Source organism: Lingula anatina, chromosome 5 (genome assembly GCF_051362555.1).
Source record: "Lingula anatina isolate TDL-2025a chromosome 5, LinAna3.0, whole genome shotgun sequence".
NCBI classification, from domain to species: domain Eukaryota; kingdom Metazoa; phylum Brachiopoda; class Lingulata; order Lingulida; family Lingulidae; genus Lingula; species Lingula anatina.
This window is the reverse complement of record NC_141771.1, coordinates 18288257-18432435: the sequence shown is the minus strand read 5'-3', so window position 1 is coordinate 18432435 and position 144179 is coordinate 18288257. Positions and strand designations below refer to the sequence as shown.

The window sequence follows — 144179 nt, the reverse complement described above, 5'->3', positions numbered from 1 at the left end:
GCATAACTTCTAAAATAATGGCCCAATTATGCTGATTTTCGAACTCAACCTGTGTTTTAGTAAGATTTCCCACTCCTGTGAGTTTAATGACAATTGGCCTAACGGATTTCCTTAAAATGTGTTTACAGGGTTGCATATATGCTGAAAAAAGAAAAAACAGCATAACTTCTACAATAATGGCCCGATCATGCTGATTTATGAACTTGACCTGCGTTTTAGTAAGATTGATTACTCCTGTGAGTTTCATGACAACAGGCCTAACGGATTTCCTTAAAATGTGTTTACAGGGTTGCATATATGCTGAAAAAAGAAAAAACAGCATAACTTCTACAATAATGGCCCGATCATGCTGATTTTCGAGCTTGACCTGCGTTTTATGAATATTCATCAGCTCTGTAAATATAAAGCCAAAAAGTAAAACTGTCCTCCACTTATCGTGTTTACAAGGAAAGTGCATGGCATCGGCGACGGCATCGGCATCGGCGACGGCATCGGCGACGACAGACGCAGGTGATGGCAATATGTACAGACACATCTGTGTCAGTACATAAAAAAATTTAATGAAAAATGTTTTTCTAGAATGTGCGATGTCACCAGGGACAATGTGTAAAAAACCTTTGACCAATCAGTCTCTAGATTTATTATTCAAATAAACTTGTTTCAAAATGTACTATCCAGTTTAATGTAGTTTTTACAACACACCATTACATACATCACAGATGGCAGTCCATGCATGTGTACATTACTTTGCTGTCAATTCAGTTTTCCTGCTAATTTTCAGTCCATGACAGGCTAATCATTGTTTTAGATCCAATAAAAATTTGTTTTACTGACCTAAGTGTTGACAGTTTGGCCCCAGGAACATTGTCCTCAATTAACAATGCCATACTGTTATAAATCATCTTTAAAATGTACAAGTTTAATTACCAGATGTGAGCCTAGGTTTAAAAAAAAAAAAAAACTCTGAACATTTATCATGGGACCCAACACCCAACCTTGACGAATCTCAGGAACCATCATAATTGAATTAAAAAACATGGAATTCTGCTTTTCCACAGAAAAAGCTCATGTCTGATTACCAGTTAGAAGAAAAAAGTCAGCGCATGCATAGTAGCGCATTTGATGTTCATGCGTTACCTGATATAAACCCCCCAGACTCTAAGCCTACTGTTAGCCAAAACTACGAAGCAACTGCAGTGAAATGTAACAAAGTGTAGAACAGAACTGCTGAATATTAATGCCAGTGAATGAAAAAAAAAAAATAAAATAAAATAAGAGTTTATAACTGTTAAAACAAATATCACTTGTATGGTTCTTTGATCTAAAGTTAAATGCTTCCTAGAAAAGCTGTTCCAAAAAAAAACATTCCAAATACAAATTAATTATAAAGTCTGAAAAGACTTTTGTGAGTGTATAATCAAGTAAAAAGCACATCAAAACATTTACATCAAACTATTTTACAGCTTTATGGACAAATGCATCAAAAACAATATAGACCATCAAAACATTATCATCAAGGTATTTTTTTAGCTTAATATGCACACAAAAGAAAATGATCAGTTCATAAAACATTGTGTCTAAGGGTGCATTCCCATAGATTTTAGATCGATCTATCCCCGTGGGGAGTCTCACTAGATTACTGTCAGATAATCTGGCTTAAATGTCTGTCTGGCCTACTACAAGCTATAAGGGGGTAATTAACTTTTGTGCCCGCTCGGCTGACAGCTATTTAGCGTGAACCCCCAGGGAGTTAGGTCGATCTAGTTAGATCAATCTAATCTCTGGGAATGGGGTCTAATATGCTCTAGTTCTGACAGAATAAAAGCCATTAGAACTGACACGCAAAATGAATTATACCAGCATTTTTAATATCTGTAAGGGAAAGTAGCCCCTACACTTTTATCAGCACAGTGAATGTTGGTAAAATACTGCATATAGTCAGGAAAAAAGCCTTCAGATTGTCACTGACTTGGTACAGCAGTGTGTGTGTGTATATATTTATTGATATGGATAACTTTAGCCAGCTATGTCCTTCTGAAAAAAAACCCTGTTCAGCAGAAAACAAATCTTATCTAGAACTGAATATTTCATCTGCTTAGAATTTTATTCTATTTGGTCTTTCACCAATATATAACACAATGTACAGTAGTCCACTAAAACAAAGTACCTTCCTGTAAATTGTGTTAAAAGAAACAAACAAAAAAAGGCATTTTTTTTTTCTTATTTAGCTGCAGTATTGACAGCTCAACCAACCCAGTATACTACTACCCAGCTGACAATATCACTCCACCTAGAACAACCCTGCATCAAGTCTGCATCCACTCCTCAGTGTCATACCCTGCATCATTAGAGAGTTAACTCATAGCAAACTAGAATTAATTCTGTTCTTAATAGCTAAGACCACTTTCAGGTCAGCGACTAGCTATTCCAAAGGAGGGGGGGTCTTTTTTTTTTTTTTTGAATAGGTAGACCTTTTACCATAAAACCTTCATGGGCCTAGATAAATTTTCATCCAGAGCAGCCTTTTCCCAGCAAAAAGGGCTGTCTATTCCAACCCCCTGAACACCCTCCCTGACAACAGCCTGGCCTGATTTTATAACTAACAAAGAGCCCATGTGAAGCTATCCTTATAGAACCAGTACTATGACCTACCTGTCCTACAGTACTCTAAACCATCAGCAATGGTGAAAGCCATCTCCAATACAGCATCTGCCCCTGCTTCCTGCATGTGGTAGCCCGAGATGGAGATGGAGTTAAACTTGGGCATGTTCTGAAATGAACGGACGGAAAGCTTGGTAACTTTCTCATAATTCTCTGACCACAGACTGGATTACAGTCACTGAATGTACTTATTATAGCCTATTATTCAGAGTTGGTCACAAAAAACAAATGTGAACATAAACTTGAAACTCCCCCCCCCCCCCATGAACCTTTTAATCAGAAAAGAGAAATGAAAATAAATTCAAAACTTGAAGTTCCTATCATGAAACTCTCGTGCCATAAATTGTGTTCTTTTCAAACTGTGTCAAGATGACTGACTACCGCGGTTAGACAGGGAACAGTCAAAATGATTATTTTTTGTGATATTGATTAACACAATTTATCGGTGTTATGTTGTAACAGTTTTCATTGTCCTCAGATGTTCAACAACAAGCAATCCATGCACTCAGAATGTGCCTTAAAATACTGTAATTTGCTATCTGCATAAAGCATTAGGATCAGGAACTGAACATATTAATTTACACATGGCAGAAAATTACTTACATGAGCCGTATAGGAGAAAATATCAGCAATACTCTTCATAGATGGTTCAGGGGGGAATATGTACGTATTCCGGACCATGAACTCTTTAAGAATGTCATTCTGAATGGTTCCAGTGAGTTGTTCTTGCTTGACACCCTTAAAATTGAAACAACGGAACAATAAACATCCTTATCGAATGAGTCACAACAACCATATTTTGGACTGGAAACTTATGAATGTTCTTGTAAATGTTCTTGAGTCTCCAGTCTATGTAATAATCATTTACAGAATAAATGCATCTTATAAAATAGTATGCAAAATTGTTGTTAAAAGATAGGAATTATTAGGATAAGGTACAAATAAATAAATAAATAAATAAATAAATAAATAAATATCAGGGACTAAGCCATCTTGATTTCCCCTTATTCATATCAAAGAATCCCCGTGTTACACCATCCTTGTACAGTTGTGCAACCAAGGAATGAGTAAAATAATTCAACCCACTTGTTCTTCAGCAGACACCACATACATAGCCAGGATGGGCAGCACGGCCCCATTCATTGTCATAGATGTGGAGATCTTCCCCAGTGGAATACCATCAAATAGTAACTGAATGGGAAAAATAATAATTATTAAGTGCCGTGAAATGGTACACTTCAATTTATCTTATGCGAAACTAAAAACCAACAAGCATAAAACCTGCCTCAGAAAATGCTCATTTTCAATAGAGGAGAAGATTAAATTAACTGCTTTTAGACCGTAAAAACATCATGTACTATCTAATTCAAAGTTATAATGCAAATAAAGCACAAGGTTACAGACAACAAGGCAGCAAAGCTGTCAAATGTACAGACAAAAACCAGAAAATAAAAACGCAGGAAATAGGATACTGTCAATTCTGATGAACTAATGTATTATGCTTACTGTAACTGCATAGCCAACATCAAATTCTTATTCTGCATAACATTGGATTAGGATGAAAGTAAAATGTGTATCAAGCATTAGACTAAGTTCCCATACCTAGATCAATCTAACAGGATCAATGCAACTCCAAGGGGTTTCTCACTAAATTGCTTTCAGTTTGAGAGTCTTAGGATTCTGGCATGCCAGTTTCAGTAGGCGTGACAGACAACTAAGCCACTTACATTGATTGCAATTTAGCGAGAATTCCCATGGAGATAGATCGATCCACAGTTAGCGTGATAGGGTCTGGAAATAGTCCCTAAGGTGTCAGGCTGATAAGAGTTAAACTTTGGAAATGCCAGAATGAGGTACAGTGAAAATTACACACAAAAAAAATTGCTTAAACTCATTTAAAAATATATATATTATATATATATATATATATATATATATATATATATATATATATATATATATATATATATATAATTAATTTTTTGGGGGGGGGCTGTATGTCAATCCTAAGAATCATTCTTGTAACTTAACAAAATACAGAAAATGTTACAAAGTAAGAGTACAGGGCTCCTGGCAAATGGGAGTGATAAGTCACAACTTGAAAATGCCAGTATAGCACTCTATAAACCTGCATTGCCTCCAAAACAGAAAACAATCACACTGGTTTTCAAACACAAGCTGCGCACTTCTGTCTTATGAAACTTTTCACTAAGTTTCAGTATCGTAAGTAACATGGTTTTCCCTTAATCGCTATCCTGGCAGCAGTGTCCAAAATAGGGTTTTCTTCAACTTTCATGCAATAAAACGTAATACTTAACAGCATAATGACCATCAAATTTTTTATAAAAAAATAAAAGTATCATGAATATTCAGAAAATGTGATTTGGGAAGGTCTTCAAGGCCATGGAAGTTTAGAGTCACACTTTCAAAATGCCAAAATGTAAACAAGAGATAACTGTACTGAAATGATTTTCTTTCCATTTTCAACACCTTTTTTAAAACAAAATGATCAATAAACTGTCATTTTTAAATGTTCAACTAGGAAAATTGTTGACATAGGAAAAATAGCAATAGAACAATTTTCAATGTCCAATTTGCTCCATTTGCAGATGCTGAACATAGTGAACGATTAAATCTGACAAACTGCAATGATGAGTTCCTTTCCATTTATGATACTTAATTACACAATGCACAATATTATAACAGGTTTACCGTCATTTTTATATAATCAACAAACAATATTGTTAAGAAGCAGAAAATGTCAAAACAACACTTTTACATATCTTATTAGTTCCATAATGAGACTGTTAACATGCCTAAGAATTAAATCTGAAGAAATAACAATTATATACAAAAATACAGAAAATGCACAGCACTTCTGGTGGATGGGAGTATAAAATCACATCTTGAAGATGCTTGTGTTTGAAAAATAATTTTAAAAAAATTTTTAATAAAACGTAAAAAATTCCAATAAAGCTGCTATTCAAACTTTTAATCTAGCTGTATTAACTTGATATTAATAACCCCACCAAGTTTGAGAAAAATAAAGCACTGTTATTCATCTATAGCATGTTGGCATAACACAATCTTTTTGTTGTAAATTTATTTGCAATGTTAAACACCATTTATCTGCACAATTATCACCAAATCCTAATTTTGTGACACAGTTAAAAGAGCTAAACCTATGGGACTTTACAGGGAAATCTCAAGGAGTGTTTTATGTAATCTCATTTAATGGCCAATTGAAAATTAATGAGTAGGCAAGTGACTTTATAGACCTTAATTTAATTAGTGATCACCCAAGGGACAACTTTATAGACTGTCATCCATACAGTACCATCATATAGCACAAAGGTGTTGCATACATGCTGAAAAAAGTGAAAAAACAGCATTACTTCCCTAAAAATGACCCGATGATGCTGATTTTCAAACTTGACCTGTGTAATATAAATATTCATTAGTTCTGCAAGTTTCAAACCAAAAGGTAAAATGATTTTTCACTTATCATGTTATCAGTGTTGCATATATGCTGAAAAAAGTGAAAAACAGCATAACTCCTGCGTATTATGAATATTCATCAGTTTTGTAAGTTTCAAGGGAAAAGGTAAAATGTTTTTCCACTTATCGTGTTATCCGTGCTGCATATATGCTGAAACAAGACAGCACTGTTCTGCAATGGGTTTACTTCCATTTTTAAAACACTTTTTTAACATAAAACAAAATAAACAGTTTTCTACCATTTGTATATGATCAACTAAGAAAATTGATGAGATGGGAAAAATATCAATAGAACAGTGTTAAATGTCCAATTTCCTCCATTCTGAGATAATGAATATAGTAGATGATTGAATCTGACAAACTGCAATGATATTTGTTTATTTCCATTTTTGACACTTTATAACATAATACACAATAACAAGTTTACCATCATTTTTACATAATCAACTAACAATGTTATTAAGATGCAGGAAATGTCAAACAAACACTTTTACGTATCTTATTAGTTCAATAATGAGACTGTTAATATGCCTAACAATTGAATCTGAGGAAATGTGAAAAAACAGCATAACTTCTAAAATAATGGCCCGATTATGCTGATTTTGGAACTCAACCTGCTTTTTAGTTAGTTTGACTACTCCTGTGAGTATAATGACAATTGGCCGATCTGTTTTTCTTATATTGTGTTATTAGCGTTGCATATATGTTGAAAGAAGTGAAAAAACAGCATAACATCCCTAAAAATGGCCCAATCATGCTGATTTTCAAACTTGACCTGCGTATTTTGAATATTCATCAGTTTTGTAAGTTTCAAGCCAAAAGGTAAAATGGTTTTCCATTTATGGTGTTATCGGTGCTGCATATATGCTGAAAACAGAGAAAAAATAGCCTAAATTCACTAAAAATGACCCAATCACACTGATTTTGGAACTTGACCTGCTTATTATGAATACTCATCAGTTCTGTAAGTTTCAAACCAAAAGGTAAAATGGTTTTCCACTTATCATGTTATCGGTGCTGCATATATGCTGAAAAAAGTGAAAAAACAGCATAAATTCCCTATAAGTGACCCGATCATGCTGATTTTCGAACTTGACCTGCATATTATGAATATTCATCAGTTCTGTAAGTTTCAAGCCAAAAGGTAAAATGATTTTCCACTTATCGTGTTATCGGTGCTGCATATATGCTGAAACAAGACAGCACTGTTCTGAAATGATTTTTTTTTTCATTTTTAACAATTTTTAACATAAAATTAAATAAACAGTTTACTGCCATTTTTATATGATCAACTAAGAAAATTGATGAGATGGGAAAAATATCAATAGAGCAGTGTTAAATGTCCAATTTCTTCCATTCCGAGATTCTGAACACAGTGAATGATTGAATCTGACAAACTGCAATGATATGAGTTTATTTCCATTTTTGAAACTTTATTACACAATACATGATAACAAGTTTACCATCATTTTTACATAATCAACTAACAATGTTGTAAAGATGCAGGAGATGTCAAACAAACACTTTTACGAATCTTATTAGTTAAATAATGAGACTGTTAACATGCCTAAGAATTGAATCTGAGGAAATGTGAAAAAACAGCATAACTTATAAAATAATGGCCCGATTATGCTGATTTTCGAACTTGACCTGCGTTTTAGTAAGATTGATTACTCCTGTGAGTTTCATGACAACAGGTCTAACGGTTTTCCTTGAAATGTGTTAACAGTGTTGCACATATGCTGAAAAGTGAAAAAAAACAGCATAACTACTAAAATAGTGGCCTGATCATGCCGATTTTCGAACTTGACCTGCGCTTTAGTAAGATTGATTACTCCTGTGAGTTTCATGACAACAGGCCTATCGGTTTTCCTTAAAATGTGTTAACAGGGTTGCATATATGCTGAAAAGTGAAAAAACAGCATAACTTCTACAATAATGGCCCGATCATACTGATTTTCGAACTTGACCTGCGTTTTATGAATATTCATCAGCTATGTAAATATAAAGCCAAAAAGTAAAACTGCCCTCCACTTATCGTGTTAACAAGGAAAGTGCACGGCGCCGGCATCGGCATCGGCGACGACGGCGACGACAGACGCAGGTGATGGCAATATGTACAGACACATCTGTGTCTGTACATAAAAAGTGAAAAAACAGCATAAATTCCCTATAAGTGACCCGATCATGCTGATTTTCGAACTTGACCTGCGTATTACGAATATTCATCAGTTCTGTAAGTTTCAAGCCAAAAGAAACAAGGCAGCAAAGCTGTCAAATGTACAGACAAAGAACAGAAAATAAAGATGCAAATAAGTGAAAAATTAAATTTTCACAAAAAACTGTTAAATTGCCAGAAAAATTTACCAAACAGACTGCGTTGCCTATTGAAGCTGTATGTTAGACCCATGTTTCTTTCCTGTAAGTTTGAGAACAGTAAGTGACATGATTTCCCTTAAATGGTCATCATAGGAGCAGTGCCCAAAATAGGGGTTTCTTCAAATTTTGATGCAACATTACATAATGTTTAACAGCATAATGACAATAAAATGTTATTAATAAAATATTAGTAACATGGACATTCAGAAAATGTGACAAGCAAAAGTCTTCAAGATCATGGAACTTTAAAGTCACACCTTGAAAATGCCAATATGTGAAAAATTAAATTTTCACAAAAAACTGTTTAACTGCAAAAAAAAAAAAAAAAAAAAAAAAAAAAAAAAAAAAAAAAAACAGACTGCATAGCCTACTGAAGCTGTATTTTAGTCCCATGTTTCTATCCTGTAAGTTTGAAAACAGTAAGTGACATGATTTTCATTAAATGGTCATCATGGAAGCAGTGCCCAAAATGGGGGTTTCTTCAAATTTTGATGCAATATTACATAATGTTTAACAGCTTAATGACCATCAATTTTTAATTATAAGATATTTGTATCACAGATATTCAGAAAATGTGACTAGCAAAGGTCTTCAGGCCCATGGAACTTCAAAGTCACGCCTTGATAATGCCAAAATGTAAACAAGACAGCACTGTTCTGAAATGGGTTTATTTCCATTTTTAACACTTTTTTAACATAAAACAAAATAAACATTTTACTGCCATTTTTATATGTCCAACTAAGAAAATTGATGAGATGGGAAAAGTATCAATAGAACAGTGTTAAATGTCCAATTTCCTCCATTCTGAGATTCTGAACATAGTGGATGATTGAATCTGACAAACTGCAATGATATGAGTTTATTTCCATTTTTGACACTTTATTACACAATACACAATAACAAGTTTACCATCATTTTTACATAATCAATTAACAATGTTGTAAAGATGCAGGAAATATCAAACAAACACTTTTACGCATCTAATTAGTTCAATAATGAGACTGTTAACATGCCTAATAATTGAATCTGAGGAAATGTGAAAAAACAGTATAACTTCTTAAGTAATGGCCCGATTATGCTTATTTTCGAAATCAACCTGCGTTTTAGTAAGATTGACCACTCCTGTGAGTATAATTACAATTGGCCAATCCGTTTTTCTTATATTGTGTTATCAGTGTTGCATTTATATTGAAAATAGTGAAAAAACAGCATAAATTACCTAAAAGTGACCCGATCATGCTGATTTTCGAACTTGACCTGCATATTATGAATATTCATCAGTTCTGTAAGTTTCAAGTCAAAAGGTAAAATGGTTTTCCACTTATCGTGTTATCGGTGCTGCATACATGCTGAAAAAAGTGAAAAAACAGCATAAATTCCCTAAAAGTGACCCGATCATGCTGATTTTCGAACTTGACCTGCGTATTATGAATATTCATCAGTTCTGTAAGTTTCAAGTCAAAAGGTAAAATGGTTTTCCACTTATCGTGTTATCGGTGCTGCATACATGCTGAAAAAAGTGAAAAAACTGCATAAATTCCCTAAAAGTAACCCGATCATGCTGATTTTCGAACTTGACCTGCGTATTATAAATATTCATCAGTTTTGTAAGTTTCAAGTCAAAAGGTAAAATGGTTTTCCACTTATCGTGTTATCGGTGCTGCATATATGCTGAAAAAAGTGAAAAAACAGCATAAATTCCCTAAAAGTGACCCGATCATGCTGATTTTCGAACTTGACCTGCGTATTATGAATATTCATCAGTTCTGTAAGTTTCAAGTCAAAAGGTAAAATGGCTTTCCACTTATCGTGTTATCGGTGCTGCATACATGCTGAAAAAAGTGAAAAAACTGCATAAATTCCCTAAAAGTAACCCGATCACGCGGATTTTCGAACTTGACCTGCGTTTTAGTAAGATTGATTGCTCCTGTGAGTTTCATGACAACAGAACTATCGGTTTTCCTTGAAATGTGTTAACAGTGTTGTATATATGCTGAAAAGTGAAAAAACAGCGTAACTTCTACAATAATGGCTCGATCATGCTGACTTTCGAACTTGACCTGGGTTTTATGAATATTCATCAGCTCTGTAAATATAAAGCCAAAAAGTAAAACTTTCTTCCACTTATCGTGTTAACGCTGAAAGTGCACGGCGCCGGCATCGGCGACGGCATCGGCATCGGCGACGACGGCGACGACAGACGCAGGTGATGGCAATATGTACAGACACATCTGTGTCTGTACATAAAAACAATTTTCCACTTATCGTGTTATCGGTAAAAGTGCACGGCGACGGCGACGGCGACGACAGACGCAGATGATGGCTATATGTACAGACACATCTGTGTCTGTACATAATAAAAACATGTACTATCTAATTCAAACTTATAATGAAATAAAGCACAGTTATAGACAATAAAAATATCATGTACTACCTAAGACAAAGTTACAATGAAAATTAAGCACACGTGTACAGTTCCTACACTGATATTATCATGATGGTCATGTTGTAATCACCTTAGTATCCTCCACAGAGTCAATGGCGACTCCAGCCATCCCCACATCCCCCGAGGCTCGCGGGTTGTCTGAGTCATAGCTGAAATATAAGGAAAAAAATAATACTTCTGTGCAGCTATGATATTTAATTTCCTATATTCAAATGTATCACCAATTTCTCCATTTCTATTATCTTAAAATGTATTTTTCCATTGCGTAATTGACTGCACCATTAACTGACTGATTATTAATCAATTATCTACATGTTTTTAGATTGAAAATTATTCCATTATACCATACTACAAAAAACTGAGAAAACGCTACTGAGTAAAATTAAATAACTAAATATAAACTGCCTAAAAATTTTTTGGGAAATGTATTTAAAGGGGACAATGAAATTTATGGAAGAAACAAGAGGCTCAGGGTTAAATAATAGACTATATGTACAACACAGATTTCACAAACATTCTTTAGTTCAAAACAGCAGATTCTTTTAAAATCCTACACGAAGTGAATATGGTATGATACTTGACGTTCACACTCACCCTCTATGTGTGGGCAGATCAAAAGCCACGCTAAGCCCCTGCTGTCCTGCAGCAATGTTTTCTCTGTAGAACTTGTTGCTCTCTTCCACTGTGCTAAACCCTGCATACTGAATCAAGAAAACATTATTTTATAATACAAGTCCACTTCCACTGTATACTAAACCCTGAATACAATAATCAATCAATTTCACTATGGTGTCATTTCTATGCATTTATGGGTTGTCAGGTTTATAAATAATAATACTAATAACAACAGTAATTATAAATAATAGGGGTTTATTCAAAACATTTAATTGATACCATTTGATTTTACCTGTCTGATAGTCCAGGGTCTCTGTGCATACATAGTTGGATAGGGTCCCCTGGTGTATGGAAACTTTCCAGGCAACTCATCCACCATCCTGGCCGTGTCCTGCTTGGTATACAGCGGCTTCACATCAATACCCTGCAGTACAGATAATAACATGTGTTAGACCTGATTCAAAAAGTACACAATAGTCATTCACTTATATTTTCTTTTACGAGAAATACAGATAATAAAATGTATAAAAATATAGTTTAAAATCTGGGTAACTAATTATGAGGTTTCACAAATGTTTCATCATGTTGTGATAAAGTGTTTTGCTATCAATACCCTGAAACTAAATTAAGAATTAATTTTGGACAGTTTGATTATATACACTCGTCCAAAAAAAGTTTGGAAACAGGACCATATATGCCCACTATCCTCATACTAGTTCCATGGATGCCAATTCAAAATGCGTAATTTTGAAAAGAAAACACATGACATACAAGGAGATTTACGTATTACACAGGATCCAGGATATATAATCCTTTCAAACTGCCTTAACATACTGAACGCAACTAAGCCACAGTCCCCTACCTCTGGAGTGTGCCATATCAAGGTTTCTTGTGGGTCCTTCCCCTTCAGTTGCTTCTTGGCTAACTCTCTCCATTCTGGATGTAAGGGCTCCTGGTGGAATCCTCTCACTGAGGCAGCTGGCAAGCACACCTAAATATCAAAGCAGGAAAAAATGTTTGAGTCTTTATGGTTGAAAATAAGAATTTTATTGTTGCAAAAAGATTCACTTGGAGATTATATTGGTAGAAGAACACCTACTGTTGAGCTTTTGAGCCACGCACCAGATTTTTTTTTTGGGGGGGGGGGATGAGGGGGGTGATCTATGTATGAATGCAGTCTGACAAGATTATCATAGGGCAAATCACAATGGCAATGCAAAATGCAGCACTGTCACAGATGTCAAGCCAGTGCTGTGTGTACGAATAAGCAAATTAGTATTAAACATTATAAGAGTGAAAAATGCATCAGTGCATATGCAGACAATCTTGACATGAATGCTACAATGTATCTTTCCTCTCACCCCCTTACTAGTAATTTAGAAGAAAATTAGGTTGTGCAAATAAAGGTAGAGTAGGAGGACCATATATGCAAATTATTGATCTGATGCTCCTCAGAGGTGGAGTCTGTCTTTTCCAAATGGGACAGGGAGTAAATATTGATGCTATAATCCTACTTATCCATGACACCTATTAATTAACTTGGCGATATTGCACTTGGCTCTAGTAGGCTGAAAAGGCAACACTTCCAACTTGTCCTTTCTAGTTGAATTGTTAACTTTAACAATCAAGGGATTAAACCTTTGCAATTTAGTGAATTAAACTGTTTTTTTTTTTATTATTTTCAAGTGGTGTCTATAAATTTTAGTCTGCCACCTTAATGTTATTGATAGTGAAAAAAACAAATACAAGTAATAAGCCTAACGAATTGCTGAATTTTCACGTGTCAATTATCTATATTCAAACATTGCCTAGGATCACAAAATTACTTGCTCCTCTAATGCAAAGATTTGAAACATTTATTTTCTGCAACAACTCTGAGAATTAATTCAGTGAAACAGAAGAATAAATGTAATTAAAATCATTAAAACGATCCAACCAGACATTCTGGCATGATTTAAGCACAATATAAGTATACTTGTAACGGATCCTTTCAACAGTTTGTTTTCAGTTGCTATAACTATGTCATTTACTGCCTTATTTTATCTGAAGGTCAAATATAGATCACACCACTGTCAGAAAGCTGCGCATTTTACGAGATGGTATACATTTATGAAAGGACTTCCACGCATTTATTATGTTGACAAACCTTTTTGAAACTGCACAGTGCCTCAGCTTTGACCCTCCTGTGTACTCGCAACATTTTGGTTTTTCTCAAGCAGTAGCAGTGCTTTGCTTGTAAGAAAAACGCTACGAAACATTCAACTACAGACTTCGTCTGCCCTAGAACCGAATGACCTTGACATTTTAGTCACTGAGGAATGATGGGATAAATGATATAAACTGTGTGAACTGAATTAAATGGGATATAAACCACATATAATACATTTATTATAGTTTGAATCCAAAGTATAAACAAAAATCACAAAAGATCATTCTTCCATTTAAAATATACAACATATTTCGTAAGAACAGTATGGACGAGTTTAAAATCCACAAACGTTCTGAAAGGGGTTTATGGACTACTTGATAGAATGCTTCATGGCTTAAAACGAAATTATTATGTAAAAGAGGAGCTATATATAAGCTTTCTTGAAAATATATATGTTGTTAATTTTCAGATATCTAAATAAGATTAAAAAATAGTCTTTTGGGGTTATGCAAGGAAGTTTTCATCCCTCAAAATTAGTATTCAAATTCGACCTAACGCTGTGACGTCACATACTAGGATCGACCTCCATTACCGGTGGAACGTGTTTGACGTTAGTAGAAGAACACTACTTAGGTAAGTTTTAACTGAAAATTGATCACAGTATCAATATCAACTACATAATTGATACAAAAATTTTCTCATTTGGATTTGTGAAGAAAAGGACTTTTGCTTGGGGCCAATTTTTTACAGATCGGTCCATGAATCGTAGGGTGAAATGGGCAATCAGCTGATGAAATAGAATCACGAAGTTTCTAGATCGCACTGTTTCATAATACCCTCCGCCGTGTTGTATAAGAGGAGAGTCTTTTCTATATAGGATAGGAACTGTTCAAAGAACTGCTAAGGTTACAAACACGAAGACATTAAGTGGTAAGCTCGTTCTTTCAACAGCAGGCGCCATCAGCAGCTGAAGTAGTGCGATCCCTTTTTTGGACATATTTGAATGTCAATCGGAAAAAATAACGTAAAAAATTTATTTGGTGTCCTTGAAATCAACCACCGCCGATCAGTTATGAAAACTTAACGTACTGAAGCTATCAGATCTTGTGATAGTAACAATTTGGGAGAACGTGAGGAAAGAGGTGGTACTGTGCACACGTGGTGCCCATGCTGTCAGTACTAAATCGTAGTTTGTCCTCAATTGACCTTCACCTTCGGTCAGTCGTAGTTCACCTTGAAATGTGGAAAATGTGACTTACTGGTTGATATTAACATGTAGATTTTGCCAAATAGTTATACCAGAGCAGGGCATGGGTTGAATCTGTACACAAAGTTAAAGGGGGAGAAGTGATGTACTTTAAATTATATATATATATATATATATATATATATATATATATATATATATATATATAAGCGTGGGCATCATATCCAAACTTTCTCTGCCTTGGGTTAGACTGTTTACTTTGGGGTTAATTTGGGAGAGTAAGACCTCGTTCCCATTTCTTGTTCGATCTAGCAGGATTGACCCTTATCAGAGGAGTTTCTCCCTTAATTACATTCAGCTGACTAGTAAGTGGCTCTGATGTCTGACACGCCTACTGAAGCTGTTAGGGGCTAATTGACTCATGTTTAGCAGCTTCGACATCAAGCTGCTTAATGTGAGTGCAGTTTAGCGAGAATGCCCTCTGTAATGGGCGTGTCCTGCTAGATCGATCTAAGACTCCACGAAAGTTAATTACCCCCTTACAGCTTGTAGTAGGCGGGACGGACATTTAAGCCGCATTATCTGACAGTAATCTAGTGAGACTCCCCACGGGGATAGATCGATCTAAAATCTATGGGAATGCGCCCTAGGTGTGGGAGTGGGGTCTTAGGCTGTGGTCAGAGAAGAAGTTATCACACTAGCAGAATCGTTCTATCTTAATCAGTAGGGATTCTTGCTAAAGAGCAGTCTATGTAGTCAGCTTAATTGCCTGGTACGTCCCCCCTCGTAACTTAAAGTACTTGGGTCTGGAAAATTTTGAAGTCCATGATGGCACTCATGTTGCTGTGCAAGGGGGTGTGCCAGACAGTTAAGCTAATTGTATTGACTGTGCCCTAAAGACAATTCTAGCTCAGATAGATCAATGTTGCTAGTGCGGTAACGTTATTCTGAACGTAGCCAAGTCACCTGGAGTACTCGCTTGTATACTGTCCAAATGCAGAATCAGTGAAGTGCTGCAACATAGAATTGGTCATCTGGCATAAAATTTTGAGTAGAACCTTACACTGTCTTGATTAATAATTAGATTTAAGGCTCAGACAGATTTCATCTTTAGTCACTAGCCATTGGATGTTACTGAAATTTATCAAATTTAAAAATATAAATTTAAGGGACCATCCAAGCTAGGTCATTTAGTCCAGGCTAGTCAATTACTAGCACAAATCTTTTTTTTTTTTTTTTTTTTTTTTTTTTTTTGTGTGTAAAATGGGAGCCTGGTTAGTTTGCTTGATCTTGGGTTGTTTTGACAGATCCATTTGCCAAGTTGGGCCCGTTTTATCTATGCATAATTCAAGTGGACATTTCCATATCATACTATGCCTTGAAGAATAATATACACCCAGTAAAATGGCTTTACATATTGTGAAAATAAGATATTAAAAAAAAGACACTGATACATGTGAAAAGTAATTACAAATACACATTTATAACTAATGATTTCATTCTTTATAGATCATGGGAAAGAAAGGGGGAATCCCAGAGGGCGACTATGAAAAGGGAAAGCAGGTCTTCAAGCAGAAATGTTCGCAGTGTCACACATTGAATAAGGATCAACCCCACAAGACAGGACCAAACCTCTACGGGCTTTTTGGTCGCCAAACTGGACAGGCACCAGGATTTGCTTACACTGACGCCAACAAGTCCAAAGGTAATCCATTTGATTGAATATGGCACCCTTTGTGGGAGCAATCACAACCAGTTGGTCCGTAGATTAACTTGTACGCAGATGAAATATGGTCCACACTTGAAAGTTTAGCGCGCAATCCCGTAACAATGGTGTAAAGTATGCCCCCGCCTCCCAGCAGGGGCAGAGCAATTCAATATCGGCACATGCTTTCAAGCGGGTCGTACTATATTTGAGCTGCTATGTAGTTATCCCGAGAGTCATTTGATTGTGAAAGCTCCCTTTCTCTCACATGGACACGTGTGCATGTACAGAGCAATGCTACATTTTTTAAAGGGGTAAATACTGTCTCAACATTGCATTTTCAAATATCGGACTTGAAAATAATCACAATTTGGCATGATTTCTACTTTGATGTAGTTTTAACTCTCATGAAACATTGTGAAAGGTATTCATTTTGATATTATGTGAGTTTATTATTATTATTATTACTATTATTATTATTATTATTTTAGGAATTACCTGGGCAAGGGAAACCATCTTCGAATACCTGGAGAACCCGAAGAAATATATCCCAGGCACGAAAATGATCTTTGCTGGAATCAAGAAACCTGGCGCAAGAGGCGATCTTATAAAATACCTGGAAGTAGAAACAGCTAAATAACGTTTCTAACTTTTAGGATAATTGACACATAGACAAGTTACAATGATCAACTTAGACACTTTTGAAGTGATTATTTAAAAGCACACCTTGGACTTACGTACCCTCATTGTCTAGATAAATCTTTCTTTAATAATTTAAATTAACATGGATTTCAGAACTTCTTCACTATGTATGGATTAAGAAAGCTAAAAACACTGAATATAGATAATTATAACACATGCGGTTGTAAATATGGCTCATTTGGTTGGCTGTGAGGCAATATTTTTGTCTTTCTGTCTTTCCAAGTTTCTCAATACGAACTATCAATAGAATAGCAGCATTTCTATGCAGACCTTATGGACTTCCTCAGCCAATAGAGAACTAACCCAGTCTGCCCTGTACAAAACCATACGGGTAGAAGAATTTTACCTATTTATTGTATGTATTTACTGTTTACAAGTAAAGGCATTGAAGAGATATTTTGAACATTGACGCATTTGCTGTGACTGGTTTCAAATGATGTGTATATTTATTATAGCAGCAGTATTTTTAGCTGTATGTACCCTGTAGAAAAAGCACTATTTTCTGTTCCTTGGTCAGCATGAAATTCCCATATGTATACAAGCGCATATACTGCCACAATATTTGTGTGTGATGTTTTTCTTAATGTTGTGAGGTTAAACTACCAAATAAAGGCATCCACTATTACTCGTTCACTGTTCACTTAGTTTAAAGTGCATAAATGAAACGTGCAGTTGATTTGAAGAGGAATAATTTTAGTGAGGCCTTTGTGAAAAAAAAAAAACAAGAAAAAACGAATACTAACACGCATTCCCTCACAATTCTGCCATCTCGACATCCCAAATGAAAAGCTCTACTGCTAGAGAAGGGACTTTTGTCCCTGATTATTTTCAAGGACACGTGTTTGACGTTGAATTTGAAATAGATTTTGTTCATTTGGAGTGTCTTTGTTTATCATTTCCAACCAAAAACGCTTTGTGTGCCCGTGTAAGTAGTAGTTCTTAACGAATTACCTTTCATTTAGACCCCCATCATCTTCCCTGTCTTTGAGGAGGAATTATCGGCATGGGGCGTTTTTATATTTGAGGAGGTGAATCGCATGTGTGACTTAGTCAATAAAAATTATTTTAAAGAAAACCATTTCATTGTGAGAAAGATACGTCTCTATCTCTGGACCCATTTGTCACCACGCATTGGATTTCTCAAAGTCGGCAGTTCATAGGAAAATGTTAATAGTAAAGTAAAAATAACAATGAAGATAGATATAAATGTTCAATTATCAATATAAAAATTGTCAATACGAGACTGGCTCGCTTCCTTCAAAAGCACACCATACATTTGGTCAATTTCCTACTGTTTACAAGGGCGGATCCAGCGATATTTTCTGACAGTCTTCCAAATTATTATAGTTGATCCATACTCCCATTATGAACCGTCTTCTGACAAAAAATAGTTCCCATTATTAATGTAAACTTGAAAAATTCTGACCGTCGTCCGGAAGACCCAGAAGACGGCCTCAATCCGCCCCTGGTTTATAGTCATAATGAATTATAGTTAGTCGTTGTTATCATTTATCGAGTCCAGTGGGTTATCAAAAATACGCCTTTTATGGTCATCATAAAGTGAACAACTAAATAAAAAGGCTACTCCCTTGACACATTATAAGTTTTGCAGCATATTTAGACAAGGAATAATGATTTGGACATTTTCAAACACGTATAAAATATCTTTAACCTATACATGTACACTGTATGTATCACGTATTTGTAGCTCAAAAGTTGGCATTGCATTCAGATATGATTATATAACAAATATTACTATTTCAGAAATGTGGTACTACATTCAGATATGTCGATAAGTGGATGGAGCTGGGATAATATATAATATATATATATTAGCTGGAAAAGCGTGAAAGATCTTTGTCAGAGATGATATTTAAAATTTTTCAATACTGATGCGAGTACATATTTGGAATGTAATTGTTTCAGCAGAGAATTGGAAATAAAAGATCTACCCAGTAGCTATAGAAATGATCTCCCTTCTTTTCAATGTTGAAACTTTGAATTTAAAACTTTCTTAGATGGTAATAGAAAATTTTACGTTCTTAATAATATTTAAAGGATGCTTGTGACATCCTTAAATTGGTGTCTCCAAACTGATGTAGCTCTGGCGATCAACAACACTATAAATCAAGAAATTCTGAAGTTTTTCGGCAATGCTTGATGTCAAAACATATTTGAATAATATAAATGAATTTAGAAATACCCGTAATGTGGTGGTAAAAAAAAAAAAAAAAAAAAAGACTGGGTGGCATGAAAAAGTTTTGTTAACCAATTCCGCTGTCATGCAAATAGCCGATTCCACGCTGAAAAAATCTAAAATTATGTAAAAGAGTTTTTTTTTCATCCCGGTACAGAAACCGCTATCAGTACCATTCCAGCACTGTGAAGATATGGAAAAGAACTACAGAAATAATACCTCCACCTGCTCTAACCGAGAGGTCATTTATTTATTTCCAACTTGTCAGTGTCGGCAAATTTTCCCTTGAATTGCTTTTGCCAGACCCATTTGACTGGTTGGGCCTGTTATGACTTAGTACTTCTATGCTTAGTACATCTAAAATCAACCGTACCTTGCCATTCCTGTCTTCGACTAGTTGAAAGCACTCTAAAAAGTGGTTTTTAATTTTGTTTTGAAAAGATAAGATAATGAAACACGAAAAAAAAAATTGAACTTATTTTTTATCCTCTATAATGTTTTTTTTTTGCACAGGTTGTGGGGTCATACAGATGTGGAGCTACCAACGGGGTCTTTGAGAAGGGGAGGGCAATTTATAAAGAGCAATGTGGCGGATGTCATGTAGTTCTTAAGGATCAACCTCATAAGACTGGATCAAACTTCTACGGGCTTCTTGGCCGCCAAAATGGGCAGGCACCAGGATTTGTTTACACTGAGGCAAACAATGCTACAGGTATGTGTTTTGATTGAATGTGCGCTTGCTCTTTCACACACACACACACATACACACACACACACACACACACGCTAGCGCTCGCATGCATGTACAGAACTATCTACATTCTATCAAAGGGGAGGGTCTGTTTTACTTCCACACTCTTTCATAAACAGTAAAGCGTCACAAGTCGATACGACTTCTCCTTTTTCAGGTAGCCCTGCATGTGAGCTATAAAATTTGATATATTTGTGTTTTTTTTTTTTTAGGCATTACTTGCGGGCGGGAAACCATCTTCGAATACCTGGAGAACCCGAAGAAGAATATCCCAGGCACGAAAATGATCTTTGCTGGAATCAAGAAAGCTGATGCGAGAGGCTATCTTCTGTAATGCCTGAAAGTAGAAACTACTACTACTAACGTTTCTCACTTTGAGCACGTAGAGACTTTCCTTCAATTGTTTTCTGGCGACTATTGGTAATAGCTATGGAGTTACTGATTTATTCAAATTTTCCTCGGTCGTGGTTTAGATTTTATCATCAACTATGTGAAATAAGTCTTTCCTTCAATTGTTTTCTGGCAACTATTTGTAATAGCTATGGAGTAACAGATTTATGCAAATTTTTCTCGGTCGTGGTTTAGATTTTATTATCAACAATGTGAAATAAGTCTTTCTTACATTTGGTTTATGGCTTTTTGGCGGTCATGGTTTAGATTTTATTGTCAACAATGTGATATAAGGTTTTCCTTTAATTGTTTTCTGGCTACTGATGGTGTAAACCGTGCGGTAAAGGTTTAAATAAAATATGTCCGGGATATTATTTAGTTTTCCGCATGTTTCTCATATCGTATCCCTTATAGTTTGTAAATTACGCTAAAAATTGCTATCTCTTCCCATTGGTAAATGATGGGGGCTGGAAGGGGCGGAGGGGGGGTGTCAGCTGAAACTTGAAACGTGAACTCTGTTTAAATGTGTTAGTTAATCTCTATGCCAATCGACAAACACGCCTATTGTCACTATTTACCACGCTTCTTTGTCATTCACAAAGACGAAATACAATGTCACAAAATACTGTATATAGCCCTGTTAACCACTATATTTGCAACAGCTTTGTTAAAAATAGATCAATGGTTATTGATTAATTATTAAGTAAATAAAATATGTTCACGTAATCCCTTGCCTGAGAGCGAATGTCACTAAAACGCACCGTCTGTTTTCCAAAATTCCAGAAATACCTGCCATCGAAATGTAGATCAGAAATACTTCATGACTGTCAAGTAAAATTTAACTTCTCCAAGCTCTTTTTTTTTTTTTGGAGGGTGGGGGGGGGATAAAGTGATTTAGTGGTACATTTTTACCTTTAGGCAATCTGAGAGGCTGACACTTAGCCGTCGTAATGACTGGCAGCTTGAACGCCCATTCATACGAGGCCAAGATTTAAATTTATTCTTCTTTAGCTTTGAGCGAAACGCAGCCGCTTCCCCAGGGACATTGGCGTACCAGGCCAGTATATGTATATATGTATATATGTATATCACAAGCCCGCAGCCAGCACACAAGGGGGGTGTTCTTTTTCTGAAGATGTGGACCTTTTATCATGAAACCTTTCAAATTTTCACTGATAGTGACTTTCACTGCTGCTTTTTGTCAAATTAATATTCATACCAACAGGACAAATTCGAGGAAGCTCCCCTACTACTATTTAACATGTAAGAAATGTAATTGAAGAGGCGAAAGTGAGACATTATGGGAAAATGTCAAATGTGGGACAATTTCTGGGTAGACATATGCACTTTTAATAGGAGAGTAAAAAACCGCTTTAGAACAGTACGAGCTCTTACAATTACATAAGCCGTCTACCCAAAGATCGCCATAAAGACATATGAATACTAAATGAGTATTAATTTGCATATTAATTTCCATACAATTATCTTAAAAGTGAGTACTACGGTTCTTATCTTATCTCATATGACGGCCCATTACACTATCAAGTTCGTTGCAAATTGTTTCTGATAATCGCACTGCTTGTGTAGGAGAGCCGTAAGAAAACTTTTAAACACAGGAATAGGTTGCTTAAATCAGATGCTGCGTTTTCCTATCATGTTAAGAGACATTGTCAGTTATTCTCTCTCTCACAAGTGAAACATATACATATATTATACTCAGGAAGAAGTGGCTTACCGCGTCGCAAGCAATTAACTCCGTCCTATATAGATGAATGGAGTTTAATGGTAATTTTTCTTGTCTTCACACCCTACTAAAGCTACTCCCCTTTCCCAATTCAGAGCTTGAATACTACATAACCCCTCAAATAAAACTATCTGATGTCGGTTTTTTCTTCTGAAATGGACATGACGATATGGGGGTCAAGAACTTAACGTTGCAATAAACATTCAGAACTTCATTTTTTAATTCAAAATAATATATCGAATCCAAGTGCAGGGTCGGACCAAGAATTAATTCGTTATTTCGGAAACAAATTACTTTCTTTAAAAAAAATCCGATACAGCTTGAAAATACCAGATAGGAAACCTTAAAAAGCGGAAGCGTCTCGAATGGTGAATAAAACAGAAGATTAATTATTTCTACTGCACAAGTACATGAAGAAGATAGGATATATTATACCTGAATTAATAACCATTTTAATAAGATTATCTTTCTCACACTTACGAGGGCATGGGGTAGAGGAGTTTAATTATGCAGCAGTTAACAGTTTCAAATTTGTACATGTATATAATAATAATAATAATAATAATAATAATAATAATAATAATAATAATTTATCAACCTTTAATAAAAATACATCATGTCTGTGTAGCAATGTCATATAAGTAATGTTCCATGATGATGGAATTTTAAAACTGTTCAATTTCTACACTATAACTTCAGTGTGACTGATGAAGTCCTAAATGCTGGGACGAAAGCTATCACAGGTACGCTTTTAGTTAAAGTGTAGACATTGAACAGTTTTAAAATCTGAGCACTATGAATACATCAAAATTGATTTCCTCCACGAGTTCTTAAATAAACATGCGAATTAATCGCATTAAGTGAATAACTCGTGCTTTGCTGCATGGTGATCGGGCTCATTTGTTTCCTATCGTTGAGAAAACGTATCAATTTATTTAGAACATCCACATTACGTTCGTCGTCTCATCATTCTCGCTTAGGTCCATTCAATATAACTGTAATGACCACACAGTTTTATCTCATGATAATTATAATAAGTGAGTTGACTGTACAAGACAGCGATGAATAATGCGATAATGCCATATATATGTAAATTCTTACGGATTAGATTACTTTTATTTCATCTAGATCTTTATATTTTAATAAAAAAAAATAAAATTAAATAATAATTTAATAAAATTAAAGTTAAAACTTGCAGATGAAAAGAAAAGGTAAATTAGTAATCAATGAAAGAAAGATGACCTGATAACTTTTGTTCTTATAGCAGTATAGTTATGACTTTTATAGTATCCTGTCGATCCCTTGACATATCTACATAGCTGCCATAGCCTTTTTTAGTGTAGTTTCTCACTATTTTTAAAATTGGTCTCAAACCGATCAGCACCATCTTTGTCTACGCAACTTAAATATTTAGTCCGTTTTCATAGGCAGCTCTGAGTTTTATCTTGGTTTTCGCTCAGGGGCGGCAAGGTATTTTTCTACTACAATATGAAGGGAATGGAAAAACTGCTGGATTTTGCCTTCTTATCTCGTTATAAAGCTCTGTGGGAGGGGGTGAATGGGATTTCGCGGAAGCTAAGGGGTGGAGAGCGTGATAACGGTGCCTTCCCCTGGATCACTTAACTCATACCTGTTTGACAGATAAAATATCACGCGACTACGATGAAAATTGTGTCCCAAGGCTTTCCGCTTCCCGCCTTGAATCATCCCTGTGACAGTTTTATGGCCATGATATCTCCTTTTTGCTTTTAAAGGCGTGTCACTTGTTGGTCAGGTGATTGACTTCAATATAGAATATACTGCCTAATACAAAAGCACACAGTTTACTTGCAGAACATATAAACATAGAGAGGAAGGTTTTCGTTTTCATCCGAAAAAAAAAAAAAACAATAAATTGGCGACTAAACAGTGTACACATATGCGATCACACAAAGTATTTTTCATAAAAAAAACTGCTGAATGTTACAGAATCTTTGTTCACAGGCTCACTTAATGCGGTGGCCTCTTTATGTATTTTTTTCGTTTTCATCCAAAAGATAGTTTGTGATAAGATGTTTAAACCTCTCCTTATTTGATAATATAAAATTAGGTGCGAAAAACTTGTCGGTAGCGGGAGAGGCCATCTTCATGCCTTTTGGCTCCAGATAATTGCCATCAAACCAGCGTCCCTCTCTCACTAAGGTACGAAGGAAGTCCAATTTCTGCTTTTTCGGATCATCACCAAAACGCTCTCCATCCCCACTCAAGGCGGATGTCAACTTCGTTTTGATGCCATTTATATCGAAGCACCATGAACAATGCCATCCGGCAAATTTACCCTGTTCCCCGAGTTGCCATACCAATACATCGTTTCCTCCTTTCTTGTATTCTGATACCTTACTCTTTTTTACCTCGCCTAATCCTTTTCGCAGCGTACCAGGTTGGTTGTCAAAAACTTGGCGGAGCATGCCTACCGAACACCCTGCGGACTGCACTGTCCAAACACGGTTCATTTTCCAGAAATATCCGTACACAGACCACCTAAGAACAAAGCCAAAGGGCTCAGGGTACCCGTCATGGAATTTGAGAAAGGCTATTGCATCACAGGACGGTATCTCATCGGCGTCAAGATGAAGAAACAGATCGTCTGGTCGTAGTTCTGCAATACTCGGGAATCCTTTTTTGAGAAAGTTTCTTGCATACCGCTCCATTTTAAATCCGTTCGTTTTACCGATTGCCAAAAAGTGGTCTAAATGAATATAGATGATATTTGAGTAAAAATCGCACAAGTATCCATCTTGTAGTTTTTGGTATAACAAAGGTAATTTTGGGTCCCCGTGAAGCGTGAAATTCGACTCTTCTATCATCACTACGTCGACCAACCCTGTTAGCTCGTGCAAAAGCGCTTCCAAAGTGTCAAATTCGTGATTCAGGAGCATTGAAATGACGACCTTTCTTGGATGTCTGCGAACTTTTATTTTTCTTTGAATTTCTTGTGGGAGTTTCGATATCCTGAGCCGTGCAACTTCGGGTATGCTGCAGGCGTTTCCAGTCCAGCTCTTCTGACAAACACACCCATTCTTTTCATTGCGCCAAAGAGTACCAAATTTGAAACATCGAGTTCCGTTATATGAGACGAAATGCTGGTCTTCCGCATTTATTTCATCCAACTGAGCTGGAGCAATAGTGTACAGATCGGAAAAACGCCTGGCTGCTTTTGCTTTGCATGTAGCCTCAGAATTTTCAGCAGTTTGCTTCAGTTCATGTTCGCCAATTCGTCCAGTTTGCTGATGAAAAGACGCTAGTTCCTTTTCATTAAGGCGTCTGTGAATTTTGTCCTCCATTGAAACGAAGTATAGCACACTAAGTTGAAAGACCACAAATAGCACCAGTAATGGGCGCCTGTAAATCTTAGCCCTGTATTTTATGCTCCGAAACATACTGTTTACCTTAATTTTTTTCAATCAATCAGCAAGTTGCTTTCCTTTAGACCTTTTGTCCAAGAAAATGTTTTCAAAATGACATCAACACTCTTTGTTCATAATCTTATTCTGCAGACAGGCGCCGGAATTGAAGCTGTGCTCAACATTGATACATATCTTGCACATCTTAAGTTGAAGGTAATAATTTACCTACCTGTGAGGGGAGGGGGGAAGGGGGGTCCCACGTTTGCCCCACAGCTACCTGTCTACTTGACTATGCATGATACAGTGATTACTAATTTAGAAGGCTATATATATATATATATATATATATATATATATATATATAAATATATATATCAGCTATATGCGACATATTATTATAGAATGACAGATCGCATTTCGGAGTATCAGTCAGAACACCGTCAGGATGAGCCCACGGTCGTACTACAAAATTTGTTCTAGGGTATGATACTCCGAAATGCGATCTGACACACACCTTGAAATCAGGTAGTGTGGTGCGATATACCGGTTAATTCAGGATCCTTATGTGCCGAGTCTGGTAGTTTGGTAGGTCTCTGGTTGGTATTGTTTCGTATTAAAGGGCGGTTGTTTCGCTTTCCGTAAAGTGGTTGCGCGTGGCTTCACTAGCAGCAACACGACCATACCCGTCTTTTTCAAACTGTGAGAAAGACGCCACTGTTGCTACACATACGCCTACGCTGATATTTTCTTTTGGTGTAGAAAATAAAAATATACTTGTTTATAGATTGCATCATTTTAGAATAATTCAGATACTATCAGTTGAGTTAATTGTGGGGCACAAGCTTTCGAATTATTCAAATACGGTACGGTAAGTATGTTTAATAGAAATTTAAATGCGTGAAGGGTGATATACCAGACAAGGACAGAAGTAACGCGTAATTACCAGTGTTTGTCAATTATCCTGTGAAACAGGCGTTTAAAACTCTGATATTCACAACAATTTATGAAGTAGAAATCTGAGAGCAATAAGATTGGTGCTGTGGAGAAACTGCGAACCGAGTTAAAAATGCTACAGTTGTGAAACAGATTGCAAACCTGAATAAAGAATGCTATAGTAGAGAAACCCAAGTCTTTACTGGCTTGACCCGTTGTGACAGGAATGGTAGTGCTAGGAATTGAAGCCCGGGTCCCATGTGACTAGAACAGGTTAGGGTTAGTCGCAGTATTGGGGTTCGTATATGGGACAAATGCCACCTACAAAGTAATGGGGAACGGACTATGGTTCCTGGCAGACTACCATTCCTGTCACCCAGAGACAGTAGTTGGGAATTCATACGTGTATTCAAGGGTAATGAACCGGGGAAGAGCCAATAGGACTATTATTAGAAGCCTGTGCTTTTTACCCACCTGGTCCAGTGCCACCCTATTTATTTGTATATTGACAGGCGACTAATCTCAATATAACGGTTAAATTTTCATTACACTTGAAGTTATCCAAAAATAACAATAAATTGGCAAATAAACAGTATACAAATACATTCATACGAAGTAGGCCTATTTTTCATAAAAAAGGCTCTTGAACATGTAACAGCATCTTTGTTCTTTCACTCACTTCACTCTTTAAGTTGTTTTTTCGTTTTCATCCAAAAGATAGTTTGTGATAAGATGTTTAAACCTCTCCTTATTTGATAATATAAAATTAGGTGCGAAAAACTTGTCGGTAGCAGGAGAGGCCATCTTCATGCCTTTTGGCTCCAGATAATTGCCATCAATCAGCGTCCCTCTCTCACTAAGGTACGAAGGAAGTCCAATTTCTGCTTTTTCGGATCATCACCAAAACGCTCTCCATCCCCACTCAAGGCGGATGTCAACTTCGTTTTGATGCCATTTATATCGAAGCACCATGAACAATGCCATCCGGCAAATTTACCCTGTTCCCCGAGTTGCCATACCATCGTTTCCTCCTTTCTTGTATTCTGATACCTTACTCTTTTTTACCTCCCCTAATCCTTTTCGCAGCGTACCAGGTTGGTTGTCAAAAACTTGGCGGAGCATGCCTATCGAACAACCCGGGGAGCTCAATTTCAAAACACGGTTCATTTTCCAGAAATATCCGTACACAGACCACCTCAGAACAAAGCCAAAGGGCTCAGGGTACCCGTCATGGAATTTGAGAAAGGCTATTGCATCACAGGACGGGACTTCGTCGGCGTCAAGATGAAAAAACAGATCGTCCGGTCGTAGTGCTGCAATACTTGGGAATCCTTTTTTGAGGAAGTTTCTTGCATACCGATCCATTTTAAATCCGTGCTTTTTACCGTCTGCCAAAAAGTGGTCTAAATAAATATAGATGATATTTGAGTAAAAATCGCACAAATATCCATCTTGTAGTTTTTGGTATAACAAAGGTAATTTTGGGTCCCCGTGAAGCGTGAAATTCGACTCTTCTATCATCACTACGTCGACCAACCCTGTTAGCTCGTGCAAAAGCGCTTCCAAAGTGTCAAATTCGTGATTCAGGAGCATTGAAATGACGACCTTTCTTGGATGTCTGCGAACTTTTATTTTTCTTTGAATTTCTTGTGGGAGTTTCGATATCCCGACTCGTGCAACTTCTGGTATGCTGCAGGCGTTTCCAGTCCACCCTTTTTGACAAACACACCCATTCTTTTCCTTTCGCCTAAGAGTACCAAATTTGAAACATCGAGTTGCGTTATATGAAACGAAATGCTGATCTTCCGCATTTATTTCATCCAACTGAGCTGGAGCAATAGTGTACAGATCTGGAAAACGCCTGGCTGCTTTTGCTTTGCATGTAGCCTCAGAACCTTCAGCAGTTTGCTTCAGTTCTTGTTCGTCTATTCGTCCAGTTTGCTGATGAAAAGACGTTAGTTCTTTTTCATTAAGGCGTCTGTGAATTTTGTCCTCCATTGAAACGAAGTATAGCACATTAAGTTGAAAGACCACAAATAGCACCAGCAATGGGCGCCTCTAAATCTTAGCCCTGTATTTTATGCTCCGAAACATACTGTTTACCTTAATTTTTTTCAATCAATCAGCAAGTTGCTTTCCTTTAGAGCTTCTGTCCAAGAAAATGCTTTCAAAATGACATCAACACTCGTTGTTCATAATCTTATTCTGAAGACAGGCGCCGGAATTGAACCTGTGCTCAACATTGATACATATCTTGCACTTCTTAAGTTGAAGGTAATAATAAATTTACCTACCTGTGAGGGGAGGGGGGAAGGGGGGGTCCCACGTTTGCCCCACAGCTACTTGACTATGCATATGATACAGTGATTACTAAGTTTGTTGGCTATCTATATATATATATATATATCAGTTATATGCGACATATTATTATAGAATGGTATCTGTAGCTCTTGAGATATTGAGATATTTATCATAATGCTTGTATATTATTTGATGGGTAACCTGTAATTTGTTATGTACTCAGATATTGTGTACCGTTGTCATGGTGCATGCAGTGTTATAACTGGGTAGATTTACTAAAGCTAATACATGTATGCACAAAGTTTTCTTTAATCTGAGACGTGGATAATTGTCAAATACTAGGGCAATTATCTACAAGTATATGTATAGGGCACAGGAATAAAAATGTGCTTTGTGTTGAGTTTTTGTAATATGCCTGACTATGCAACAGTGACATAAGGTTATAACGGGCTCTGTAAGGTCTCACTTCTCTTGATCCGAGAAAGGAGTTGTAATAAGAACTGCTCTATCGATTTTCGATTTCAGTTTGACCAAGAGAGAGAGAAAAACACAGTCGATTCAAATTTCATATAATCCAAAACTACTCTTTACAGAATCTACACCTCTAGTAAATTGGCGTGACAAAATTAACTTAAAGAGGAGAAAGATAAATAACTATAAAAAAGATATTGCATAAGATAAAGAACTACTGAGTCGTGCTATCACGCTTGCGACTGCATTACAATAATTTGAATCATTTACAACTTTTAAAATTTGACACCCATATCTTTTTGTTGATAAATCAAGATGGCATTATCATGAACAGATCTAGCATCGATCTTGGAAGGCTGCAAGCTACAATAACGTACATGTATATGCAATATTTTGTAAAAGATGGGAGTGTTGAATTATGGGCCGGGTTCAGCAGCTTTTAGGCAGAAAGGTACTGACATCAAAGGGGGTTGGACCCCCAACCCGGAAGTGCGTTCATAAGATGAATATTTCTCATTAATATTGTTTCCTTTACACAAGCACTCTTAAAATAATAGGTACACAGGATAACTACATCTCCTGGCTTTCTTAGTCCCGAAACCCTATAAAATATATAACGTCGGTTAATTGTTTCGTGTTAAAGGGTCGTCGTCTAGCTTGCCGTAAAGTGGTTGCGAGGTGCATCACGAGCAGCAACACGACGTACCATACCTGTCTTTTTCAAACTGTGAGAGAGACGCCACTGCTGCTACACATAGGCATACGCTGATATTTTCTTTATGGGTAAAAAGTAAAGATATTCTTGTTTATAGATTGCAACAATTTAGAATAATTCAGATGCTACAAGTTGAAACGTGACACGCAACCTTTCGAATTATTCAAATACAGTACTGTATATGCATGTTAAATAGAAATTTAAATGCGTGAAGGGTTATATACCAGACATTAACAGAAGAAGATCGTAATTACCAGTTTTAGTTAATTATCCTGTACAACAGGTGACTAACACTTTGATATTCATAACAATTTATGAAGCAGATATCTGAGAGCAATAAGATTGGTGCTGTAGAGAGACCGCGAACAGAGTTAAAAATGCTACAGTTGTGAAACAGATTGCAAACCTGAATAAAGAATGCTATAGTAGAGAAACCCAAGTCTTTACTGGCTTGACCCGTTGTGACAGGAATGTTAGTGCTAGGAATTGAAGCCCGGGTCCCATGTGACTAGAACAGGTTAGGGTTAGTCGCAGTATTGGGGTTCGTATATGGGACAAATGCCACCTACAAAGTAATGGGGAACGGACTATGGTTCCTGGCAGACTACCATTCCTGTCACCCAGAGACAGTAGTTGGGAATTCATACGTGTATTCAAGGGTAATGAACCGGGGAAGAGCCAATAGGACTATTATTAGAAGCCTGTGCTTTTTACCCACCTGGTCCAGTGCCACCCTATTTATTTGTATATTGACAGGCGACTAATCTCAATATAACGGTTAAATCTTCATTACACTTGAAGTTATCCAAAAATAACGATAAATTGGCAAATAAACAGTATACAAATACATTCATACGAAGTAGGCCTATTTTTCATAAAAAAGGCTCTTGAACATGTAACAGCATCTTTGTTCTTTCACTCACTTCACTCTTTAAGTTGTTTTTTCGTTTTCATCCAAAAGATAGTTTGTGATAAGATGTTTAAACCTCTCCTTATTTGATAATATAAAATTAGGTGCGAAAAACTTGTCGGTAACGGGAGAGGCCATCTTCATGCCTTTTGGCTCCAGATAATTGCCATCAAACCAGCGTCCCTCTCTCACTAAGGTACGAAGGAAGTCCAATTTCTGCTTTTTCGGATCATCACCAAAACGCTCTCCATCCCCACTCAAGGCGGATGTCAACTTCGTTTTGATGCCATTTATATCGAAGCACCATGAACAATGCCATCCGGCAAATTTACCCTGTTCCCCGAGTTGCCATACCAATACATCGTTTCCTCCTTTCTTGTATTCTGATACCTTACTCTTTTTTACCTCGCCTAATCCTTTTCGCAGCGTACCAGGTTGGTTGTCAAAAACTTGGCGGAGCATGCCTATCGAACACCCCGGGGAGCTCAATTTCAAAACACGGTTCATTTTCCAGAAATATCCGTACACAGACCACCTCAGAACAAAGCCAAAGGGCTCAGGGTACCCGTCATGGAATTTGAGAAAGGCTATTGCATCACAGGACGGGACTTCGTCGGCGTCAAGATGAAAAAACAGATCGTCCGGTCGTAGTGCTGCAATACTTGGGAATCCTTTTTTGAGGAAGTTTCTTGCATACCGATCCATTTTAAATCCGTGCTTTTTACCGTCTGCCAAAAAGTGGTCTAAATAAATATAGATGATATTTGAGTAAAAATCGCACAAATATCCATCTTGTAGTTTTTGGTATAACAAAGGTAATTTTGGGTCCCCGTGAAGCGTGAAATTCGACTCTTCTATCATCACTACGTCGACCAACCCTGTTAGCTCGTGCAAAAGCGCTTCCAAAGTGTCAAATTCGTGATTCAGGAGCATTGAAATGACGACCTTTCTTGGATGTCTGCGAACTTTTATTTTTCTTTGAATTTCTTGTGGGAGTTTAGATATCCCGACTCGTGCAACTTCTGGTATGCTGCAGGCGTTTCCAGTCCAGCTCTTCTGACAAACACACCCATTCTTTTCATTTCGCCTAAGAGTACCAAATTTGAAACATCGAGTTCCTTTATATGAGACGAAATGCTGGTCTTCCGCATTTATTTCATCCAACTGAGCTGAAGCAATAGTGTACAGATCTGGAAAACGCCTGGCTGCTTTTGCTTTGCATGTAGCTTCGAAACTTTCAGCAGTTTGCTTCAGTTCTTGTTCGCCAATTCGTCCAGTTTGCTGATGAAAAGACGCTAGTTCCTTTTCATTAAGGCGTCTGTGAATTTTGTCCTCCATTGAAATGAAGTATAGCACACTAAGTTGAAAGACCACAAATAGCACCAGCAATGGGCGCCTGTAAATCTTAGCCCTGTATTTTATGCTCCGAAACATACTGTTTACCTTAATTTTTTTCAATCAATCAGCAAGTTGCTTTCTTTTAGAGCTTTTGTCCAAGAAAATGTTTTCAAAATGACATCAACAATCTTTGTTTATAATCTTTTTCTGCAGACAGGCGCCGGAATTGAAGCTGTGCTCAACATTGATACATATCTTGCACATCTTAAGTTGAAGGTAATAATTTACCTACCTGTGAGGGGAGGGGGGAAGGGGGGGGGGTCCCACGTTTGCCCCACAGCTACCTGTCTACTTGACTATGCATGATACAGTGATTACTAAGTTAGAAGGCTATCTATATATTTATCAGTTGTATGCGACATGTTATTATAGAATGGTATCTGTAGCTCTTGAGATATCTATCATAATGCTTGTTTATTATTTGATGGGTAACCTGTAATTTGTTATGTACTCAGATATTGTGTACCGTTGTCATGGTGCATGCAGTGTTATAACTGGGTAGGTTTACTGAAGCTAATACATGTATGCACAAAGTTGTCTTTAATCTGAGACGTAGATAATGCATCGTCAAATACTAGGGCAATTATCTACTACTATATGTACAGGCCACAGGGATGATGCAGTGCTTTGTGTTGAGTTTTAGTAATATGCCTGACTATGCAACAGTGACGTAAGATTTGAACGGGCTCTGTTAAGGTCTCACTTCAGACGCTCTTGATCCGAGAAAGGAGTTGTAATAAGAACTCATCTATCGAGTCACGATTTTCGATTTCAGTTTGACCAAGAGAGAGAGCAAAACACAATCGATTCAACTTTCATGTAATCCAAAACTACTCTTTACAGAATCTATACCTCTAGTAAATTGGCGTGACAAAATTAACTTAAAGAGGAAAAAGATAAAGAACTATAAAAAAGATAAAAGCTATTGCAATAGATAAAGAACTATTGAGTCGCGCTCTCACGCTTGCGACTCCATTACAATAATTTGAATCAATTACAACTTTTAAAATATGACACCCATATCTTTTTGTTGATAAATCAAGATGGCATTATCATGAACTGAATTAGCATCGATCTTGGAAGGATGCAAGCTACAATAACGTACATGTATATGCAATATTTTGTAAAAGATGGGAGAGTTGAATTATGGGCCGGGGTCAGCAGCTTTTAGGCACTGACATCAAAGGGGGTTGGACCCCCAACCCGGAAGTGCGTTCATAAGATAAATATTTCTCATTAATATTGTCTCTTTTACACAATCACTCTTAAAATACTAGGTACAAAGGGTAACTACATCTCCTGGCTTTCTTAGTCCCGAATGTGCCCATAAAATATATAACGTCGGTTAATTGTTTTGTGTTAAAGGGTCATCGTCTAGCTTGCTGTAAAGTGGTTGCGCGGTGCATCACTAGCAGCAACACGACCATACCCGTCTTTTTCAAAACTGTGAGAGAGACGCCACTGCTGCTACACATACGCCTACGCTGATATTTTCTTTTGGGGTAGAAAATAAAGATATACTTGTTTATAGATTGCATCATTTTAGAATATTTCAGATGCTATCAGTTAAGTTAATTGTGGGACACAAGCTTTCGTATTATTCAATTACAGTACCGTATGTATGTTTAATAGAAATTTAAGTGCGTGAAGGGAGATATAGCAGACATGGACAGAAGAAGCGCGTAATTACCAGTGTTTGTAAATTATCCTGTGAAACAGGCGATTAAAACTCTGATATTCACAACAATTTATGAAGTAGAAATCTGAGAGCAATAAGATTGGTGCTGTAGAGAGACTGCAAACCGAGTTAAAAATGCTACAGTTGTGAAACAGATTGCAAAGGTGAGTTAAGAATGCTACAGTAGAGAAACCCAAGTCTTTCTTTACTGGCTTGACCAGGTGTGTCATGAATGGTAGCCCTAATAACAGAAGCCCGGGTCCCATATATTTAGTACAGGTTAGGGTTAGACCCCATTCCCACAGATTTTAGATCGATCTATCCCCGTGGGGAGTCTCACTAGATTACTGTCCCGCCTACCAAAAGCTGCAAGGGAGTAATTAACTTCAGTGCGTGGTCGGCTGACAGCAATTTAGCGTGAACCCCAGGGAGTTAGGTCGATCTAGATGGATCGATCTAAATCTATGGGAATGCAGTCTTAGTCGCAGTATTGGGGTTAGTATATGGGACAAATGTCACCTACAAAGTATAATGGGGAACGGAGTATGGTTCCTAGCGGACTACCAGAAGTTGGGAATTCATACATGTATGCAAGTGTAATGAACCGGGGAAGAGCCAATATGACTGGTTATTAGAAGCCTGTGCTTTTTATCCACCTGGTCCTGTGCCACTCTATTTATTTGTATATTGACAGGCGACTAATCTCAATATGACGGTTAAATCTTCGAACAAAAAAAGACCCACTCGACCTGATAAGTGCAAACTACACCTGCATTAGGGGAGATCCACTTTAAGCCTTACAAGGATAACTGCTAATTAGAAAGTTAAAAGAACTACATTCAGAGGAAGGACAGGAGGGGGTGAATCGACCTTTTCAACCGGCCCCTTTGAAAAGAAGCATTTTCAGTTGGAGGAAAGAGATCGTATTAGAAGTTATCTCCCCCATGCAATCCGCCCCTGCCTCTTTTGATGCCTTATCTAAAAGATTCTTATCAGAATCTCTTATCTGTACATGAAATATCGCCGTAGAAATATGAGACTGTGCACATGCAGAATTGACGAAAATTGTGTTCAGACGGAAGAACATGCAATTTGTTTCTGTCCAAAAACAAAACAGTTAAGAGAAGACTACAATAGACTAGACTTTTCAGACATAACATCTTTTTTAACAATACGAGTGACATTAATTCAATGGCTAATTATGCCCATATATGTTTGACGTTGTCCGAGAAGGAAAGGTCGGAAGATTCGTTAATTGTATATGTAATGTACTTTTTGTTTTGTTTGTTCTGTTTGTTCTGTATTCTGCTCGCAGTTGGTAAAATAAAAATCTATCTATCTACAGGTATACATATTGTATTGAATGCCCTGTTTCTCCATGTTGGAGTATAAATAGCATGGCATATCAGTAAACAGCGAATTGAGCGATGCACAAATTAAGTGCATTTTGTTTTAGCTATTTTAATTTATTTAATAGCTATTTTTAATTTTATTTATTTTAAAAAATAGCTAAGGGTAGATTCCCAATGAAACTATCGTTCTATGTAGATCGATCCAACTCCGAGGGGAGTCTCGCTGAATGCAATCAGTTTAACAGACGGACACGCCTTCTCTCTTGATTATTTCCAACATACTCGTATTTATATTTCACCGGCTTTTCTGTATTTAACTCAACGTCAGAAGGAGGCTTTTCAGTCATGGGTAAAAAATAATACCCTGTCAGATGTTTGGAGATTTTTCAATATGGATGAAAAAAGTCATACATGGAGGCATACGAACAAAGGGTCCACAAGGTCCACATTTTCAGAAAAAGAACCCCCCTATTGCAATTGTTGGCTACAGGCCTGTCATTGCCGTCCACACAAACGGAGGACGTTATGACGATTTTAATCGGGAAAGAACAATGTCACCTTTATTCTTTTTATGTACAGACACAGATATGTCTGTACATATAGCCATCACCTGCGTCTGTCGTCGCCGTCGTCGTCGCCGTGCACTTTTACCGATAACACGATAAGTGGAAAACTGTTTTTCATTTCAGCTTGAAACTTACAGAATTGACAAATATTTATAATACGCAGGTCAAGTTCGAAAATCAGCATGATCGGGTCACTTGTAGGGAAGTTATGCTGTTTTTTCACTTTTTTTCAGCATAAATGCAACACCGATAACACAATAAGTGAAAAACCGTTTTACCTTTTGGCTTGAAACTTACAGAACTGATGAATATTCTTAATACGCAGGTCAAGTTCGAAAATCAGCATAATCGGGCCATATTTGTGGAAGTTATGCTATTTTTTCATTTTTTTTCAGCATAAATGCAACACCGATAACACGATAAGCGAAAAATTGTTTTACTTTTTGGCCTATAAGTTACTGAAATGATGAATATTCATAATACGCAGGTCAAGTTTGAAAATCAGCCTGATCGGGCCATTTTTATGAAGTTATGCTGTTTTTTCACTATTTCAGCATATGTGCAACACCGATAACACATTTCAAGGAAAATCAATTGGCCAATCGTCTTGAAATTCACAGGGGTGATCAGATTTACTAAAATACAGATGAGGTTTGAAAATAAGCTTGATCGGTTCAGTTTTGGTGAAATTGTGCCTTTTTTTGTATATAAGTCTTTTTTCCTCGGATTTAATTCTTAGGCATGTTAACAATCTCATTTGTGAACTAATTAGTAATGTAAAGGTGTTCTTTTGACATTTTCTGCATCTTAACAATATTGTTAGTTGATTATATAAAAATGATGGTAAACCTGTTATTGTGCATTGTGTCATAAAGTATCAAAAATGGAAATAAACTCATATCTTTACAGTTTGTCAGATTCAATCATTCACCATGTTCAGAATCTCAGAATGGAACAAATTGGACATTTAAAATTGTTCTATTGATATTTTTCCTATGTCAACAACTTTCTTAGTTGATCATTTAAAAACGACAGTAAATTGATTATTTTGATATATGTAAAAAAAGTGTTGAAAGTGGAAAGAAATTCATTTCAGTACAGTTATCTCTTGTGTACATTTTGGCATTTTGAAGTTGTGACTCTGAACTTCCATGGCCCTGAAGACCTTTCCATATCAAATTTTCTGAATATCCATGATACTTTTATTTTATTGTTAAAAATTGATGGTCATTATGCTGTTAAGCATTATGTAATATTGCATCAAAATTGAAGACAACCCCATTTTAGACAATGCCTCCATAGTGACCATTAAAGGAAAACCAAGTCACTTACTCTTCTCAAACTTACAGAAATGTAGCATAGCACTAAATTTCAGCTTCAGTTGGAAAACCTGTTATATCGGTTAACTTTCTTGGAAATTATATAGTTTTTTGTTACAATTAAAATTTTCACATATGGACACTTTCAAGGTGTGACTTAGTCTTTGAACTTCCATTGGCTTGAATACCATTGCTAGTCACATCTTTTGAATAGCTATGATACATTTACTTTAATATTAAAAATTGATGGCCATTGTGCTGTTAAGTATATGTTAAATTGCATAAAAGATGAAAAAAACCTTTTTTGGACATTGCTGCTGGGATGACCATTAAGGAAAAACCATTTTACTTATAATATTCTAACTTACTGAAAAGTTTCATAGGACTGAAGTGTAGCTTGTGTTGGAAATCAGTGTGATTGTTTTTTGTTTTGGAAGCAATGCAGCTCTATGGAGTGCTACAGTATATGGGGCTACTGTTTATGGATGGTGGTAATTGTCCCTTGGGATAATCACTAGCTAAATTCAGAGCTATAAAATTACTTGCCTAATTGATTTTCAAGTGCCCATTAAATAAGATTACATAAAATACGCGTTGAGATTTCCCATTCAAGTCCTATAGGTTAAGCTCTCTTAACTGTGTCACATAATTAGGAATTGGTGATAATTATGCAGGTAAATGTTGTTTAATATTGCAAATAAGTTTACAAAAGAAAAAAATTTGTGTAATGCCAACATTAATGCTATAGATGAATAACAGTGCCTTATTATCCTCAAACACATTGGGGTTATTCATATCATGTTAATACAGCAACATTAAAAGTTTGAATAGCAGCTTTATTGGATTTTTTTTTTTTTTTTTGTTTTCTTTTTAATTTTTTTCTAAACACTGGCATTTTCAACACCCATCCACCTGAAGCTCTTCAGATTTTCTGTATTTCCACATAAGCAGTTGCATAGGTTTTTATGTCTTTAAACATTATGTAATATTATTTTATGCACTGTCAACATTATTCAAATATTGGGATTTTCATTATGTGAATTTGAACTCTCATAGTCCAGAAACTGTAATCTTATTGCAGGGGTGGATTGAGGCCGTCTTCTGGGTCTTTCAGATGATGGTCAGATTTTAAAGTTTACATTGACTGGTATCAATTTTTTTCTGTTGGAAGACCATCAAAAGTGGAGGATGGATCTACAACAAAGATACTTTGGAATACTGTCAGAAAATATCTCTGGATCTGCTCCTGTTATTGACCATGTTACCTGTTGTGCATCATTAAAAATCAGTGTTAACTGACTGTGTTATTATAAGCATTATTTATTATTGCATCAAAATTGACAAAATGACCTATTTTGCATCTTTATTTTCTGTTTTTTGTCTGTACATTTGACAGCTTTGCTGCCTTGTTTATCTTTCATGTCATAAGTCAGCTCGGTGGGCAATTTAGACAGTCACCAGCGCAGCTTTATAAATTTAACTATCTTGACCTGCGTTTTTGTCGATAATCGGCACGATACGACCTGAAACAGTGATACTGGGTTCCCACATTTTTGGATCGATCCATCTGGATTGACCTAAATCCCTGGGGTTTCACGCTAAATTGCTGTCAGCTTCCGGGAGCCGAGCGCGCACAAAAGTTAATTACCCTCTTACAGCTTTTAGAAGGCGGGACAGACATTTAAAACGGTTAAGCTGACAGCAATCTAGTGAGACTCCCCAGGGGGATAGATCGATCTAACTATCTGTGGGAATGGTCTCTATACGCAACGCCTGTAGGCTTTACTTATCCAGATCTCCTACTTTATTTGCAAATAGCCATAAATACCTTCTTGTGCAAATAACTAGTACTGGTCCCCCTATGAATTAGCGTACGGCACTTGACTCCTGATATTGTTATGTCTACTGCTACGAAGATATTCATATATGAAAATAAAACTGCTCAATACAGCAAGTACTTGCAAACTTTTACACAGAAGAATAATTTATGAAACTTCAAGCAAGAATAAATTAAAAAATCTAACAATTTAAAAATAGACAGCCCAAGATACCTCTTTCCATAGGCCAATAGTTAATTTATTGCGGCTGTATATTGTGACAACTAGCTGTGACCCAATACACACATTCCTTATTTCAGTTTTTTAAATGTATTTATCGATGACAGTTTAAATGAATTACGCAAACAGTGTGTCCGGACAACTCGCTGACCACACGGGTCGCTGTTATGGTCTGTTACAAAACTGATGAAAAGTCTCTTTTTTAACTTTGGAACAGGCTATTATAAAGACCCCTGTGATATCAGAAAATACCTACACTCTGTATGGGCCATGTTCATATTATGTTTTTACCTTGCAATGTGAAAACTGTCTTTAATAAAATAGATCTAAAAATATCGTGGTTTTTTTTTCATTTTATTGATATTTAGAAATGCATTTTTACTATTATCACCAGGCACTACAATGCTTTAACTTTGACAAAGCAGTAATTAAAGAAATCTTCACACATGTATTGTTTCTTACCTCAGCCTAGGTTACGGCAATGGCTCTATCTTTTCACAGGAAAAAAATGTGAATTTTACAGATACTGTAATTTTCTGAACCATTAATTCTTAAAATCAAAACGTTCTTTTTAGTGGTAGCAACAAAACTGAAAAAAAAAGGCTACCTTATAATTCTATTTTTTTTTCAGAAAGTACCACAGTTGCTACACAGAAGTATATTTTTTCAATGATTCTTAAATAATGAATCTAAAAAATTGATAATTTTCGCCATTGAAAAGATCGAGTCATTACCGCAACAGCCATATGCATCTTTTCTATACCATGTAATGATAAATGATTTAAGATCAATACTTTGGATAGGCTTTTTTCTATTCATTTCAATTGACAGATGCATTTTACAGCAAGATTATGACACCATTCAATGACAGCTTTGTTTTAATACATTTGCCTGAGAGGTTCTCAAATAACTTTATCCAGGCACTTAGATCAGTTTGTTTTTTGCTTGTCTGTCAACAGCACCCTGAGATTCAGAGATCAGGCCTACTTGAAACAGCCGGGGTAGGCGATAGCGTAGAGGCAAGTTTCAAGGTATCTGTGAAGCTCAGGGGGTCAACAGAGGCTCACATTGCAGGCTCACATTGCCAGTCCATAGCCAGGGCCCGTCAATGGGGGATTTCCGCTGTGTTGATTGGCCAATTCTTCGGATACTCATAATATTCAATATGTTGAGTGGGCAATTCTTAAATATTTTAAAACATTGCCAATCGTTATCTGTTTCTTATTTAAAGGGATAGGTCTCATTGCGGCTTTATTGTCTCTGGTTTTGTTTTTGGCATTCCTTTCTTATTGTTAACTGCGATCACTACCCTCCATCTAGGACACAATATATTGTGTAAGAATATTAGAGAGCAATTATGTGATTGCACATTTTCGTGAATGAAGTCACCGCACTTTCTAACGAAAGGAAACAGAGAAAAGCTTGATAGATCGGGAGATTTTTCGTCAGAATCGGGAGATATCGAGATATGTCCCCAAGTCGGGAGACTCCCGACAAGATCGGGAGTGTTGACGGTCTGTGACAGGATATGGAAGGTAAGATTAACGCAAATCTGGTGAGACAAAAGTCAACCCCGTGCCTCTTTAGTTGCTTTGATGATTTCAACCATCTAACCCCCCCCCACCCACAAAAAAAAAAAAAAAAAAAAAAAAAAAAAAAAAAAAAAAAAACAATAGGCACTTTGGCACTAGACAAACGTGAAAATTTCATCTCTGTGACCTGTATATCTTATTATCATTATTGACCTCATTTAGTATATTTGCCAAACTAATGAAAGCGGTGCAACAATATTATCTTTTAATCAGATTTCAAGGGATGTAGTGCATATAAACGAAAGTAAACTTCTGGATTATATGCTTTTATTTCAGGCAATTTTTTTCACAGAGTATGCAGAATGATTCCCACTCGCTACGCTTTAATAAGCCATGAAACGCGCGTTATCCATTAGGCCTCACTGAGTTAATTCTACGGATGCCAACCTCTGGAGACCTAGAAACTAATGCCAGAGGTCGAAAAAATTATATAAAAAAACTCTGGCAAAAATGCTGCTAGAGAAAAGGAATACAATTGGAAATGCAAATTCAACTACGTGAAATGCTTAAGAGTCAGCAGTCATGTACTTTTTGTATCTAACCTAGGAATTGTAGCCGTATTGTCCTCTTCAATCCGGACAAAGCAACCGAACTGGCGAGTGTATAACCCACTTTAAGGCTACCTCACCTCTCCTCGCTGATCTTTCGTCGTTGCAAAATAAAAAAAAATAATAATAAAAAAAAAATAATAATAAATAAATAAATAAAAAAAAATGAATAAATAAAATAATAAATAAATAAATAAATAATAATAATAATTAAAACGGTGTGAGTCGCTCCGGATAGGACGATTTTGTAGTAGTTTAGACGATAGTCGCTCGCCGCCATCAGTCCCTTTGTACAGTTTGGAGATATCCCGACCCCTCAACACCGATTGCATATCAATCTATAATCACGCTCCCCGTGATTAGAAATTTAAAATTAGAAATTTTTTCCACAGCCCAGACCTTCAAGTTATTTTAAATGGACAAAAACGCGGACAGCGATAATTTTGTCATTTTTGAGAACAGGCGAACAATAATGCGTGCGCGGATATCAGTTTTAAAATTAAATCAAGGTGGCCTTATATATGAACACATAGTGAATATAACCAGGATAGTAGACCGACAAAAACTACTGTGCGGGTGCAACAGTTAAAAGCATGATAGAATAGGAAGGTATAGTCTGAAGTCTTTTTCTCTGGTTGTTTAGTTCATTGTATAGTGAGAGCCGAGCGTGCCGCCCGTGGTACTCATTCGGGGCGAGCTTAGGAAAAATTAGGAGCTGACGACCCTGACTACGGTACAGTACTCACAATGCTAGTATAATAGTCATTATTTGTCATGTGTAGATTCCCAGACTTGGCAAAGGTTGATATAGGCCATGTGAATCAGCACAGACACTTTGAAATGTACAATAGGTGTGCCCCATATATGTGCATAGGGACCATTCCCAAACCCTATCGTATTAACTGTGGATCGATCTATCTCCAAGGGTTTCTAGCTAAACTGCAATCAACTTAAGCGGTTTAGATGTCTGTCACGCCTACTGAAGCTGCTAGGGGGTAATTAATTATCGTTAAACAGCTTCAGTAGGCGTGCCAGACATCTAAGCCGTTTAAGCTGAAAGCAATTTAGCGAGAAACCCCTTGGAGATAGACCGATCCTGTTAGATTGATCTAGGTATGGAAACCCAGTCTATGGCTACTGGGTACATGTAGGTAGGTTACATGCAGTTGCGATATGTTATGACAAATTTCACGCCTTGCCCAGGCAGCTCAACGTTATGCTGCAGTCTATGGGCCCACTAACAAATATTCTAACACCGCTGACAACACAGGCGATGAAAATTCCGTCGGTATTGTTGCATTTTTTTAGCATTTAATACAACAAAAACCATACTGGCGCAATAGCTACATAAAATAGCATCTCGGCAAAATAATCTTGGTATCAAACGCACGGTTTCAATTGCTGTTTTCATTTGAATGTAAAGATGTTTACTCCCTGTTACACTGGGCCTACGACCGATCTGAGACCGACTTTTTCCCTCTCTTATCCCCTTCAACAAAATTTGATAGTCAACATCAAATTTATACATCAGTCGTAAAGAACAATAAATATGACAGCATTATCTCTAGTTACTAGCCCGGTGTAATCTATGCTTTATCTATATATTTATCTATATTATCTATATCTACAGGGTTGCTATTTAATATGGAATATTTTTTATCATTGTTATTTTTGAGTGCTGATTTAATTTTTTTGGTTGGATTCATCAAAAAAAGTATGTCACTGAGTGATACAAACATCCAGTCTTCTGTTGTGAGATATTTTGGTCAATAATATCAAATCTGACATAAGATGCCATACAAAAGAAAGGAACACCCTCAGAAAACCATATCAACATTTTGATGTAAGTATTAACTTTAAGCTAAGGTATTAAAGAAAATGATAGCCTCCGGACAGTGATATGTTACACAGTCAAAGAACTCACTACAGTAAATCATGAAAAGTCAGTAATTGCGGGTATGACCTCCAGCAGCCGCTTGCAGCGCCCTCATCCTACATGGCATATCCTGTGACACGTTTTTTTAGAGTTTGGATGGGAACATCATTCCACGCAGTGATATTTGCCTGTCGCAATTCATCACTTTTTACCGGATGATGACCATAGCTATTAATTCTGTGAGTTACTTTTGCCCAAAGTTTTTCAATTGGGTTCAAATTTGGAGAGTTTGCAGACCAGGGCAGTTGCTGAACCCATTGGTTTTGAAGAAAATCAGTGATTCTGCGGGCTCGATGTGGGGTTTCGCAGTCGTCTTGGTACACAAATTTGTTCCTGAAGATGACTCTTACCTATCGAAGTATTGTTTGCTGTAGAATGCCTCTGTAGGAATCCTGGATGAGGTTGCCTCCTAGAGAAACCAACTGGCTCTGGGCACCGACATAAAATGCTCCCCAAACAGAGACGTTACCATCCCCTGCTTGCACCCTAGGCAGTACACAATCATCGTTTTATGTCCCTCGTACACGTCGGTGAACACGGATTCGACCATCAACCCCAAAAAATTCATATCTGGCCTCATCACTGAAAACGACGCGATTCCAGTGTTTTGGCTGCAAACGCACGTGGTCCCCAGCCCATTGCAGACGTCGCTGTATATGACCTGCTGTTAACTGTGGTTTCCCTACTGGCCTTCGTGCAAAATAACTGGCATGCAGTAATCTCTTGTTCACGAGGGACCTTGAAACGGGCGTTTAAATAACATTCTGCCTCTCTTTTCTGAGGACACTGGTTGTCTTTGTACGACCAGCACGGCGTCCTCTAAGGAGATGGCGGTCCTGTCTTCTTAGTGTGATACGGGGACACCCTGGTCGAGGTATTGGAGTAGGTGCCCCTGTTGCAGCATTTCTTTGGTGGACTTTACAAACGGTTCCTGTTAAATGTTGAATTACCTGGCAATTGCTGTCTGTTTCTGGCCATTTTCTCTGAGAGCAAGAATCCCATAGTAAGTTGCGTTGCGTAGATGTCGAACCATATCTTCACTAAGGTACCTGTCAAGTTTCAGAGCGATCCCTTTGTTGCTTCTCTAAACACACTCCAAAGATTGACCAAACCCATGTGTTTTTGTACAAGGGCAGAAATTGCCGAAAAAATCACCCCTCACATTTCTGACCACAGAACATGCAACTGCATGCATCAATTGTTTCGAGAGTTGTGTGGTAATTAGGTAATACACCTGGTTACACATGGAGTGACACCTCAGTTTTAGATTTAAAACAGTTAGAGAGAAATAAAATATTTTGTAGAACATTTACTCGCCAAAAAATAATATTCCATATTAAGTGGTAACCCTGTATATCTATATTAGTAATCCGGCTTTATCTATGATCGGTCGGTAACGATGAAATACAATGGATATTTATTAATGCATCATCTCCACTGTAAAAAATCCAACATTTGTATGCCTTAAATTTATATAGAAATATTCTTTAGGTATGCATGATAAACTGGGCATCATCTTCGGTACAGTCTCAATTCCGGCGCCTTTCTACAGAGAGCATGAGGATTAGTCAGAGTGGCCAAAGAATTCTTATATCATTCTGATAACATTTTTTGAACATTATTTCGGACAGAAGCCGATAGAGAAGGTCTACAAGGAGAGAAGTTAGAAGTTAGCTGAATGGTTAAAAAACATGTTTCGGAGCATAATACCCCGGATTAGGATTCGCAGACGCCTATTATTTATACTTGTGATGGCTTTTCAACTGTGTTTCCTTCTGTATGTCCTTTTCATGAACTACAAAAGTAACGTCAAAATTGGTAAGAATGTTGGTTCAAGCACTGGGCGCCTTAATGAACAAAAACTGATGAGAACTGCTAAAAGTTCTGTGGCTACATGCAAAACAAAGGCAACCAGGCGTTTTCCAGATCTGTATTCTATTGCTCCAGTTCAGCTGGACAAAACAAATGTGGGAGATCAGTATTTCGTCTCATATAACGGAACTCGATGTTTCAAATTTGGTACTCTTAGGCGAAAGGAAAAGAATGGGTGTGTTTGTCAAAAAGGGTGGACTGGAAACGCCTGCAGCACACCAGAAGTTGCAAGGGTAGGGATTTCGAAACTCCCACAAGAAATTCAAAGAAAAATAAAAATTCGCAAACATCCAAGAAAGGTCGTTATTTCAATGCTCCTGAATCACGAATTTGACACTCTGGAAGCACTTGTGCGTGAGCTAACAGGGTTAGTCGACGTAGTGATGATAGAAGAGTCGAATTTCACGCTTCACGGGGACCCCAAATTACCTTTGTTCTACCAAAAGCTACATTCTGGATATTTGTGCGATTTTTACTCAAATATCATCTATATTTATTTAGACCACTTTTTGGCAGACGGTAAAACGAACGGATTCAAGATGGAGGGATATGCAAGAAACTATATCAGCAAGGGATTCCCGAGCATTGCAGAACTACGACCAGACGATCTGTTTCTTCATCTTGACGCCGATGAGGTTCCGTCCCGTGATGCAATAGCCTTTCTCAAATTCCATGACGGGTACCCTGAGCCCTTTGGCTTTGTTCTGAGGTGGTCTGTGTACGGATATTTCTGGAAAATGAACCGTGTTTGGACAGTGCAGTCCGCAGGGTGTTCGGTAGGCATGCTCCGCCAAGTTTATGACAACCAACCTGGTACAGTACGAGGAGGAATAGGCCACATTCAACAGGGAAAGATAAGAGAGTACAAGAAAGGAGGCAACGATGTATTGGTATGGCAACTCGGGGAACAGGGTAAATTTGCCGGATGGCATTGCTCATGGTGCTTCGATATAAATGGCATCAAAACGAAGTTGTTATCCGCCTTGAGTGGGGATGGAGAGCGTTTTGGTGATGATCCGAAAAAGCAGAAATTGGACTTCCTTCGTACCTTAGTGAGAGAGGGACGCTGGTTTGATGGCGATTATCTGGAGCCAAAAGGCATAAAAATGGCCTCTCCCGCTACCGACAAGTTTTTCGCCCCTAATTTTATATTATCAAATAAGAAACGATTTAAGCATCTTATCACAAACTATCTTTTGGATGAAAACAAAAAAGATGACAAATAGGCAACTGCATGAACTGAGCATATAAACAAAAATTATTTAATAATTTGGAGCAATTTAAACAAAAATATGAGTATGTATATGATAATTTTTACTTGTAATTGGGTCTTCTCAACATTGCCGAATGTACTAGTATAGTATTTTTCATGTAGATTCTTCCAGTGATCAATGCGTTCTTTAAAGATACACACACTGGACAAAAGAAGTGTCACCCCTACTGAGCCAATACTATGGGGGAGATAAATGACTGTGGAATGATCCCGCACGAAAATGCAGTAGTATCGAAGTAGCAAAGAAGCATTAACGCGGTAGTGGTGTGGAGCATATTTGCAGTAGAAATGCAGTATAGCCTACTGCAATTCTACTTCAAAAATTACATAGGGTTGTACAGAGGAGGAGCATTAATGCAGTAGATTAGCAGCATGATAGAAACATGTTTCAAATATGCTAATTAGCTCCCCTATCGAAGCAGATTTTAAGCATGTTTGCAGTATGATTGCAGTAGTCTACTGCGCTGGAGTATCTACTTCGTTTTCGTGCGGGATATGCTCCTGGTATCATTTTATTAACATCAAATTTCACAAAAAATCACAAAATGAGAACAAAATATACATTCTACCAAAATATGCAGTTTCAAGTCCAAAATTAGTACTTAGTGGCATAGCCACGTGACCTAATAATAGGTGCCAGTCTACGAGGCAAGGATTCATATAATTGTCTGTTGCGTTCAGGGCTTATGCTGGCCCAAGCATGAAACACTGAATATAACAGAGTTTCTCTGCTGGTTAGACGGGCATTTGTCAAAAGTTTTGACATATCATTCCACACATTTTCTATTATGGTTGCTTCCGGACTCTGGGCAGGCCACATCACCCTGCGAATGCCCTGTTGGTCAAACCAATCATCAACTGCTCTGGGCCTGTGACAAGGAGCATTGTCATCCTGGTGAACAAATGGATAATTCGTGTCACCAAACATGTTAGTAATAGATGGTAGCAAGCCTGACTCCAAAACATCGATATATTTCTGGTGATTCATGTTTTCATCAACCACAATCAATTCGCCCACGTCATGGATGCTGATGCAGCCCCACACCATGATGAATATGCTGCTCCGGGTTCCAAAATTCAGTACATGTGGTTCAAATGCTTTACCAGCAGTTCGCCAGCATCGTACCCGTCTGTCATCAGAGGTCAGACCAAAGCGACACTCATCAGAAAAAAATATATAGGACCAATTGTCATGGGCTGTCCAGTTCCAGATCCTGTTGACCCTAGTTCACTCTACGTTGCCTCTTTTGTAACGATATAAGAGGTTTCAGTCTTGCTACCCTGCTGTACACTCTATGAGCATGTAACCGACGCCTAGAAATTTTCACAGACACATTCTTATTTGTGAAATTTTTCCACTGTGTTGTCAACTGACAAGCAGTGTCGAACTTTGACAACCTGGACATCAAAATCAGTCGTCGGTCTTCACGGCCAGTAGTTTTTCTTGGACGACCCATCAGAGGCAATTTGTCTCTTGATCCAGTGTTTTTATACCGAGACCAGACCCTCTGGACGGTTCTGACTAAACAATTCAATTGTATCGATATACTGACATTGCTTATATTCCGCCTCTTCAGGTTAATAACTTGCACCTATAACCGTTAGATAATTGCCTGTATCTTGCCATATTGGAGGAAGACAGGAATAACATTTGCTGTACATTTACAAGACCAACAATACACTCCCATGGTACAGCGGTTTTATACTCATTAGTCACATTATAAGTAGACCAGGCATTATAATTACCCAAAATCTGCCTACTTTTATTACTCTGAGTTAGGGGGTGACACTTCTTTTGTCCAGTGTGTGTATATTTGAAGAGAGGTTTTTTAAAAAAGGAAATCAGAGAGCATCTGCCAAAATATCTTTATCAGCATGGGTGACAAATCTCTAAGGCATCCGTCTATTTGAAGCTATATTATGGTATTAGGTGGGGCTTATAGTGGAACTAATTTTACATAAGTAGGCGTATACTGTAGGTACTCGCTTTGTATGCATCTTTAGATAATGATAGTAACAATATTCATAATATCTTTATATAGCACAAATATGTTTTATGGTGAAATTTAAAAAAGGGGGTCCCATTGGGTATTTTCGTTACCCTTGAAATCCACTTTTTATTTTCTGAGATTGGGGAAACATTCATATCTATTACAGGCCTACCCAACTACCAGACTCGGCACCTAAGGATCCTGAATTAACCGGTATTTCGGACCACGCTACCCGTTTTCAAGGTGTGTGTAAGATCGCATTTCGGAGTATCATACCCCAGAACAAATTTTGTAGCACGGCTGCGGGCTCATCCACGCTCGGCTGAACAACCTGAAACTGTACTCTTACTTTAGAGTACTATATTTTATTGTCTCTATGGGGGTATATGGGGACTTTACGACATTCGGTTTGAATGTTTTAACCACTTTTGATAGGGCTTTTTTGCATTGTATTAGATTAATGTGGTAGTCTAAGGTTCATCTAGGTGGCTTTCAAATTTATGCGCCTGGTTTTAAAATCATATAGCGATTTTACGACAATCTTTTACTATCCAATCAAAGTGACAGCCGAGCATGCCAGGGCTCATCCTGTCGGTGTTCTGGCTGATACTCCGAAATGCGATCTGACACACACCTTGAAAACGGGTAGTGTGGTCCGATATACCGGTTAATTCAGGATCCTTAGGTGCCGAGTCTGGTAGTTGGGTAGGCCTGTATTAGCAATATCGGCGAAGCTCTCCCTTCCCGTGACTTGTGAATGCAGCTTTTTAATTTTTCATCCTTCGTCGAAGCGTTGTCATGCATTATATATAAAAAAATGGAGTCATTATACCCGGTGATTTATGATTTTCAGGATTTTCGACTCGCATTATTAGTGACATATGACTAGAGTTTTATTTACTGAGATATGACTGGCGTTTTATTTATTGTAAATTGTGAATTGATGATTTTATTTCTCGTGGACTGTGGTCACTACCAGCGGGATCCTCTAAACAGGATCTATATACATGTTAATAATATTACATTGTACGTTTATAAGTATAGTAGTACAGGCAGTGGTGGATTTAGGAGGCTGTCATGGGGGTCCTGCCTCCCTTCGATTTCTGAAAAAAAAATCACAACAAAGGTCCCCTCTTCAAACTTAAATTTCGACTAGCTGAATCATGGTTCTAAACCGTATCAAACGGCACCATTCGCCCTCTTAAGGTAGATCGGTCGTTACGTAATTTGACGATTTGCGCAATTTCAGCGCATCGTCAATCGTCTCTAACGACACTTCAGTCTGTTTTATCAATTTGAGGAAATAAAACAATTATCTATAAAATAAACACACATTATCAACTTGTATGTAACTCTGTATGATCGATACAGATTTTCAACAACGTTTGTCGACTATGATTCGATCCATACGACAACTGTAGCACGTTCATAGACTTCCCCTTCAAGAAATCGTCGGAATTGCTCCTTTTCCAATTTGAATTGGCACTAGAAAATGTATGACAGCTAAAGCTCACAAATTATGCACATAGGTGCTATATCATGTAAAGAATAAGTGTTGTAAATTCCAATCAAAGCGGCTGCGTACATTTTGAGGTAGAATGCCCTGAATGTGCTGCATACCGTAGCTTAGATTTCGACGAAAACCGGAAGTGCGTCGTAACGCCACTCATTTGGACGTAGAGAAATTTGGACTGAGAAATATTTCGTAGCTTATACAAATGTTCAGAAAATGGCCATACAGCTTGAAGAAAATTCACTAATCAAAATTGAAACTGTGTTATATTATACAGAAAAATTGTGCATTTCTGACCTTGACTTGTCAGTGTAAACAAAGTGTACTGAACGCACCGCAAGCGAGCACGTGAATGCCGCATTTGATACTTTGTATCAGACGCTTCATTTTACTTGACAACACAGTGTTTACGATGTCACGTTCATGTTATATTCATTAATAAATAACAACGACAATAAACTATTTTCATATGCATGAGTATTTCCCTTATTACTCTCTTCAATAATTTTGTTGTAAAGTTAATGGCTTACACCTCATCAGTATGACAAATCTGAAAATAGCTGAGTGTACTCACTTCAACTGTTAAACACAATGAAAGTTTTAAATGTACTTAGATGTCTCTCCACACACACACACACAAAAAAAAGAAATCATAAAAAATAACGATTTAGTGAAAAAAAACACCCATTTTCCCACTGATTTGAATGGGGACTTCCGACTAGTGCGTCACGCAGGGTGTAACGCACTTCAACTTGGCGTAGTTCTCTTATTTGGTCGGTGACCCCCAACTTTTTTGGAAAAATTAAAATCTACTTGGATGCCTCTTTACACAAAATGTTTTTTAAAAAAAATTCAAACGTCAGAAAGTCATAAAAATAATGCTTTAGTGAAAAAACACCCATTTTCCCATTGATTTGAATGGGGATTAGTGCGTCACGCAGGGTGTAATGCACTTCAACTTGCCGTAGTTCTCTTATTTGGTCGGTGACCCCCAATTTCTTTTGCAAAATTTAAATGTACTTGGATGCCTCTTTACATAAAAAAATTTTTAAAAAAATTCGAACGTTAGAAAATCATAAAAAATAATGCTTTAGTGAAAAAATACCCATTTTCCCATTGATTTGAATGGGGACTAGTGCGATATGCAGGGTGTAACATATTTGGGCGTAGTTCTCTTATTTGGTCGGTGACCCCCAATTTTTTTTGCAAATTTTTAATGTACTTGGGTGTCTCTTCAAACAAAAAATTTTTTTTAAAAATTCGAACGTTGGAACATGTAACGACCGATCTACCTTAAATACCAATTTTTCGGGGCCCTTCAGCGGGCCTCGAACCCCACGCCAAGGAAGGGGGGAGGGAGGGTCGTCTTCGTATCCGCGGACCCCTCTACAAATAATCCTGGATCCGCCCCTGCACACGTATGCCATGCAAAGACAAGTAACCAAATAATACATTACGACAGTGAAGTGGTTCAATAGCTACATATTAAGCCAAGTTTATATGCGCTACAGGTACAAACACGGCTATTGTTGGTGATGGATATTTCCTTTCTTTTGTTTTTTTTTGTTTTTTAATAAAGTTCGCTTCTTATTTTTCGAACACTGCTCAGTATGTCTTTACTTATGACTATAGAGCGTCCTTGTGTCTTCTCCCAGGGCCAAGGGCTGATTTTTCACTAGGTGTTCACAGATATGTCTCTGGATAATTTTCAACATTTTTCTTTACTTCTGTAACGGACATTAATATGTAATCCCTCAGCTGTCATCTAAAGAGTAATGTTCTTGTGTGACCTGGTGTAACCCAGTTTACGTACAACGGCATGTCGAGACTTAAGTACGTAGGCTTGAAGGCAAGGGGGTGGGGTCGTGAAGGAAGGGGGGTGGGTGGGTGGGTAAAAAGAATCGATTGGCCGGCAAATGGTCCGCTCTATATCAAAATTTGTCGTACGTTCATGCACGAGTTAAGTCCTGTGCTGAAATGGTAAAAAAAGGTTCACTTTTATCTGGCAAAATCCCCCATCCCTTGAAATTGCTGGCTACTGCACCGCTACGGCTACCTGAAGATATACTAGGACAAATAAGCTTGGAGTTGATAACTGATAGACCAGATTACCACGAACACACGTTAGTAAAATAGGTCTGTCTGCTGCGTTCTATTGAAATACAAAAAAAGGACTTGTTGTTGAAAAGGTGTTCTTTTAAAAGAGTAACAACTCTTCATTTTGGAGGGAAACATGCCATATAATACGAAGAATTTTCCTGAGGTAAACGACAACATCCCCATACTTAGCAAAGGTTAATTAATCCATCCTGACATTGAAAGTTTGTCCATTTTTTAAAATTGTATTGTTATTTTTGAGTCAGGATCTTCAGTAACATTATACAATGCTATATCAAGTCAAAATTAAAAGTTTTAGATCATCTTGTTATTGTATCACAATAATGAAAATAAGTCTAGCTTTTTTTGTCCACTAGAAAGGTTACGTAGGGCCTAGTTGATTCACAACAAGCGCTGATACATGTACTAAAATGGGACACATTCTTTATTATTGTCTGACTGCAAAGAAAAAAAAACAACAAACATACAAAATAACATTTTTTCTCCTGCTATTATTATCTACCACCTTATATTCAAACTGGTTGAGTAAGTTGAATTAACTTCGGCTCACAAAAAAAAAAAAAAAAAAAAAAAAAAAAAATGCACTTGTTGTTGAAAAGGTGTTCTTTTAAAAAAGTAACAACTCTTCATTTTAGAGGGAAATTTGCTATATAATACGAAGAATATTCCTAATAATAATAATAATGTAATAATGAATACATAAAAAAAATAATAATTTAAAATAAATAATAAAAAAAGACAGATCTATATATACAACCGTAAATAAATACGTTAACTCCTCTATTTCTTGTCCTTTTGCTTAAAGGTTTAGAGTAATTGTCTCTTTGTACAGAAATTATACTGATTTAACATGTGATTTAATTTTTTTATGATATAGTGGTACTTTGTTTTAACATAAAAATAAATAATAATATATTTAATAATATATCAAAAAATAACATCTTAAAAAAGTCTGAGCCTTTTTTCTCCAGTCTATGCCTGTATACTTTTTAACACTGAGGCTTCAACATACTGAACCAATAAACACTAATATTATAGCTCAGTAAAAATTCCACAAAAACTAATTGTGCAGTGAATTTTAAAAAAGTATTTAGAACATATTAAAAAAGTCAGAGCAGTGAATTTTCGGTTGGCACGAAATGTGAAGTTCTACTCCTCCAGGAGTAGATATTATAAATAATCAAATATATTAAGAAAATCAGAACTTCTTTACTTTCTCTTTGACAACTCAAATAATATCAGCTTTAGTGAAAACAATGCTAACATGGATTTACAACTTCTATATTTCTGCATACATACTAATCATTTAGCTGTCAATTCAGCATTTTGAAAAATTCAAAACTTCGATTCAGGACACAATCAAATTTGCCAGTTTTACAAATTAAAGGAAGTTTTGATCTGTATTATACATGGCTTGCTACATGCTGGGTGTAGCATATGAACTCCAAACAAACAGGCAATAAGTCTGAACCCATGAATAAAACACTACTTTTAATATCTACTGGTATCATTTTCAAGCCCTGACTTTCCTATAATTATCTTTGGTTGCAAGTCCAGTATATACTGTATCACTTCACATCTACCAGCATCTGCATCTGAAATATTAAAAAAATTATATCATGAATAGAGAAAAATACTGGTACGTGACCCCATTTCAAGCAAAATAATCAATATAGGTAAACTTGAAACTTGACCACAATTCCATCAAAATAAAAGAACAAAACATAACATCCTATTCCAAAAGCCCAATATCTACTGTAGGTCGTAATACAGTAATTACTTGATCTTTTCAATGGGGGGGGGGGGGGGGGGGGGGGGGGTGAATTTTACAGAATATGCTGTTACAGTAGTTTTTAAGTCAAATTTTTTTTAAAATTCCTATTGAGTGACAGCAACAAAATTAAAAAGCAGGCTACTTTGTAACTGCAGTAAAAGCACCACAAATACTAAATAAAATAAAATAAAAAAATATATATAATTTTTGTGATTATGAAATTAAGTGTCTTCAAGTTTTATAATTTTTGCCCATCAAGTAACTACCATAAATCTGGATCAGATCTTAAGCTTATCTTGTAGTCCCTTAATGCCAGCACAAACCCTGAATACATACCTTGTCGATCTGCCCTTTTAAACTCCTTAATGTCTCCTCCGTCAGGGCCAGCTTATTTTTCTCGTCAAACTGCTCTTTATCCAGCTCTTCCACCCTCTGCTGGTACTCCCTCTTATGCATAGACAATGCCTGAAGCTTCTCCTTCAGCATTTCCAGCTCTTTTCTGATTCTGCAAGAAACAAAGAAATACAAATCAATAAAATAAAACAAACAAATGATAATAATAAAATACAAACAAACATGGATTGTGTGGTGAGTCATCATGACATTGTCTTCTGTATAGTAAACAACATATTTTATTTTAGAAACATCATACTTTTATGCTATACTTCTATCTGCCTGTTGTCTACATATCAATTTTGTCTCTCTGCTAATGTACCTATATGAAAATGATGGAATTCAGGTACTTTTACGCTATACATCTATACATCTATCTGCCTGTTGTCTACATATCAATTTTGTCTCTCTGCTAATGTACATATATGAAAATGATGGAATTCAGATACTTTATGCTATACATCTATCTGCCTGTTGTCTACATATCAATTTTGTCTCTCTGTTAATGTACCTATTTGAATATGATGGAATTCAGATACTTTATGCTATACATCTATCTGCATGTGGTCTACATATCAATTTTGTCTCTCTGCTAATGCACCTATATGAAATTGACAGAATTCAGGTACAGTCAATGTACAATACAGATCAATTAATATTAAATATCACAGAGGCTACTTCATCATTCAATTATTCACTTAGTTCTTCTGTCAGTTTGTCCATCATCCATGTACCATAAGCACGGTAATTACTACATTATTTCAAAGGGTCAAAATTGCTGTATTTCCTTAAAGGGATAATAATTCGTTGTTTCTGCCAAAAAAATGAATTTTCCTGGAGTAAACAACAATTTTCCCATACTTACCAATGGTTAATGAATCCATTTCTACATTCAAAGTTAGCCATCAATGGAGGTCACATGGTCTTAAGACAAGCTCAGATATCAGAATAATAGCTATAACTGCCATTTTTGTGATATTTCTATGAGTTATTCACAATGTTTTTATTGTGAAATATAGATCTCATACGAAGAGTTACTATCCTTTTAAGTCAAAATTTCTTCAAGTTTCAACACTCCTAGCTAGGGAGTGGAGGCAACAAAATTGAAGCAGGCCATTCTATATATGTAGTTCTATTCTTTTCAGTAAAAGCACCACAAATGCTTCACAGAAATATATTTTTAATGATTTGGGAAATATGTATGTTAAAAAATTGATAACTTTCCTCGCTGAAAAAAATTGGGCCATATCATATTTCCAATTCACTCCTTCATGAGACAGGAGCTTACAAGTACATGTACAGTTACCTTTGTTCCTCCTGGGTAATTTTATCTATCTGTGACTGTTGCTTCTCTTTCTTTTTCTTTAACTGCGTCAAGTTTGTCGCTATATCCTGTGTGGTGGCTTCCAGAACCTCCTGGCGCACTAGCAGGGATTTGAGTTCAGCATCGTAGTTGACACGATTTTTCTTATCGGAATACACAGCACATTCTTTCTCACTTTGGTACGTGTATTGACTGGGCCTGTAGTCACTGACATCCCCAACACCACTGTTATCCGTTGGTTCTTTGAAATAGAAGTCTGTTATGACCTTCTGGAGTGCAATATTGCAAGTTTTGGATGTGATAGCTGTGCCGCAGAAAGTGCAGAATTTCTGGGGCTCTGCACACGTTTTACACACGGTGTGTCCACATGGGATGAACAGCATCGGAGAATGGGAAGCCTGGACCTGTGGAAGAGGGAAAAGAAATAGGGTAACTACTAGCACATACAGTAGGGTAAGTACATACCCTCTACCAGGGTCACAGATTATAATCTCTGACAGTGCAGAAAAGTGCCATCATTCAGGGGCGGATCCAGAGCTATTTTCTGACAGTCTTCTAAATTATCTTGTTGATCCTGTATTTTTGACCGTGTTCGTGAGGGACAAAATTAGATACCCGTCAATGTAAACTTGAAAATCTGACCGTCTTCCGGAAGACCCTGAAGATGGCCTCAATCCGCCCCTGTCATTTATCTACAGACATATCTGTGAATTTCTAGTGAAAAATCAATACTGTATGTGACTCTGGTAGAGGGTAATAGGTACTAGGTTCTGGCTGAAGTTTATAACCAACAATTGATTTTGAAAGAAGAACGCTTGTATTATTGACCCCTACACACCTAAAAAAATAATAATATAAAAAGTAATGAAATAAAATAGAATATATAAAAATAGATAACTAAAAAACTGAATAAATATATTAGAAATACATGAAAAAGACAGTTTGCCAAATGTGTTGTGCAATTTTCTGAAAATTTATTAAAATAAAAATTATTAATAAATTTTGACCTTGGAAAACATTTTTTTCGACTTAGTGAGGTCTTTGAAATTTGAACTGCTGCTCGCAACACACTCACACACACTGTCACACATACACTGAAGAAAAATTGTAAGACAGTTTGTGCCATAGACTTTTCAGCTTACTGGCCATTAGAACCACCATCTTCCTAAAATTTACTGGTCAAAATGAAAATTTCAGTAAGACTCAAAATCATTCCCTAATGCATTAATAGTAGTAATGACATGACCTTAATTTGGCATACACTTTTTTTTTGGCATTACAGAAAAAAAAATTAAATAATTCCAAAAGCCTTTTTGAAAACTTATAGTAAAATCCAATGGCATTGTTGGACTACTAAATTCACCCATTCTAAAAAATTTTTGGGTCCAAATAAAATTTTACTTGGCTAACCAGTGCCTGACGCTGCAGACAGATATGATTCATTGATATCTGTAATTTCTATTTTTGCAATCAGCAGTGTTTTTTTTTCTTCCACATTTGGGTCTGATTCATGAAATCGTAACTTTGTGATGCAATAAAATGAACTCCTGTCATGATGAACTTCAGTAAAAAATAAATGTCACAATATTACTAAGTAGCTTACCATTGGCTTTTTGCAGATCACACATTTGTGGCCTTCTAATCTGTTATCAGAACATCCTGAAGTATCCTTTTTGACTTTGTTTATTATTTGACCATCTTGGATATTCTTTCCAATTTTTGCTTTTTCTTTCCTGGCAGAATTTATTTTTTCCGAGGTGCTTGTTCTCAAATCTTCCTTGACACGCTTTATAATTTGGTCCGCTAAGGTATCAAATTCCTCAGGTGAAAGTTGTTTTCTCTGTGTTGCACCACCTGATTCATCCCATTTCAGCGTTTTTGATGACAAGTCCTCTTTTTCATATTGATACCCCTCATCTGATTGGCCAACAGAATCCTCATCATGAGAGCTAAATTCTGATTGGCCAGTTGAGAGAACAACACCATACCTACTTAGTGACACATCGTCAGACTCTGTGCGGTATGAGGCTGCTGAATGCGATATTGTCCGTACGTTTATTTTTTTCTGAGAATCCTCAGTCCTTGCTGACTCTAAAACCAAATCTGAATTTGGAGTTTCATTTGCTTCTTTCCTAGCATTCCGCCAATGCTGAAACCTGTTCTTTGTGTCACTGGTCAGCGGTGCTCTCTGACGGTGGGTGTTTTTAGCTGCTGGAATAGCTGGCTGTTGCTTCCTGTGTTGTTCATCCCTGTCTTCCACTTTTCTTCTGTGAGATAGTTGTGTTGGTCTGGCATTACTTGGTGGAGACTTGGCAGCCGGTTGACCTGGTATAAGAGTGATATTAGTCTCTTATCTATATTAAGGTATCTCATAGACTGGGTTCCCACAGATTTAGATCAATTCATCTGGATCAACCTAACCACCTGGGGGTTCACACTTAACTGCTGTCAGCTTCTGGGAGTTGAGCGCTCACAAAAGTTAACTACACCCTTACAGCTTTTAGTAGGCGGGACAGACATTTAAGCCGGTTAGCTGACAGCAATCTAGTGAGACTCCCCAGGGGGATAGATCGATCTCAATATCTGTGGGAATGGTCTCATAGACAATTATTCTAAAGAGGGCCATATATATTCACTTGCATGTAACATGTTTTACATTCTTTAAATAAAGTTTATAATAATAATAAAGAGAGCTGTGAAAACTCTGACGTACAGAGAAATTTAAATCACTCGCATACAAATTGAGAGAGAGAGAGAGAGAGAGAGAGAGAGAGAGAGAGAGAGAGAGAGAGAGAGACAGAAAGAGAGAGAGCAATGGAAGTCCATGTTACAACTATAATATAAGAAGAATTGTTTTAAGAGCTTGGTTTGAAATAAAAAAACTATATCCACATGTGTACCATATTTGATTAAATGTGACAAAAATAAATGATTTTTCTTTAGCCACATTCCGTTCTCTCTCTTAACACATATGTAACCTTTTTTTTTTCTCTCTTCACTCTTCTCTATAGTATACCCAGGCCCATAGCCAAGGGGGGTTCGGGGATTCGAAAGAACCACCCTTTTTGCTGGGAAAAGGTCCACTCTGGGTAAAATTTGATCTATGTACTTGAGGATTTTATGGTAAAAGGTCCACTTTTTTAGAAAACGAACACCCCCTCTGAAATAGCTGGCTACAGGCCTGATACCTCTCACAAATTGCTTACTAGATGCTATGGCTTGCTTTTTCCCACTCTTTTCTTTTCCATGACTGTGACTTTGATAATCTACACTAGAGGCCGAGGAACTGGCACTGGCTAAATGATCCTCTCGCTGCTTCATCCAGTTTTGTTGGCGTAGTCTTATTTCCCTCACCTAAATTATAAACAACGGAAAAAAATAAAATACGAGATTGGCATTTCCTATCTTTATAAAAAACAAAAGTGAAGAGTGCACTCTGTGCTGTCACCAACCATTAGCTACATGTATGAAGCTCTAAACTATAACTGTGCAATTTTCAAAATGCCACTTTTCCTGGGAATTTATTGACCCGTTTTAGTTTTCAATGTATGTAAAAGTGTGTTGATCACATGTGTCTAATTGCTTGTACTAGTATATACAAACATTCTTGTATATTTGGGTTGGAAACAAAACGTTATCAAGATTTTCATCAAAATAACCTGTCATTCATTTAGCCTTCACTCCTTCCTCCCTCCCCAACACCACGCATCCTCACAAAGATACATTTTAATTAATTTTAATTAAAATCAACATTGATGTTGAACAGTGGAAGGTGTTCCTTTTTTGAATAAAAAGCGATTCTATTTTGGAAGAGGGGTAGATGGGCATTTTATACACCTCCATTACAAGTACATTGTACATGTGTACTGTATGTCTAACCAAGGAGTTGTATATAGTCTTCAACTCAGTGCTTACTTTTTCGTGTATTTCTTGTTTCGTCTTCTCTTTACTAAATTTTCCTTTGTGAGCCATGGATCTGACAAGCCAGTAACTTCGTTATTGAATTTTTATCTGAAAGGCATCCAACTGACAATGTGAACTAGAAAATGGTTAAATCTTTTCTTCTATAGATAGAAATAGTCGAGCACCACCATTTTCAAGCTTTTCTGTTGCTATCAATATCAACGATAGATGTCGCCGTAAATGAAAACCTATTCTTTCTTTGCAATCCTCTTTTAAATTTCTTCATCAATTATATGTGGAAAAAAAGTTATCACAGACTATCAGATATCCGAAATGTGAATGTGAATGAGAGAAACCAGAAACGACCAACTCTCGTTAAGTTTTGAAAGTGCAAGTGTGTCCTCACCGTTGACCTCAAGCTTAGGGGGTCGGCAAGGTTACGACCGAAAGGCTGTCCTCATCGTCGCTGCTTAGATCTAAACCTGCACCAAAATTTTCAAAATCCCTGCCAAAATGTTAATCAATACCAGTATATCTTCAAATAAGTGCAATTTGCTTGGTAGTAAGTTTAACATCTGAAAGCAAGTTTTATATAGAAACCGTAATTAGGTCAACACGCCGCGACCACGTGGTTCTTGTTGATATTCGACGACTTCTGGGCCATTTCATCATTCTTTTTCTGATTGCATCATCGTTCAAGATATTTAATAGGCTATCAAGAATTTGTATCCGGCTTCGAATAACAGAGTTCTTCACAGGCAGACCTGAATCTGACAGAGACGCCCTGCAAATACTTGTAAGTGCAAATTATTTTGTAAGAAGAGAGACTCGGTCTGTACACGTACATGTACTACTGGCTGTATATGTTTCTAATATATGTAAAATTCAGATTACACCATTTCGTTGTTTACTGTTCATTTGTGCAGGCGATGAGCCCCGACGTGAATGTTAAACACAGTTACATACACAGTACATATGACACGTTAATTTATCATATTTATGCATATGCATCTGTACAAATGTAACGGAGAATGACCGGCAGGCCAACTGTTACTAGTACACGAGGTGTACGTACCAGTCTTGATGTTCAGATACAGTCATGCTTATTGGGTTTATATTTATTAAACGTGCTATTGAAAATCATTTATGGCACATTTACAAGTATATGCATGGATTATACGAGGCTATTATATAGGTCATTAATAGAAAATCAGTGAATTGATTAATTCTGTAGATCTAGTCGGCCCGATCTAGTCACTATCCTAGCTGGATCTAATAACAAAATAATATAAACCTATATAAACCTGGCAGAAATTATGATAATTACCCGGATCTTTTCAATGGGGGGAAATTGTGAATTTTACAGATACTTTCATTTTTTAAGTCTTAAATTGCTTAAAATTAGAATATTCCTTTTAAGTGGTAGAACGTACAAAAAGCAGGCTACTAAAGGAAAAGCACCACTTTAATGCTATATAGAAATATATTTTTGTGTTTATAAAATTTTTTATCTGAAAGTTTGATTAATTTTTCCCTTTGAAGTACCATAGAACATTGAAAATAAAAGGTGAAGAAATGGGGGGGGGGGGCATATTTTGTAAGTATACCATCTATTTCTTTTTTTTTTAATATAAATATTAATTTATCCATTTCCCTGGCTGTTATTATTTGATTTGACTTTTTAAATTTTTTTTTACAGCTGAAATGTGTGGAATTTGGGCAATTTTTGGCAGCGATGACGATGTGTCAAGGCAGTGCAGCAGCTGCCTGAAAATCGCTCATCGTGGTCCTGATGCTTTCCGCATTGAAAATGTCAACCACTTCAAGAACTGCTGCCTCGCCTTTCATCGTCTGGCCATCGTGGACGACATTTATGGTATGCAGCCAATGAGGGTCCACGCTTTACCTCACTTATGGATGATCTATAATGGAGAGATTTATAACTGCAAACTGGTGAGCTTTTATGTTTCCTGTAATATCTCTGTTGTGTAAGAGCGCATTCACAGAGATTTAGATCGATCCAACTAGATTGACCTACTAACTCCCTGGGGGTTCACACTAAATTGCTGTCAGCGGACCGCACACGGAAGATAATTCCCCCCTTACAGCTTTTAGTAGGCGGGACAGACATTTAAGCCAGCTAAGCTGACAGTAATTAATCTATCCCCACAGGGATAGATCGATCTAAAATCTGTGGGAATGGGGTCTTATATTCTGAGATGGCAGTGTAGCAATTTTTTCTCGCTTAGCTAAATCAATGCTTTTCTGTATCTTTTTCCGCCAAATTGTTAAAATTTTGACTAAAACAAGTCAAAGTAACTATTGCATTTAGTCAGTTTGTTGGTTTTTAAAAGCATTTGGCTAAATTGGCGAGTGTTAGCACTACCCCAAATATGCCAATTATAAGTCTATACTATTTCACTGTTCTTGTATTGTGACTGCATGTCCTTTGTGAGAACAAATGTTAATTTAGCAGTAGTTCCATTACAGTCAAAGATGGTGTCATCCTCCCACTAGTACTGTATTTGCAACATAAATTCCACAATCATTGTGACAAAAAGGTGTCATATTGATGTAATTTGAACATCTGACATATTTGTATGCCTGTAAAGATGACATGAATATTCATACATTCAGCACAACAGATAATTTGGAAGATCATTCCAGGTTGTTTTAATTTGTAAACGATACTAAGTTTACAAATATATGTGTCATATCCACAATTTTGGTTGATCAGTAAATAGTCAGTTTTCAGTATGTTTAGATGTTTTGCTTGATGCTACATTCACACAATGTATGCTCATATATCATATCCGCAGTGTGGTTGGTGAATTTTCTTTAGTGCATGAAAGAGTACATTTTTTTGGCACTAAGCTGAGTCACTATGGAGGTGGTCTCCTTACATGCACTTAAATGAAAGCAATAGTAAAAGATATGTTGAATTAGTACTCATTTGGTGTGTGTGTGTGTATGTGTGTGTGTGAGGGTTGCCCAGAGTTTCTCAGTGGAAAAAGGAAAAGGGATATATGTGAAAAAAATCATACTATCAGTGTATTTTATATTCAACTGAAAATTTAGTGAAGATTAGTTGGTTTTTGGAACTCAAGATGCCAATTGATCCTGCTGGTACCAACTGGTAATTGCACCTAAGATCATAGCCTAATGTCGAAGTGATCTCCTCACACAGTGACTCAGCTTTGTACCAAAAAAAAAAAAAAAAAAAATGTGAGTGTTCACTATGGTAAAACAGACCCATCTTTAGAGCTGATAAAGATCAAAGGGTCAAGTGATGGTCACAAAGGACATTTCATTATGTACCTAAATTATATAATTCTGCTGTCACACAACAAACTATTTTTGCAGAATTGAAGAATTAGACTTGTAATATGTACAAATTACAAACCTTTAAGTATTTACATAATAATTAATAAGGTGTTTAAGGAATTGATGAAGACGACTTTATAGATTTCTCAACCAGTGTCCCTCTCATGCATGAATGCATTAATTCTTGTGCTTAAGTGATAAAATCATATGATTTTTGTTCTAAGTTAAGTTCTAAGTTATCATCTTCTCACAAACCATATAGCCATTGTTTTTTATTTATTTAATCAGTGCCAAGGAGATTGCATGTTATATATCATGAACTTCATGCATCTGTGCACTGCTGATTAAGGCATACTGCTTGAGATGTGGTCAGTGGGTGCATTTTTTTCCAGTGTGTCAGCCATGACATTTGCAAAAGTTTAAATCTCTTAATACCTAATTTTTTAGCTATCTAATATATAATATAATTGTTTTTCATTCAGTGTGCCTTATCTAGCTGGTGGTACATATCTAGGAAGGGATAACAACTTTCTGATTGTGTATACTAGAATAATGATTGATTAAAGCATATTTTTCTGCATGTGCCAAATACTTTTTAACTTACAGGCCATCCGGGCCACCAGGGTCTGATAATCTGTTGGCCTTAACCAAAATTTGCTGCCCGGAGTCCAGTTAAAAAATTACTATACTTAAATAAACACATGGACAACAAACTGGCTTCTTATTACAAATAAGAACAAAAACATAGGATTTTCAAAAGATTGTTAAAAAACTTCTGCATTTAGCCTGACTATTATAAAACAAATTGGAGTACTGGAGTATATACTAGTATGTATATATATTACAACTGAAAAATTCCATTAGCCTGGTCGGTCCAGTAACTGACTGTTTTTCAGAAATTTTACCAGCCTGGTCTGATTTTACTGGCATTGGCAGTTGGGCCAGTGATTAATGTCGCAAACTGATTTTTAATTCCTTTTTTCCCCAAATCTCAGGTCCAGAAACAGTTTGACTTCGACTATGAGACCAACTGCGACGGAGAAGCCATCCTGCATCTGTATAACCACGGTGGCGCAGAATTTGCCGCACAGCACCTGGATGGGGTATTTGCGTTTGTCTTGCTCGACACGTCAGAGAGGAAGGTGTACCTGGGGAGGGACACGTACGGTGTGCGTCCAGCATTCCGTATGGTGGAAGATGGCTTTTTGGCTGTCTGCTCTGAGGCTAAAGGTGAGATGATTATTTCTATAAGTGTATATAACAGCCCATGCATGCATTTAGTATAGAATGTGCGCGCGCACCATTAAATGGTTTAAATCTAGATCCCTGTAAGGACAGTGCGTGTGGAGGCAGGGAGACCAGATTTGTCGGCTCTTCTTTTATGTAGGGTCCACCATATTAATTGATCTGTGGATCAGAAGTTTCTCGAAATCTTCTATTCTGAGGGGGTTCTAACAAAGTGTAATTTAATAAATACTTTATTTGCACTTTTTGATTAAAAATAAAACTAATGTATCATGTAAGGGCTGTATCTGTTAATTGTTGTTGAATATATAATACAAATGCCAACAGTTTTATTGTGGGAATAGATATTGATTTATTGTAAAAATCAATAACTGCACCAGTTAAATGTTGCCACATTCAACTTCTGTATTGACATTCTATTAGATCATATGTGGTATCTTTTATATTGTCAGTACTTGCATTTGTATTTCTAGTATATCTCCATCTGTCTCTGTATCCATTTAAACATGCACACAGGCAGGTGCACACACATACACACACACACACACACACACACCTTTCCTCTTACACACCTCTCACCTATTTACCATCCCTCCCTTCCTCCTTCCATCTATACACCCAATCATGTGTCCGCCCATTCTTTCTTCCCTCCCTCTTGCTATCCATTCATCTGTCCTTCCCTTTTCTCCATCTCTCCATCCTCCAGTCCACTTCTACCCCTATGTCTATTTATATGTCCATACAATCATAATTTATGTTCTCACCATTAGTCTTCACCAGTCAACCCCATGGCCCAGCTCTCCACCTATTCCAACACATAATTAAAAAAAAAAACACTCAGAGAACACAGACCTCCATCAAGGGCTTGTAAAAAAAGTATAGACAACTGGCATTGTATGTGTTTATTAACACTTCTGGGACTTAAAACAACAAAATAGCATTGTACACTGATGAGACTTTTCTGACTTTTGTTGAAATTCTGACTTCTTTAGGGTAATTTGAGTAGTTCTTGTGAATGGTGTACCCTGGACCCCCGGCCAATTTTCCTACTATTTCATTGAGGACTGGTCTCATCCCTGCATATAGATCTTTTTATTTATCATAGGAAACTTTTTGTGAAAAATCATGTTAATCAAATTCCAACTATTATTCAGGTCTTTTGGGTTTGGCCCACACAAGTACTGACCATGAAGTGGACATCCAACCCTTCCCCCCTGGCCATGTGGAAACCTATTCCCTGGACAAAAAGGGAAAGGCCAAGTTTCAGGAGATAAAGAGATTCCATAAAATTGGAGACATGCCGAAATATGAAACTCTCGCTCCTGCCCTGGGTAAGTGGAAGGATTTGGGGTTTTATGTGGTATTAACAATGGCAGACTCAGGTTGTTGCGTTGCTATTCTCTCTGAGCATAACTCAAGTCGGGAATCGTGTACCGAACCTTGGAACTTCACGTTTGCGTTAGAGCCCTTAGAAGTAATTTTATACCCGGTGGTATATTAAAGAACCCAGTACAAATTTGGCGAAAGCTCGCACACGATTCCGCTAAACGATTTAGTTATATTCGAGGAGAATTGAACACGTAGCACACACTATCAACGATGGCCGAGGGACGCAATCAAGATATTACAATCCAGCCCGGAATGGAAATGCACCGACTGGTTCAAACGCTAGAGATATTAGTCACGGACATGCAAGGTAAGGCTTCGAAGCCAAATAAAATTCAGTTTGTGATTTTGTAACAAAACAGTGGTGTTGCGTTGCTATTCTCTCTGAGCATAACTCAAGTCGGGAATCGTGTACCGAACCTTGGAACTTCACGTTTGCGTTAGAGCCCTTAGAAGTAATTTTATACCCGGTGGTATATTAAAGAACCCAGTACAAGGTGACATTCACAACAGTGGACTAACTAGTCCGTGGGTCACATTTAGCATCTCACTAAAAAGCTTGCTGCCAAATCCGCTAATAGGCACTGAACAGATTTCCCGTGGGGAAGTTCTCAAGTGGGTCAACCCTCGGATTAGTTAGTCCACTGTTGTGAGTGCGGCCTAACAGATCAGTGGATCAAATATGGATGACCCATTTGAATGCTTGTTGGGTATCTATTTGGTGTCTGTTAGGGGATAATGCGGCAAGCTTTTAAGTGCATTGCCATGTTTGATCTGTTAGTCCACTGTTGTGAATGTAACCTTACCTTATGAAAGAAAGACTTAAGTTATGTTTATAATTTGGCTAAACTTGTGTTATTTATTTTTATTTTTTACTTTCCATGATTTATTTTATACCAATTTGGTCATTTTAGTTGACAGAAGTTGTGATTAAACATGGACAGAAGTGCATGTTTGTGCACTGTATTTGTAATAATCATTCTCATATTTCGAGTCCATCACTAATTTTATTTTAGTATCCTAAATTTTAAAGATTTATCACTTTGTAAAATTTGGGCGGCAATTGGGATATAAATCCAAATGTCTTTTCCCCCCAAACTTTTGAAAAACATATTTTAACATGCATCTAAGCTGCTTTTTTCTTAACTTTTTAATGATATATTTCTAAATCAGATATAAAACTAAGCTGCTTTTCCAAACTTTTGAATAATATATTCCTGATATAAACCCAAAGTGCATTTGTGAATGATGTATTTCTGATACAAAATCTAACCTCCTTTTTTGGAACATCTAAATATATGTATTCTGATATGAATGCTATGAATAGAAGTTTCTTTTTATATACTATTGAAAAACATATTTCAGATAATACTTAAGTATATTATCTGCCCTTTCTTATTTCTTTCGATTCTTTTGTTGTATCAAGTCGGTGTAATTTTGCAGTTGATGACGTCACAACCAACATACGCAACCTTCTGAACGCGGCAGTGAAGAAGAGGCTTATGGCAAACAGACGAATTGGTTGTCTTCTATCCGGTGAGTTTTCTTAATTTTGAGTTTTTTTTAGACCAATGAATATTATATTTGGTAACTGCATATATTTTATACTGAGAGGGAGAGAGGGAGGGAGAGTGAATGTGTGTAAGTGTATGTGTGTGTCGTGTGTGATTCATAGAAAAAAAATTAAGATTGTATTTTGTTTGCTACTGAATGGATAACATAAAGTCCCACTTGCATATGAGTTTAAGAAATCGGGAAAGAAATCCACCCTGGCATAATGGCTATTTTATGACATACTAAACAATTGGGAAATGATGTTATTGTTGAAACTGATGGTGGGGTTTTTAGGACTTGCTTCCTTTCTACATGAAATTCTGTTTTGATTCATTCAAACACCTTGATATTTTCTGTAAAAAAAAGGCTCGGACTAAATCAGTTACTTTTTTAAAATTGCAAAAATATGCTACCCTAGGTTCTAGATTCCGGTATTGCCAGCTCGATCTTGATTTCATATATAACCCATAGTAGCAATACCAGACTCTAGCGAACAGTGGCAACTTGGGGGCGTTCTTCTTCAAAATTCTGCCTGGGGCGCTTCCATATTTGGAAGTCACACGTCACAGCTGTGTCCGCCTGGATCCATATTTGGAAGTCATAAGTCTCGTACGTCACAGGTTTGGCCGCCTGGAGCTGCCTTTCCCGCCCTTGGGCTGAAGTCTCATGCAGGCGAGACAAGAAACATTTAAAGTGCCTGACGCAGAGTTAGATGTTTGAAATGAAAATATCTTGCAGTCGAAGGTCAGTGCCACAATACAAGCAACATTCTGCTGTAAAAACTTATTTTCGTGTAGCCATTGTGCAGCCCTTATAGTGGTATCGGGCATACAGTGTAGCTGTCAAATTTGGCACACGGCAAGCACATGTATTGTGCACTTGTATATCCCAGGACTAAATGTTCTTTGATAAGCAAAAAATACAAAAACATTGGATATATCTTTTCTTTCCGAAGAATATTATTTATTTTTTCACTTTACATCTTAAATACAGCAAATAAAGTTAAATAAAGCAGAATTAAATTTGTTTTACGTTTTATTTTGGTCCGATGACATTCAACTGCATTTTCACTGCAGAGCAGTTCTATTTGATTGATGGAAAACTTTCATGGCCGCTGGTCTTCAGAGTTTGTAAAAGCGACTCCACCACAAGGTATATTTAGCAAGCTAGCTTTTACGTTGCTCTGACGCTCAGGGTAAAATAAGCTAGCATGACACTTCTCATTAACATAAAGATCAGCACATACCAATGGAAAATTTTGAAATTGCCAAATTATACTGAAATTCTCAGTGGTTGAGCTTGCTATTGTGGCCTGGTATTCAGTCTCATCTACCACAATGGACCACACGCACCGCACCCCCCCACACACACTAAGCACTTAGCACACTAAGCTCACTAATTATGCATAGCACAGCACTTATAACTGAAGTAAGTGATATGCCTTTAAAGTTTATATTTTAACTGCTAATATTACACAAGTGCATGTACATCATGCATGTTTAAGAGTATATGTATATATTAAATATATATATTGATATAGTATTGAGGTGGATATAGCAACCTCGTGAAGGCATGAAGCAAACTATTATACCCTGAGGTAGCGTGAGCAATTTTTTTTCTCACTCAAATCACTACTTTTTGGTTGTTTTTTTTCTCCAAATGGTTTAAATTTGACAAATTAAAACAAGTCAAATCAACCCTATTTTGTTTAGCCAGTTTAAGTTGGTTTTAGCATTTAGCTATCCCAGATACCTGATTATCACCAGTTATAATCATTACTGTTATGTCTTCTATCCAGGTGGCCTTGATTCTAGTCTGGTGGCCGCCCTGGTGGTCAAGAATGCCAAGGAGCTGGGCGTACCATACAAAGTGCAGACCTTTGCCACTGGGATGCCTGGGAGCACTGACATCCTTGCAGCAAGAAAGGTACACTATAGCTAATAAGTCCCCGGTCACTTTAATAGCACACGCTGTCTACATCAGACGCGCTAATGCGCACGTCCCCGACAGTGTTAATGATAGGGGGATTACGATGGACAGCGCATGTTGCTCACAGCAGTAGGCACTGCCGCCGAAGTTAAACCGGTAATTAAGTCTTTAACTTGACTAAACATGTTTTGCTTTGTAACTTGCGTCCTTCAGTCTTGCTGTTGCGGAAGCGCCGGCGGGACATATCTCCACCTTGCCGATATTTATCCCGACTCTCGACTTTAAAAGTATTATTGGTTTTGATTTTATCAAAGTCTTATTATATCAGAAAACCTGCATATTTTCATACGTTAAGATAATTATAGAAACTGTAGAAAAAGCTACTCGTACATCAATCAGGGATAAAAAACAACACCTTGCAGCACTATTACCTATTATTCATCACCAGAAGTTACTGTTTCACTTTTTTCTCCCAAATTACAAAGTCTGATGACAACTGAAAGCCTTTAGCCATACCTCAGGGCAGTGGGAGATAGTCTGGATTTGATTAAATGTAATAAAAGTATATTTTGAAGAATTTTCCTAGCCTTCGGCAATTTCCGCAAAGCTTCGCCATGCGCGGCAATACAGAGCTGTCGATATCTTTATGCGTGAACAATAGAATTGGTGGAACAACGGTTAACGTCGTTGAGTCGTCCGCAACCTACCCGACGGGAGTTCGTGTCTCTGGCGGTACTTTTGGAGATTTTGAAATTGTCATTATTATAAATATCTATTAATATATAAAACAGTCGTGGCTAATTGTTTTTGCAACGGAAAGCACAGTAGGAAGGTTTGTTGTTATTGTTAAAGTTATTATTACTGGGGACATAAATTAGTATGCTAATCTCTTATCATGGTATAATGATTGATACGATGGGTATCAAATAGTTTTCCTTTGATATAAACAACAAAAGAGCGGCCTTCCAAATATCTTTGCTGAATGTTTATAACGTAGGTACTATTATGCGCAAAAATATTGATACATGACGCAAACGACATTTTCTAATTTTGGTAATATCAATTTTAATTAAAATTAAATTTAATTGAAATCAAAATTAAAATTTGTCTAAACGTGCATATTACCATTCACCTTATTTAAAGGGTTCGCAACACTACATTCTAATACATTTTGCCAATTTTCATGTTTGCTAGTTTATTTTGATTTGAGAGAAAGTGAGAGAAGACCCTCTACTAGGGCCGCAAATTAATTATGAGTATTTTTCTTCAGTGCAAGAGACTGTGTAATGAAAAATCAATCTGTAACTCTGGTATAGGGTGGCCTTGTGTGTGTAATAATATACAAGTAGGGGCAGGGGTACAGTTTTGTAGTACAAATAGTCATTTTATACATCTTATTGATCTCATCGTCGGGTCATTGTTTACAATAGCGCTTTGTCGCTGTGCGTACCTTTTTGCATTTGAGTTAGACTCAGTCAGTAACAGCTGGTGATTTAGTCTTTTTTGCGTTTCATTGACAATATTTTGGCCACCTAAGTAGGGAAATGTGGCTCTTTGTTTTGAAATGACATTTCCATTGTTCCTTTGAACATGCAAAAGTCAACACACTTACGTCAACATACTTACTTTGTAATACCAACCCAGGGGAAGAAACAAAAGCCTCATAAGGTGTCGTCATTCACACTGTAAAAGGTGTTAATATCATGCTTCTATTGTTTGCCCATGAATCATTATGACTAATTTGTAGGGTTGCCAGATCACTCGCGCTTCATTCAATTCTCCATATCTGCCCTGCAGCCTGGGATGAGTGATACTTGACTGACCTTTGTTTACATCTGGAGATTTTCTTTATAATTCGATCAGTGTGCATAAATTATGATATTTTCCATCAGGAAAAATACGTGATAATGTTACGATTCTTATTTTACGGATACATAATTACAAAAATTAATTCCTGATTTAATACCCCCTATTTCAGCGCCTATTCCTGGCTGCGTTAATTATGGGGGGTTGGAAAGTAATCCGTTAGAACGCAGGAGTGATGATTGCTTCTCTTACCAACGGTGCATCACCGATCAACTAATCTCAGCCACCTGAAGCAGAATCACCAACAAAAGACAAATTGGACTACATCTGCCTTCTTGTTGAGACATCTTATGTAAAAAAGGCGATAACGGCCAAAACATACGTGCTTCGTGGTTTATTAAATGTTCATCGTATTTTTTCGTTCGTTATTCTTATGAGTTAAGCAGCTTCACCTCTGTGACACCCTTTTTATTTATTTAAACCATTGTTAGATAAACCATGGGTTTCACTCCAGATTTCATGATCGAGCAGCTGATCATGAGGAGAGTGTAGCATGCTATAGTAAACTACCCCAAATATATATACAACACCTCCAGGGTTTCACGATCGAGCAAGTGATCATGAGGAGAGAGTGTAGCAGAGAACTTCATTAATGGTCGTCATAATTGGTGGTTGCATTGTAGGCCTAACCTTGTTCATTTTAGTCGACAGACTAAGCTAGAAGAAAGAAAAGATCATTATCGCCTCTCTTTACTTAGGAACAATAAGGATGGCTAGTGGCAGCATTTATAAGTTCTTTTATTTAGAAACTTTCCGATCCTTTGTCTGGGACTGCGTCCGAGAAACGGCGATAACGACAGAGACGTCCTCGAACATTTTGGACTCAGTGCAAATAAAAAAAAATCCGTTAAGAAGTAGCCTTTAAATGTCCTGGCAAATAATTTTGCGATGGCTCAGAGAGTTCTAGAATGAATGACAAGCAACGACATTAGGGTTAATAATAGACTAAAAACTATCAGAGTGTAGGCCTGTCTTACTTCATTTCTAAGGCCATCTTGTGATACGAGTCATGCTACACTACAAAAGAGGGGGTAGCAGTGGATGATTTAATACAGGGATACCATCGATAGTATATCAATAGAAAATCGCAATCCTCAAATGTTTTTTAATTCATTAAATATAAACGGTCTTTTCTCGTACAATGGGTCTGGTATAGTTGTATTGGCCTATCAGTTGGAAACACGTGGTTCGTCTACAATTGCAAATGGCGGAGGTGCCGTGGTAGTTATTGTCGTAAAATTAGCCGGATACGGTGCACGTGAGAAAATCATTCATTAAATTTAGTTTTCGAGCGTCAGCTTAATCTGGTAAAATGCGAGACGAAAAAAATGATAGATAGAGCCTTATGACCCACTGTAGAATGATGCCGAATAATACATCAACGACGTAGTTTATCGGCAGATAAACGTGTTTCCATTCTCGGCTGACTGAGGAAAGGTTTGAGAGAGCATTTAAAGAAGAGGCGGTCGAACCAATAGTGAGTAGGAAGTGTGCTGCAATCAAGACGAACAATACCGATCATAAGTGGACAGCTAATAACCCCTAATTAACCCCGGGTTACGCGCTGCTGTGTTGACTCCTTGCTGGGAAGGGGTAGCGGCCTCCTACTGCTGTGCGTAATCAAACATTGTCTTCTAACATGCGGCTACACGACGGTTGCATTGTATTAATAAAGTAATACCTATTCATAAGGAAGGGGGCGGATGGTAATCTTACGAGAATTAAATCAGTTATCGATCATACGCGTACCAATAGTCCTGTTTTTTTTTAGCTATACGGTATACCCCTTCCCTCATGGCCTGTTCTTTCTCCTGCGTTGTGTCCCTCTCCACACACACACACACACACACACACACACACATGCACAGACACACGCACACACAGACAAACACAGCCTGCTTATCCCCCAAGGTCTGCTCCCCTCCAGCCTGTTCTCCCCCCCCCCCCTGAGCTTGCTTCTCCCCACACAACCGGTTCCCCCCACCCCCACAGAGTCTGTCCCCCCTCAACTGCCTTCCCAGACCACGCACGCACGCATGCATGCGCGCGCGCGCACACACACACACACACACACACACACACACACACACGGCCTGTTCCTCCCCCACCCACAAGAACATACAATGTCATATACTTATATAGTCCCTGTACAATAATAGGAAACCCCCCACACTTTTTTTTAGCTTATACAATACATACAACAATCCTTTTTCTCTTTGCACATAGACACATATTGATGGATGGAATTTGATGAGGATGCCTTCAGCCCAAAACACAATAACTTCCTCATAAAAGTCTTGCCAGCACAAAGTCCTGGGAAACAAGGTTGCAGTGTTTTGCCTTCCCCCCTCCCCCTCTTCCTGTATTTCACCTACCTCTTTATTATAAGCTCATGGCTTCACCAATGATTCATGAATTAACAGCACTATACACAAGGTAATCCAAGGGTTTCAATCTCCATCTTTCTCAGTTAATCAAATATTAAACTTTGATTAAGATTGAGTATGGGGTGTCACCGTGTGTGAAAACAGAATGACTGAGGGAGGAGGGGATGGATGAATGAATGAATGAATAAAATAGTACATTTAAGTCCTCTTTTAATATATATGTTTCTCTTAGACCCCATTCCCAGAGATTGGATCGATCTACTTTAGATCGACCTAACTCCCTGGGGGTTCACGCTGAATAGCTGTCAGCCGAGCGGGCATGAAAGTTATTTACCCCCTTACAGCTTGTAGTAGGCGGGACGGACATTTAAGTCGGATTATCTGACAGTAATCTAGTGAGACTCCCCGCGGTGATAGATCAATCTAAAAACTCTGGGAATACGCCCTTAGTGTAAGGTAAATTGCATGAAAACAGACTGAGAGGAGAGAAATCATCAGGAAATGACTTTTTCCAGGTTGCAGATTTTCTTGGCACAGAACACCATGAAGTGTTCTTCACAGAGGAGGAAGGAATACAGGCACTTGGTGACGTCATCCGTCACCTGGAGAGTTATGACATCACAACAGTCAGGGCCTCTACAGGTATGACATCACACTGCATTGTGACATCACACCTTTGTAATGATATGACATCACAACAGTCAAGGCCTCTACAGGTATGATGTCACACTGCATTGTGACATCACACCTTTGTAATGACCCTTTGGAGTTTTTATGTCTTTAGTACATTAACTATGATTTTTACTAATTTTTCAAAAATTCTGTTTTTAAAGAGTTAGAAATGAATTTGTTCAACATAGACAAACTTGAAAAAGTATCTGCCTAAGAGAACAGATAAGAAACTGGTATGATGAAAAGTAAGATAAAAAATAAGACTTTAGAAATGTTTCAGAAGATAATGTTGATTAGAGTAAAAACAATTTCGTAAATAATATTTGAAAAAGAATAGAAAGATGACAGACTGGTAAATTAAACCCATGGATAAACTTTCCCTGCTTGTAGGAATGTACCTTGTCAGCAAGTACATCTCGGAGAACACGGACTCAGTGGTGATATTCTCTGGTGAAGGAGCCGACGAGCTGTGTCAAGGGTACATCTATTTCCATAACGCCCCCACTGCAGAAGAGGCGGACGTGGAGAGCAGACGACTTCTGGATGACCTTTACCTTTATGATGTGCTAAGGGGTGACAGGACAACAGCTGGATGGGGGTATGGTAGATGTTTTTATTGATATTTTTGTATTACTTTGATTAAAAAAGCTGTTTTTATATTACTGATTGAAAAAGGTTTTTCTGATTGATTGACTTTTATGATTGCTGAAAATAAGAACACTAGCAATCTTTAAGGAAAAGTGCCAAATAATATTTTTTCCTGGAGTTATGATGACTTTCCATACTTTCCAATGGTCCTTTCTGACATTTAGAGTTTTAGATGTTTTTTTAAGCTTTGTTTTTGTACAGTAATGAGATTATAGCAAAGGTATAGCCACCTATGGTGGTCCACGTTGTCTGATGACAAGCACAAATTCCATAATAATTGCAATACATGTGTGTGAATCTTAATCACATTAGTAACTGAAAACCATATTTTTGGATTTTGATTATAAATTTTTTCAGATATTGTCAGACTTTTTGTATAATTTTATAACATATAATCATCTTTATTATTTCACAGACTTGAACTGCGCGTCCCATTCTTAGACCATCAGTTTACCAGCTATTATCTCTCCATCGACCCCAAACTTCGTCAGCCAAAGGACGGAGTTGAGAAGTATCTCTTACGCTCAGCCTTTGACCAGGAAAACCTCATCCCCAATGATATTTTGTGGCGCCCCAAGGAGGCCTTCAGCGATGGAGTGTCGTCTGAGAAACGGTCGTGGCATCACGTTATACAAGAATATGTCGCTTCTAGGGTGGGTTTGTTTTTTGATAATATAAAGGCGAATTAGTAAGTACAGGTAGTATGCAAATAATCGATATAACTTATGGTATGTATTTTTAACTTTTTTTCTTGTTGTTCAGTTATGTGGTAACTTTCTAGCCTTGCTTGGGTATGTGCACTTGATGAAGTTTTAATATTGCCAACAAAAGTCAGATAAGTGGTGCAAGATTTTTCTTGGCACTTCTTTCCTAAATGTCCAATGTGAGCTTCACCCGCGCCTCTTATTTGCGTTTTGCAGATTTTCCTAGATCGTTTTTGTATAAATTTTGATTGTTTAATGTAATTAATAGTCATTGAATTTGAAGATTCTTTAAAACGGATGCACAATACCTGAATGCTTAAATGTTACCAAAAGGATAAACGCAAATGATAAGTATCATTCGACGAGGTCGCTTTATTTTAATACAAAAAAAAGTCTTATCCTTTTTAATTCGTGGTAGTGTTAAGTGCTATATTGCTTCTGTTTGATAATTTAATTAAAACTAATAAAAACTAGAAAATCACTCAGCGAGCGAGCTCAATCTCTGCTAAGTCAAATAATGAACTAATAATTAACAATTATTTAATTAGTTAATCAATCATCACCAAAATCTGTTTCAAAATTGAATATGAATTTTATCATGTTACAGATTAACAACGAGGACATGGAGAACGCCCCCAAGAAGTATCCATTCAACCCTCCGCGTACTAAAGAGGCCTACTACTTCCGGCAGCTGTTTGAGCAGTATTATCCAGGAAAGGCTCCGTGGATTCCTTACTACTGGATGCCCAAGTGGTCCAAGACCGACGACCCCTCAGCAAGGACGCTGAAGCACTACAAGTAAAATCATGAGACGAACAGCCGTACCTGTTGGACGGGACCCTGTTCAGATTATTTGCTGGACTATTTTAATTTTATTGTCTATTATGGAAAGTATTTGAAAATGACACAATTATTAGTGTATGTTAACCATTATTGTTGAACCTATGTTGATGTTGAATTGATGTTACCTTGAGGAAAAAGGTATCAGGACTGCCGCAACGTTGAACACCCAAACCCAATATAGAGGTGCAATTGATGTCACAAGCATGCTCTTTAAAATATTTAGTGCACAGGTTGCAAACTATGTTTGATTATTTTTGGGTCCAACATGAAGATTTTGTATCAAAGTTTCACTCTTCTGGATACACGAATAAAAAATAATTCATCGTCTAACCCCCAAAAAGGAACATACGTTACTGTCACAAATGCAAAACGTCCAACTGTGAAACGTTTATTCACTTTGAAAAATTAAATCATCACTGGTTTTGGTCTTTGATTTATCTCCTACAAGTATAACATTGTAAAAAAATTATAATAATCTTCTTTATTACTTTTGAGCGACTTTAGTTTGCTTGTCACTAAATACTAAAAAAAAAAAAACGGGGGGAAATGCACTCTACCGACAGTAAAATAAGCATTAGATTAATTATTTTCCCCTCGTGATCCAAATATTATATCAGAAATGTCAAACTGTCATCGAAGCACAAGATATTTTTCGTTCAGCGTCAGAAAACTGTTTTCTATTGCACAAAATGAAACTTTTTGACATTTTTTCTGGGGAACATACGTTACCTAGTATTAGCCATGACGCAAAGCTTTTTGAGTTACAGTTTAATATGTATAAAAACATCCTTACGTCATATATAATTTACCATGACCGAATCACTACAAAATATATCGGAACGCGGTATAAAAATTAAAATTATGATAAAAATGACCCGGAACATACGTTTCCGGAACATAACGTTACCATGTAGGGCTCTTTGCGTAAAGACGTGTTAAAATTTAAATATGAATATAAATTGAGACAGTCTTGGATTTTTGTTCTATACACATTTATTTTAAAAAATTGAATACAACTTCGAATTCTTTCAAATTTATTTTTGGACACTTCAGCATGTGAAATGCACCAATATATTGGGTTTGGGTGTGAAATGATGATATGCTATTGAAGAGAACGTCTCACAAATGGATGAAGAATCTCGATGTATAACAGACTGTATGCATAAATATTTTTTTCAAATATTTTTTTCGTCATTTGGTCATTTTAAGGGATTAAATGGTTTATTTGGCTTGCAAAAATGTTTGTTGTCATTATTATTTGATAGCATTTAATTAAACTTTGTTCTACGTGTATTCTCATATAAAGGGTCATGGCAAATCAATTTTGCATCTGATCTACAATTTCAACTACATATTTCAAAGGACGAGCTGCTCAGCGATAAGTGCTCTCAATAGAAAATACCCAAAGTTTATCACTAAATACAGACATTTATGAAAACCAGCCCATCTAAACCTGTGCCAATTCGAGTGCAAAAACCGAAAATACAGATTGGGTTACGTTTCCCGGGTTGTCTTCCAAAAAAGATAGAAAAGAAAATCTCGTTTGCTTCCATAAACTGAAAAAGTAAATTGATGAATACAACATGAGTGAAAAATCTCAGTATTGTGCTTTGTTATTTCTGGATTTAAAATATTCATTTTGATCGTTTTTTTTTCATATGGTCTAAATGTGATGATAATTTGCAAACCACTTTTTCATAATTTTCAGTTTTTACAAACTTTCTCCCGTGATACAAGTACCACAAAATTAAAAACACGTGTTCTTCATCGCTATTCAAAAGTATTTTGTTATCTATTTCATTATTTAAAAAACGAAGTATATACATGTACATGTAAAGGAAATGTTTTAAATCGTGCGGTTGACCCCAAAGCATATTTATTGCCCCGTAATTCTACTTGGAATCTGTCTCAGCTTATTGACAATGGACAATGACTTTCTTAAAACGTACTGATGTGTTCTCGAGTGTCCGCTTTTAACCGAGATTACACATCATTTATTTATATCCAAGACTCGTGTATATCTAGATCCTCCACTAATAACTTTTTTATGTTTTTATGTGGTCGGAGACCTTAACTTAGATTTAATGTTTTTTTATTATTATTTTTCTTACCTTAAAATCACTTAAGTAGAATATCTTTTAACCAGAAGCCCTAATTTTAGGAAAAGCTAAATTGCTTTTTGCAGGGGCTAGTATTTTAAAGCGTTTTTAATGTTTTAACAGGTTAAGAAGTGCATTTTAAGGCAGATGATTTTATCTATGGACACAAAAACAGATGGTGCAGAGACGAAATTGTTGAGCTGCAAAATTCCTAACGCCGTGCAAACCAATAGATAGCTCATCAAAACGGGAAAGATCGTCGATAACTTTTAAAATTACGCTTTAAAGTAAAGAAAAAAACGGCATCTGTTGATTTTTGTCTTCCAAGGGTTGCGTACTTGTTTTCCATTTTTTGCGTGGAAGTCGCGTGGAAATGGAAAGGTCATCTGATACATGTCGTGTAGGTTGAATTTTCTAATTTGTCATTTACGAAAGCAAGGCATTCAACAAAAGTATTAAAAGGCATCCCTTACATAACTCGTGACCGAAATAGTTTCTGTCACAGACTGAAATTATGAATCAATTTTTCCTGTATCTTTAAAGGACAATCTGCTAATCAACGCCCCCCTTTCTGTAATGATCATTAGTAAAATAAGTAATATCACAAAAATATCATTTCCCTATTTAAAGCTCAGTTGTCTGTTTCCTCGTTCTTTGCTGTTACATGGACAGTCGTAGGAGTTTGGGGAAGGGGCGAGGCTTAGACCACATTCCCATAGACACCATCGGTCTATATGGATCGATCCAACTCTGAGTGCAATCAGCTTAACTGAATGACACGCCCCCTCTTGTTTCCAACGTACTCGTTTAATCGCCAGCTTTTCTGTATATTACTTAATGCCAGGAGGAGGTCCACGGCCAACTGATGTCCAACTTCAACTACTGGTACATACTACTTTTTGCTGTTATTAGCTTTCTCATTCCACCCCGGCTGTTTGAATGGCTACCCCCAACACACACGCAAGTTGCCCCTACGCGCCTGTAATGCTGTATGTAGAGCACAGCGGTGGATAAGTTACTTGTTTTGTTTCGTTGTGCTTAATATATAGTTTTTTTCCACCTCGCTGTGGAACTATGAGTACTTTGTTTGCGCGAATCGAGAGCAAAATTTCCCCATTTTCAAAAGTGGTTTTGCGTATACAATATATAGAAAACGGACATCTGTTTGAAAATGTGAACTTTCTTCACGAAGGATTAAACAAAGATTTGTTTTATGTGCACGATTGGGATAAATGCAACGAAAAAGGCCAGATCTACGGTTTCCCGCTCCCCCGATTTTACAAAATTGTCAAAAACATTTCACTCGCAGCCACTTTTCCAATCGCGTTAGTATAAAGAGCAAGAAACATTGCGGCTATAGGACCCTATCTATGTGTTCAGATCCAATGTTTTGGCCAATTTCTTTTCAGAACATTGCATCGTGTTCCGTATCATCAAGTCATTGTATGTCCAACTTTAAGCACATAATTTTTGCTGTTACACCCACCAAGTCGCTAATTATTATAATCAATTTTAGTGCTCCCCCCTCCCCCTCCCCTTGCATGCTCATAAATTTTGTAATTCAGTAGGTTTTTTAAAATCAAAATTCGTGATCGTATCTCAATAAAAGAGGAAACAACAAGTAGCACCAGCGTCAAAGCAAACGCGGAAGAGAGTAGCCAACAGTCTAATGACCCCCGGCACGGTATGTGATCAATATAGGGCCACATACAGTGTCAAAGTCCTGGCTCTTTAGAAAACAACAAAAATTAATCAGAGAATCGTGCGTCATTTTGTAGCGTTTTGTTTATTGGTTTAATACGAAATGTATGCGGATGCACAGCACGAATTATTCAGAAAGCTTAATTATTTATCGGTACATTTAATCCTATGCTTTTACGTATTTTCCATCTGTGAGCCTAGTTACGAAATTATCAAAGTACTGTAGTTATCCAAAATCTAAATCAATTCATGCTTGTGTATTATATCAAATTCATTTAGCCGCCCTTACCTTCGCCCTATTATATACCCTATCATTAATCAACCAAAAGTACTATATATGGAAATATCATCCCACTGAAAAAATATAGTTGACACCTGTTACACAGTCCCAATATAGGTCAAGTACCTGTCAGTGACGTAAGTCCTGTCTTTGCTATTCGTCTAGCAGGTTTATCTATTCTGTCTAGGGACCAGTTAACTTCGTTTGACCGTGCGTCCTGAAAGCTAGGAATACACCTTTCAGAGCTATGTGAATAAAATGGTAATTTTCATATGGGTTGTTTTGCTGAAGTGCGTATGTGCGTTTTATGTACGTCTTTGATAAGTTGCAGCAACACAAACACAAACAATATCGCCTCGTTATTTTATTTAACACCAAGCATTTTCTGTAATGATGTTAAGAACGGTTCTATTACATATACTTTGCATATGATTTGCATATTAAGAAAGTGAAATAATATAACTGATTGACAAACAGGGGGAAAAGAATTGAATATCGACCCCATCCCTAATGACGGTAGGCCTACCGGTAACAAATGGAATGATTTGACCGACGCTTGTGGCACAATACACTAATTGTGACTAATCTGATGTACTTTATGTCTTACAAGAAAAGGAAACTGCCATCTAAGTGTAGTTTGTTACATAATGGACCAAATAGTAACGGGTTTGGTATGTCATTGATATTTCAGCATGAGGAAATATTGGCACCAGCGCTGATATTCATTAATCGCAGCTTAATGGATTTTTAAATTAAAATTACTGACTACCGAAAGATGACCCGATACTTCAATCTATTGTGGTCCTTTAATAGCAACAGGTGTTTAAAAGAAATTAACATTTGACGTATATCTCCCTTCGCACATTCCTTTTCATTACAGAAGCAAACTACCTGTACAACTATTCATTTATTTATTAACTTATTGCCGTTACACGCCTGTAGAACGTATGGCCATCTGGGCGTTTACAACATCATAAAACCACACGATTTCACATAAAAATTCCTGTATCTGTCAAAGCATATAAGATATGCATACATGATATAGATTTTTTTATTACAATGTCAGCTACTGGCAGCGGGCTGTGACGACACGGCGCTGTGAGCAGCTTTTATCCTGCTCAACATCAGTAGTAGGCTAATACTCTTAGCATCATTAATGTTTGATATAATAGAAAATCTTATATTGTACGGAATAAGGTTTTCTATTTGTAGTGTCTCTCTTCTCTCTCTCTCTCTCATTTTGATATTGTAATGGAGAATGTAGAGGGGAAGCACAGTGGGATACGCCTCCCTGCCCCCCCCCCCCCCACACACACAATTCTCACTTCCCCCACACAAATGATATTGTAACTTTCGAAACAAAACAAAATCAAGCAATCCCCCCTCCTCATACATATGTGGAAAAACTGCTCATGTCTTCTAGGTCCTATTTTATATTTGCCAAGTAAAGCTTTTTTTTATTTGTGCCCCCCCCTGCAAACCCCTCACTTCACCAATGTGTGATTATTATTACGATGCGCAGTATACAGGGGCACTTTATTTTATTGTCTTTAAAAACAAACCCCTGCCCACTGAATTTAGACTATCAGCACTTTTAAACTTCCACATTATTTAGTTACTTTCTTATTTGATGTACAAAATCCTTTATAGAGAATTATGATAATTGCCCGTAATGGCGACAATGGTCTCCCCGCCATATTATTATGAATATTGATAGGGTCATCTAATACAGAAAATTACCTTTTATCAATGTGATTATTTGATATGTAACTTAAATTGGACTTAAGCTCGGGATTGGTCTAGATTTGAGCTCAGTTAAGTTTCTTTATTGTTTCTCCCATGAAAGTACGTAATTCAGGTGTGTGTGTGTGTGTGTGTGTTTGTGTGTGCGTGTGCGTGTGCGTGTTGGTTGGGGACGCATGTCCTACTTTTATATTTTGGCCTTTTGCAGACTGAACCTTCAATAGTTGATTGAAAAGAACACTGACCATAAAAAACAAAACCATTCTACCTAATAATTGGAACTGCACCTGAATACCACGAAGCCGGGTCTTCTTACCGTGCAGCTTTCTGTGTAAAACCACGAATGAAAACTGTGTTAACACGATTTTCAAATCCGCTACAAATGTTTAAAATATCATCAAGTTTTTTTATATCATGTCTCCCTGGTCACTATTCCCAGAAAGACTCTCTGATCCGTTTTCTTTTTATGTTCAAAAGACCTGGGGGAGTTCTCGCTTAAATAATATATTTTAAATGTATAAAGTCACATAGTTAAATAACTACTTAACACACACACACGCACACACACACACACACACACACACACACACACACACACAGAGGTAGACAAAAATAAACAAATATACAAACAAAGAAACAAGACTAAGAGATAATTAAGTAAGTACACTATTTAAAACGCACAACCATATGTGCTGATGTCATTTAGCACGCGGAGAGTATTCAAAATGGCCTGTATGGTGGCTATAAAACTGTCGCAGGCACAGACCAAGTATTTTTGAGATTCAGCCAGCGATTTGCATCATAAACGAAATGGCATTCGAGTTAAGAGGGGAGCTAGCGTTGCAGGATGCGACTAGTTGATAAAGTCGTATGCTCACCTGGGTGAAGACGTAGCGATACGACCATGATTTATTTTTGTCTGCTGTGGAAGATTTTGCACATTTTTAATGAGCGAGGACTATGTCCGTTTCGCGGGGAGAGGAGAAGTGATCCACATTTTACATATTTATTATATGGATGGTGCCATGTTCATGGTCTTTATTGGCACCTGTAACTGAATGTATAAAGTAAATGAAGTGTCCACTTGTTTGTTTACTTCTTTGGCAAAAAAAATTGTTAACTACCGGGGACCGCACGCTGTACCGAGAAGAGTAACTAATACACTGCAGAGATGAATAAATCACATCATAAACGCAAAATAAATAAATGAATAAAATAAACATAAACATGAAAATAGGAATAAAAACCTTCAAACTCTTTTATTGTCTTCTTTTTGATGTGGTTTTATTTTGGTTTATTCCATTTTTTTGCATTTTTTATATTTTCTGTGTAACTTTTCATTGATTAAATTAATATATTTAATTTATTTCTGACTTAGGAATTATATCTCATTTACCTCCTTGTTCTGACTTAATATAATTTCATATCATATCAGATCTATCCACTGCTATTATCATCTTTTTATGCAACAGACACTTCCAAGGGTTCACATAACAAACATATTCACCAGGAGACATTCAGTCATATGAGTAATAATCGAGACATATTAAGGAAATGAAATTTACAAATTATAATTGTATCTTCTACCAGGGAAGTGCTATTTTTACACCTGCACATGCGCCTACGCATTGCGGTTAAGTTTTTCCGCCGTCGTCCCCCCATATTTAAGGGAGCACGCTTAACGAGCTATAACACCTAGGCGCTGCTTATCACGCATGCAGGATTTCTGGCACATATATAACTTTCACTAAGGGAAGATAGAATCACTCAAATTGAGCCTGACTTAGGAATTCATGATAACAAGAACATAGCAAACACTCTAAAATCCTTTGATTTATATTGGAGATTCATCACAGCGCAGAGATGGCATCGGTTTTAATGACGTCAGAAGATCTACATTGTCGACTTTGCACGGAATTCTTCAGACAGCCCAAGATTCTCCGGTGTGGACACACATTCTGCTTGCATTGTCTCTCGGTGTGGGTTGACCACCACAAGGCGAAGAGACACGGGTACTTTCACTGCCCCACTTGTGATGAGGAGTTGAAAACACCCGCGGGAGGTCTCGAGACGCTCACCACTAATATTTTGGCACTTAAGGATAAACCTGTGATCGAACCCGAAATCGAAAACGCTGACATCATGGGAGGACACTGCCGCGTCCACGACAAGGCGTTCTCGCTGTATTGTAAAATGTGCGAGGTTCCTCTCTGCGTCTCCTGCAAGATGCCAGCTCATAAGGGGCACCGAGTTGCCCAGTTACGAGAAGTGGCGGTCGATTTCCGCGAGCGGATCTCAAACCAGTTGAAAACTCTAAAAAGCAAAGTCACCGAAGCCGAAGACCTGTGTGACGCCCTCGACAAGTACGACAAAGCCATAGATGACATCAAAAACGAAGTGCAAGCACGCGCCGAAGAACTGAAAACAGCAGTGAACAATTACTGCGAGACGATAACCAAAGAACTCAGCGACTCCGAGATGACGGAAGAGAAAATCATGGCGAGAATGACTCTGGCGTCCCTGAAAGGTCGCTACTTGGAATATTCCAAGCTGATCAAAGAAGACACACAAAACACGGAGGATATAACCATAGTTAACTTGGGGACGCAGCTTCAGCAGACGCTGGACACGCTGGACAATAACTCCCTGGACTTTCCCTGTGACAACCCCCTGACCTTCATCACAGGGGAGGCCATTGATAATATCGATATTCCAGGTAAGAAACTGATTGCCTTTTTTTACTTCTGCAGGGGCGGATTTAGGCCGTCTTCTGGGTCTTCCAGAATACGGTCAGATTTTCAAGTTTACATTAACAGGTATCTAATTTTTCTGTTCGAAGACCGTCAAATTTGGAGGATGGATCAACAAAGATAATTGGGAAGACTGTCAGAAAATAGCTCTGGATCCGACCCTGCTTCTGTGTAAGCATAGCTTTGTATAACTATAGTTCTAAGCAAGGGGAGGGGGGGGGGGTCAAACGCACTGAATTATATAACGTTTAAAATAATGAATGTTTGGCAGATATGATTCTATAAAGTTATTGCTGTTGGTGTTGGGGTTGATGACGGTATTAAAATTGGTAAACAAACTGTCATCTTTGACACAAATCAACAAAAAGGGTTTACCAACCTTCTTAAATGACAAATTTAAATAAATAAATAAATAAATAAATAAATAAATAAATAAATAAATAATTTTTTAAAAAAATGCGTTTTTGTCGAAAGATGCTTCTTTTTCTAAAGGAGAGATCATCAAAAGATGAAACTCTGAATTTGACAAAAATGTAATTTAACTCGACGTCAGAGGTTTCACAATATTAAACCTGTCCTAATAAGAATATGATAAATATACAACTGCATAATTAACTGAGATAACATTCCAAGATTTACATTTAAAAATTAGCATGGACATCTCAGTCAATTTTCTCTATGCGTCACCGTCAGCGGGTGAGATATCGCTCGTACAAGCTGAACAGAGATCCTGTTATCGCGTAATTGCCATTAGTTACGTGAGTATTATCTTAAATGAGACTGCTAAATAAAGCTGATGAAGAGGCCAGACAAGACATGGCCATTAGGTGTTCTTAATGGCGTAGTCTGCTGCATAAACAGTAGTTTAGTTTAGTCCACAAAAAGCAAAATTTAAATAAGAATCTCAATGGGTGAATGGGAAAATATAATCTGTGTATTTAAATATCATGCTAGATTATTTCATTCTTGGACATTCGTTATTATGTCCAAGTTTCATTTAAATAGTGTCTACATCATCATCATCATCGTCATCGTCATTTCAGTACAAACACTTAATGAGATGCAGCCCCAGTATCTTCAGACAGTTACCAGTACGTTTGGGCAGTGTTATGTTTAAGTTGGGAAGCTAGTGATATTGTTAAAGTATTGTTCATGTGAAGAAATACATAGTGCGCATAGACAAGTCACATTAGAATCGTTATTTGCTTTTCATTGTCACCACCAAGTGCTAGAAATAAAGAAGGAATTTTAGAAATTGCATAAATAGGTGAAAAGCATAAGAAGCCACATTGAACTGATATTTTGGTCGTGGATAGAAATTTATAAATAATATTATATTCTTTCACATGTTGTTTACTTAAGTGAGTGCGCGTGCTGAGGTGCACATCTATGCTAAAGTGTGGCTGAAATTTACAAAAAATTCAGATTTCACAATGACAGATGACGTGTACTTCATGTCTAACTTCAAGTCACCCCAGACAACGGGATTCTTAGAGGGAAACATGCATGTAATTAATATCCTGTGACACTTAGTTGGCATTTCATCTGTCACGTCAGTTGCTAAGGAAACTGTTCATGTTAGATTTTTGCGGTTAATCAAGTGATTAGAAAATAAAATACTGTATTGCATCAAATCTCACCTCCTCTTCACCCTCTCTTTCGCTTCCCCTCCCCCCCCTCTCTCTCTCTCTCTCTCTCTCAAACACCAACAAAACAATACACAGCTTTACGTACATTTCATGCACAAAGACCAGTGCCTGCTTTAACACACACACACACACACACACACACACACACACAGAGAGAGAGAGAGAGAAAATATTACTATGGGTTTGGACTTCCATGTAGATACATTAGTTTAAGGTCACTTAATGTACACCCATACAAGCTAGTCAATGGGGTGAACGACTGATCATTATAATACCGAAGGGTTAATCTGAGGACAAACGAAGACTTGTTCTAGCCATCACAGACATTTTCATAAATCACATTAAGCTCGTGTTCTACATCTTAAAATGTTGAGACACATTTTTAACGAAAAGATTACAACGGCGTTAGTATTTTTCGAAGTTACGAAAGAGGGAAACAGAATATTATTTTTGACGTCTCTCATTTAAAGGAAAACAAAACAAGACATGACATGACTGTGGTGACTTGCGGTTGTAGATCAAAGGTCGCTATTATATAAGTGCTGGTAGATATTTATAGGACAAACTATCAGCTGCCGCAGATAAACGTTTAAGATCTGCGGCGAACTTCCTTCAGACTGCCCGTCTTGTCACGCGTTCACGTGTTTGTACCTTTTGAAAATGTCTTGTAACCTTCATTTTGTGCGACTCCGTGACTCGTCCACTTAATTTTGACCTTTGCACTAGACAATCTAAATCTAGTATCAGTGACGCAAAATAACTGCTACGGTATAATTGCATAATGATAGGTGTAATCATAATTGAGCTGTAATTATGGATCAGATTTACATGATTTGTGTGGCGAGTCAACTGAAATGGCAGGCGTCAAAGGGGTGATGTGTCCAAACATAATATAAAACACTATAGAAAATGAAAATTGAAATTCCTCCATTATTTCTTAAAACAACTAGATTAAAGAAATGACCTCTTAGAAATAAATCAAAACAAAGCTGTTCCTATGACTTCTAGGTGACATTTAAAAGAGAAAAATGTCTGGCTAGAGAGCTGAATGGTCTTCACGTCGTTGTTGTGGACTATGGATCCGGTAGTTTGCTTTTGAATCCGGTCAAATTGACGTAAGCTACGCCAGTATAAAGATTCTACACATTGAAAAGCTGACATAAGGCTACAAATGAAGTCATCTTTGCATTCATTCCTTGTCTCGATCATTCTATCATTCATGCGGTAAATCCCTGAGCCGTGTATCTGCAAAACTCTGCCATATTTAAAGATTCACACAGCATAGGGCAATCAACATAAAAAAGCGAGATTTATGCAACAGTAAATTTGTTCATCTTTATAGTACCTGGCACTAATATACTGGGCGGGATGCGTAACAACTGACAAATACGAATGAAAAATGTGTTGACTGCAGAAAACACTAATATCACCGACCCGACCTTCATTTGAAAGTGCACCGATGAAGGGTGGTTAATAATTGCGGCAGGATAATAACCCTTTTTAAATGTAAATGTTTTTCTTACACGCTGTGCTGCAAAGTGTAAACAAGGGCCAAATGTTGTCATCAGAAATGGAATTGTTATGTATAGTATTTACAATAAAAATAAATAAATATAAATAAATAGATAAAAATAATAGAAATGAAAATAAAATTAGTTAGAAATTAAAAAAAAAAAAACATGATAAGTAAAGCATAGGCTTTGTAATTATTGTGTTTGAATTGTCCCCATAATTATTTTGATAAAATGTTTTTTCACGAAGCCAAGATTATAATATCCATATGTTTAACAAGTAACTTGAGAAGGTTGATAGGTTATAAATGTTAATCATATACAAGTCATCTCCGTGTTTTTTTTTTATTTTCCAAATATACTGTATCTTTACCTAAACTTGGTTTGTTACAGACACTTTCAAATGACTTTTAAACTTTTAAGTTTAAAAAAGTTTAATTTCACTTTTATTCACCATCAATTACAAAACGTCTGGGGCAAGTCAGAGTCTAGAAGGAAGCGACGACGAATAAATAAATAAACACACCATTTACTACCATTTGAAAGTGATTGCTACACATCCGGTGGAATACATATGTATATATCCTCAAACCCCAAATGTCGGTCACGGTTTGTAGTGTGAGAAATGCCATTAACATCGCAACCCAAGATAGAATCATTGCACCGCTATATACCCTTCACGCGCTCACAAATTAACATGTTATCTCTCACGACTTGGGTGCGATGACTCGCGCTGAGGCGTTGCTGTCGGCCCACTTGCAACACTGAATGCTTTTAATTAGGGTACAACAGACCGTAAAGCATTTCTTACGCTCGGTTTGGGCTTTAAATTTTGTCGACCCGGCCCATGTTGCGGATTATCTTGATGTTGAGCGACATTTCCGTTTACGTCATTTTTTTCGGAAGCAAAGTTGACTGCGGTTATTCTTTTGGTAAAACTGCTACCGAAAAAGCATTTAATCATTACAGTTGTTTACATCATCTATTAAAATTATCATTTTGTGTATAACCTCAGGTCTAAAAAGGCGTTTTATGCCTAGAAATAACTATAGAGACGATATGTGTGACTCATCATAATTCGGTTGTAATTAGACACGGCCCATAGACTGTTTTGAATACGAATGTACGCACAGTGACACTGATACCAAGGGTTTCAGAGTAATGAACTCAATCGGGGGGTGGGGAGTGGGGGGTGGGGGTGGGGGGTAAATACACCCCTTCTACCCCTCTACTTCAAAATGAGATAAAATCAAGCAATTTGTCCATTTCGTGCCCTACAGTTAATAGTAAATTGTCCTCATCTACTCTTAAATATATGAACCGCCATGTCCCCCACACCCGCCATGCCAGCAGGTAACTAATTCCCATCCAATGCAATATCTCCATTATAGTTAACCCCTAGTTTTAAGAACTGATCATTACTCCCTTTTGCTGAGTTCTAGCTCTTCTTTGCCGAGTCTTACAAACGGTAACATGACCTTCCATGAGCCTTTGAAATTTAGGGTGTGTCACTAGATCCCCCGCCCCCCTCCCACTATCAATAACAAGCACTTAACTGACCCGATATGCTATTTTTTATTCTTTAGGAATTTGGCATTTTGCGTTAAATAAAACACATATTCATCTTAATGGCTCTGAGCATAACATTAAAAAATACTTCATCCAGAGATATATCAGTAAGAATATCTAACAAGTCATTGGATGTCATTCTTGCACGCGATGTTTTGTGTGTGAAAGGATTACAAATAAAGTTGACGGAGAAAAGCCTTGTTAAGCAGTCTAGGGTAACATGAAGGTGTATTTTGTAATTGGTGAAAAGAAGTGTGATGTGATCTTTTCGTTTCATCGATGTTATCGTTGTATTTAATGTGTTGCAATATAGTACTTACATGGTTCGAAGAACTTTGGTAAAAAAGACGACAAATAAATGTGCATTCAAACACAAGTGACAATCTAATTGGGGTGGTATCAGATCAAATGGACTGAAAATACTTTATACATTATACAGGGAGGTCTATAACGATGGAAAGTAAAAAAGGTCGTTTTTATGGACCACCCTGTATAAAAAAAGAAATTTTAGATTTAATCAAATCAACAAGATGTAGAAAACATTATTCTGATACCTGTAATAAATGGAATTTCCCTCTCATTCCAGCCTGGTTTGGCGAAGTCCACGTGAACATCCACCGTTCTGGCTCCAACGTCAACAACGTCAGCCAAAGCAGCGAGCCTGCCCTGGATCCACCGTCCTTCCCCAACAGTACCTCGTCCCCTATCAACCTGGACGACGTGGTCACTTCCAGAAACTCCCGTAACCGCACCAACGGGAACATCTCCCCGGCAGGCTCTTCCAACTCCTCCACGTGGGACACATCAGACCTGCTCAACGCGATGAATTCCAAGCCGGATCTCCAGGTGTTGAGTGGCAAGTCGGAAACCTTGCCTACCAGAACGTCGGGCTACGATATCTACGCATCTGCCACGCTGCCAAATAACAACAGGCGTGTTAGCAGCCTTGGGACGGCGGGTCGAACAGGGAACCGCAAGAAGGGGCGCATCATAGGTACCTTTCAAGGTTTGGCGAGCAATAGGGATCATTGCCGCCCCACCGCCATAGATGTGGTCGGGGACATGATTGTTGTTATTGATCGGTACCTGAACAAAGTGTTGATGTACGACAAAATGGGCCACATCAAGTTCGAGATAGGCCCCCAACAAGGCCTGGACAACCCACGCGATGTCGTGATCACCAAAGGGAAGAACATGGCCGTTCTGGACTGTGGCTCCAAAGAAGTCAAATACTTCACAGGTCAGCGCAAGATGTTCACACCTCTTGGGAAATTCCTCCGTGCTTTTCGCCTTAACGAGCTTCACCAGGAGCCCCAGAGGATGGCCATCAACCATAAAGACGAACTTCTCATCACCGACGACCATACCAAATCTGTAGCCGTCTACAGCAAGGAAGGGCGCCTGATCCACACCATCCCCTCGCGAAAAGGGGAACGTCTCTTCGAAGCACCCAAGTACATAGCGGTCGGCCCCAGGAACGAGATCATCGTCTCCGACTGGCAAGGCCATTGTATAAAGGCCTTCGACTCCCATGGTCGCTTTCTCTTTCAATATGGCAGCATGGGGACAGACCTGGGCCAGTTTCTCCACCCCTGTGGCATAACGGTGGACACCGTAGGCCATATCATCGTCTGCGACAACCGTAACAATCGTATCCATCTTCTCACCGAGGACGGTAACTTCAGGCTCAATCTTCAGACGGAGACGGATGGTCTTCACAACCCACAGGATGTCTGTGTGAACAAGTACGGCCATCTCATGATAGCTGAGTCGTCTGGTATAATCAAGACCCTGAAATACTTGAAGGACGAGTACTGACATTGGCAGAGTATCATCATGCTTTTTATAATCATGTACAGCGCTTGTTGTCCGCGACTTGCAAGCGTTGTTGGGCAAATACTCAGAGTTTCTGACCAGCAAGTATAATGACTGGTGGCTCTCAAAAGTTGCTGTCGTTAACAAGAAGGGGCCCTGCACCTCGCGACTTCATAATATAGGGATGTGTACGCGATGAGGACGACCGTCAAGGTTTACTCGTCTGCTACTGCCCCGAAAAGAAGGCCAAGGCAAATGGCGCAACTGGCAGAACCTGCGCAGTTTAATCGGAACAAGAAGAGAAACAAGGCTAAAAAGCTGTTACAGTGGCTTCTGATTCCTACGGTCCTTTGGGGCTGATAATATAGTTCAGCGGAAAGGTTGCTTGATTGACCAGATAATAAAAATACACGCTTAAATTGAACAAGTGCACCAAAATATGTAATTGACACCGCGCATAGACCACAATACTTTCTTATGCTAGTTACTTATTTAACAATAACTTTAGCAGGTGAATCTGAAAGATTTTCTGTTCATCATTTCTAGCCAAAGAACCAATATTTATAAAGAGTTTTTATCAGTTTGAAGTACAGTAGCTTTTGAAAATCTAGTTTTGCCAAATGCATCTGATGGCAGGATAATGTGGTGATGGGATTAATGTGTAATTGTATATACATGTATATAAACCTATAGAAGAGGGTTGCCTCTGCTTATGCAATATTTTTATACTACAGATAGTTTCACTTAGATGGCATATATAACAGCAAATTGTCAGCAGGTCTACAAATTGTACAAGTCTGTAATAGGCTACTATAAATACTCTGCGTGCGAACAACGACCTTTCATCTAGAAGACAAAAAGGGTCTATTTATTGTGCTCACTTGACTATGTAAACGGATATATATTTTATGGTGTGATGCCTTTCGCCAGCATTTAATTGATTTGAAAACTGATTCACCACGCAAGTAACCTTACACCTGTTTTTTTTTAATAAATCGAGATATTTGACGGCGTGCGTTGTCTCATAAGTCACTCGGTATGCTTCGGGTCAGTTGTCAATTGAGATATCCTTAATAAACATTAATCAAAGGCGGTGACAAGAAAAAGTAATAGTGTGATGCTTTGGAAGCTTTATCAAAGTATAGACCTCATTCTAGGTTAATGCAGATAGAATAATTGTCACCATTACCTTTTAATGGAGTGTTCCGTGGCACTCAGTGTTGCCCTTCTTGCACATTGAATGTAAATGATGTATTCATTAGACATTACACTGTATGCTTTATTCTCAACTCAAGACAGATATATATGGAGATCTTCCCGGCGCTCACAAAGCAGTTTGGAATTTGTATCCAAAGAGTTAAACATGAAGAGGAGTGTTTTTACTTATTGTATTGTGCATGTTACGTTTAAGAAAATAAATCTCAGTATAAATGTTTTAGTGCGTTTCTTTTTTTATTTTTTTTTATCACCAATGAGCCCTTTGCAAATTCGAAGAGACGATGCATGGTGACTCATTTCTCTCAACTGTCCCTTGGACCTGATTAGTCAAGTTCAAGTTAAATTGCCATCAAATGTATGAGTCATATTTCTGCAGAGCGAGTGTCATCGCTGAATCTTACAAACACTACCGAAATTGCAATAGAATATCTTAACCAAGTTCAATTCAAGATAATCTTATTCAAATTAAAAGCGCTTTCCCTATGTAAACTCTGTGGTTCGATTTACATTAATTGTACCACATTAATCCCGAAAACAGTTTGTTTAATACGACAGACATATCTAAAACGCCTGCCTTAAGTGGCATTTCAGGCATAGGAAATTTCGCTTAAATTCACGCAGAACGATAAAGGCAGTGAAGGATATCCAAGAAATGGACATTTAAGCTACTAAGCAGATACGATGGCTGTGTAAAAGGCGTTATGCACGTGGCTTGCAGTACTTCCTTAAGCTTGCCGGTAATTATTCTAATGGCTTCAAGTTCATGTATCCTGTAAAATGTATTATAATGATTAAATCAAGAAGAATTTCCCTCAAATATTGTCTTTGGTCATCGTGTCACATATGCTTCACAGTCCCAAGACAAGAAATAATGTATGTATATTGAAATATGCGGAATGCGCCTTCACCGCAACTGAACAACAAACATGCACTGTATCAGTTTGACGAAATGGTATGTTGAGACAGTTTCTCATTCGAAATTCGAGCATAAGGCAATCACGCTAGAAACTTTTTTGTACTTTTTCATATAAAATCTTATCTATATGCGTAACGGATCTGTCTGGTTAATTCTTTTGTATGTTTCGCGAAAAGCTCATCGACATAAGACGAATGCGTCGTTTGCATTTTAATTAATGGCATATTTGTGTAACTCTTTTGTAGAGATCTCAAGGCTCCCCGGGTTAGATATGTTAGCTAGGGCTGTAATAACCTGGTGCAGGTACAGTACTCAGTACAAACAAGGATAGTTCATTGGCCTTAGAATCAAACAATCCATTTGACTGAGTATTTCATACCGTTAAGTGCTTTAATGGAACTATCATTAATGTCCACTCATCGTGGCATCTCAATTTGCATTCATTAGTTCTTTAAAGTCGGTACATAAAATAAAAGTCAAAAATCACATTATCATACAATTCTGCTTTACGTTTTAATTGTGGTTAAAATACGTGCTAGAATTCAAAGAATTTTGTGGTCACTACTGGTCGGTATGTTCACCTAATTTGGCTAGTACTTTATGAGAGAAGAAAAGGTGCATTGTTCATGCCGTTTTCACCCTCAGGTCCAAGAACATTACGTTAAACTAAAGTTCCTTTTTAAGGACAAAATGCCCGCGGCCATCTTCCTGGTTGCACCTGAAACGCTTGATATTAAGGGAACCTCAGACAACTTTTATAGCATTAATTTGAGAATATCAACTTGGAACAAAGCGCTGGTGGGATGAAGTTGAGGAAGGCGTTTATTTTTACGCCTTCATCTTTATTGAGCCTTGGAAGACCTGGATTCAGCAATTAATGCACGGAAAATACAACATCAGTCAATTTGGCGGTGGTACTTCATCACGTCCTTGGTCTTATGAAGATACATAAACACCCAAGCAGACACGCTTATAAATCGTGTAACAAGTGAAACATTTAAGTTTTCTGTCCCATGTTTAATTTATCCCATTCCAGTCCAAAAACATGGCGCCGTCTGAAGGGGTTGTCAGATTAAAATGACTGTATTGATAAGTCAGTAGCATGTTTCAAATACAAATTGTCGAACTCATTATTATTAACTTAGAACTGCTTTCCCGGTCTATGCTAAAGAGGGGGTGTGGTGGAATTTTTTTTTCAAAATTATTCCAAATATAGAATGTGGCTCTCAGAGGTAATGAGAAAGTATTCTCTGGGTTTGCCCTAATACTTAAAAATAGTTGGAACGCGATCTCATTTGACCGGTTGGAGTGGGCGGGGTTTGTTTGAGGGTTGATCGTATTTTTTTATTAAAAACTGCAAGCTGTTATCACATTCTAAGCATTACGATTCACTGGGAAAATAAGAATGTATTTTAGAAAGGTATTTGGTAGACTTTTTATTCTAATTTTTATTTAGGGGTAGGGGAGATTGGGTGGAGTTTATATTTTCAAAAAACATTAATTGCATTCTATCAGTACTTCCCAAACACAAAACCTACATGAAGATTCACATCAATTCGTATAGATGTTTAGGAAATAAATAAGTTATCATAATGAAGCATCTATGAAGATCTAATAAAAGGTACAAAGGATGGGATATAACATTTTTTAGTAGATTTTCACAGAAGTATCATTATGATAACTTATATATTAAACAAAAAACCAACATTCAGACTTCTCAACTGCTCCCATGGTATAAAGTGAACTATAAAGACATTGCTCGTCACAACAAGAGGGTCTGGGATCAAACGCCGCCAAAAGAACTTATCAAACGAGTCACTGACACGTCTTTGGCATTCTAAACAGTAAAGAGTACAATAAACCTAACTATACACCCTACCTACAAGTTATCTATCTCTGCCGAGAGTGGCTGAAAAAAAGGAAAATGCTTTACATTACGAAATGATAAATTGTTGGATCTGTTTGAGTTGTACCAGTACATACAACCATCTACTTGTATGTTGTTATAGTAAATGCTTCATACAGTTAACTGCTGTGAAGGTAAGAGTTTATTCAGCCATTAATATATAAATATAAAAATTCATATAACAAGGAAATTGGACTGCTATTCGGTTTATAAATTATAAATGTCCATTTTCGTTGTTAAAATAAGATGCAGCAGATGGATAAAAACTCTTTAAAAACCTTTTAGATCCCTTAAAAGTTAAAAGTCTGCAGTTGCTCGGTAAAAATCTAAAAAGCCCATGTGCGGGGTGGGTATATAGTCGGAATGTGAAGATTCAGCATGAATGCAATGTGTATTAAAATACTGTTGTGTTTGTGTCTTCTGTTAGTGGTTGTTGTCAGTAGTGTGTGTAAGGGTTATGAGTGGTACCTACCCGCGATTACTGCTGTGGACGGAGAGCACAACAATAGTGAAGTTATTGTTGTATTTTGTACTTGTGCTAGCTGACTGACGCAAAGAACGTGCCCTCATTAATCACAGAAAATGCTAATGATAAATGTTATAGCATAATTTTCATTTGCGCTAGAGCTGTACATTGCTATAATACATACTGCACACAAGGCAGACAGTGGGGATTGCGATTAGAAAGACCTACATACAAAACATTTGTGATCCAGTTTTGAAATGAATCCAAACCGAATTCGTAAAGCACAATGTAAAGCAAGATGATCCATTGGAGTTGTTTTTAGTGCTGTTTTCTCACCCACGAGAGATCACATAGTACTGCATTGTTTGAATGTTTTAGGTGCGACAAAAGGTGTTGCACAATTTTTTTTATATTATTGCGGTAGAATACAGACTCAAAGGCAGAGACTGGCGGCATTTGGGATTTTATTACCTAATCATACACTATGCATACGTATAATTATATGCATTGTCCACTGTTTTCAAAGTGTGGTGGTCAAATGAACATAAAACATCTATCACATTAAAAGAAATGCTTAAAGCCAACGAAATGTAAGTCATTTACCCTAACTCATTTTTAGCATACCGGCTAAAAAAATATTTCCTAGCCTTAAAAAGCTTTGCCCTTGTTTCCATTACAAACAGATGAGTATTATGGCGTATAAAAGAAATGAAGAAAAAAATATTGTTGGAAGCCCGCATAACAAACCTATCTGCTACGTAAATGTTAACATACATAGAAAAACCCGACCCAGAATTAATGTTAAGAATTAAAGTCGCAATGGGGTAGATTACACCTGAAATAATCGTTATATAATAAAGATTGAATCAGAATAAATATATCGTGTGCATATTTAAATATGTATAGCAGTTTACCGGAGTTAAACCAAATGCGCTCAAAACAATGGGCAGAAATACAAAAAGTAAGAGCTAGAGGAACAATAAATATTCCTATTATCTGTCTTTACCAACATATGCAGACACTCATTTCGTAGTCATAATTTTATCCAATAAAATTATTGGGAAAATGGGCATGCGCAATATAACGGAAAGAATGAAGAAATACTCTGCGTCACTCGTGATGAGATTAAAGCAAAGGACAATAAAGCTTTTATCAGAAACCAACGGCGCGTTCGTGGCATAAACTTTACAGGCAAAGGATCAGCATATGGTACGATATTTCAGAAAAAGTACTATTACTGCAAGTATTCAAGTATTTCTACTTTGAGTTGAAACAATGGATTGGTACAGTTTAGTGGTAGACAAATCAATTTGATGGCTTTTATGTGCTTTATTCGGCTAATTTTGAAGAGAATTTAATCTGTGTCCAAATGAAGAAGTGATGGGTAGTTGAAGTAAGATTAATATGACATTGTATCACGAGTTGTTAAATTATATAGGAATGGCCACAAATATTACCATATTTTTTATTGCTGCACATTTCTAGCGGTAGAAACACGTTGCACGGAATTTTAGATGGCTTGCAGCTCTGAGACAACCACGGGTTGTTTAAATTATTGTGGGTTATTTTGGCACATTTTATTACAACTGCAACATACGGTAATCAACAAAATTTTCCTTTAATATGGACCTGTTTTCAAAAATATATTTCTTACTACTTCTCTGAATTATCAAAGAAAACCAAGGTGTCTTGTTAGCTTCTTACAGATTATTTAGTGTCTATTTTGAGACTTCGATTCCTGAATTCCTGTTTTAAGTAATAAAATAGCCACTGCATACGTTATTTTGGTTTTCTTTATTTTCCAAATTAACCTCCTAGGGTGAAGATTGATTAGTAACTGCCTAGTCAGAGAAACGACCAGTACGTATCTCCCCTTGCTGCAGTAACGCTCTTCAAGAGACAATACTATCGTTCTGGCAGGTTTTTTTTCTTAGTCGGTCTCACTCCAAGTCTTAATCGGACTGTTAAACCAGATGATGATTTATTCCCTCATATTTTAAATAGGGTTCACATCAGGGGATCTTGGGTCCCTGTTAGGGGACAAGGTACAGGGGTAGCTAGCTGCTCAATGTTTCTGCAAGTAATCTGTGTGAAGGAGCATTGATTAGCTTAGAGTCAATTCATTGTAGAGGTTAATTTATGGCGATTTTATAAAAACAATGCTAGAAATGAATAACTGTGAATTTGGAAAACTAATGTGCGTTTATATATAATTTAAATATATTGTATTGTATTTGAATACCAAACAGTGTGTTATTCATTTTATTTTTGTTTTTTTAAATTAAAGGTTAGTGTGTGACCCATATTCAATAAAATGTTTTCCATCAAATTTGGTCTGTTGCTGCTTGCAGTTGTTTTAACCTTTGATTCGTCATATGGAGTGAAGGTAATTCTTTAGTCTTATACTTTTCTATCATAACCGACTAAAATGATGTGCTCGAAATCGGAGAGAGCTTCCTTAAATAATAAAAGCATATAATGACGGTTTGTGATTCTAATCGATTTAATATAAGCTTTTACGTAGCCTTTCAGAAGCTGTAATTTTTAGTGATCACTTCAATTTAAAATGATTTTTTTTATCCAGCTTGCACAGGACAAAAACAAAGATTTTACTCCGTATTGGATTACGAAATTCAAAAAATTATTTGACATCTTTGATGTCAATGAGGACGGTAATGTAACGAAGGAAGAGTACATTGATTTGTCGACAGAGCGAGCTGCACTGCCATCCTGGAGAGCTAAGGCAGTCTATGGTGTAATGACCATGGCCTATAATATCTGGTGGTCAAATGAATACACCGATTTTAAGACGTCTATTGCATTTGAGGATTGGATTCCGGCTGTTGAAAAGGTTTTCGGTTCTACAAAAGATATGCAAGGAGACTTCCAATGGCCTATGGATTTTTTCCATATTATTGACCTCGACTGCAGTGAGGACTTAACGCTAAGTGAGTATTCTAAATTTCTTGATATATTTCGCAGCAAGGCGAATAATAGAGCCGTTTACCATGTCATTGACAGAGATGGTGATAACGTCATTGATGTTCAGGAGTTCACCTATGGGGTAAATCATTTTTCCCACGACCAAGCAGCCAACTCCGCTGCATATATTTATGGCTCTCGAGATTGAAAAGGATTTGACGAAAAAGCAAGTCGATAGATATCAATTTAATTTTGGTTGAGGGATGACTTTTCTGATATTTCACACTGTATTTATTTTAAAAACATAACCCCTTTAGAAGTGTATCATTTTTCATTCAATTAATTTTTTTCAAGTAAATGCTTCAAGCATTCAAATTGCTTTGAGTCATATTTAGTGTACAGGGTATTTGAATAAATGGATACCATTCTTTTATCTTTGGATTATTTATTTTCATTCAGAATTATTTTTTATATGAGAGAGCAAACGAGAAAATATGTATCCTAAATTTTAACGTCCAAACATTTTCATCGTTGTGTTTTCACATTGCAATCGACTGTCTTGACAGCACAAAAAGCTTTAAATTAATATACATTACGTAACGTGTTTATTATAGAAGCATGCCATTTTTTTTAAATATGTGTCAGCAAATTCCCAAACTGCTGGACCAAATTAAGAATGCAAATGTAAGCTGGTCGAGTATTTCCGCTGATTATAGTGTCTACACTAGTATATGTATAAATATTACTCGTGTAACTAATACGTCTTTTATAGTTAATCCACCTATTTCAATATCCCCAGTAGATGGCTCCTAGCGTCCTCTTCTGACCTTTCAAAATATCCATGAGTTTGTTTTGCGTACAACTGTTCTGTATATAAGGAAAAAGTTATGATAAAGAACACATGGTTCACAATCTTTTAGCGTAAGCTATTTTTTTAATTCAGCTGTCGATGTCTTTCGCATGCCTGACAGCATAATGAGCTGCTTTTGTCACTTGGTAGCCTATATGAAATAAAGTTCGATGTTTACATTTTAAGATGATGGATGATAGAGCTCTGTGAATCATTATTTGCGAAAATGAAAAAAAGGAAAACGACGGAGATAAGCTGAATTACCTATTTACTTGCAAACCACACAGGAAAAAAGGCATAACCAGTCAAAATATAGTGTACCAAAATTCAGAACCAAACGTTTTAAAACACCTTCATTCCTTTTCTTTATCAAAATTTAAGTGATCTGTGTTTTTCTTTCTGGGAAGTTATCTTTATTGCATGTCATTTATCATAGCCACATTTATCAAACTTTTAGATATTTATGCTTTATATATTTTCGAACTCATTTAGCTCTTTTGTACATATTTTGTAAATATTTTAGGTGGTGATGTGTAGTCTTCTCTAGTTCATGGACACCTTCAACCTTTTCGTTGCTTTGTATAAATAAACTTATTATATTAAGCCCCAAGGAAGTCCAATATGACGGACTTGCTTTACTGGGACTCTGACAGCGATTAGAAACCACGTGAATCACTCAGAAAAGTACTGTTGCCCTGTGGTATTAACAATAAAGCGTGGTTATAAAAACGGCTTAGGAATGCAGTTCATTAAGTGATTCATCTCTGGTGTCTGTCTGTCTGTCTGTCTATCTATCTATCTATCCATCTGTCTGTCTGTCTGTCATAAAGTGATTCATCTGTTAGTGTCTGACTGCTTGTGTGTCTGTGTGTGTGCCTATCTATCTATCTATTTATCTATCTATCACAAAAGAGACAATCTGCTTTAACGATTGGTTTGACAACAGGATAGTCTCATAGCCCGTATTAAATGTAGTCTGATGTTTACATCCAGAAATACAAATGTATGCCTTTAAAATGGAGGTGTCACGGGATTGGTAACATGTCGAATAGGGGATCCTAGTGACTGAAAATGTTCATCCCGACAATATTGCGAAACGATTGTTTCAAAGTATACCACGTTCACTGAAACAAAACATTACATAAGTCTGGGTTCTAAGAGAAACAACAGACATCTGGTAAGTAAAGCTAAAATAGAATTACATATTGAAGGATATGGTCTGCATCTAAGGCGTCAGCAACTTTAATCATTTCGACAGCTTTAAGATCCAGTGTTCACGAACATTGGAATTTCAGTTGGTCGACGATATATAGCTTATGATATTGTACTGCTTGTGTGCTGTAAACATAGACACATATAGACCTACCGAAATACAGACACTATTTATGGCTAACTGCAGATTTCAAATCTAGTTTCCTACGTATGCAAAGTGAAGCAATAATAATTTTTCTATATGAAAGGTGTTATATAAATTTGTATAACACACAATATTGTTAAGTATAGTTTAAATTGTTTGTTACTTTTGTTTTAGAAATCTTAACAATACAGAATTCATATAAGAATGTCCTCAAACAATCTGAAAGTTCTGCTCCTTCTTATGGTCGTTCCAACTATCTGCTCTTCGAAAATGGTAAAGGTACGAATTTTGAATGTTTTAAGAAGCTAGACTACTTTAAATTGGGTGTCTGCAAGAATCGTAAACGGCTACTGTAAACAGCAAAGGGACAACAAAGTGCGGCAGTTAAAGGACAGGGGTCAAATATGTTATAAGAAACACAAAGTACATTTTGTAAAGCATATAACAGGATAATAGCGCAGGATAAAATTCAAGGGACAATTTGATAAACGAAAAAAGCGTGAAACCACGCGAATCACTTGGTCATTGGTGTTTGGCGCAGTGATTTAGCAGTAAGGTCCTGCTATAAAAACAAACAAAATTAGGGTGAACAATAAGCAATGTTTGGCCATTTGCAGTTGTGTCGCGTCTACGTCATGTTTGTTTTATAGTATTGTGTTAAATTTTAGAGCCCCAAAGGAAACTTTAGCGAGCACTGGGTTTCCAAGTACAAAGAATTATTTGATATCATGGACGTTGATGGCAATGGCATGGTGAATGAAGAGGAATATGTCGTTTCAACAACAGAGAGGGCTCAGCAAGTTCTCCCATCTTGGCGAGTCATGGCGGTGAATGGTATATTGTACAGTGCCTTTCACCTGTGGTGGTTAAAGGAACACACCAACTATCCAAAATCCTTCACGTTTCAAGAAATGCTTCGGTCTGAAGAGGCTGAAATAAATCCCTATTACAAGAGAAGAGATCATCAAAAATGCAAAAGATTGGCTTAACGTGCTTGATCTCGACTGCGATGGCAAATTGATGGTAGATGAGTGAGTATGCCAACTTCCTTACTATTTTCCGTAACACCGCTAAGGTTCAAGATATATTTGATGTCATTGATTGGAATGAGGATGATGTGATTGATACCAACGAGTTCATAGACGCTTTCGTGGGCTACTGGGCTGATCAAAAGGCCAGCTCCTCTGATGTCCTTTTTGGTGCTCGTTATTAAGCGGGTGATAATATACACTTAATTTTTGGCCATGACCTTTTTGGTTTAAGATTGCATATTAACTTCTGAACTTTTGAAATGTAAATGTATTTGCTTATCTGTTGCCTCTCAGCATCCTGGCGCACTGTTACTGTGTTTTAGATAAAGAACACCTTGACATGTACTTTATACAGTGGTGGTTTGACAGGAAGAAGGATTTCAGTTTCAACGTTTTAAATTGGTTCGTTTCTTTATTTGTTGATTTTCCTGGGGGCTGTGTCAGACAAATGAAGACAAAAAGGCATCCTATATCGTTTTTAACCATTACATTTTCTGTTTCCTTGGTATATGACGTATATCTTAGAATTAAGCATTAAATCATCCTGTCTCATATGCATGTCTCCCTCTGTACGCACTGGGTGGTTTTTGTTTAGTTGCAGCAGCATATCTCGAAAGACAGCGAGTCCTGTACCCTGGTGGTAAGATTTCGATGCATTGGGTGTGGCCTCTATGTAGGTACATCAGTCTGGGAATTACTCCATAAAACCGTGTTGACCGCTCCGTTTGGCGCAATGATCTGTCTGGCAATGTCTGTCTTTTTATTGTCATTCTGCCACAGGTTAACAATTTTGTAAAATACTGCATAGCTCATTTTTCGCAATGCTAAACCGACCGCTTACATGCAAAATTTAAATTTATGCAGTAGATACCGACATATGGATTCTCTTTTTGACAGAATCATGCCTTGCTAATGCCAAGCTTTGACCAGTCCAAAGGCGCACTATCCAATTAAATCACTGTATAGTACACAATGCAGCAGCGCAACAGACAAGGTAATCAGTTAATTGGTCAACCATATGCTAATCTATCTATATATTTATTTATTTATTTGTCTGTTCTACGTTATAGTTACTAGTATTGTAATTGATTGTACCTTTATGTGAAGGTGTTTGTCAATAAAGAATCTGAATCTGAATCTGGTAGCTGCACACCTGACTACACACTACTCCAGTCACATATCTTATATGAGATCGAATGTTTTTTTAAAGAACACATTTTTACCTAGGTATACCTTTGAAACTGAAATATTCCATATCAAATGTCAAGTCTGTACAAAAGTTCCTACTCAGCCGACCCAATAGCCAGGCCAGTTCCAATATACCAAGGAGTATCGTGTGGCCATATTGTATTTAGCCTATGTGTTTTTGTGTGGTGTCTGGTGACCTAATTGCTTTTGAAGAACGCCTGTTAATTGAAAAGGCACATTCTTTGATAAAGCAATAGTGAACACCTTAAGTCGTGATGGACGAATCGCATGGTTATTTGTTTTACCAAAAACTTGGCGACTAATGGCTCTGAAGAATTCTTAAATACGAACGTTATAAATAGGTGAATAAAGCATATCTACACCTGGCATTTGGCCCCTGTGGCAGATATGGAATCGATGTCGTCCCTGAACAGCAACTGTTCTACAAATACATTGCATTTATAAAAAATCATAGAGAAATATAACATTATAATAAATTACTGGAAGTCTACAGTAGACAGAGTGGAAAATTAGCACTATATATTAGTTTTTAAATAACATTAATAATTTTAATTGTCTGCGCAAGTAAAAAGATAAAATAAATGTTTCGTTTTTAATTTTTCTCAAAATGATATGACTTGTTTTACATTAGATCCAATATACTCTTGCACGGTTATATTTTGCTTCCTTGGGCAAATATTTTATAGTCGCATATCCTCGAAACGGCTGGATGACTCACTCAGGCTCATTTGAGTTGTTCTACCTTCAATCTGATGTGCGTTTGTTTACAAATAATCACATGTCAGCTGTAAACCGTTCTGATTAGTATTTTTTGTTCCATCAACCAACTTGGAGATGACTTTAGGTTAAAAAAGCCCAATTTTCTTTGAAGATATTTATATTATCTTCATTTATTCAAATTAAGAACATGCAACCCCTCAAATAAAGCCTTCCACAGTAATTTTCCATAAAAGTAAAAATAATAATCAAAATTTTAAAACACCGCTTAATGCATACAAATCGATACACAATAAGCATCAAAATACACGTTTCTAGTAGCATGCGATCCGATGAGGCACTGCAATTATATATGCAAATCTGCAGATATAATTGCATCCAACAAGCAGGTCAGTTTTGAGGGATACTATCCCTTTCTTCCATAACAGCTTGGCAGAGTTATTTCAGGTTGTTAGGGAGATGATTCTTCCCTGCATTGTGCACTGGGAATCATCCCTCAGCTCCTTAATAGAATTAGTATTCGAGCTCAAAGATGCTTGTTCAAACCCCAGAATGTTCTTTCTGCAACAACTCAACCAAAAGCCGAGAGCTGTGAGCAAGGCCGTTGTCATGATGGAATTTGTAAACATTGCTGAGGTCACCTCTTGCAAATAGTGAGATATTTGCAAAAATTTTATGGCGCAATTAACGCTCTGTTCCGGAATGAACGATTTTCAAAAAACCATGAACATGGCCTGCACCTTAAACGTGGACTGATCCAGCACTTTGATGATATTTCCCTGCACATACTCTCCCAACAGGCTTCCCCCAAATTATCGACGGGCTCACATTCGACAATCGATATGGTATAGCAAATAATGAACTTCTCCATCAAATACATCTCGATTCTAATGACGTCTGGCCATGTTCTGGCGTCTCTTAGGCTATTGGTCGAGGCAATTTATCTGATGTCTCATATACAAGAGTTGACGTCAGGGATGATAGATAAAAAACTTTCTGTCAATAAAGGCCCATCTATTATATAATACACAATGTAAATGGCCTGTTAGTTAATCTGCAGAGATAGTAATGCCATAGAGAACCTGGTGGTTCGCAGCATGTAAAATGCAAGCACACTGTAAAAGCTCTGGCCAAATACCATATAATTGGCATTGCCAATCTAATTCATCTTAAATTTTTTTCAGTTCAGCAATGGAGGCGTCTGTAAAATCGTTTCCACACTCTTAAACATGGACAGCCAAATAAGCCTATCCTCTTCCTTGGACAACTTTAAAGGATGAAGTAAATTGCATGACCGCGCCTTTAGTGCGATATTGCGACCATTATGTGGATAATTGTTTTTTAATGGAATGACATCAGGTCGGTCCGGCTTTTCGGTGGTTATTAGGTCAACTAGCAATGGCGTGGCGACTTCAGCAAATAATCGTGGCATGTTCGGTCCCATCAACCATTTCAAAACTTCTATAAAACGTGTTTTGTACTGGTTATTTGGAATGAATACAGTATCTGCGTTATACCTAGAAATCAATCGTTTTCCTGATTGTGTCCAATTTTTCACGAGGGCCAAGTGGTCCCTCCATTCTCCAGGCAGAATATCGATGATTTTCCTCAGTGCGGCGCCAACGTACGGCAATGGCCACCAAGGCCACCCATCTGGCCACGTGACGTCAATGTCCAGTGTTTCTAAAGGTCCCAGTATCCACAGAACATCCCGGCGATAGGACAAAAAGGATGAAAGATTGAAAAAGGTATCATCACTTACAAAAAGATATGGCGTGCTATTGTTCCCAAACCCACCATACGTTAAGTGCTTAGGAAGACAACGATGCAGAAAAATGCCACCTTCTTGATCATTACAGGGCAGAAAATGGGTCCATAAACGGTTGCCTAGTACCTTCCCCAGTGAATGTTATTTCTTTAAAATGTCTACTGTACATTTGATACAGTGTTGTAAATGCTTGCATGTTGGGGACATGATTGAAATGAACACACAACCTTACACCGTCCCAGGGTTTGGCCATCGGCCTTCTTTCAGCCCAGCTTGGTACGTGGATTCGCGGGAAGACATATTCAACGGCCGTCAACAACTCTATCCAGATGTCTAATAGCACCAGATCTTGTTTCAAAATGATCCCTTTCTCGAATAAATGTAGATACAATTCTTTTAACCTCGCATCAATTGATGGCGACTTGCTGGACCACGCCATTAAGTGATTGACTATTTCTATAAGAGTTTTGTTACAAGTTTGAGAGCTTTTCCCCAGTGTTTGACGGGATGGGTTTGTTCTCTTTGTCCAGGGCGGCGAGACCGACATGCTGCCGTTAATATCCCACAGCAGTCTTTGAGTGATATAACCACGAATAATATCAGATATCGATTCCTGACATGTAGTGGGTTCTAGCAGTCCCCAAAAGGCATCATACATATGTAGCGTTGAATGCTGGCTATAGGGAACAAATGTGCCTTCTTGCACTTCCACTGGACCAATGATTGATTTGTCGAATTTCAATGGCGACTTGAGAAGTTCTTCCGGCACATCGGCATACCCATCTATGAGATAATGCACAAGTACTACGCTCGAATTACGCAATGCGTATGGCACCGGCGGAGCACTGCAGGCAGGACGATTGGCCATGTTTCCTGGGAAACCTCGAGGCCAGACATCACTTCTAGAGAAGAAATATGAAAAAGGGTTCCAAAAGTTCACTTTGCCTGCTGGTATAACGAGAGGAACCTCAGTACTTATGTTATCAAGGGGTGGACTAGAGGCCAACCATTCATATCCCATTCCTCCATCGTCGTCATAGATCATAGTCGCTCCGCTGGTTATAGCAAACAAGTAGCCGATCGTTTTTCTACTCACTGGGGACTTGAAAAGACTGCTGTATTCAGTCACTCCATTTACGTATATTATGCCATTTTGTTTATTTGGTAAAATGACATGCAAAGAACGTGACGATGTTAACGTATCTGAGACTACAATAGCGCACCAGGGAAAATGTAGTCTATCAGACACTTTTTCAATCTGTTGGGCGGAAGCATGTTTTCCTGCATCCACAACAACCCATCTGTCACAGGTCAGGTTTCTGGGTAATCCCATGAAGACTCTATAGCTCAATTTTAGGCCCTCGCCCGATTGTTTGGTTTCTGGCAAAATGTTTGCCATGTAAGAAAGGGCATTTTTCTGGTTGATGGTAAGGTAGGCCAACAAACCCAAAAACGTTAAAAGGCCAACCGCCTTGATGGCATATCTAGAAAGAAAATTAAAGTAACCAGATCATAGGATTAAAATTAAACAATACTTACATGAATGGTTTTAATATCCCTTTTAAACACAGCGGGAAGATGAATAATAAGACCTGTACATTTTCCCTACCGTTGTGATCAATACTTGTCGGTCTACTGTTGGAAAAAGCCTTTCCAATAAAACAGATTTGTTCAAATTTCAGTCCCAGGAAATTTCCAGAAAAAAATAATATTTACTTCTAAAAAACTTGTGAATTGCAGCAATCTTGAATTTTCTCAAATACGCAAGATGCACACTTGCTTCACACCAGATTTATATAGAGTGAGGTTAATAAGGATGTCAACATGTTTGAACATCAAACGGCTTTATTTCATTTCTGAACCGTTCCATTAATTGACACCTATGTGCATTTGAATGATATATTCCGATGACAACTGGAGGCTATCTTGGGTTTTCTCCGAATAGTACTCAAGGATACACTTTCTACACACATATTGTCTTTCATAAGGATAAATAGGATATGAAAGGAAAAAAATTTAAAAACCATCTAAAGTTAACTATATTTAAATTGTACTCAGTGTATCTCTGGCATTATTTGATTATGTGTACGAATATTCTAATGACAAAAGGCAGACATCTTGAATTTTTTTTCAGAATACCCAAAGATACAAACATGCTTTACAGATGAGGTATACATCATAGGGGTAATAATAAATGGAATGCAAAACGTAAATTATTTTTAAAACAAACCCATGGTAATGTAATTGTATAATGAACCACATGCCTCTCTAGCAGCAATTGAAACCCACCCATTAGTATTCCTATGTCAAATTGTAGCTATCTTGGATTTTCTCAGAATATCCAAGGATGCACACTATTTAACCACCAGATATATATCATATGACTAATAAGGATGGACAAAACTTGATAAGCAAACACAATTTCACCCTGGTAGTAGATGAAAAACCATGGATGTGCAGTTGTAATTCCAGTAGTATTCCTATGGCCAATGACGGCCATCTTGGATTTTCTCAAAATGATCAAATATACACATTTATTACCTGCTAGATATGTATCGCAGTGTAATAATAATGTGTAAACACTGAAAAAATAAACTGAATTTGATAGTGAATTATGTTTTTCCTAGCTGGCATTAGTTCTTACCCTTTGTAATACTAGAAGAATTCCTATGACATATGGCGGCCATCTTGGATTTTCTCAAAATGCCCAAGAATACATGTTAGTTACTCACCACATACATATTGTGTGGGTGGAAAGGATGTGGAAAACACTCAGAAACAAACTTAATTCGATAGTGGAACATTAATCTTTCCAGTTGCCATTAGTTGAATCCCCCGTATACTAGAATTCCAGCGGCACATGGTAGCCATCTTGGATTTTCCAAAATGCCCAAGAACACTTCGTAGTTACTCACCACAAACATATTATGTGGGTAACAAAAATCTGAGAAACAGACTTAATTTGATAGTGGACAACGTATCTTTCTAGCTGGTATTAGTTGTGCACTAGTAGTCCTATGGCTGTTTCTATGGTATATGACAGCCGTCTTGGATTTTTTTCAAAAAGTCCAAGGTAACTTGTTTGCTATCTGACATATATGAATAAAATGGGTAATTAGGGTGTGGAAAACTCTGAGAAAATAATTTATTTGATAAAAATCAACATGGGTATGTACATATTTCTATAGAATTCCATAAATTGGCGGCCATTTTGGATTTTTTGACCAAACGGTAAATTGTTTGAGAGGGCTACGGCTCTGATTTGATTTAGAATGTCAAAAGATAACTACATGCCAAATTTGGTGTTTTTTTCCGCCGTGTCACGATTTTTTCCTTAAGCCACCGGACTACACCTTTGGATGTGGGAATATGTGATCCAAGAGGGTTAAGCACAAGTTTTTCTCAAGATTCCATGTACAAAAAAAGACATCTTCGAAATTGGAGAGAAAAACTGCAATAAAACTCACAGCATTGCTATGAATCTTTTTTTTTTTTGGGGGGGGGGGGTCACCAGGGGCTTTAAAGATAGCAACAAAATCCACCTATAAAATATAGCAGAGAAGGAGCAATTTGTGACAATAAGCGGGGAATCAATCGGTTCAGCACTGTTAAAAAGGTTACCATCGGCTGGGTGACATTGTTTTTGAAAGCCATTGAGGTTTGGGGAATTAAGGGAACCAACAATATAATTGTTGCAATACGCAACCACAAGAGAAGTGTCATAAACAGACCCAAAAAACAGGTTTGTTGAGTTTACAAAATAAATAAATAAATATATAAATAGATAAATAAATAAATCACGTTTGTCACAGTCAGTATAGATATGGAGGAGTTGTTGCCAATACTGCCTTTACTCTACAGTTTATAACTCTACAGGTTGTACGCAGTAAAATGTCTGGTATTGTAAAGAATGAATACTCATTATTTCTATACTACCGAAAGGTGACAACCCAAGACAATTTCTGACCAACTGGAGGCCGATCTCCCTATAAAATTCTTTCTTCGTGTATTGCTAATAGGTTAAAATCTGTTATTGAATTTTTAATTCACGAAAATCAGAAGGTCTTTTTAAAGGGGAGGTACATAGGAGGTATATAGGAAAGAACATCATAATCCTGTATGACGTTCTGCAATATACAAAAGTCAAAGAAATCCCAGGTATTATTTTACTTATTGATTTTCAAAAAGCTTTTGATAGCATATCCTGGTCTTTTATTTACATAACATTAGAATTTTTAAATTTTGGAAATGACCTTATTAGGTGGATTAAAATCCTTCATAAAAATGCAGAACTGTGTGTCATATAGAATGGAATTTTCTCTCGATTTTTTAAAATAGGCAGAGGGTGTCGACAGGGTGACCCTGCATCACCATATATATTTAATTTATGCGCAGAAATAATAGGTATTCATGTAAGACAGGAAAAAACATAAGAGGAATTGGTATAGCAAGAGAAGAGATAAAATTATTACAATATGCCGATGATACAGTGGTATTTTTAGACGGCTCAGAGAAATCGCTTAAAAGTGCATTAGACCTTTTGTTCCAGTTTGCCAAATATTCCGGCTTAAAACCAAATATTTACAAAACAAAAGCAGTATGGATTGGCTCAAAAATCAATAGTAAGAAAGTTCTGTGTAGAAACGAAAAATTAGACTGGGCAAATGAATCTGTATCTGTTCTAGGTTTTACCTTTCCAGCTGAACTTGATTGTGTAGAAGAACGCAATTATAATATAAAGTTGGCTGTCATCAAAAAATGAGATTAATAACTGGTAAAAAAGGTATCTATCCACCCTAGGAAAAATAACGGTGGTTAAATCACTACTGATACCAAAGTTTACTCATCTGTTCATGTCACTACCAGGTCCCAGTGCCCAATGGATAAAAGAGTTTAACTCTATTCTTTTCAAATTCATTTGGCATGGGAAAAATGAAAGGGTATCGAGAAAGACAATTATTCAAGACTTCAAAAATGGGTGCTGTAGAATGGTGCATTTACCTGTAGAATCATGTATTAAAGCTTTAAAATTAACTTGGATTCGCAGATTACTATCGAATACTAACCAATATGGAAAGATTTTTACCGAAATTACAAGTTGTGACACGACGTCGCTCTGCCAGTTTGGGCCTGTATATGCGAAACAATGCGGGGAAACCACGACAAATTTATTTTGGAAAAAATGATTTTCATATTACTCACAGTACGCTAGCGTAATACAGGAAAATGACCCACAAGATTTTCTGGAAGCTCCATTGTGGTATAATCCGAGTATTTTTATCGAAAACAAGGCCGTTTTCTTAAAACCATTATATGAGAAAGGTTTCCGGGTGGTGCTCGACTTGCTTGATCCAAACGGCAACGTGCTTTCATATAGAGAAATCACGGATGCATACAAAATACGCCTCCCATTTACAAAATATTTTGGCCTAAGAAATGCTATCTATAATGCATTTCCCAATTTAAAAGAAATAACTGGTACACAGAAAACTTATAACCTGAAAATACCCAAACCGCTTATGGTTATATGGAAAAACAAAAAAAGGTTGTAAAGCGATTTATGATACGTTTATATAAAAAAAACTCTACGAAACCCTTAAAAATGAAATAAAATGGGAAAGGTTCCTTAATAAAGCAATAACATTAAATCTTGGCTACAATCGTCTCCTGACAGATATAAAATAATCCAAACTCAGATGGTTTAAGTTAAGATGTATTCATAGAAATCTAGGGACAAAATACTTACTGTTCAAATATAAAATAGTTGATAATCCTCATTGCAATTTATGTAGCACAAGGATGGAAACAATAACCTTGCGCGCGTTATACGTCACAGGTCTTGCGTAACTACCCACGTGCTACGATTTTTCCCTTGGGGGGGGGGGGGGGGGCAGCAAGCGGCCATTTTGTACAGGAGCAATGTATAGATGGGTGAAAACGATACGTTGTTTTTAACCAAAAACGATGTCCCCGGGGCGAAACTGCCAACACCAAAAGTAAAGGAGCATACCAGCGTTGTTATGAAACGATGTGGTTAGCCTGTCAGTGACGAGTTAGGGAGAAAAGAGCAGCACTGATAGCAAGGTACTGTATACACGTGAACCGGCAAAGTTAATGATGATTTCATGTTGCAAAAGCATAATTAAATGAGTTAGTTATTTTCCAAACGATATTATTTGAATAGCAGATACGTAAATCAAACTAACAACAATAAACATTTTTGATGACATTGAAAATCAAAACCTGCGGTGCACGATAGGTTGGGGAGGACACTGCCACAGCAAGTAATTTAATGCATGAATTTTGTTACACAACACCATATGCTTGTGTCATTGTTAACTCTGTGGTATTATTACTCAATTTACTGCTAAAATTAATACCTGATACTATTTCTCAGGCTACCAAGTACAAATCAACTTATTTTGTGGCAATTGACCTCCATGTTCCATCTTGTGTGCAGGTTGTTTATTATTATTATTATTTGTTCAAGCACATTTTAATAAAGTGTCTATGCTTTAACAAGAGAAATTTATGCTGAAGTTTTAAAGATTAAATCATCAGTAGTATGTACAATTAAAGCTATTAATTTGATTATGCATATTTGATTTTCAATTATCTTGATTATCATATGAGGTTTCTGCATTTTTCTCTTGCCCTCGAATCAATAGCTAACGAGTAAATTGATAGTGCTTTATTACAATTTTTGCTTTATACTTTGAGATGTAAAAACTGTGTAGCAGTTGGTAAAGCTGTAGAGATTGATGTGAGCATATAGATCAGCGGAAATGGTATTAGAGAAACTAGGAGGACAAGACATAGATAATGTACTAGTAGATCCATCATCACAGCAAGGATAGATGGTGTGATCTTGTCCCTGAAGCTATGCCACAAGTTTTCAAACTGGTTGAGTCCTTACTAAGACAAGCTGCTGCGGTGTGAATCGCAATATGTTCATTCAGGTTATACATGGCAGATTTATGACAAAAGAGACCTTCACAATATACTTCAAAGAAGTTATTCTTGCATCTATGCCTCATCAAAAGTACACAGTTACAGTGACTAGAACATTGTCTGCAAATAGTGAGGCAGTGAAGGCTGCAAGGTGCCATTGTTTTTCAGTATTAAGAATGACAGTATCTGTTATTTATTTATTTATTTTTATTTCTCATTTTTAATGGGAGGGAGACTCACTTTGTTCTTTCTATGCCCATTCAGTTAAGGGTTGATGGCAATATATGGTAAATCTGTCATGCCTGTATGTAGAATTTCTCTGGCTCAAATTTCTACATTTATTGGGTGCATTATGAAGTTTCCTGACTGATTAATGAGGTTACTTGTAGAAATATCTTGCTTACACACATTTTGTGATATTTTTACCACTTTATACATATGATTATTCACATCTCATCAGTGGTGTGTGAAAGGTACTTGGTATTTGCATTTTAGAACTGTAGATCTGTGTACCAGCAGGGTTATATTTCATATATATTCGAATGTTTCTTAAAATAAGCTTCATGTTTGATAATTAATTGGTTTGAAATAAATAAATAAATAACCCAAATAAAATCAATTCATTTTATATTTCACATAATTTGTTTTTATTATTCTTCTAAGCATTTAATCATAACATCTCCCATCATTATACTGTTATTGTGTAATAACATTGAAAGTTTCCAAGTTTTTATTAACAGGTTGATGCTAACGTATTACAAATGAATGTAAGCATAAAAGCATATTTCCTTACTCAAATGTATCAAACAGTACCACTGGCATAATACCGGTAAAGATACAGGTAAAGATGACAGCATTGATAACTGGGTTTACAGCGCTGTTAGTGCAGCTTGGTTATACCCCCTTTACACTGGACGGCGTCCTTTCTGCGTCCTTTCTGCGACCATGAAATTTGGCATCGCTGTGGTCTTAATAAGGAGGCACGAGCATTGATTTGGTATCAGAATGAATGCTCAATGATCGGCCAGTTGTCGGCACGTAAAGTATTATAATTCTTTAACTCTCAAATGGGGCCGAACTGCTGGACGCAGAAGGGACGCCATCCAGTGTAAAGGGGGCCTTAGTGTCAGATTGTTATCTGATAAAGTTTGCTACTAGTACCTGAGAACAAAAGGTCTGGCACTTGACAATCAAGTTGATAAAATCACAAAACACCTGTAGAAAATAGAGTATACCCTGTACCTGCCCAACATTGAATTGTTCAGATTCTTGACTAAGGGGTGCGTTACAGGTGTCAAGGGCCAAGACTTGAACTTAGGGGTTTGGCATGTCACTGGGCATTACCCCCGATTTCTGTCCAAATCTAATAAAGCCTCAGTTGCTTAACTTTCTCCAAATTTCCAATATCTACCGGTTGTGTTGTTTAATGCTTGGGGTCTCTTCTCTGGCGGCGGTTAATTGGGGACACCTGTGCGACCTGTCAACGCACCTAGATTCACTTTTGCCGGTGCCACATTTTCAATTGCCGTAAATATCAAATTCCTGAATAGAATAAGGAAAAATGACAGTTATGAAAAAATGTTTGGAAGTACCTGTCACCTTCGCCACAGTAACCATATGGGCTGTGATGCCCCCCCCCCCCCACCACAGGCGACACCTTGCGGAGCAAGCGTGCGTAATCCAGGGTGCAACTGAAAATAACCTTGACGCGCGACCTTATTGAACATCTATTCGTAGATTGTGATCTCGCAAAAAAACTTGTGGAAGCAAATCGAAAAGTGGTTTAGGGAAGAAAAGGTTGTCAATATTCATATTTCTGCATCGGATATTATTCTTGGAAACAATGACGAGAAATTGAATTTATTAATTTCCCAGGTAAAAAATTACAATTACACTAAATAAAAAAGGGGGACATCTGTCCCTAGGGACATCGAATGCTACAGGTGTTAGAAAAAATATGCTGTGCTTATCAAAATATCTTATTTATTAATGAAAATGATGAGCCATCATGTGTGTATGTATGTATGTATGTGTGAGAGAGAGAAGTAAGCGAGGGGTAACAAAGAAGTATTGTATACTGTAATTTACATTTCTTAAGTTCAATAATAAAAAAGAATGAATATCGAATGTGTGCAACATGGAGACGGAAAGACATATATTAAAATGAAAAATAAATTAAAATGGCTTTCTAGCCTTCCAGGGATAAGTTTAAGGTCTTTCTTAGCATATGATACAACAATGTACCTAAAAAATAATATGTGTAAACTTGAATGTGGGTGCCATATGCAATGAATCCATTGATAATTTAAATATGTTTTAATTATTGACAGATTTCAGTGCAGTATCTCTGTTTAAGGTTATATAGATGCACAAGATTTAACTGTCATAGCCGCGTACTATATGAAGGCATTGTTGAAACTCTCCCACACCTGTTGACGTGTGTTTAACTCAAATGTTGAATTATACTCCTTTTTCACCAGGGGTATGTGTATATGTGGAAAGACCACAGTTTTGTACCAGCTAGCAACGTGTAAGACGTGGTCGCGTAGTATACTAGTACACATGGGAACTTAATAATGTCGTATAAAAATTCTATCTAAGGTCATTTACCCACCATTTCCTTCGTTGTAAAACAGAACCATGTCTTTACCTAAAATCGCTCTCATATAAAACCTGTAGCAAAACACCTTCAGCGTGTCATTCAAATAGTCCATTTGCTTTCAATCATGATGGCTTTGCTGAAAATCACGCTTCTTACCTTTTTGATCCTATGTTTAGAGATGCCCAGAACACGTCTGATGGATTCGGATATTTGAGGCCCCTCATTTATTGGCTGTACAGTTTTAACAGTACCATACCGTATCTCGAACGATATAATTTCTCCCTCCCCTTTCCTACTCTATACATTCCCAGTAGCAGAAGCGTATGCGGGTTGAAAAGAGATCATCATAAATATGTAATTACAATGCTACGGTAGTATATGACACAAGTCAATTCACTACACATTAAAGGGCAAAAAGAGCTGAAAATATGCAGTGCAAGTCATATCGATATATTGCCTTGAAACTTGTAAGTCGGGGCAGGTAACGAAGCTCAATCTGACTCCTTGGGCAAGGTCACCGATTGAAAGGCTGCATATGGCGTCGATTGTTTCTCTGAAAACTTGGATACGTTTTAGCAATTTGTCCGAGGATGTTTCCTTTTGACGATACTCCCAGAGTATACGATGCTCCCAGGCTGAAGTTACAGAGTCGGCAAAAATGATTGATGGTTGGTTGGGTGTGTTGCTCTCTTCGATGGCACTATGTGATCTTACAGGCAGTTCCTCGAGTGATTCCGGCATGGACAGCAGTATTCTTGTTTATGTCACCTCCATCCCAGTGTACCACAAACTTTCATAGTCCCATTCATAACAAGAAAGAAGGCACCAAAGGATATCGATTGTTTGCGTTCATATGTTTCACAGACTTTCTTACTCAGGCTATACGACGAGGCATGTCACTTTTCAGATATGCTGTAAAGAAATAACTTGCAACACCAAAAGCCTGACAGCGACTGGGCTATAAGTTCATGTTTTTTTACAGGATATATAGTTACCAGTTATTTTCCATTGTTCATGGAATCCTACTCTCTTTTATAATGTGAATATTGTTTAATGGTCACTGAAATATATGATAATCTCTGTATTACCAAAATATCCCATCATTTTAATAAGACGACCTCAGTGAAAACAGAAGTACCTTACAAATCCTTGGCAAAATAATAACATTTCCCAGCCCGTTATAAAATTAAATTTACATTGGAGAACATACAAAAATTGAAAAAAGTAGCAGCATTGAAATTTTTGAACTTGGCAGTCCGTATGAATCATAGATTTGCACTGAAGGAAATGAAAATAAGATCTTGAAAACGCGCCAGTCGATGACGAATTTATTAAACTACACAGGGATTATCATACATTTCAGTAATGTCATGGATTTTGTTTCTGCAGATCAAGCTCAACGTGCTTTACAGTGAAACTACCTGTTCCACGGTTTTCGTAATATGTAGCACATATATGTACTTATAAAAGCTGTATATCTTTTACTCAGCAAGTGTACTAGCTGACTGACTTATAGTAACCTCATTCACCACAGAAAATGCCAGTGATAAATGTTATGATATTATTTTTGTTTGCAATTAAACTGTTCACGGCCTTACATACTTTACATGAAACAGATAATTGAAAATTAAAGCTTGATTGCGATTAGAAGGACCTACATACAAAACATTTGTTATCCAGTTTTGATATGGATCCAAACAAAATTCGTAAAGCACCATGTGGAGCTAGATGATCCATTGCAGTTGTTTTTAGTGCTGTTTCTCACCCACAAGAGATATAGAACTGCGTTGTTTGAATGTTTTAGGTGCGACACATGAATTGCTCTGTTTATTTTATATTATTTCGGTAGAATACAGACTCAAAGGCAGAGACTTTTGGCATTTGGGATTTTATTACATAATCATACACTATACAAACGTATAATTAAATGCATTGTCCACTGTTTTCAAAAAAATAATTTTACTTTCTAGTCTTAGAAAGCTTTGCCCTTGTTTCCATTACAAACAGATGAGTATTATGGCGTATAAAATAAATAAAGAAAAAACATATCGTTGGAAGCCCGCATGACAAACTTATCTGCTACGTAAATATTAACAAACATAGAAAACCCATCGCAGAATTAATGATTAGAATTTAATTCCCAATGGGGTAGATTACATCTGAAGTAATCGTGATATAATAAAGATTGAATCAGCAGAAATATTAAGTGTACATATATAAATATAGCAGTTCACCTAAGTTAAACCATATGAGCTGAAAGCAACGGGAAGAAATACAAAAAGTAAGAGAGGAACATTAAATATCTGCGCTTTTTTATCCGTCTTTACCTACATATGTAGACACTCATTTCGTAGTCACAATTTTATCCAATAAAATTATTGGGAAAATGGGCATGCGTAATAACGGAAAGTATGAAGAAATACTCTGCGTCACATGAGATGAGAATAAAGCATCGCTCTGCAAAGGACAATAAAGGTTTTTATCAGAAATCACCGGCGCGTTCGGAGCATAAGCTTTACAGGTAAAGGATCAGCATATGGTACCAAATATGATTTTCAGATAAAAGTACTAATACTGCATGTATTTCTACTTTGAGTTGAAACAATGAATTGGTACAGTTTAGTGGTAGACAGAGCAGTTTGATGGCCTCTATGTACTTTATTCGGATAATTTTGAAGAGAATTAAGTCTGTGTCCAAATGAAGAAAACGATGGGTAGTTGACCTTGAATTGCATATTTATATGAAATTGTATGGTATCAGCATATGGTACGAAACACGATTTTCAGAAAACATATTATTACTGCAAGTCTGTGTCCAAATGAAGACGTGTTGGGTAGTTGAAGTAAGATTGCATATTCATATGACATTTTATCACGAGTTGTTAAATTATACAGGATTGGCCACAAATATTACCATGTTTTTTATTGCTGCACATTTCTAGCGGTAGAAACATGTTGCACGGAATTTTAGACGGCTTGCAGCTCTGAGACATGTTCGGGTTTTTTTAATTATTGTGGATTGTTTTGGTACACTATATTACAATTTCAACACACGGTAAACAACAGAATTGTCCTTTAATAAGGACCTGTTTTCAAAGATATTTTTCTTACTGCTTTTCTGAATTATCAAAGAAAACCAGGATGTCTTGTTAGCTTCTAACAGATTATTTAGTGCCTATTTCGAGACTTTGATTCCTGAATTCAAATCGTAAGTAAAGCATTACAAAAGTACATGGCTGTTTTAAGTAATAAAATGGCCGTTGCATACGTTATCTGGGTTTCTTAATTTTTCAAATTAACCTCTTAGGGTGAAAATTGATTACTAACTGCCTAGTCAGAGAAAGGGCCAGTAACTCCCCTTGCTGCAGTTACGCTCTTCAAGAGACAATACCATCTTTCTGGCAGGTTTTCTCCTAGTCAGTCTTACTCCCAGTCTTTATCCGTTCAGATTTGTTATTTGTACCAGTGGACTATTAAATCAGAGAGTGATTTATCCCCTCGTGTTTGTAATATAGTTTACATCAGGGGATCTTGGGTGTCCATTAGGGGCCAAGGTAGCTAGGTGGTTATAATCACATGTTTCTGCAAGTAATCTGTGTGAGCATTGATTAGCTTAGAGATATAATGTAATTTATCGCAGACGTTCATTTATGGCGATTTTACAAATACAAAGCTTTGGGAAAATAATGTATGTTTATATATAATTTGAATATATAATATTATATTTGAATTCAGAACAGCGTGTTATTCATATTTTGTTATTTTGATTTTTTTATTTTTTAAATAACAGGTAAGCGTGTGACCCAAATTCAATTAAAAATGTTTTCCATCAAATTTGGACTGTTGCTGCTTGCAATTGTTCTAACCTTTGATTCGTCATATGGAGTGAAGGTAATTCTTTAGTCTTATAATTTTCTTTCAAAACCGACTTAAAATGATGTGCTCGAAAGAGAGCCTTCTTAAATATCAAAAGCCTATAATGACAGCTGAGGTTATGATGCAGTTCAATACACAGAGAGGCTAGCATAATGGTGTAATCAAAATTATATAACGAATTGTTTCTGATTCAAATCAATTTAGCTTTTATGTAGCCTTTTAGTAACATTAATTTTTAGAGATCACTTCAGTATGAAATAAACATTTTTTTATCCAGGTGGCACAGGGTAACAACAAAGATTTTACTCCGTATTGTCTTAAGAAATACAAAAAATTCTTTGACATCTTTGACGTTAATGAAGACGGTAACGTGACGAAGGAAGAGTACATCGATTTGTCGACGGAGCGTGCTGCACTGCCATCCTGGAGAGCTAAGGCAGTCTATGGTGCTATGACCATGGGCTTTCAAACATGGTGGTCGAATGAATACACTAACTATAAGACGTCTATTGTATTTGAGGACTGGGTTAAGTCTGAAGAAAATGTTGTCGGCTTTACAAGCGATCTAGTAGTCGAATGGGCCCTGGATGTTTTCCATATTGTTGACCTTGACTGCAGCGAGGAGTTAACGCTAAATGAGTACTCTAAATTTCTTGATATATTTCGCAACACGGCGGATAATAAAGTTATTTTCAGCGCCATTGACAGCGATGGTGATAACGTCATTGATGCTAAGGAGTTCACCTATGCAGTAAAAGATTATACTTATGATCAAGCAGCCAAATCCGCTGCATATATTTTTGGCTCTCGAGATTAAAAATTTGACGACAAAACAAGCCAATGGATTTCCATTTAACTTTGGTTTAGGGATGGCTTTATTCATGTCTGTCGCAATTTTAATGAAAAAACTTAACCCCTTTAGAAGTGTATCATTTTTCATTCAATTTGAATTTTGCAAGTAAATGCTTCAAGCATTTGAATTGCTTCGACTCATATTTAGTGTACTGGATATTTGAATAAATGGATTCCATTCTTTTATCTTTGAACTATTTATTTTAATTAAAAAATATTTTAGTTTATAAGTACTGGTGAGAGCAAAGGAGGATGTATGTATCCTAATTTTAACGTCGAGACATTTTTATCGTTGTGTTTTTCACATTGCGATTGAGTCTCTTGAAAACGCAAAAAGAGAGTAAAAATTGTAAACTAATGAATATGACATAAGTTTGCTAATTTGCTGAATTTCTTACGTTGAGTGTTTATTATAAGCATGGAACAAATAAAGAAATCACATGTAAACTGATCGAGTATTTTCGCTCAAAGTGTCTACACTAATCTATCTATCTATCTATCTTTTACTGGCGTAACTAGTATGTCTCTTATATAATTAATCCATCTGCTTCAAAAGATCGTCCCCATCGGCCTGTTGTGGCCTTTCAAAATATCCATGAAAGTATTCGAAAAAATTTGTTTTGCGTGCAACTGTCCTGTAGATAAGAAGAAAAATCATGATAGAAAATATTTACTTGCAAACCACACAGGAAAAAGGCATAACCAGTCAAAATCTAATGTACCAAATTTCTGTTTGTCTGTTCATCTATCTATCTATCTATCTATCTATCACAAAAGAGACATTTTGATTTAACGAATTTCAAATGTTTGACAACAGGATGTCCTATTTTGTCTTATAGACCATATTAAATGGAGTATGATGTTTACATCCAGTGGCACAAATGTATGCTTTGAAAAATGGAGGTGTCAGGGGATTGGTAACATGTCAAATAGGGGAGACGTGTGACTAATGATGTTCATCCCGACAATACTGCGAAATGATGGTATTAAACTTCACCACTCTCATTAAAAAAAAGAACATAACAAAATAGATCATGATTAATACACATACGCTTTAAAAAACAAAATTGCAGACGGCTCGGTTTTTGTCATAGGCTTTCGATCAATGACGTTCATTGAAATCACTAATCGTTTGACGATTAAAAAGAAATTGTTTCAGCTAGGGGGCTTCTGGTAGAGGGTTCAGTATAGGTGTTTCCTCGGATGGGATTAACACCTTAATAGCAGCATCACAACCTAGGCCTAATTGAGTTGAATGCAAGTTTTTTTTGTCCAAGCATCCTATTCCTAACCACTGAGTTAGGACAAAAGTGTAGTTACATGTACTGTACAATTACAATTAATAGATCAGTTGCATACAATAATAAAAGAGAGAAACCGCAGTCAAACGTTGGTGAATAAAAAGGTAATCATTGAGAAAAGTTTACCTCTATGTGTGTGAAATTAAAAAAAGCAAATTCAGTAATTGAATACGTAGTGCTAGTAAGCAAGCAACATCGTCTCTTAAAATGCGACTTTCCTACAAACGGACATGCGAAGACGCAGCGTGCCGCCACATGTGGGAACAAAAGGCAGGTTCAGGTGGAATATTATGGAGGCAATATATGACAGGGAATTCCCGACAGGGAACTGCAAGGCTCCAAACGGCTACGCTCGCCGGCCACTCTCGCTAAAAACAGCACTATAATTATGAACAGTTGGGGTTCTAGGTATTACAGCGTGGCCGTAACCGGGGTGTATCTGTAATACTACACGTAGGACTTGCATTACTTGGGAGCCTTCGTCCTACGGACATTTAACCCTCAAGAGACCAAGCTATTTTACTGACTGAAATGACCAAGTGGGGTCATCTATGACCCCATTGTGCTCTGTACAGGGATCCTTATTATAAAAGGCTGTTGAGGCTTTATCACACCCATACTACTCCCAGGATTTAAGACAAGTATTTTATAATAATCTAATGTAATAAGTATTTGGTAATAATACTTTTATTGCATGAAATAACCAAGCACAGATTTTAAGAACAACATTACACCGGTATTTAGACAGTCATTGTCAGTTTCCACTTGCAGAAATATTTCTCTTTTTATTTGCCACACTAAATGAAAAAAGTACATTACAAAATTACTTTGAGTAAAAATATTTTGATTTATGTTGAGATAGCATCCTGCTAACTTCAATAAGAATAATTAGCTGACTTGCTGAGTAGGGAATACACTAATGCTGGTAAGGAAGTCATACTACTCAGAACACATTCAATCAACCTACATGTATGTTACTACCACAGCTGTGTATAAAACAAAATCCACAGAAACAATTTGTTAATATATGTATAATATGATATCGACAGAATTATTTAGATTTCAGAAATACCCGAAAATTGTAACCGTCAAAATGAGAGACCCAGTTATGAGAACAAGTTCCAACAAAGCTACTGAAATTAGATTCAGCGATGTACTATTAGTAACACTTCAAGCACAATCTTCTCAAACCACTTATTTGTGCCTATGTTTTAGGCACACTGGCTGGTTGCATGAAGCACATGCATGTGACATTTTCCTGTCAGTGTTGCTTGGGCAACACATTTGAATAAAATTTAAAAACTAATATGTAAAAACCAATGCTTCTCTTTGGGGTCATAAATGACCCCACAAGAGTTTTTGATGTATACGCCACACTAATTGGTTGATCCCTACAAAAAACTGTAAAAGTGTGTAGGATTAGTAGACTGACAAACTCATGCAAGGAAAGAAAATTCGAATAAAAAATAAAGAGATGGCACATTAAATCATATGGCTGGGGTCGTAAATGACCCCACTCGGTCACTTGAGGGTTAATCCTAGTAATGTATGCCCTAGGACTGCGTTACTAGGACGTGCACTCCTGCCACACCACAATAACAATGCCTGGGATCAAACGCTGCCAGGGTGGCTGACTGCATGACGTATAGATTGCCCATTGAAGTTGTTTACAGCGCTGTTTTCTCACTCAGGAGATCTCGAGACCATATAGTACTGCGTTGTTTGAATGTTTTAGGTTCGACAAAGGAATTGCACTATTTTATATTATATTATATTATATTATTTTATATTATTGCGCTAGAATACAGACTCAAAGGCAGAGACTGGCGGCATTTCGGATTTTATTACCTAATTATGTACTATACATACGTATAATTAAATGTACTGTCCGCTGTTTTCAAGCTGTGGTGGTCAAATGAATACACCAACTATAAAACATCTATCACATTTAAAGAAAAGCTTCGAACCAACGAAATGAAAGTCATTTAGCTAAACTCATGTTACGTATACCGGCTAAAAAACAATTTTATTTTTTAGTCTTACAAAGCTTTGTCCTTTACCCTTTACAAACACATGAGTATTATGGCGTATAAAATAAATAGAGCAAAAAGATATCGTTGGAAGCCCGCATGACAAACTTATCAGCTACGTTAATGTTAACATACATATAAAAACCCGTCCCAGAATTAATGATAAGAATTAAAAGTGGCAATGGGGTAGATTACACCTGAAGTAATCGTAATATAATAAAGATTGAATCAGCAGAAATACATAGTGTACATATACAGTATAAATATAGCAGTTAACCTTAGTTAAACCAAATGCGCTGAAAGCAACGGGAAGAAATACAAAAAGTAAGAGAGGGACATTAAATATCTGCACTTTTTTGTCTGTCTTTACCTACATACGTAGACACTCATTTCGTATTTATGATTTTATCCAATAAAATTATTGGGAAAATGGGCATGCGTAATAACGGAAAGGATAAAGAAATACTCTGCTTCACTCGTGATGAGAATTAAGCATCGCTTTTACCAGAAATAGTAAAGGCTTTTACCAGATACCACCCGGCGCGTTCGGAGCATAAGCTTAACAGGTAAAGGATCAGCATGGTTACAAAACATGATTTTCAGATTTACTGGTAGTCAAAGCAGTTTGATGGTTTTTATGTGCTTTATTCTAAATAAGGAAAACGATGGGTAGTTAACCTTGGATTGCATATTTATATGAAATTGTATGGTATCAGCATATGGTACGAAACACTATTTTTTAGAAAACGTACTATTACTGCAAGTCTGTGTCCAAATGAAGTGATGGTTAGTAGCACTTAGATTGTATATTTATATGAAATTGTATCACGAGTAGTAAATTATATAGGAATAGCCATAAATGTGAATATTTCCATGTTTTTATTGCTGCACATTTCTAGCGGTAGAAACATGTAGCACAGAATTTTAGACGGCTTGCAGCTCTGAGACAACCATGTTTTATTAATTATTGTGGATTCTTTTGGTACAGTATATTATAATTACAGCATACGGTAATCAACATAATTGTCTTTTAATATGGATCTGCGTTCAAAAATATTTTTCTTACTACATTTTTGAATTATCAAAGAAAACCAAGATGTCTTGCTAGCTTCTTACAGATTATTCAGTGTCTATTACGAGACCTCAATTCCTAAATTGGAACCTTACGTAAAGCATTACAAACGTACATGGCTGTTTTAAGTAATAAAATAACCATTGCATACGTTATCTGGGTTTCTTTTTCTAAATTAACCTTTTAGGGTGAAGAATGATTAGTAACTGCCTAGTCAGAGAAACGGCCAGTAGCTCCCCTTGCTGCAGTTACGCAATTCAAGAAACAATTCCATCTTTTTGACAGGTTTTTTCTTAGTCGGTCTCACTCCCAGTCTGTCGGTTCAGATTTGTCAGCTGTACCAGTGGACTATTAAATCAGAGAGTGATTTACACCCTTATGTTTTAAATATAGTTTACATTGGGTGATCTTTAGGCCCTGTTAGGGGCCAAGGTAGCTTGCTACTAAATCACGTCTCTGCATGTAATCTGTGTGAAGTAGCATTGATTAGCTTAGAGACAATTTTTCGTAGATGTTTATTTATGGCAATTTTACAAACACAAAGCTTCTAGAAATGGATAACAATGAATTTGGAAAAATAAAACATATTTATATACAATTTGAATATAGTATACAGAAGACTATACAGTATACAGGAGTGTTATTTAAATTCCGGATTCGCTTGTGGCCCACATTCAACAAGAATGTTTCCATTAAAATATGAACTGTTGCTGCTTGCAGTTGTTCTAACCTTTGATTTTTCATGAGGAGTGAAGGTAATTCTTTAGTCTTATTATTTTCCTTTAAACCGAGATGTTAGAAATGGTGTGCTTGAAACTGGATAGAGCCCCAAGCCAGCCCAATATGTCGAATTTGCTTTAGGACACTGACAGTAAGAAAACCACGTAAATCACTTATACTGTGGTATTAACAATTAAGCATGGTTATAAAAACAGTTAAAGCAAATCATTAAATGATTCATCTGCTAGTGTCTGGCTGCCTGTGTGTCTGTGCTTATGTCTGTCTGTCCGTCTATTCATCTATCTATTCATCTATCTATCTATCTATCTGAGACAATCTGCTTTAACGATTTTCAAATGTTTGACAACAAGATGACCTAATTTGTCTCATAGCCCGTATTAAATGTAGTTTGATGTTTACCTCCAGTGATACAAATGTATGATTTTTAAAATGGAGGCGTCAAGGGATTGGTAACATGTCAAATAGGGGATCTTCGTGACTGATAATTTTCACCCCGAATGTTCATCAAGACAATATTGCGAAACGATTGTTTCAAAATATACCACGTTCACTGAAACAAAACATTACATAGGACTAGGTTCTAGGAGAAACAACAGACATCTGGTAAGTAAAGCTAAATAGAAATACATATTGAAGGGTATGGTCTGCATCTTAGATGTCAACAACTTTCGTCATTTCGACAGCTTTAGGATCCAGTGTTCACGAACATTGGAATTTCAGTTGACCGACGAACTCCGAAGCGTTTATGATACATACCTTATGATGTTGTACTGCTTGTGTGCTGTAAACATATACATATGTAGGCCTACCAAAATACAGACATTGTTTACTGTTAATTACAGATTTTAAATTTAGCTATAGTGAAACAAAAATCATTTCTTATATGAAAGGTGTGATATAAATTTGTATTACACACTCCATCAAAGGGATAATAACTCTTCGTATGATATCTATATTTCACAATAAAAACTTTGTGAGCAACTCACAGAAATATAATATATTCTGTTTTACCACAAAAACGGCAATTATAGCTATTTCCGATATCTGAGCTTGCCTTCAGATTACGTGACCTCCATTAATGGCTGTACTCAGCTATAATCTCTTAAGAATTTTTTTTGAAAAAAAAACAGGGACTAGCTTTGAATGTAAAAATGGATTCATTTGCCATTGGTAAGTATGGGAAAATTGTTGTTTACTCCAGGAACATTTTTTGGCCAAAACGAACAGTTATTATCCCTTTAATATTGTTAAGTATAGTTTAAGTTGTTTATTACTTTTCTTTTAGAAATCTTAACAATACAGAGTTCAAATAAGAATGTCCTCAAACAATCTGAAAGTTATGCTCCTTCTTAAGGTCGTTCAGACTATCTGCTGTTCGAATATGGTAAAGGTAGGTACAGACACTAAATGGTTATTGTCTTTTGAATGTCTTAGGAAGCTAGAATAACGGCTACTGTAAACAGCAAAGGGACTACAAAGTACGACAGTTAAAGGACAGGGGTTAAACATGTTATAAGAAACACAAAGTACATTTTGTGACGCATATAAATGATACTTCAGGAACCCATCATATAACAGGATAATATGGCAGGTTGAAATTCAAAGGACAATTTGAAAAGCGCAAACAGCGAGCAATCACGCTAAGCAGTTGGTCATTTGTGTTTGGCGCAGTGATTAAGTGGTAAGGTCCTGCTATAACAAACAAAAAAATTAGGGTGAACAATAAGCAAAGTTTGGCCATTTGTAGTTGTGTCGCGTCTACGTCATGTTAGTATTTTGTTAAATTTTAGAACCCCAAAGGAAACTTTAGTGTGCACTGGGTTTCCAAGTACAAAGAATTCTTTGATATCATGGACGTTGATGGAAATGGCAAGGTGAATGAAGATGAATTCGTCGATTCAACAACAGAGCGAGCTCAGCAAGTTCTCCCATCCTGGCGAGCCATGGCGGTGAATGGTATATTGTACAGTGCCTTTCACCTGTGGTGGTTAAATGAAAACACTATCTATCCAAAATCCTTCACGTTTCAAGAAATGCTTCGGTCTGAAGAGGCGGAAATCCCTATTACAAGAGAAGAGATCGACATAAACGCAAAAGATTGGCTTAACGTGCTTGATCTCGACTGCGATGGCAAATTGATGGTAGATGAGTATGCCAACTTCCTTACTATTTTCCGTAACACCGCTAAGGTTCAAGAAATATTTGATGTCATTGATTGGAATGAGGATGGTGTGATTGATACCAACGAGTTCATAGACGCTTTCGTGGGCTACTGGGCTGAACAAGAGGCCAGCTCCTCTGATGTCCTTTTTGGTACTCGTTATTAAGCGTGTGATAAAAAAAAAAAACTTAATTTGGCCATGACCATTTTGATTATAAATTGCATATTAACCTCTGAACTTTTAAAATGTAAATGTACTTGCTTAGCTGTTGCCTCTCCGCATAAAAAAAACACCATTACTGTGTTGATTCTTCTCGGAACAGTGTGAGACAAAAAAAAGACATACGACATGCCTTTATCGTTTTTAACCATTAGCTTTACTGTTTGCTTTGCATATGATGTATATCTTATTTAGAATAACCATTTAATCATCCTTTCTGATGTGCATGTCTCCCTTTGTATATTTTAAGGTAATATGTCCTAACTTTCTTGTTCAAAATCAACCGGTGGACGGCTCTTCACAATTATAATATGGTAATTACCAAAGTCAAGGCAAATTTGTTCATCTTTAGTTCATACATTTTAATTCAGAAATATTTATTTAAGCGCTGTTGAGTGTATACGTTGAAATGTTTATTTATTATTGAATGTCAGCGTTTCATTGTTCGCATCATAGTTAACTACAAATAAACATTTTTGTTTGGTATTTGTGTTTGTTGACAACCATGTTTAACTTTTATTTCCTTTTATTGATTATAAAAACGTTTATTTCCTTTGTGATGTTTGATGACCAATCTATCTATCTATTTATCTATCAGATGGCCCTGTGGTCGGAAAGTTCGCCTCCGGAACGGGAGGACGTGGGTCTGGGGACATACCAGTCCTTCATAAACAGCGCCTGCTGTCTTCCCGCTTGCTCGAGTTTTTCTTCTAAAAGTATCTATCTATCTGTCTATATATCTATCTCTCTGTCTTTATCAAAAAAGATTATCTGCTTTTGATTATGATTTTCAAAAGTTTGACTTTTGCGTCATAGCCGGTATACTGTAAAATGTAGTTTGATGTTTTCATTTAAAGTTGAAATGTAAATATTTAGAGGTGAAAGAGAAAGGGGATATATAACATGTCGAATGGGGGGCAAGCGTGACTAATTATCTTAAATCCGACAGTAATGCGACAGATTGTATTTAAATAGACAACGCTCATACAAAACATCAGAAAAGATTGATTGGAAAAACAGCAGGTAGACAGCAGGCGTTGTTTGCGTGCTGTAAAATTTGCATCATGTAGGCCTTACGAAAATGCAGAAAATACTTTGTTAGCGATAGTTAGCTTTATGAAAGGACGTGCTACGGATCCAAGCTTATTTGAAGGGGGTCCGAAACGACAACCTCCCCCCTATGGTGTGGGGCCTGCTCAAGAGCCCCGAACAATTCATGGTGTTTTGGAGAGCAAACAGTAACCTCAGTAACCTTTGGAACAGTTTAGAACTATAAGTGGGGAATTTTTGTGTGATATATTTTTAGGATCCCCCTGACCCCCCCTAACACCGACACTGTGCTATATAAACTTGTATTTCCCACTCAACGAATAATGGGTTATATAATTTAAGTCTGTTGTTATTTTTGTTTTAGATATCTTAACAGAATAAAGTTCGTAAGGATGTCCTCCAGCAATCTGAGAGTTCTGCTCCTACTAATGGTTGTTCAAACTCTCTGTTCCTCAAAAATGGTGAAGGTAGAGCTCCAAACACGATTTGCTACGGTGTGTTGAGTATTAGGAAGCTACAAAGTTAATACTTAATATGGGATTTTTTATGCAGCGCCCTCACCCTACATGGCATACCCTGTGACAAGCTTTTCAGAGTTTGGATGGGGATATCATTCCACGCAGTGAAATTTGCCTGTCGTAGTTCATCACGATTTACCGGCTGATGACTTCTGCCCACATATTTTCAGTTGAGTTCATATCTGGGGAGTTTGCTGAACCCATTGCTTTTGAAGAAATTCTGCGAGTACGATGTGGGGATGCGTAGTCGTGTTGGTACACAGAGTTGTTCCTGAAGATGGCGCTTACAAAGTGAAGCATTGTTTGCTGTAGAATGTCTCTGTGTAGGTTGCTTTCTAGAAAACCAACTGGTTCTGGGCACCGAAATGAAATGCTCCCCAAACAGAGAGCCTACCACCACCTGCTTGCACCCTAGTCTTCACTAACGGTTCCCTGATAAATGTTAAATTGCCTGTCAATGGCTGACCGTGTTGGCCATTTTCTCTGAGAGCAAGATTCCCATAGTAAGCTGAGTTGCTTAGACGTCGAAAGATGTCTTCTCTAAGCTACCTGTCAAGTTTCAGACCGATCTCTTTGTTGCTGCTCGAAATATCCTCCAAAGATTGACCAAACCCATGCGTTTTTATACAAGGGCAGAAATTCCAGAGAAGACCACCCCTCCCATTTCTGATCGCAGGACATTGAACTGCATGCACGAGTTGTTTCGAGTGGTAATTAGGTAGCTCGCCTGGCTACACATTAAGTGACACGTCAGTTTCGGATTTAAATAGTTTGAGAGAAAATAAATATTTTGTAGAAAATTTACTCGCCAAAAACAATATTCCATATTAAGTATTAACCCTGAAGACTACTTTAAATCAGGTGTCTACAAGAATCGTAAACGGCTACTGTAAACAGTAAAGGGACAACAAAGTGCGACAGTTAAAGGGCAGGGGTTAAATATATTATAAGAAACACTTGTACATTTGTAACGCATAGAAAATAATAACTGACAATTCATTGTTTTATCTTAAATAGATCTCATCATTTAATACGATGAATTAGCGCAGGGTAAACTTCAAATGGTAATGGAATTAACTGCAATAAACAGCGCCAATCACTTGGGTATGGTGTTTAACGTAATGATTATTTTTATCAACTGCGGCTATAAACACAGTCGTAAAGAGACAATATAGATAATGTTATGCCTTACCAGCCGTGTTCAAATCGTGTTAATTTTATAATACCTTTTCGTATTCTAGAACCCCAAAGGAAACTTCAGTGCGCACTGGATTTTCAAGTACAAACAATTCTTTGATATCATGGACGTTGATGAAAATGGAAGGTTGACTGAAGAGGAATGCATCGATTTAACAACAGAGCGAGCTCAGCAAGTTCTCCCGTCTTGGAGAGCCATGGCGGTGAATGGTATATCGTCTAGTGCGTATTACTTGTGGTGGTCAAATGAATACAACAACTATTCCAAATCCATCACATTTGAAGAAATGCTTTGGGCTGACGAAGATGAACTCACTAATATAAGCTTAAGAGAAGAGACAGTAAAATTTGCATACGATTGGTTTGGCGCGTTTGATCTCGATTGCGATAGCAAATTGATGGTAGATGAGTATTACAACTTCCTTACTGTTTTCCGTAACACTGCTAAGGCTCAATATATATTTGATGCCACTGATTGGAATAAGGATGGTGTGATTGATACCAACGAGTTCATAGACGCTTTCGAGGACTACTTTGTTGGTCAAGAGCCCAGCGCCTCTGATCTCATTTTCGGCGCTCGTTATTAAGCCGGTGTAACGTGACACAGAGTCCGTCGAAACATAGAGTCCGCGGACTCCCGGTTTCAGAAACCAGGGGTCCGTAGGACCCCTGGTTTCTGAAACAGGGAGTCCTCATTAAAATATAGGGTCCCTCTAGTGTGACAGAGAGTCCGTGTAATAGAGGGTCCCCCGGACTCTCTATTACACGGACTTTCTGTCACGTTACAACTATAGCAAAACTCAGAGTCCGTGCTTGTCCTCTAATTTAAATATTTATAAATCTATTAAGTGTTCATTAACATAGTCATAAATATTCATATTGTATTACTACTGAACACGAAAGGGCGTTGACAATAAGAGTCACGGTGTTTCGAGTTTTCGGCACAGCTTCCTTCGTGGTACAGTGGCAGAGATGCAGCGATGGAATAGAGGCTCTCAAGCAGCTGGTATGGATATGGTTAGTAAACAGGTTCGTATCACACAGAAGCCCCTTTAGTCTCAGAGCGTTTCTATAAACAAATTATTTAACTAAAATTGGTCCTTTTTATCGATATCCCAATGTTATTTTTATTCTATCATGATATTTAGTGAATACTTTTCGATGGGCAAGCTCATTTTACGCTTGGTGTATATTACTGAATTCACTAGATAAACCAACGTAAAAGCTAAACCCACCTAAAGATACACACCCGTGTTTTAATGGGTACGCCATAGGGAATTTTCACATTTCACACACGAGACCTATATATTTATGGAGGGTTTATCTTACTCGCAGTCAACTCACGATGGATCTTAAGGCGTTGCGGTTGTATTTATAAGAGGGGAAGTACCAAGCTGGCGAAACGTTGAACGCTAAAACGTTGAGACGCACCGCTAAAAATCATTACAATGTAAACAAAATACTAGCTGCGTATTTAACACTGTTTCAGACTGTTCATTTGCAGGTTGTCATATACTTTCATTATGCAAGAAGCATTGTACAAAAGTGTTCATTGGGTGTATATTAAGACACTGTAACTGCATGATAGCACAAGCATTTCTTATTTCGTATCAACCTTTTCGTCTCTATTTAATGCAGCACGCATAGTGTATTTCTTAATTTCCCTTTTTATTTAGCTACAAGATGGAATCCTATTGTACAGAACCGAGCAGAAAATCAAGAATGTAGAGGATGGAGGACCCACGGTCACTAACGGAAAGTGGTGAAAAGTTGTGGAAAATTCTGTGGAGAAGCACACATTAATAAAGCAATTACATGACGAAAGTAAGGGCGCAACTTATGTGCAGACTTATCATATTTTAAAATTATTTGGTTGGCATTATAGGCTTTTAGTATTTTGCATTTTCTTTCATGTCTCTTTTAATGTTTTAATGTAGGTGGTCACATGGGAGTCACAAAGACTCTCCTCAAAGTGCAGCAACATTTCTTTTTACATCGCATGTCAGATGATGTAAAAAAATACATAGCTAGGTGCCATAGATGTCAAATGCAAAATCCAAAAGCTAAGAGCACCAAACCTCCTCTCCACCCAGTACCAGTGTCTATTTGTAAGCCATGGAGCCAGGTAGTTACCCCTTTTTAATAATTTCACATGAAAAATATAGAAAAAAAACGCTTAATAAAGATTATGAAATGGTTATCCATCAATTATTTTATATGACAGGCCAAAATTTAACACAGCAGCAATGCCTTTTTCCTTTAACACAGATATTACTTTATATTAATGTTATTATCAAATATCTATTACAGATTGGAATTGACCTTGTGGCAGTGGATAAATCGTACAATGCAAACAAGTACATCTGTTCAGTGTTGAATCCGTGCTGTCCAAGAAAGGGAATATATATATATATATATATATATATATATATATATATATATATATATATATATATATATATATATATATATATTACGACCTGAGACACCAGAGTGAGGTAGGAATTAATTTCTTGCTAATGATACACTTAGGACTAAAACTTTAGTATTTTATTATTTTCACAGAAAATCTATATCTTTATCAAATACATTGATATTGTGTTATTTCCTTTATAGTACGTATTGTTACTGGTGTGTGGCATAGATTAGTTTTAACCATCGATAATACATACCATTTTTCATATCTTTCACGAAGGACTTTCAAATTTGAATTAAAGTGTTAAAGAAAAACCTTAGAAGGGAAGATAGAAAGGGAGGGAAAGCTGCCCCAAGGTACATGGGGCCATACACAATAGTGGCAAAAAAGTCAAACAGCACGTATATTCTGGAAAATTTACGAAGGAAAAAGTCTCTTAAACTTTTTCCCTTGGCTGTGGGTGCTGGTCAGCTAAAGCAGTACAGCGAAAATGGGTGATTTTTCTTTAAAAAATTTAAAATGTTAATGGCATCTTTTATTTGTTCTATAAAAACAATATTAGCTATTGAAACATCAACTTAATATTTATTGTCATTGCGTTTTCATGATCAATTTGGTCAGCATTTATAGCACGTTGACTTTTTGAATTTCAGAGCTGAAGGCGAAGCTGAAACCAGTTAAATATTAAAGAATTACATAATTGAGTATTTTGTACAACAAAGAAGATTGTAAACAATAAACACCCAGTTAAAACAGGTTTTCTGTATTTTTGTCTTTTTTTAATTAAAAAAAATATATTTATATTGATAATTAGTTACAATTATATTGCATCAATAGAACTATTACTTCAATGAAATGTATAAAGCATACATATTGCAAAAAATAAGGAATATTGCCTTATGTGTACGAATTAAACTCGATTTTCTTTTGCCTAAAGTGCAACAGTAAGGGGGACCCTGCGATTCAAAGCGGACTGTTCATTTTAAATCTGAACGTCTGCGGACTGCACGTTTTAATATAGGAAGTCCCCCGGACTTTCAGATTTAAAACTTAGTATCCGTGGACCCTACGTTTTAAAACTGAGTGTCTGCCGGACACTCAGTTTTAAAACATAGGGTCCGCCGGACTCTGAAAGGGCCGGACTCTACGGCACGCTACACCGGCGATCATAAAGACGTGCCCCTGTAATCAGGGATGGCCTTTTGGTTAGATTTCATTTTACCTTTTGAATTTTTAGACGTGCATTATTTCCTTTGTTTTTGCCAATTAGCATTTGGATGTGTTGTTGTTATGTTGTGTTTTAGATATGATAGGTGCGTGAGATATTTGTAGTTTGTCCGTATAAGAATATCAGTTTCAACGTTTTAAATCAGCTCATTTTTCCCTATAAGTTGAATCTTCTCGGAACGGTGCCAGGCAAGCAAAGATAAGGCATGCCCATATTAAAATTTACCTACTGGCTCTTCTCTATGCTTGGTTATCATATAGATGTATATCTTATTAAGATTAAACCATTGAATCATCCTGTCCGAAGTGCATGTCTTTTGCTCTCTTCATTTCTCTACATTTACGTTTAATGAGGGATTTCCGTTTTCATATACAACTGATGAATCCTTATGGTTATGGTTATTTCACATATAATTTTGATGCTTGGAACATGGATGCTTTGCCACGAGAGCCATAACTACTACTCTAGTACATGTATCATAATTATAAACTTTTGTATATCAATAAAAATAGGCGGGATAAACTGGCAGTTTAATGTTTTGTTTGATGTGACATGAAATTATGTCACACCCCGAATGATCCAACAGATAGGCGCAAATTTAAACCGTGGTCATCCTCCGCCAATATTCTTCATACCACATATTCCACTTCGCGTGTTATGACGTTGATGTAAACAGCGGTACGCGACGGGTGGCCTTTGGTCACACAAATACACAGACTTGATATCCTTTAATGATCTCTTTGATGGCATTTTGACATCAGTTTATTAATTGAATTCTCCAGTGAAGCAAACAAAATATATTGCCTATTCTATGCCATGCGACAACCATTAAAAACGATTTTCCAAATAATCGTTAGTTAAAGAGCTACACGCCCCAAAAAGGACCCTCAAGTCAGTGTCTAGTCAAAGCAATTGTAGATGTTACGCCTGACTTCTTCTGGCTGCTACCAGCGCTCTCAAGCGACAAGGCATTCCTTGGAAAGGGTTTTTAGAGTTCAATCTGGAATAACGTGCCAGGCATCGGTCAACGACAATGTTTTGCTATTTACAGTGGGTTCTTCGGAGGTCATCTGATATTTAACCTGTTTGGTATTCGCTAGGGTCCTTGAAAAACGCGATCTGGTGGCAATTTGCCGCTCATTCTGAACAGACTGGGTGGCTTTTGTTTAGTTGCAGCAGCATATCCTGAAAGACAGTGGGTCCTGTACCCTAGTGGTAAGGTTTCGGCGCATTGGGTGTGACCTCTGTGTGGGTGCATCAGTCTGGGAATTACTCTATAAAACTCTGAGGACCGTTGCGTTTGGCGCAAATAATCTGTCTGGCAATGTCTCTATTTTTAGGGCCATTCTGACACAGATTAACAATGTTGTAAAATGCTGCTTAGCTCATTTTACGCACTGTAGAAACGACCGCTTACATGCAAAATTTCAAATTCTTCTATGCAGTAATTGCCGACATATGGATACTTTTTTGAGAGAAACATGTCTTGCCAATGCCAGGTTTTGATCAGCCCAAAGGAGCACTATCCAATTAAATCACTGTATATTACAAAATTCAGCAGCGCAACAGACAAGGTAATCAGTTAATTGGTAGCTATAAACACCTGACTACACACTACTCCATTCACATATCTTATATGAGATCGGAGTTTTTTTAAAAGAACACATTTTTACCTAGGCGTACTTTGAAACTGAAATATTCCATATTAAATCTGTACAAAAGGAACGTTCCTACTGAGCCGACCGAATAGCCAGACCAGTTCCAATATACCAAGGAGTATCGTGTGGCCATATTGTATATATCCTATTTGGTTTCATGTGGTGTCTGCTGACCTAATTGCTTTTGAAGAACACCTTTTAATCGAAAAGGCACATTTTTGATAAAGCAACAGTGAACATCTTAAGTCGTGATGGACAAATCGCATGGTTGTTTCTTTTACCAAAACTTTGGCGACTAATGGCTCTGAAGAATTCTTAAATACGAACATTATAAATAGGCGAATAACGCATTTCTACACTTGGCATTTGGCCCCTGTGGCAGATATGGAATCGAGGTCGTCCCTGAACAGCAATTGTTCTACAAATACATTGCATTTATAAAAATCATGGCGAAATATAACGTTACAATAAATTACTGGAGATCTACAGTAGAAAATTAGCACTATATAACTACAATTAAGACAATTAATTGTATTTATGTAGCAAATGGTTTGTTTTAGTGGTGCTTTTAACTTTTTTGGTAATACATCAACGTTTTGTTTGGGTCTTGTGTCTGCACATTTTGACCCTAAGTAGTTGACCAAGGCAAGGTGATAACAGATGTCCAGGGTTAAGGAATGTCTTAGCTGCTGTGTATCAAGGCACACACATGTATATTCTATGAAAGATGTTTTGGAGACAAATTCCAATGAGCTGCATTCAGTGAGAAGTCATTCAGCTTTGTAGCTGCGGATATATTTACCCGCAGTTTTAGCAGCTACACTGTATTATTACTTACGTTTCTTTATTGTTATTTGTACACTGGTTACCAGTCATCACTTTTGTGGTTTCAAGATTTGGGGAGGGCTATTTGTTACTTGGTGACTTTATTTTCTTCGGATTGTTTAGTTTTCCCCAGCCACTTTTTATTTTCATTTGCGCCAACTTTTTGCTCCTATAGCTGTTGTAATTTCTCATATTTTTCATAATTAATCCTGGTTACATTCAGTAACATACTTTATTATTTTTATATTTGGCACTTATATAGTTTGGGGGATGTTTGATTATCTCCCCAATTTTGTAACTTTGTATCTTATTAGTTTTCGTCATTAATAAATGACAATTTCAGTCATATGGACTTATCTTACTTAATTTGGAGCAAAAACAGAGCTTCGTTGTGCTTGTGAACATTTGGCTACATAAATTAGTTTTTAAATAACATTAATTGTTTTAATTGTCTGTGGCAAGTAAAACGATAAAATAAATGTCTCGTTTTTTTATTTTTCTCAAAATGATGAGACTTGTTTTACATTAGATCCAATACACTCTTGCACGGTTATATTTTGCTTCCTCAAGGGCAAATATTTTATAGTCGCATATCCCCGAAACGGCTGGATGACTCACTCAGGCTCATTTGAGTTGTTCTACCATCAATCTGATGTGCGTTTGTTTACAAATAATCACATGGCAGTCTGATTAGTATTTTTTGTTCCATCAACCAACTTGGAGATGACTTAAGGTTAAAAAAGCCCAATTTCCTTTGAAGATATTTATATTTAACCTTATTTATTTAAATTAAGAACATGCAACCCCTCAAATATAGCCTTCCACAGTAATTTTCCATAAAAGTAAAAATAATCATCAAACTTTTAAAATACCACTTAACGCATTCAAATCGATACGCAATAAGCATCAAAATGCACATGTCTAGTAGCATGCGATCCGATGAGGCACTGCAATTATATCTGCAAATCTGCAGATATAATTGCTTCCAACAAGCAGGTCAGTTATGAAGGATACTATCCCTTTCTTCCATAACAGCTTGGTAAAGTTATTTCAGGTTGTTAGGGAGATGATTCTTTCCTGCATTGTGCACTCGGAATCATCCCTCAGGTCCTTTTAATAGAATTAGTATTCGAGATCAAAGATGTTTGTTCAAACCCCAGAACGTTGTTTCTGCAACAACTCAACCCAAAGCCGAGAGCTGTGAGCAAGGCCGTTGTCATGATGAAATTTGTAGACATGGCGCAATTAACGCTCTGTTCCGGAATGAACGATTTTCAAAAGCCATGAACATGGACTGCACCTTAAACGTGGACTGATCCAGCACTTTGATGATATTTCCCTGCACACACTCTCCCAAAAGGCATCCCCCAAATTATCGACGGGCTCACATTCGACAATCGATATGGTATAGCAAAAAATGAACTTCTCCATCAAATACATCTCGATTCTAATGACGTCTGACCAGGTTCTGGCATCTCTTAGACTACTGGTCGAGGCAATTAACCTGATGTCTCATATACAAGAGGTGACGTCAGGGATGAAAGATAAAAAATGAAACTTTCTGTCAATAAAGGCCCATTTATTATATAATACACAATGTAAATAATCTGTTAATTAATCTGCAGAGATAATAATGCCATACGTCTGGTGGTTCGCAGCATATACAATGCAGTCACACTGTAAAAGCTCCGATCAAATACCATATCATTGGCATTTGCCAATTTTTATTCATCATGACATTTTCAGTTCAACTATGGAGGCGTCTGTAAAATCCTTTCCACACTCTTAAACATGGACAGCCAAATTAGCCTATTCCTGTCATTGGACAACTTTAAAGGATGAAGTAAATTGCACGACCGCGCCTTAAGTGCCGTATCGAGACCAGCACGGGGATGATTGTTTTTTAATTGAATGACATCGGGTCGGTCCGGCTTCTCGGTGGTTATAAGGTCAACTAGCAATGGGGTAGCGATTTCAGCAAATAATCGTGGCATGTTCGGTCCCATCAACCATTTTAAAACTTCAATAAAACGTGTTTTGTACTGGTTATTTGGAATGAATACAGTATCTGCGTTATACCTAGAAATCAATCGTTTTCCTGATAGTGTCCAATTTTTCACGAGAGCCAAGTGGTCCCTCCATTCTCCAGGCAGAATATCGATTATTCTCCGCAGCGCAGCGCCACCGTACGGCAACGGCCACCAACGCCACCCATCTGGCCACGTGACGTCAATGTCCAGTGTTTGTAAAGGTCCCAATATCCACAGAACATCCCGGCGATAGGACAAAAAGGATGAAAGATTGAAGAAGGTATCATCACTTACAAAAAGATACGGCGTGCTATTGTTTCCAAACCCACCATACGTTAAGTGCTTAGGAAGACAACGATGCAGAAAAATGCCACCTTCTTGATCGTTACAGGGCAGAAAATGAACACTTGGGTCCATAAACGGTTGCCTAGTGCCTTCCCCAGTGAATGATATCTCTTTAAAATGTCTACTGTACATTTGATACAGTGTTGTAAATGCTTGCATGTTGGGGACATGATTGAAATGAACACATAACCGTACTCCGTCCCAAGGTTTGGCCATCGCCCTTCTTTCAGCCCAACTTGGTACGCTGGCTCGCGGGAAGACATACCCAACTGCCGTCAGCAACTCTATCCAGGTGTCTAATATCATCAGATCTTCTTTCAAAATGATTCCTTTCTCGAATAAATGTAGATACAGTTCTTTCAACCTCGTATCAATTGATGGCGACTTGCTAGACCACGCCATTAAGTGTTTGACTATTTCGATTACAGTTTTGTTAGATGTATGAGAGCTTTTCCACAGTGTTTGACGGGATGGGTTTGTTCTCTTTGTCCAGGGCGGCGAGACCGACATGCTGCCGTTTATGTCCCACAGCAGTCTTTGAGTGATATAACCACGAATAATAACAGATATCGACATCTCACATGTAGTGGGTACTAGAAGTCCCCAAAAGGCATCATACATATGTAGCGTCGAATGGTGGCTATAGGGTACAAATGTGCCTTCTTGCACTTCTACTGGACCACTAATGGATTTGTCAAATTTCAATGGCGACTTGAGAATTTTTTCTGGCACATCGGCATACCCATCTATGAGATAATGCACAAGTAATACCCTTGAATTACGCAGTGCGTATGGCACCGGGGGAGCATTGCAGGCAGGACGGTTGGCCATGCTACCTGGGAAACCTCGAGGCCAGACATCACTTCCAGAGTAGAAATATGAATATGGGTTCCAAAAGTTCACTGTACCTGCTGGTATAACGAGAGGAGCCTCAGTACTTTTGTTATCAAGGGGTGGACTAGAGGCCAGCCATTCATATCCCATTCCTCCATCGTCCTCGTAAATCATAGTGGCTCCACTGGTTATAGCAAACAAGTAGCCGATCGTTTTTCTTCTCAATGGGGACTTGAAAAGTCTGCTGTATTTAGCCGCACCAGTTAAGTATACTATGCTGTTTTGTTTATTTGGTAAAATGACATGCAAAGAACGTGACGATGTTAACGTATCTGAGACTACAATAGCGCACCAGGGAAAATGTAGTCTATCAGACGCTTTTTCAATTAGTTGGGCGGATGCATGTTTTCCCGCATCCACAACGATCCATCTTTCGCAGGTCAAGTTTCTCGGTAATCCCATGAAGACTCTATAACTCCATTCTAGGTCCTTGTCCGACTGTTTGGTTTTTGTCTGGAGGTTTGCCGTGAAAGAAACGATGTTTTTCCAGTAGATGGTAAGGTAAGCCAACAAACCCAAAAACGCCACAAGGCCAACCGCCTTGATGGCATACCTAGAACGAAAATAAAACTAGGACATAAGAGTAAAAGCAAATAATATTAAGATGGATTTGTATATCCCTTTTCACTCAGCGGAAAGATGAATTAAAACAATTAATCATGGGGTAAAAGAGTAAAATAAAATATTATACAAGAGAGGTTTCTGCCAAGTCCCTCTGATAGGAATCAAGAAGGTAGATGAGACTTGTGAAGCTACACGTATTCCAGATTCAACAACAGAATGCGGTTCGGCAAAGTTCAGCTAATAATTATAAAAATAAGTTTCTTGAGCACTGAATGAGCAATAAATGAGGATAAATTTCTAGGCTCACTAGGGTACAATATTTACACAGTATAAAAGACATACATTTATATATGCATATAGTCGGAGTCATATTTTTTGTTAAAACTTACAGAAACATTCAGACAAAGAGAGTAATTCTCAAAGTGAATCGCCTGAAGACGGCGAAAAACCAACATAGGCTGGAACAAAAATCTGCTTCTTTGTTTTCTTATTAACATAAAAGAGTGCTGTGGGGTGGGGGTGGGGGGGTGGGGGGGGTGGGGGGGGGGAGGCATACACGCACCTGTTTGTAACACGCGACCGTTGTGATCTATACGTGTCAGTATACTGTTGGAAAAAGCCTTTACAATATCAAACGGATTTGTTCAAAAATTTCCAGAAAAAAAGGGGGAAGCAGTGTCCTGTTAGGAACGGTCCACGTACATGTAAATAATAATGGCACATCGATCGTTCTGTCGATGCAATAATTCCCGGAAAAATGCTGTAAACAACGCAACTTTCACACTTAAACTATGACGAGATTTTTTTCACAAATTAGGGACAAGCCCCCGTTTCAAAAAGTCGGGTTCCCTGGCAAAGAGTTTGGTTACCAACGTAATTGAATTGAAAGTGCATACCTTCTTCAAGATATTGTGTTATAACATATTTGGATGTTACGGAAATTTGTTGATTTTATAAATCAAAAAAGAAATTTAATGAAATATCACCCAGCAGATCGCCGGTTTGTTTATACTAGTACTTTGGATCGCTAGACGTCATATTGCATCGTTAACGTTTCAAGACCAGCTAATATTTACTGTTATTTTGAAATTGTATTAAAGTTTAAGCAATCAATAAGTTCAAAAACAAATTTCCTTTTATCTTTCTATATATACCTCCTTTTCTTGAAGAGTTCCTACGTCAATTTCTGTAAGCAAACAAAGCTAGACAGTACTGTAGGACTTCAGATTCTTTGTGAAACACTCCTAGTAGACCGCAGTTCGAGCTAGTCAACTACATATTTAAGATTCTTTGTAAAACGGGGGCCACGAAATCCCCATCTAAACATTTAAACCTAGTGACTGTTGGTCTAGAATGCTTTATTCTTTATTCAATATGCTTGCGTCCATCCTTTAAATTACCTTGCTAACATCGTTCTTCTCATAGTTTTCGAGTGTTATGGCGTCCAGATATACCTTTATAAACACCACACTTCCCTTCTCTGTGATCAACTCAATGGACAATGTGCTAAAATCAAAATACCAAAATATATAATATAATATAATATAATATAATATAATATAATATAATATAATATAATATAAACCTTTGAATGTGGGAATGTCTGAACCCACAGGGTTGAGTACAAATTTTCCTCAAGATTCCATGTAAAAAAAAGACATCTTCGAAATGGGAGGGAAACACTGCAATGAAACTCACAGCACATCCACCATTTTCTTCGTTGTAAAACAGAACAGTGTCTTTACTAGCTCAGTTTCTCTCCTCCGCTTTTGCTAGGAGGGATCTACAAGACAGTGCTGCACTCATCGGCAATTGAGTAATCGTAGTAATAGTAGTAATAGAAACTTTTTTAGTAAATAAGTAAATATTCTTTCTCATTGTGATTGTTTAATAACATATTCACAAAAATTGTATTCATATTGTCATTTTCATCCACACAAGTGGATGCAAATGTTACGGTGAAATAAACTAAACTAAACTTTATCAAAAATCGCTTTCATATAAAACCTGTAGCAAAACACCATGGCTCGCAGTAAAAAAGTATCAGCTTGTCATTCAAATGCAGAGTCAATTCCTTTCAATCATGTTCTTTTTGCTGAAAATCACGCTTCATACCTTGTTGATCCTGTGTTCAGAGGTACTCCGATGAATTCGGATGTTTGGGGCCTCTCGTTTATTGCCTGTGCAGTGATAACAGTACCATATCACGAACAATATACTGCTCCCCTCCTTCCTGCTCTATATATTTCCAGCAGCGTATGCGGGGTGAGAATAGATTGGCGTAAATATGCAATTAAGATGCTGTTGTAGTATATGACATAGTTAATTCACTATATATAAGAAGGAACAATGAGCTGAAAAAATGTAGTGCATATTATATCGATACATTGCCTTGTCGTTTAAGTGATAGGAACCACATAATAATTACATATTAATTAAAAAAGCACCAGCATTTTAATTGAATTTTAATGGTAGCAGCCTTGAGCTTTCTTTTTAACTTGGCAGCCTGTATAAATACTTTTTTAACGTGGCAGTCTGTATGAATCATATAGTTTTACATTGAGGGAAATGAAAATAAGATCTTGAAAACGTGACAGTCGATGATGAGTGGATTACAATACACAGGAATTATCATACATTTCAGTAATGCGTTGAATTTTGTTGCTGCAGATCAAGTAATTCCACATGTAACACCAATCTCAAGGTGCTTTACAGTGAAACTACCTGTACAGTGTGCCACGGTTTTCGTAATATGCAGCACATACTGTATTTATAAAAACCTTATAAAATGTCTTTTACTCAGCAAGTGACACTGAAACAGTCTACAGATGACTATACTTTTTCTCTAAAAAACACTGCTTTAAACCTAGGCCGTATCCTTACATTTGTGATGTATAAGAAGACTGGATTCATATCATGGTGTGACGCAAGCAACTTTTCCATGTTGTTGAGAATGGGTGCAGTGAAATGTTAACACTAAATGAATATTTCAATTGCCTCGATATATGCCGACGTTTGAGTCACTTTCAGTGTTATTGACCTTGGTGGTAAATAACGACGTCATTGATGTTATGGAGTCTACATACTACGTGCACTTAGTCATATTGTGGGCAAATTGGTTACTATTTCAAATCTTCTGAATGTGACAACCCGATATGTCCGACAGGCCAGATATGTCCGAAAAAAAGAGCCAGATGTGTCCGACAGGCCAGATATGTCCGACAAAAAAGAACCGGTTGTGTTGTACATATCTGGCCTGTCGGACACATCTGGCTCTTTTTTGTCGGACATATCTGGCCTTCTCTGGTCGTAGGACATATATGGCCTGTCGGACATAAAGAGGTACATACAAAACATTTGTTATCCAGTTTTAATATGAATCCAAACCAGATTCGTAAAGCACAATGTAAAGTTAGATAATCTATTGCAGTTGCTTTCAGAGTTCTTTTCTCACCCACGAGAGATCACAGTGCTGCGTTGCTTGAATGTTTTAGGTGCGACACAGAAATTGCTCTGTTTATGTTATATTATGGCTGTAGAATACAGACTCAAAGGCAGCGACTGGCAGCATTTGGGGTTTTAGTACCTAATTATACACTATACGTATGATTATATGTATTGTCCGCTGTTTTCAAACTGTAGTGGTCAAATGAATACGCCAACTATAAAGCATCTATCACATTAAAAGAAATGTGTCGAGCCAACGAAATGGAAGTCATGTAGCCAAACTCATCTTTAGCATACCGGCTAAAAAAATATTTCCTAGCCTTACAAAGCTTTGCCTTTGTTTCCATTACAAACAGATGAGAATTATGGCGTATAAAATAAATGAAGAAAAACATAACG

General features: G+C 37.0%; 9 protein-coding genes and 2 long non-coding RNA genes across 15 annotated transcripts in view; 7 read left to right on the top strand and 4 right to left on the bottom strand.

The window, feature by feature from the left end:
* LOC106156449 (methylmalonyl-CoA mutase, mitochondrial) overlaps positions 1–13910 on the bottom strand; it is a 26992-nt gene extending 13082 nt beyond the window's left edge. Inside the window, exons 1-8 of the mRNA XM_087014224.1 lie at positions 13746–13910; positions 12462–12590; positions 11892–12023; positions 11579–11685; positions 11055–11133; positions 3748–3852; positions 3265–3399; positions 2653–2770 (exon numbers count right to left, since the gene is read on the bottom strand). Of these exons, the coding sequence (XP_086870350.1) occupies positions 2653–2770; positions 3265–3399; positions 3748–3852; positions 11055–11133; positions 11579–11685; positions 11892–12023; positions 12462–12590; positions 13746–13799 (859 nt within the window). The 5' untranslated portion in view covers positions 13800–13910. The remainder of the gene's footprint in view (positions 1–2652; positions 2771–3264; positions 3400–3747; positions 3853–11054; positions 11134–11578; positions 11686–11891; positions 12024–12461; positions 12591–13745) is intronic.
* LOC106160704 (cytochrome c-like) overlaps positions 1–21074 on the top strand; it is a 24168-nt gene extending 3094 nt beyond the window's left edge. Inside the window, exons 2-3 of the mRNA XM_087014227.1 lie at positions 20073–20271; positions 20523–21074. Of these exons, the coding sequence (XP_086870353.1) occupies positions 20073–20271; positions 20523–20644 (321 nt within the window). The 3' untranslated portion in view covers positions 20645–21074. The remainder of the gene's footprint in view (positions 1–20072; positions 20272–20522) is intronic.
* On the top strand, positions 14208–17987 carry LOC106156451 (cytochrome c). Of its 2 annotated transcripts, none has more exons than XM_013531707.2 (3): positions 14208–14381; positions 16465–16660; positions 17152–17987. In XM_013531707.2, the coding sequence occupies exons 2-3, from the start codon at positions 16468–16470 to the stop codon at positions 17298–17300; spliced, it is 342 nt and encodes a 113-aa protein (XP_013387161.1). In that variant the 5' UTR covers positions 14208–14381; positions 16465–16467; the 3' UTR covers positions 17301–17987. The 2 variants fall into 2 exon arrangements, with proteins under 2 accessions (XP_013387161.1, XP_086870354.1); XM_087014228.1 differs by lacking the exon at positions 14208–14381 and adding an exon at positions 14505–14678.
* Positions 21075–41891: 20817 nt separating the features above from the next.
* Positions 41892–46883, top strand: LOC106160705 (beta-1,4-mannosyl-glycoprotein 4-beta-N-acetylglucosaminyltransferase-like). 2 transcript variants are annotated; one of them, XM_087012481.1, is made up of 2 exons: positions 41892–42279; positions 45098–46883. In XM_087012481.1, exon 2 carries the CDS (start codon positions 45298–45300, stop codon positions 46702–46704), a length of 1407 nt encoding a protein of 468 aa, XP_086868607.1. In that variant the 5' UTR covers positions 41892–42279; positions 45098–45297; the 3' UTR covers positions 46705–46883. The 2 variants fall into 2 exon arrangements, with proteins under 2 accessions (XP_086868607.1, XP_013392827.2); XM_013537373.2 differs by having other exon boundaries at positions 41892–42403.
* Positions 46884–53566: 6683 nt separating this feature from the next.
* LOC106160702 (uncharacterized) lies at positions 53567–60340 on the bottom strand. Of its 3 annotated transcripts, XM_087012479.1 has the most exons (7): positions 60174–60340; positions 59780–59875; positions 59071–59218; positions 57468–58189; positions 55847–56268; positions 54484–54652; positions 53567–53968 (listed from the first exon to the last, which is right to left on the bottom strand). In XM_087012479.1, the coding sequence occupies exons 2-7, from the start codon at positions 59834–59836 to the stop codon at positions 53942–53944; spliced, it is 1545 nt and encodes a 514-aa protein (XP_086868605.1). In that variant the 5' UTR covers positions 59837–59875; positions 60174–60340; the 3' UTR covers positions 53567–53941. The 3 variants fall into 3 exon arrangements, with proteins under 3 accessions (XP_086868605.1, XP_086868606.1, XP_086868604.1); XM_087012480.1 differs by lacking the exon at positions 59780–59875 and having other exon boundaries at positions 60174–60323; XM_087012478.1 differs by lacking the exon at positions 60174–60340 and having other exon boundaries at positions 59780–60150.
* Positions 60341–60383: 43 nt separating this feature from the next.
* Positions 60384–76665, top strand: LOC106165722 (asparagine synthetase [glutamine-hydrolyzing]). The gene is made up of 10 exons (XM_087012477.1): positions 60384–60563; positions 61467–61720; positions 64087–64321; positions 65491–65667; positions 67166–67258; positions 69075–69202; positions 73974–74100; positions 74521–74728; positions 75194–75431; positions 76090–76665. The coding sequence occupies exons 2-10, from the start codon at positions 61472–61474 to the stop codon at positions 76282–76284; spliced, it is 1650 nt and encodes a 549-aa protein (XP_086868603.1). The 5' UTR covers positions 60384–60563; positions 61467–61471; the 3' UTR covers positions 76285–76665.
* A 7186-nt stretch (positions 76666–83851) lies between these two features.
* On the top strand, positions 83852–92877 carry LOC106165721 (uncharacterized). The gene is made up of 2 exons (XM_013544044.3): positions 83852–84864; positions 90214–92877. Exons 1-2 carry the CDS (start codon positions 84012–84014, stop codon positions 91443–91445), a joined length of 2085 nt encoding a protein of 694 aa, XP_013399498.2. The 5' UTR covers positions 83852–84011; the 3' UTR covers positions 91446–92877.
* Positions 92878–111615: 18738 nt separating this feature from the next.
* LOC147761780 (uncharacterized) lies at positions 111616–112945 on the top strand. Its single transcript, XR_015334798.1, has 2 exons — positions 111616–111886; positions 112523–112945. It is a non-coding gene; the product is annotated as an uncharacterized LOC147761780 (long non-coding RNA).
* Positions 112946–113367: 422 nt separating this feature from the next.
* On the bottom strand, positions 113368–115753 carry LOC147761779 (uncharacterized). Its single transcript, XR_015334799.1, has 2 exons — positions 115512–115753; positions 113368–114295 (listed from the first exon to the last, which is right to left on the bottom strand). It is a non-coding gene; the product is annotated as an uncharacterized LOC147761779 (long non-coding RNA).
* Positions 115754–126608: 10855 nt separating this feature from the next.
* On the top strand, positions 126609–130960 carry LOC106158605 (uncharacterized). The gene is made up of 4 exons (XM_087014073.1): positions 126609–126617; positions 127018–127540; positions 129347–129402; positions 130418–130960. Exons 1-4 carry the CDS (start codon positions 126609–126611, stop codon positions 130958–130960), a joined length of 1131 nt encoding a protein of 376 aa, XP_086870199.1.
* A 2453-nt stretch (positions 130961–133413) lies between these two features.
* LOC147761778 (uncharacterized) lies at positions 133414–139883 on the bottom strand. Its single transcript, XM_087014072.1, has 2 exons — positions 139141–139883; positions 133414–133456 (listed from the first exon to the last, which is right to left on the bottom strand). The coding sequence occupies exons 1-2, from the start codon at positions 139881–139883 to the stop codon at positions 133414–133416; spliced, it is 786 nt and encodes a 261-aa protein (XP_086870198.1).
* Between the last annotated feature and the right edge of the window lie 4296 nt (positions 139884–144179).

Excerpts from the sequence above, each read along its gene's own strand:
- LOC106156451 (XM_013531707.2), top strand. The coding sequence starts at position 16,468 with ATGGGAAAGAAAGGGGGAATCCCAGAGGGCGACTATGAAAAGGGAAAG. Across the intron at positions 16,661-17,151 it reads TGACGCCAACAAGTCCAAAG|GAATTACCTGGGCAAGGGAA; the intron begins GTAATCCATTTG and ends TTATTATTTTAG.
- LOC106160705 (XM_087012481.1), top strand. The coding sequence starts at position 45,298 with ATGTTTCGGAGCATAATACCCCGGATTAGGATTCGCAGACGCCTATTA.
- LOC106160702 (XM_087012479.1), bottom strand. The coding sequence starts at position 59,836 with ATGGCTCACAAAGGAAAATTTAGTAAAGAGAAGACGAAACAAGAAATA. Across the intron at positions 59,219-59,779 it reads AACAAGAAATACACGAAAAA|GTGAGGGAAATAAGACTACG; the intron begins GTAAGCACTGAG and ends TTTATAATTTAG. Across the intron at positions 53,969-54,483 it reads TAAAAGGGCAGATCGACAAG|ATGCAGATGCTGGTAGATGT; the intron begins GTATGTATTCAG and ends TTAATATTTCAG.
- LOC106165722 (XM_087012477.1), top strand. The coding sequence starts at position 61,472 with ATGTGTGGAATTTGGGCAATTTTTGGCAGCGATGACGATGTGTCAAGG. Across the intron at positions 69,203-73,973 it reads ACATCCTTGCAGCAAGAAAG|GTTGCAGATTTTCTTGGCAC; the intron begins GTACACTATAGC and ends GACTTTTTCCAG. Across the intron at positions 74,101-74,520 it reads AACAGTCAGGGCCTCTACAG|GAATGTACCTTGTCAGCAAG; the intron begins GTATGACATCAC and ends CCCTGCTTGTAG.
- LOC106165721 (XM_013544044.3), top strand. The coding sequence starts at position 84,012 with ATGGCATCGGTTTTAATGACGTCAGAAGATCTACATTGTCGACTTTGC. Across the intron at positions 84,865-90,213 it reads TGATAATATCGATATTCCAG|CCTGGTTTGGCGAAGTCCAC; the intron begins GTAAGAAACTGA and ends CTCTCATTCCAG.
- LOC106158605 (XM_087014073.1), top strand. Across the intron at positions 127,541-129,346 it reads CTCCTCTGATGTCCTTTTTG|TTGAGTTCATATCTGGGGAG; the intron begins GTACTCGTTATT and ends ACATATTTTCAG. Across the intron at positions 129,403-130,417 it reads CTTTTGAAGAAATTCTGCGA|AACCCCAAAGGAAACTTCAG; the intron begins GTACGATGTGGG and ends TTCGTATTCTAG.
- LOC147761778 (XM_087014072.1), bottom strand. The coding sequence starts at position 139,883 with ATGATTTACGAGGACGATGGAGGAATGGGATATGAATGGCTGGCCTCT. Across the intron at positions 133,457-139,140 it reads GAGTTGCTGACGGCAGTTGG|CTTCGCCTTCAGCTCTGAAA; the intron begins GTATGTCTTCCC and ends AACTGGTTTCAG.